Source organism: Lethenteron reissneri, chromosome 69, assembly GCF_015708825.2.
Source record: "Lethenteron reissneri isolate LAM-NWPU_2019-01 chromosome 69, ASM1570882v1, whole genome shotgun sequence".
Classification (NCBI taxonomy): Eukaryota; Metazoa; Chordata; class Hyperoartia; order Petromyzontiformes; family Petromyzontidae; genus Lethenteron; species Lethenteron reissneri.
Genome location: NC_083847.1, coordinates 8732413 through 8844735, shown reverse-complemented (window position 1 = coordinate 8844735; position 112323 = coordinate 8732413). Strand labels below are relative to the sequence as shown.

General features: G+C 48.6%; 2 protein-coding genes and 1 pseudogene across 10 annotated transcripts; 2 read left to right on the top strand and 1 right to left on the bottom strand.

Moving 5' to 3' along the window:
- Positions 1-39607: 39607 nt before the first annotated feature.
- LOC133360501 (uncharacterized) lies at positions 39608-54614 on the top strand. Of its 2 annotated transcripts, XR_009757260.1 has the most exons (6): positions 39608-39953; positions 41138-41530; positions 45882-46274; positions 49805-50197; positions 52235-52628; positions 54498-54614. XR_009757260.1 is itself a non-coding variant. In XM_061579264.1 (5 exons), exons 1-5 carry the CDS (start codon positions 39887-39889, stop codon positions 52489-52491), a joined length of 1503 nt encoding a protein of 500 aa, XP_061435248.1. In that variant the 5' UTR covers positions 39608-39886; the 3' UTR covers positions 52492-52741. The 2 variants fall into 2 exon arrangements, 1 of the variants encoding a protein (XP_061435248.1); XM_061579264.1 differs by lacking the exon at positions 54498-54614 and having other exon boundaries at positions 52235-52741.
- An 11977-nt stretch (positions 54615-66591) lies between these two features.
- Positions 66592-82501, bottom strand: LOC133360506 (myb-related transcription factor, partner of profilin-like). 8 transcript variants are annotated; one of them, XM_061579276.1, is made up of 7 exons: positions 81980-82501; positions 75673-75763; positions 75144-75230; positions 73984-74040; positions 72587-72742; positions 71900-71961; positions 66592-67941 (listed from the first exon to the last, which is right to left on the bottom strand). In XM_061579276.1, the coding sequence occupies exons 3-7, from the start codon at positions 75184-75186 to the stop codon at positions 67018-67020; spliced, it is 1242 nt and encodes a 413-aa protein (XP_061435260.1). In that variant the 5' UTR covers positions 75187-75230; positions 75673-75763; positions 81980-82501; the 3' UTR covers positions 66592-67017. The 8 variants fall into 8 exon arrangements, with proteins under 8 accessions (XP_061435260.1, XP_061435262.1, XP_061435261.1 ...); XM_061579278.1 differs by having other exon boundaries at positions 75175-75230; XM_061579277.1 differs by lacking the exon at positions 81980-82501 and adding an exon at positions 80027-81504.
- Positions 82487-95263, top strand: LOC133360492 (zinc finger protein ZFP2-like; annotated as a pseudogene).
- The last annotated feature ends 17060 nt before the right edge of the window (positions 95264-112323 follow it).

Here is a 112323-nt window from a genome sequence, read left to right as displayed (position 1 = left end):
TTAGTGAGTGATTTGAACGATGGTGTATTTATAGACATTTTATTCTGATGTTTTTGTCAAAGAGATGCCCTATTGATCCAAAATGAGAATTAAATACATTGCCAATATCTTGTTTTATGAGCAGTTCTTTGCCATCCAGTAATATTTGTTTTGGAAACAAAACTCCACTTTACTTTTCTTTGTGTTCCACTCAATTATTCTACCAGAATAATTTGGTGCAGCATTTCCTTAGGATGCAATATTTGGTTCAGTTAGAGTCCACACCCGTTTGGAGTGGATGAGTTGTGCAATTTATGGGTTGAACCAGTGGGGCTTGATTTTCCCTGAATATTAACTTTTCAAAAGCAGGCATGGTTATCAACATAGAAAGGAGGCGCGATCAGAAGAAATACCGAGTGGTGTCCAATATGAGAATCTTACAGACGTGAGGTGGGTCAGAACTGTCGATGTCGTGGATGAAAGACCTGATGGTCAAATTATTTCACAGAGCGTTTAAATATAATTTCACGTGGATGTTTGAGCAGTTTCCTGTATGTCGAAATTCCAAATATCGAGCGGTCACTAAGATGAGTCCCCAACTTAAAAAAACTTTTCTGGAGCATTTGACACGAGGACGCAAAGGATTTATGAGTGATCAGGGTTTTGTGTTTTTATGTTAGGATGCATCAGATTGAATTCAAATCTAAAGGCAAGAGCTTCAGTTGGAGGATTCATTCCAGTTCACGTCAGCAGTGATAATCAACTCCCCTTCAGGTGAGGCAGAAACAGCATTCAGCAGAAGTAGCAGCGACTCAAAACCACAGCTTTTTGATGGCAAGTATCAGCACACAAGAATGTATTGATGAAAAATAAGAATAGTTTTTTCCCTTTCTCTCAATAAAACAGGAGCCGAGTTAATATGTTCAAACACCAAACAGATACCTCTGCAAGGCATCACGTCTGCATTAACATCTTAACATTTTAACACCCATTTTATTGCCAGGAAGAGTCAACCCTATTCTAATATTTTAAGATTTTTTGATACTGCCAAAAAAGAGTTCCATAGATAATGATGTGTTGGTTCCCGAGGAGAGTTATCTTCAATCAAAGGGCATTGAGGTGATCCTCAACATGCGTTGTCGCTGGTGTACGTAGACTATACCAGCGCCCATCTTCGAAGGCCTGTTCAGTCTTGCGGAATTTAAGTTATCCATACCAATTGAGTTTGTGTTTTTCTAGACGCGAGCCTAGTTTCAGCGATGCATAAAAACGTCGATTTCAGGCACTTTAACGCAATCCACGCGATCCATCTGGTGCGTGCTTCTCGATCTGTGTTCGCTGGGCAGTTTGCACTCTTGGATATGGATGTGAGGGGCTGTGAGGTGGTGTGAGCTTGCCGATATTGTTGTCCAAGGAGAGAGGCAGATGGGGTTATAACTTCCTCTTTTCTCCATCTCCATCTCTCTGTCTATGGACGAGTCACAGGGGTAGAGGGAAGTGGCGACTGAGGTGGCGTTTCTCAATGTGGTGCCATCTGCTGTACGAGTGAAACGCTTTAAGGAAGTTGGACTACTTGAAGAGGCGAAATAGCGCTTTGCTTTTTGTAAGGAAAGTAAACATCACACTGAAGCAGATACGGCGAAGAAAAGAGAGTTAATGTTAAATGTATTGATCACTTTGTTAAATTTTGATTTAAAGCTTTCGTGACTGCAGGGATTCATCTTATTGGTTCTTTCGGTAAAGTCACGTAGAATGGAAATAATAAAATAATAAAAATAAAACATAATTAAATAATTCTCACGACAGACCTGTTCTCCACCTGAGGACGGCTGCTTGCGTTGTGGCCGAAACGTCGTGAGAATTATTTGATTATGTTTTATTTTAATTATTTTATTATTTCCATTCTACGTGACTTTACCGAAAGAAACAAGAAGATCACTTTTGTTGTTCCAAATACGAACTCTCCTCTGCAAAAATACAATTAATCTTACACTGCACTGTACTGCAGTGTGGTTGGTCTGAAGGCCACCCCACCACCCCTCCCCCAACCACCACCCTCACTACCACCCCCACCACCCCTGCCCCCACCACCGCCCCCCATCCCCCACCACCCCTGCCCCCACCACCCCTCCACCCCATCCCCCACCACTAACGCATAAAGGGGAACTTTAACATTGCAGACCTCTCCAAACAATGTCGCCGAGTCTTCGTCGCATCCCAAGCGGTCATCGTCAGTCACGCGAGGCGATAGTTTATTCACCCATTGCAATTGTTGCCTCAAGTAAAATGCAATGGACACATGATTCATGTCTTAGTCACTCATACCCGCGTTGATTGTCAGAGTCTCTTGTTGGCATTCATAGGCCTCAAATGGACTTGCTCCTGCCTACATTCGTGACCTTCAGCCGCGTATATTCCATCAAGATGAAGAAGATCCTCAGATTGTGCATTGCTCACTGCCCCCACAGTCTCGGCTTCACACTTGGGGTGACGGTGCCTCTGCAATTGCGGCACACACATACTCCGGGACTCCTTTTGCCCTTCGAGGTATCGGGGACTTCTGAGACATACATCTTTAAATCGCGACTAAAAACGTATATCTGTTTAGGGGCCGTGCATAAATGGCGTCACGCGATTTTGGACGATTTTTGACCCTCCCCCCCCTCGTCACACGGCGTCACAAAAAGTCAGACCCCCCCCCTCAAATATGACGTCACAAAGCTCTGCCCCCCCCAAAAAAATTAAACATGCTTCAAATCGCTTTAAACTATTGTCATTGTAGTGCGTGTTTAATGTGGCGCTGCACTGATGTTGTAAGAGAAAACGTGTATTAAAAAGTCGATTTAATTAAGTAGAACGTTTTGTCTGTATTTATTTAAAGTTGCGCATTTTGATGTGACGTCACATCGCGCCCTCCCCCCCCAAAAAAAAGATACAAAGGTCTATTTTTATACTTTTTGGATGGTGTACAGTCTGGAAACTACCCAATTGCCAAATTTCAAGTTTGTTGCATTTAGGGAAGTAAGCTAAACATTTCGAACAGTCACACATATTCACAAATTTCCCTTTTATATAGCTTGTATTATTAGTTTAATTGAAAACAATTACAATGGATACCCATTCATACGCAGTGTGAGTAGTACCCGTTCGTGTGTGCGGGTTGTCTCAAGGCACTCCGGTTTGTACGCACAACAATAGCTCACAACCTATTTGTCGGTCCATTTTCTGGATGGAGGTCTCCACACAGCTTGGGGCGTATCACCATACTTCACCATCCTGGTCAGTGCGAATTGGGGTGCTAGGAGATGTTAACTCCCTTGTCTGGTATACAGGAGGTCGGGGTTATATCCCGACCTTGATGCCTGCTGTATATTTGGACTAGCATAAGTACCCGGCGTTGCCCGGGTGAAAAATATATTTCTTAATAACCTTACATATATACACAGATGGGCTGCTACCCCTGCCCCCCCCCCCCCCCCCCCCCCCAGCCACGATCTCCTCGGCCGCTGTGCAGTAATATGTACGGCCTATAGTGTGGTGGGGTGTCGAGGCCTAGTACCGTGCAGAGCCTCCGGCCTCGCCTAAATTGCCCACCCGGCTGAGGCTGGGTACCGGGGCCGTTACCCCCCCCCCCCCGCGGTACAATAATACTGTCGTCCAATGAAACTCCGTATGGTCCGGCGACACACAGACAGACAGATTTGCGATTTTATATATATATAGATTTTGCATATGTCTCTCTCTCTCCCCGTGGTCGCGTGGATGTTCTTCGGGTCCGTTAAGAATCAATATGCGTTTGGAGTATTCGGCTGCTGCTATAAATTTGCACCTGATGGTATCAGCCACTTCGTTGAGCTGTCATTTGTGATAGCCGGGTCTCTTCTGAAAAAAGAGCTACATTGCAGCTCAGTGGGCCTTACCTGGTACAATAAAAACAGAAGTAATAGCATAATAATAGTATTGTAGTAGTAGTAATAGTATTGTAGTCGTAGTAATAGTATGGTAGTATTAATAGTAGTAATTGCTGTGGCGGAGGTTATCTTACAGTCCAGATGCTGGTCGCCACTGATGTGGGCCGGAAATGAATCTGTCCCCATCCCTTTGCACATCCGCAACGCAAATGCATCTCTGACTTTTAAGTAACAACTTAAGGCCTCTCTCTATCTCTTGGGCCAGGCTTTCAAGCCGCCCTGAGCTTAGCGCCTCTGAGTTTGTTGACTTGCCTGCCAAATCTGGCGCGTTCAATATAATCGTATTGGGTACAAACTTGAGAGGACTTCACACTTCTGGAGGCAGCACGTTTATTTCAACATTACAATAACACAAATGGGGTACGGCCCCTTCCACCCAATACCTAGCGAGGTATTCCCTCCGGGCTAGCCTGCCCTAACACTGGTTACGCTCTAACTTCTTCGCTGGTTAAGCTTTGACCCGACCCTAGCCAGGGGTTCGGGTTCTGTCTCTTTGGGTTCTTCGCTTCGGGTCTTCAAGGGTGGCTCTTGAGTCTTCAGGTAACGATGACTCCTGGTCCCGTTCAGGGGACCGTCGTTTATACTGATCTCTGGCTCACTCCGCCCCTCGCCACTCCTCCCTTTTGGAACAAACTGGAGGGGCCTGGGGAGTGACGTTATCCTCCATCCCGCTTCCTGGGGGTCTGGAGATTTGTACCTCTGGTCCCGAGCTGCTTCGGGGTTTACGTTGACCCAACGGCAGAGGTCGCAACCGGGTACCCGATACCCGTAGCCTACCCGATACCCGGCTACCCGTACCCGGCCGGGTACGGGTAGCCGTTTGCGACCCTGGTGCGGCCGGGTACGGGTACGGATAGGCTGTGAGTCACTGGTGAGTCACCATTTGTCACTCATTTCCCAACGTCTTGTCTCTTCTCACAATTCAAGTTCCTAGAATCAACCCACCCGCGCCTGCAACATGGCTTCATCCCAGAGGTCGCAATCAGATACCCGTACCCTACCCGATACCCGGTCGGGTACGGGTAGCGTACGGGTACGGCCGGGTACGGGTACCCGTTTGCGATCCTGGTGCGGCCGGGTACGGGTAAGGAATCAAAACTCGTTTTCGACCTCTGCCCAACGGCCTGATTTATCACCATTAGACTCCCTTCTGCCCGTCCCCACCCTCCCCACCCAGCCCGTCCCCACCTTCCCCACCCAGCCCCTCCCCATCCTCCCCTCAACACCCAGCCCCTCCCCACACAGCCCCTCCCTCACAACCCAGCCCCTCCCTGCACGACGGACGGACACAATAATCCCCTGTGGGCTGGTGGAACCAGTGGGTTCCTACCAGTATCTTCCTCATTACACTCACCGCAGGGCATGGGCTGATATTGATCTGTATGGTGGACGTGGCGGAGTTCCTCGCGATGCTGCGAGCTATACATTGAGTCAAAAAAGAACCGCATCTCATGACCAAAACCCTCGTTGTTTTAATTGATTACTTTTCTTTGTTTTAAAGCTATTAATCTACGCCGGAAAGAGTCACACTGCATCTTAGGAAGCTGTTGTCAGACAAGTGATAGCAAATGTATTATAACTATTTAAACTTGTTCGGCGCCGTCCAGTATTCGCTCGCTCTCGTAGAGACAGAGAGGGAGGCTGGAGCGGCCCAGAAACGCGAGGAGGAACAACAGAGAAGCGGAAAGGCAGCAGATATGCGGTTAAGACCCGGCCACATAATGAGCGTTGGTACATTTAGGCGAAACCCTGAGACACCCTTTTTAACAAAACTTGTTTTCGTGAAAATGTGAATCACCTCGCTTCGTATACAAGAGGTCGTGGGTTTGATACCAAATCTGACGCTTGCTGTATATTTGGAGTTTGCGTGTCTCTCTCCCCGTAGTCGTGAGGATTTTTCTCCGGGTCCTTCGGTTTTCCCCCCAGATTCAGAATCACGTGTTTCCTATACAGTGGGCCTCACCTGCTAAAATAAAATAACATAGTTTAGTTTTTTTTAGTCGAGCACTGAGAGACATTTAATAGGAAGTAAGTAAGCTTTTAGGATTACGTTTGTTTCCTGTGGGGTCAACACATCCATCAAGTATTCTGCCGCCTTGTTAAGAAAGACTTTGTGCACGAACAGGGCACCAGTCGATATTTATGCGGTTGTCCTCAGGTGAAGAACAGGTCTGTCGACAGACCTGTTCTTCACCTGAGGACGGCTGCTTGCGTTGTGGCCGAAACGTCGTGAGAATTGTATTTTATTATGTTTTATTTTATTATTTTATTATTTCCCTTCTACGTGACTTTACCGAAAGAACCAAGAAGATGAATCCCTGCAGTCACGAAAGCTTTAAATCGAAATTTATGCGGTTGAGAGACGTAAAATTTGCGAACACAGTCCGGTAGGGGGCGTCCAAAGCAAAATCTAAGAGCAAAATTGGCTAAGTGGCTTAACTGTATTTTAACCATGTGTTGAGTAGTTCCGACGGATGCACTCGTAGACGGAGGTAAGTTAAGGGCTTTCGCCAGGGTTTATTAAAGCTGTTACAATATTACACAGGGTACACAACTCTCAGGGGCTAGGGGTCCGACTCTGAGTCCGGGTCCCTGCCGGTTAGCTCCGGTCTCTCTCTCGTGTCGGATCGTGGACTCTGCCGACTCCACCGACCGGAGAGAGAGCACCTCTACGGCTACCACCGGCTTCTCCCCAGACTCCCTATTCGATCCCTCTCTCTACCCCTGGTTCCCTCTTCACCCTGTTTACTTTACCCGTTCCCACAGTGACCCCGCTTACGTCATGGGGTATCCCTTAAGTACCCTAGGAGACGTGACGTCATCGCACTGAACGGCACACCTGACTTCACGTCCCCATTTTACTCCTCTACACATGTACTAGAGGCCAATTCGTGAAATGATCTCGCAGTAGTCGAATGATGGTGGAATGGTCGCATTTACCAAATCTAAGCGAAACGTGGTTGGACAACAACGTTCATTTTTGTACAGAAAGCCACTTTGTAATTTTTTTCTTGGTGATGATATCAATGTCAGTCTACGATGCGTTGGTTGTATATTACGAACAATTGTTTTATTTGACCAGGTAAGACCCACGGAGTTACATACAGTGTATATCTTTTTCAGTAACGACCTGCCCACAAATGATAGCTCAACGCAGTGGTTTATCATCACGTGGAAATGTATAGCAGCAAAATACTCTAAACGCTGCATTATAAATGTAAAGGGGAAAACCGGAGGACCCGGAGACAAATCCACGCGACCACAAGGAGAAGATGCAAACTCCAATGATGTAATTAACATCTCCAAGCCACCGTGACTCAACTCTGTGGAGTCTGAAACCCAGTGGAGTGTCAAAACATCATCAGCACGCTCGACCATCCTTGTCAATTGGAGAAAAAAACCATGAACCCCTTTCATGGAAGCTATGGCACGATACATTCACTACCCTCGCGAGAATGGAGCACCTCAGCCGTAAACTTAAGGGGAAAGTACAGGAGTATGATTCGAAATGGTCCGCGTTTCTCCTACACCCAGCGTGAGCGGACAGGTAAATGGGGATCGGGGGAAGGGGCTGAACTCCTGATGTAACACTTCCTCGGTAAACATATGGTGGCCGTAGCTCTAGGGGATGTGTAACATAGACAAAGTCACTCGGTGCATGGATATTATTTAATATTCTGGTTCTGTTAAAACAATACTTAAAATCTCTTTAAAAAATACTTGGCTTGCAATCATTTCCCAGTGAACCCAGTAACATTTTGCCGGATCCTACTCCAAGGGCTCCTGTCCCCGGGTTCCTCCCTCGCTAGTGGATTGAGTTTATCCCTCCCCGACATTCGCGTTCTGTATTGGGCTTTTTTGTATTAAAAATAAATTAAAAGGGCAACATTTATGAGAACTTGATGGATGTCGTGCAGTAACTTTCACGGAAGCCTGATTGTTGGGGGTGCAGAAACTCATTTGCTGAGATATCGCTACACGTAGCTGCCTGCAGTGCAGCGTGGTGGAGGCAGCACACTAAGGTTGGTGGATCAAGCGCGTGTTGTGTGGAACTCCATTTTCGTGGGCGTTGAGGAAGTTTCATACCCTGGAATGCCAGAATCAGGCAGTACAGCAAAGTGTTGACTAATCTCCTGTTTACATCTGTATGGGGGATAGAGTGTTGCCCCCTCACACAAGGCATGGGTTTTCTCCCGGGTGGTCCACTTTCCTCCCACACGTACAGTATAATAAACACAACTCATCATTAACTGTCCGAAAACATCTATAAATAAATCAATAAACCCCCAATGTGGCAGGACCTTTCTGAAAAAGTCCGACGACTAAAGTGTGGCTTTCCTGAACAAACAACTAAATTAGTGTCATAATTTATCGTCCATCATAGAGGTCTTTGGGTTAGATCGCGTAAATATATAAATGTGTCGGTAAAACCCAACCACCACAGACACAGCCAAATAGTAAGGGTTGTCACGTAAACAGAACATGCCAATTCGTCACTAGTACAGCACTAACCGGTGTGTTGGAGAGCCAAGCCACAACATTTACAATCTGAGTACGACGTTTCGCCAGTAACTACAACTAGCTTCATCAGGCGACAGCCAAATTTGTGGAGAAGTCTGTTTCGTTCCTTATATAGAGGTGTTGATGTGTTGACCACGCAGCTGCGCTCTTGCACAATGTGGGGGGGGGGGGGATTACTGAGGCAACATACATTATGCATGTGCATTATGCGAGCCCTTTGAACTTGTCCGTCCGGTCTATTGTGTTTATTAAAATAGCCCTACCAACGGTAATCCCTATTGAAGTGCGCTGCCCTTTGTAGACATGCATTCAAATAATGTATTGTTTGATGATTCGCTTCCACGAGGCACTACGGCGGTAGCTATCCGAACAGTTAAAGTTATTTAGATTTCTTTCAATTTCGATAAATGCTCTAATTTGTCTTGGCGAGTAGTAGTTAGTTTTGCACAAAACGTCAACATTATCAAAATCAATTGAGTGTCTTTGTTGGCACGTGTGTTCTGCTACTGCTGACAGTTGTATTTGGGATAATTTAATATTTCTCTGATGTTTTTTTAGTCTCGTGGTTATCATTCGTCCTGTCTGGCCAACATAGCATTTACCATACGTGCAGTTAATCCTGTCCACACCTTTTGTTGATAGCTTCGGTCATACATCATTTGTACCAGATATTAATTCTGTATTTTATATACCGTGCCAAATCTGACTCAGATGTTAAGTTTCTTCAAACATCTGGCTAGTTTATCAGTTACTCCTGCAATATACTATATTTTGATCGATTTAAATACTTGGGCAGTTTCAATGCTCTTGTTATTTTATTGGGTTTTGGTATTCAATGCCCTGTTGATTTGTGCATCATTGTAACCATTCATTTGCATCACTTCTTTAACATGTTGAATTTCACTTCTCAGACTGTCACCATCTGACACTTTCTTAGCTCTTTGAATGAGCGTCTTGATAAGAGCAGATTTCTGTGCGGGGTGATGGTGTAACTCTGCATTCAGATAGGTGTCATTATGCGTTTTCTTTCGGGAAACATTGTGTGTTATTTTACAATTTCTACCCCGTCCGAGCAGAATATCCAGAAATGGTCGACTTCTGTCAGCTTCCACTTCCATTGCGAGTTGAGATGATTTAACATAGCCACCTATTGACATGCTAATTTTTGCCTGGCAGCCCTTTGATTGGTGGAAAACCCATCACCGCCGCGGTCGCTGCCTACCACTTGCATTGGCTGCTGACATTTGGGCAACGCCCATTTCAAACCTTTATAAGCAGTTGTCTTTAGAAGCTAACCCCCTTTTTCCTGATGACGACCACTTGTGTTGTGACCGAAACGTCGTAGTTTTTTGTTATTTTCTTTGAACCTATCTACGTGACTTTACCGAAAGACCCAAATCATATTTAGCTTGTGCATGTTTCACCATCACGTGGCGTGGTGGGTTTTTCCACAATCTCATCCGCTGAAGACTTCCCGAGTGATGTGGCATGGGACTCAATTATAGCACAAGGTGACATTGGTGGTGGTGATGGTGGGGGTGATGATATTAATGATGGGATTGGGTTCAACACGGTCCAGATTCCAGTTCACAGAGGAAGTGTTCCAGATAGTTGAGAGAAATGTGGTCGACCTACTCCCACCATTTACAATGTCCCACATACGAGAATGAGAAGGTTTACCACAGCCATATAGCACAGCACGGATTACTGGTGCGAGCTACTGAGGAGATAACTCTTTAATTCCATCAAAGGAGTACCTTGCAGCGCCACACCTATGACCATCCAAAGGGAAACAAGAGAGATGTTAACTCCCTCGCCTGGTGTACAGGAGGTTGTGGGTTTGACTCTGACCCCTGTATATTTTCTGTTTACGTGTTCTCCCGTGGTCGTGTGGATTTTTCTCCGGGCTCTCCGGTTTTTGCCTCCACATTGAGAAAAAACACGTTTAGAGTATTTGGCTGCTATACATTTCCACGTGATGAAGTGGTTTCTTTTCAGTTCAAAGGCTCTATAAAGAAACTAATAACGTAAGCGTCCTTTCAAAAGTGTGACATTCCACGTGCCTTTTATATTTTGTGGGTGGGGGGGATTCATGACCAAGTTAATAATAACGGACCACGACCGCTGTGTGAATGGAGGCGCAAGGGTCTGCCGAGTTCTCGAGGGACATACAGGGCACACGTAGTGCTCGAGCGCAGAGTGGTCTTAGTTCTTAGCAGAGAGGAGTGGGGAAAAGTTCGTACGGCGGCATGCATGTGGAGGTAGACAGCGCTCTAACTATCACGGGCAGTGCAGGGTGCGTGACAAAGGTAACTTTCAGAAGAAGCCAACACATTTGTCAACAACACCTATATATTTTTTTACGGCCACAGAGTGTTACAGGGACTCCTCCACTTATGACCGAGTTAGGTTGGCTGTGTGGTGGTGGGTTTAACGACACATTTATATATTTACGCGATCTAACCCAAAAAAACCTGTATTTTGGAGTTAGGTTCCAGAGGTTTGTTTGTAAGTCGATTTATTTGTAAGTCCAACTACATGTTTTTTTTACAGCCACAGAGTGTTACACCTGCTGGCCTGTATAGGTAATTAGGGTTATAGCTGCATTACATAATGCCTTATTATGAAGGGGCATATCTGGGGTAAAGGTCAAGGGCGGAATCAGTCGAGAAGCTCCGGAAACCATCCCGAAGGATCTAGAAGGTTCTAGAAAGGGGGCATGGCCAAAGGTGGAGCTTGGCCATGCCAGGCAGATATAAGGAGCACCAAACCAGAGCTTCGGGGCTGTTAACGTGGGGTCTGTGTCCTGGTTGCGTCGCTGCTGTCGACCACGTGGCTATTCTTCTGCAAGACCAGCTCCATTGCCTGTGCTTGTCAACCAGCCAGCGCAGCGCAGCGCCGGACGAAGATGGGCTGCGTGTTTGGACAGCCTAGGTGTAGCTGCGTTACGAAGTGTATCGCCCTGTGTGCTCTCAATAAATAACCATTCCACTAGACGTGTCGGAAGTTGCTCACTACACAGGTGTAGAGTAATAACGCTGACTGCTGACGAAAAGTGGTACTGACAGCGTATGGCAGTACACACGTCAGTAGGCGACAGTATATACGGGGCGGGGGGGGAAGACAACTAAGGGGATGCTCAGGAAGGGGTCCATCTGGAAGCCCCGGGAACCTGCTAGTAGGTTCTAGAAGTGGGGCGTGGCCAGGGCGGAGCAAGGCCACGCCGGAAGCAAAAGAGGGAGCCCTGATTGGGAGCTCGGGGCTGTTGCTGAAAGTGGATCCCCTCGCCGTGCTACTGTTTGTCACCATCGTCGCCGCCATCTTCACCATCTGCTGTTCGTCACCATCGTCACAGCCATTTTCACCATCACTGGGCACCGCTAGCTAGACAGCCTGCCAACTGTACTAGCTATGTAATGCTGCTGACAGTAGACGGTTGTGTGTAATATATATAGTGTGCACCCACGCAGGGTTCGTATAATCCCCTTTGTGTACAAGAATACAGAAGGTGCGAAGAGGAAGAACCCACCTGTAGTGTCGTTGGAGAACGGCGAGGATGTTATGCCCCCAAAAGCCCCGGAGTCCGGGACCCCAGTCACGTGTTCCATGGGAACGGCGCCTTCGGAGAAATGGGAGCAGGACGCCAGTTCTTTGCAGCTGCTTGCCAAGGAGGGGTGGTGCGAGCTCACCGGGCACTGCAGACAGCTGCTGTCTTCCGTCGCGCAGCTTGCTGCGGCTGTGCCCGCTGGAGAAGCCATGGCGCAGGAGCTGCAGGCGGTCGGGATGCCTTCCACCGCCGTGCTCACGTGGGACCAGGCTGCCATTTTCCCCAGCGCGGGTGTGGCGCGGCTGGCGGCCGCCATTTTGTCAATGGAGCGGGACCTGTTTCGCGCCAAAATTGAGTTGCCCTCAGCAGCACTCGTGGGAGCGCCATTCCACCCAAAGTGGTACGAATTCGGCGCCAACAGCTTCCACCAGCAGCTGCAGCAAGAGAGAAAGAGTGACGAGCAACGATAAGCAATCAACCTGGAGAAAGGGCGGAAAAACGCCATGCATCGACCAAGCGAGCATCACACAGGACCAGCAGCAGCAGCCGAACTGCGAGTGCAATCGTGCACCGCCAGAGAGCACGGAGCAGGAGAGAGCGTACAACCAGCGCAACCGGGCAAGAGTGTTGGCCCCGTCAACCTGCAGACGAGCTGCGAGCGCAACCGTGCATCGCCGGAGGGCATAGAGCAGGAGAGAGTGCTTAACCAGGGCAACCGAGCAAGAGTGTCGGCACCAGCAACCAGCGGACGAGCTGCAAGCGCAATCGTGCATCGCCAGAGAGCACGGAAGAGCAGAGAGAGTGAGCAACCAGGGCAGCCGAGCAAAAGTGCTGGCCCAGGCGACCTGCAGACGAGCTGCGAGCGCAATCGGGCACCTTCAAAGACAAGCGTCGTGCTGACTCAGCTCATCCAGCAGCAGACAGGCCTGCAGCATCGCCAAGAGAGAGCGAGAGCACCGTGTGTATGACACGCTCACACACACACACGACTCATCGCTCAGTAGGGAACCAACACATTTTTAGTACAAGAAAAGCCCCACCTCGGCGTCTGCTTAACACAAAGAGTTGAGCAAGAAGACAATACACCAACGCACATATCGGGACTAATAAGATGACTTCAAAGTTCTCTTTGTGTTTCAAAAAGGGTGGCCATCCTAAGGTGGTGCGTCAACTATTAGCTGATCATGAAAAGCATTGCTGCCCATTGAGTTACTTAGATAGGTCGTTTAGAAGTATTTTAGTCATTCTTGCTGTTAATTGCATAATCTGTACCAATGAATTAATTGATGAAACTAAACATTTAGAAACATCTATGTTGCGAATCTACACACTCACAGGGAGACTATTGTGTTAACATCTTTCTTTCGATCACAGAATCTTGCCTGCGAATGTATTGAAGCCTTAGCCAATTGATAAGCATTTGCTAGACAAGCAGGCACACTTCCGCACACCATTGTTCCAAGACATTTCGTTAATTGCATAATATTACCAATGAATTCATTGAGGTCTACTTTTGCTTTCGGGACATGTTCTTTATTGCTGTTCATATGAATATTGTCACATTCATTTATAAGGACTTTTTCCCATCGCCGTGTATGCTCGCTTTTACGCTGAGGAATTAACCGATGATACTGTTACCCAGTTTAACAAACGTAATCATTGAGGGTTAAATGTATGGATCAATGAGGAGGACATATCCAGGAGTATTGTGTTGACCTTCCTAGCATGAGAGTTCGCGTATTAGAGTGTTATGTTTTTGTGAAGAGATTAAAGTTGCTTAACACAGAAGAGTCTGAGTGGTGCCTTCCTATGTTAATGCATAATAATTTTAATTATAAGAATTGTATCCTGCGGTGAGATCTGAATCTTGAGACCTGACAAACACTGAAACATAATCAGTGAAAGTTAAAGCAAGAATCATTGTATTAGCCCGATCGATAATACTACCCTAGGAAACGAGGCAGAGCCAAATTGACATAATTGCATAAATTAGCATAATTTAGGATACTTACACTTTTTATTTTATTTTTTTATTAAATTTTCAAGAACCAATATATACAACACGTTCCATTCCCCCGGAGAAAAAGAAGATGCATGCGCTTATGGGCAAAAATCAGCGGTTCCATTGGGGCCTGGAAGACGAAGCTGCTTTCAATACCTTCGTGACCGCTTGTCGGACGCGCCTACTCTCGACTATCCTAATTTTTCGTCCCCCTTCATCCTTGACACTGATGCCAGCGACACGGGTATCGGGGCTGATCTTCCGCAGCCTGTTTCTTTGCCGCCCACAGTGCCCTTGAGGGTGACGGTGGGTCCGGAGGACATTGCCGTTCCCCCATGCCCATCTGCAGGGGATCTGGCTGGATTGCCCTCTGCTGGACCGCTGCTCCCACCGGCCAGTGTTCCTGTTCCGCCGCTGGCGGATGGACCGGCTATGCGGACACGGTCTAAATTGTCGTGGTTTTCTTAAGCCATTCTGGATTTCACTTTGCGTGTTCTCTTCCGATATGTTGTTGTTGCGTTGGGGGGGTCTAACATTCCGTTCTATATCACTTTCAAGTTGCGTTCTGTCCAGTGGCTGATGGTGCTCTGGTTGCATTGCCCTTCCTTAGCCGGGACGGCTAGATTTTTTTTATCACGGGGAAGGGGGGAGGGGCGTACATTACTTATACAGTCCATGCTTATCCATATTGGGATTTATATCTGGGGTAAAGGTGAGGGGCGGCTCCACCAGGGAAGCCTCTGGAACGTTCGGGAAGATTCCAGGAGGGGCGTGGCCAGAGGCGGGGCTTAGCCTCCGGAGGGGGGATATAAGCGGGGGACAGACCAACGCAAGGGGTCGGTGCTGAAGACTGAAGAGGAGCTCCCCGCCGCTGCTGCCCCGCCCATCCCCATTGGCCACGTGGCGGCTCGTCCTCCAGCCGCTCAGCCGCTCCCGAGCTCACCATCAGCCAGTGGTGCGTTGGTGAGCGGGTGAGCGCCACGTGGCTCGGGGCAGCGTAGCCACAAGAGAAGTGGACGTCTGTAAAAGAAAGAGACGGAGACAACGTGGCTGTACCGAGCTTTATTGAATAAACAACCGAAGTTACTTACCGTGACGGAGACACTCATTGCACTAGTATGTGCGTGCGACTGAGAGCAATTAGGCCGTGCGAGAGGATGTGGCTCCCCTCATGTCTGGGAAGAAGGCCACTGGAACTGCTGCTGCTGCTGCTCGTTGTGCACAGAGAAACATCCCTACCCTGCCTACACACCCTTCATAGCACCCGGGTCTTACAAATTCAGATGGGGCTAAGGGTTGACAAATAACTCTAAAGATTCTTAAGAAGTTTGCGTCGATGCCTTGCTCTGCAGAGGTGATGTAAAGAGGGGTCATATGTAAATATAATTGTTTGGGCCCTGTTTGGCAGAGACTACGTTGTGCTAATTGCTGCAATTGTGCTTGGGGTTTGATTTTAATTCGCTCACGGATACACCACACACAAGCACACACATGGGAGAAGAGGCTCCTGGTCGTGTGTCAAATCTCCTCACGTGCACACACCTCACTCATCACTCGCTCCTGCAACCCGTTCCACTGCGTGACGCTGTGACATAATCTGCACGCAACACATTCCTTCAAATGACACGCTATAACGTTATGTACTATTGTAATAATATTAATAAAAACTATGCGTAAGCTCACTCACTGCGTCTGTGGTGGCGTGTAAAGACACGGAGTTATACTTTGGAAAGTAAAACGGCCTATTTTTACTTAAAAATAACTATTTCATGGAAAAAAAACTGAGGTTTCCACCTACGTCAGTGGAAACTAGGCGAGTGTGTGGTGGTGGGATCGCATGGAGAGCATGCACAGAGCACCACCACAATCACCCCGAGGAGGTACAGTTTTTCAGCAAATTTTTCACTCTGGTGAACCATACACATGCATTGCACAAACGTTCGCTTGAAGGTTTCACTTCAAGAAGTGAATTACTACATAGGCTTCAAATGCGATCGCCCAGGGGTTAAATCCGGTCATGAACGACTCTTCATTGACAATATACATACGTTTGAACGTTGTCAGTTTAACGCTTTTGCAACCAATATTATCCATAAGGTTTTTTATTTGTAAGATCGCGTAAATATAAGTGTGTCGTTAAACCCAAACCACCCGACATCCAAGGAATAAGGTTTGCCGTGTAAACAAAACGTGCCAATTAGTTACTAGTTCAGCACACCGGTTGTGTGTTGGAGAGTAAACCCACTACAACATTTACAACATTGGGGGGGGGGAAATCTTCCAGGGGGTGTGGGGCTCCCCCCCAGAAAAAAAGCACTAAAATTGAAAACAAATTTCCTACCTAAAATATAAAAAAATTCACTACCACATAGGATAGACTTTTTTTTACAATAATGTCTAATAGTGTATTGTATTACATTGCTCTATTTTATCTTCTCACTGAGACCTCCTTTACCAGTAGCAATATATAGTAATAGGTTTTTACCCTTGTATCTGGTACAAAACCTGACACCTTTATACAGCAGTCAAAATGCAAACAAAAAGAAACAACTCTGATAATGATATGTACTGTCCTTGAAGTTGATTGGTCCACACCCGAGACAGCTTTTCTTGTGTTGTGGTAATTGCAAACATGATTCCTTGTATAAAGGTGTCAGTTTTTGTACCAGATAAAAGGGTAAAAACCTATTACTATTTTATCGTGTTTCATTGTATGTAATGGCAGAGCTTAGGGATGAATAAAGTACAACCATATAAACAGAAATCTATTTTATAGCAATATATTGGGAGGACATTTTGAGCATATTTGAATATTGAGGGGAATGTGTGTCCCCCAATATATATTATATCTAGCTTTCCTACCCGGCTTCACCCGGGACTTGGATTCACCACGCCCGACCGCCTTTGTCTCCCCAGTGGCGATGTTCACACACCACACGAGTTACTCGTTTGAGGCTGAGCCGACCTAGGGGAGGCCCAGGACCGGTTCAAATAATCGTCACCGGTGGTGGCCGTGAGCGGAAATCGAACTCGGGTTGCCAGGTTCATAGCGCAGCGCGCTAACCACTACACTACAATGCGTTACGCTTCCACACGCGCAGGTCACATGACAGATTTGACGTCACAGCTCACTTGCCGTGCAAAAAATATATGCCTTATTGAGTTCTCCCCCCCCACCCAAAAAAAACAAAGTTTATTTTAATTAATTTTGCATGGTGTATAGTCTGGAAAGTACCCACAAGGCAAATTTAAAGTTTGTTGCATGTCGGGAAGTACGCTAAACATTTTGAATAGACACACATAATCACCAATTAGCATTATATATATGGAGATAATTACGGCCTTGCAACAACCAGCAAGCCAGAGTTGTGGAGAAATCCTCCTCCTGTTTCTGTCTTAAATAGAGGGATAAATGCGATGTTGTCACTTGGGAGCTAATCAGGTGTCAAGACCAGAATGGAGGGGGGGGGGTCTGGTTACTGCTGTTAGTGTGAGGCATGGTAAAATGATGTTAACTACCTCGCCTGGTATACAGGAGGTCGTGGGTTCGATCCCGATTCTGACGATGCCGCTGCCTGCTGTATAATTTGGAGTTTGCGTGTCTCTCTCTTATCATCATCACGGTGGCTATGAGATGTTAACTACCTCGCCTGGTATACAGGAGGTCGTGGGTTCGATCCCGATTTTGACGATGCCGCTGCCTGCTGTATATTTGGAGTTTGCGTGTCTCTCTCTTATCATCATCACGGTGGCTATGAGATGTTAACTACCTCGCCTGGTATACAGGAGGTCGTGGGTTCGATCCCGATTCTGACGATGCCGCTGCCTGCTGTATATTTGGATATTCTTAGGTTTTTTCGGTAAAGTCACGTAGGTAAAACATTAAAATTAATAAAAGTAAAATAAAATAAAAATCACGACGTTTCGGAGGCAACACAAGCCTCCGTCTTCAGGTGGAACCGTCACAGCCACGACAGCTGTATCAAGTAAATAAGAAATTGCAGGAGCTACCACTCCGTTAATATAATGGTTGGAGAGGGGGGAAGGGGCAAGTGCAGCACACTTTTTATTCATATGGTAAGGTGAGGCTTAAAAGGGTGGCCTTTGTTATGGAGAGGTACGGTTTGTGACTCAACCTGGCCTACCTAACAATAGTGTGAAAAGGAGAAACATGGTAAACCTGTAATAGTTGTCTGTCAAATAAGATTGGACAAATAAGTGTAGTTAAATCTTTTTAGCATGGTTAATCACATCTTTCCAATGATTACTCAGTTTGTAACCATCATCACGGTGGAAAGTATGTCTGTGTTTGTATATTTGTATGGCTACTATTCTTAAAAATGCTAAGAAACCCACCAGTAACATCAGCAAAAACGAACGCTCTGAACTCGCGGACGTAAAAAAGAGAGATGATATAGTCATCCTCTCGGCAGACAAGGGCAATGCCACGGTCATCATGGATAAAGATTCATACAACAACAAAATCCTGGACCTTCTTAATGATGGGAGTTACTCCAAAATTAAAAACGATCCCACTAAAAGCCTAACGACAAAAACCAACAGTATCATCACGAGTTCGACTTCCCTAATCGAACCAGGCAAACGTCCCTCTCTAAAACCATCGGCGGCTAGACCTCCCAGACTCTATGGTCTTCCCAAAATCCATAAAGAAGGCACCCCGCTACGACCCATCGTGTCGACGATAAACTCTCCTACGTGTTGAGTAGTTCCGACGGACGTACTCGGAGACGGAGGTGAGTTAGGGGCTTCCGCCAGGGTTTATTAACTCTTATCAATACTACGCAGGGTACACAACTCCCAGGGGCTAGGGGTCCTACTCTGAGTCCGGGTCCCAGCTGGCTAGCTCCGGTCTCTCTCTCTCTCGTGTCGGATCGTGGAGTCTGCCGACTCCACTGACCGGAGAGAGAAGCACCTCTTTGGCTACCACCGGCTTCTCCCCAGACTCCCTATTGGATCCCTCTCACTATCCCTGGTTCCCTCTTCACCCTGTTTACTATCCCCGTTCCTCCAGTGACCCCGCTTACGTCACGGGGTCTCCCTTAAATACCCTAGGAGGCGTGACGTCACGTGCACTGCCCAGCGCGTGCGACCCCACGTCCCGTGATGTCACCGCACCGGACAGCGCACACGACGCCACCACTCTCCTCTTACTCCTCTACATCACCCCCCCCCGTGAAAAAAAAACAGCCGACCCGGCTGCAATCACCCCGCAAGCGGGGCACCACACCGGACCGAAGACCGAATAATCACGAGTTCGTGTGCCTGAAGGTAAAAATGGCTGCTAGAAAACTCAACCTTAGGGCAGCACGGCCCCTCAAGCAAAACAGCAACAACAACCACAACAACAAAAAAACAAAGCAAATAGAGCCCGAAGGCCTCATCCGCCGGATAGCGCCGAACGGGCGCCAGGGGCTGGGCCCGCTGAATGGCCATCAGGGCCGTCACTGGAGCCGCATCCCCCTCGAGCGGGTGTGCGCTGCTAGCCCGCTCCCCCGTGCGGTGTCCGCCACCCGTGCAGGTGGCCCGTCAGCGGGCAACAGGCCCACCGCCGTGGCCTCCGGTGACCGGGGGGTCTCTGTCGGCCTCACTCGGGAGGGGCCTGGGGGCACACACACAGGTCGGATGTCACCTCCGTCAACGAGACCCGGCCGGTCAGGCACGCCGGATACATCAGCCGGCCGCTCCGGAATTGGGGGTGGATCCCCCAGGGTAGATGGAACATAACGTTTGAGCCGGGACGGGTGCACTATCCACTGCCGGCCACCGAACCGAATCCAGATGCATTGCGGCCGGCGGACCTCCACAACCTCCACGGGGCCCTGCCAAGGGCGATGCAATTTGGCCGATGTGCCAACGAGGACCTGGGGACAATGCAGCCACGCTTTTTGACCCGCTACCTACGGGAGGCCAGCTGCCTGGTGTTTGGGCAGCCGCTCATTAGCCACCTGCCGGCTTGCGGAATTCTCGGCAGCGGCCTGTTGCGCCTCGCGCAGCCGGTCAAGCGCGACCTTCAAAGGGGTCGGCACCGCCGACCCCTTCTTGGAGGAGCCAACGTCCATCTGGACGTGCACCGGGGGCTCCGGTTCCCTACCGTACATCAAATAAAAAGGCGAAAATCCCGTGGAGGCATGAGGGGCCAACCAATACGCCGCCAAGACCCCCGGGACGAACAGGTCCCAGTCTGACTGGGACGTGTTCACCTGGTGGCACAGCATGGACGTAAGGGTGCGGTTCAAGCGCTCTACCATCCCGTCTGACTGGGGGTGGTAGGGCGAGGTGCGGAATTTCTTGGTGCCAAGGAGGTCACACACCTCCTTGAGCAACCTAGACGAGAAATTCCGCCCCTGGTCAGTCAACAATTGTTCCGGCATGCCCTTGTCAAACACGTACCCCTGGACGAAGGCCTCGGTGATAGAAGAGGCCGACTGATCGACCAAAGGCCATGCCATGGGCCAACGTGTGAGGTACTCAACGCCCACCAAGAGGTATTTGTGGCCCCGTTGGGATGCAGGGAATGGCCCCAAAATGTCGAGCGCCACGAGCTCATTAACGCGAGAAACCCGGATGGACTGCAGCGGGGCCCGGTCCCGGACAACTGGGGCCTTCCTCCGCGCGTAGTCGTGGCAACCCTTCAAAATCAGTGCCACGTCACCCTCAACACCCGGCCAGTAATAGTCCCGCTTAAGGGTCAATAAGGTCTTGTGGTAGCCAAGGTGCATAAGCTTCTCGTGAATGGCTCGGGTTAATTTACCACGCAGGCTAGTGGGCACAACCACACAATAGCGTTCCAATTGGGCATCTCAACGCATGAGGAGTCCGTCATGCACGGCGATCGCCGGGGCAGCCGACGAAGCTGGGCTCCGGGCCTTATGTCCGACACGGCGCCGTAGCTTCAGCAGAGAGGAATCCTCCATCTGCAAGCTGGACCATACCTCCCGGGGAAGTCCAAGGCCGAAATCCGCGGGCGCCGCCGTACTTGGAGGGGTGGCCGCCTCGGCCGATGCGACCAACTGGGCCGCGGCGTCCCCTGGGGCCTTGCAATGGCTAGAGCCCAGGGCGCAAGCACACCCGCCGCCTGCCGGCAATCGGGATAAACCGTCCGCATTTCCATGCTGTGTCCCCTTCCTGTGGATTACATCAAAGGGGTAATCCTGAAGCACTTCGAGCCAGCGAGACAGCTGACCCGAGGGCTGACTAATCTTCAGCGAATATTGCAGGGCCGTGTGGTCGGTTCGGACCGTAAACAGCCTACCATACAAATATGGTCTATACAACTGAACAAAATAAACTATGGCCAAAAGCTTTCTCCGGGTCACACAATATCGCTGTGGGAGTCGGCCACGTCCGGACACAAGCCGTTTTATCCGGGTCCGTGGCGACACCTGACGTGCTAACAATGTGTCCCAAATACTTCACCGATGGTTGTAGCAAGTGGCATTTCTGGGGTTTGAATTTCAAGCCAGCAGCACGCACTTTGACGAACACCGCCTCAAGGCGTTGCAAGTGCTCGCCAAACGTACGGCCAAAAACAATAACGTCATCCAGGTAGATTAGACAAGACTCCCACTGCAGCCCCGCCAAGACCATCTCCATGAGACACTGGAAGGTGGCCGGGGCTGAATGGAGACTCATAGGAAGCCGATTGAACTCGAACAACCCCTGGGGCGTGCGGAACGCTGTCTTGGGTCTAGAGGCCTCATCCAGTGGCAATTGCCAGAAGCCGGAGAGCAAATCTAAAGTCGAAAAGAACCGCTCGCCCGAGAGGGCGTCCAGGGAATCATCCATGTGTAGAGGAGTAGTGGAGAGTGGTGGCGTCGTGTGCGCTGTCAGGTGCGGTGACCTCACGGGACGTGGGGTCGCACGCGCTGGGCAGTGCACGTGACATCACCCCTCCGAGGGTATATAAGGGAGACCCCGTAACGTAAGCGGGGTCACTATAGGAACGGGGATAGTAAACAGGGTGAAGAGGGAACCAGGGATAGTGAGAGGGATCAAATAGGGAGTCTGGGGAGAAGCCGGTGGTAGCCGAAGAGGTGCTTCTCTCTCCGGTCGGTGGAGTCGGCAGACTCCACGATCCGACACGAGAGAGAGACCGGAGCTAGCCGGCAGGGACCCAGACTCAGAGTAGGACCCCTAGCCCCTGGGAGTTGTGTACCCTGTGTAGTATTGACCAAGAGTAATAAACCCTGGCGGAAGCCCCTAACTTACCTCCGTCTCCGAGTACGTCCGGAAGAACTTCTCTACACATGCGAGGCAATGGATATGCATCAGCCACCGAGATTTTGTTCAATCTATGGAAATCGACGCAGAACCGGAGACTCCTGTCCCGTTTCTTGACTAGCACAATGGGGGCACCCCAAGGGCTAGTAGATGGGGAGATGATGTCCGCCGCCAACATTTCGTCGACAGCCGAGCGGACATGATCTTTTTCCGCTGGGCTAAAGCGGTGGGAATTAAGTCGAATAGGGGCCGCGTCGCCCGTGTCTATGTGGTGGTCCAAAAAAGTAGTGCGTCCCAGATCAAACTTACTTTGGTTGAACACATCGGTGAACCGCTCGATGAGGTCGCGGAGTTGCCGACGTTCCCCGGAGGACAATGAGGCATTCTCGTCGCACAACGTGGCGATCCATGATGCGTCGGGGTCCCCAATGTGCATCACGCCCGCCACGACCCCTCCATCCGGGGCAGCACTCTCGGGTGGAGGAGCCGGGGTCGCGTGTGCCAGGACGGCGCCGGCCGGGACTACAACCGGCAAGGGTCCCGAATTGAGGACCTGCAAAAAAAGGTCCTGGCCCCCCGACACGGCTGTCAAGGCGCCCACCAACCCCTTCGTCCTTGAAAAGTAGCTTGACGGGGACAGGAGGATACCCGTCTTCGTGGAGCCCATTTCGAGTGGTTTGCGCAACCTAAGGGGTATCAGGATTTGTGACGCCGGTGGTACGGTCACCGGCGCTTTATTCAAGGCCCGTACACCGGCGACCAAGGGAGACAGGACGGTAGGCGATTGTAGGAATTGCAGCCGCCTCCCTGACGGCATTTCCACACAGCCCTGGTCAACGAGAATTCGGATGGGCATCCTAGACAAAAAGTCGGTCCCCAAGAGGCATGGCACTGCCAAGGTCCTGGAGACCAAAATAGGCCCGGCCAACTCAATCTCGTCAACCCGAACCGACGCTACAACGTGGCCCAAGATGCCCAAACTGCCGCCGTTCACGGTGACACAAGCCCCGCGAACCGGCCTTAATGGACCCACGCTGCGGGGAAGCAGCCCAAAAATGGCCTCAGAAATAATGGTGGCCGACGCCCCCGTATCCACCAGGAGGTGAACGTGCACCCCTTGCACATATCCTGCCACCGCTGAGGAGCCGGCAGCTGCCGCCACCATCCTGTGCGCAAGCGCATCCCAGTGGCGGGTCTGTCTGGGCCATTGAGGGGGTGATGACGATGGTGCACCCGACCCATCGAGGACAACCCCATGGCGATGGGCCCTAGCCCCGCTAGATGCATGAGGTGAAGGGAGCAGCTGCGCAGATTATGCGTCGCGACTCGCCCGGGGCCCCGGACCCGATGCCAACGAGGGTCTGGGAGAAGGTGGAGTCCCTTTTCCAAAGGCCCCCAGGGCATTCCAGCAGCCTCGCTCAATGTGGCCCCGCTGACCACAGCAGAAGCAGGCCACCGTGTCCGCCTCCTGCGGACGGGAAGGTCCCGGCTGATCCCGCTGCTCTGGACGGCGACTACCTGCCCCCCTTCCTCGATGATCGGGCATCGCCAGGGCCGCGACAGTGTCCACCCCCTGAAAGGTGGCCCCCCCGTCCGGCGCCGGGACCCCCGCACACGCCGCCATCTGAGGCCGTTGGCGGAGGGAGAGGTGCGCCTGAATCTTTTCGGCGACCGCCAAGGATGTGATCTGCCGATCATTGTTGATCGACAGAGAAATTCCTAGCTCCCTTGCCAGGTCAAGCAGCTTCCCCAAGGCCATAGAATCAAGTGCCCTGCCGTACAGGTCAGGGTATGCAGCCTGCGCCAGGGCCAGGAGCGAGCAGCGGAAGGCCAGCGGCAGTTCCCCCTCCTCCCGCCGCCGCAATGAGAACTTTAGCTGCGCGCAGGACGGCGGCTCAAAAACGTTGGCCATTTGGATATAGGCCGCCGGGAGTGTAGCCCAATTGGCCGGATGGATGGACTTGAAGGCCTGCAGAGCCCTTTCGTCCAAGCAGGTCGGAAGCGCCGGCAAGGCCTCCTCCATGGACCAGCCGACCGACATGTATGCCGCGTCGAACCGGTCCTGGAAGGCCGACCAGTCGCCCCCTTTCGCGACAAACGGCGCGACGTCGGGTAACCGGCGCTGCCATTGGCCGCGCGGCACTGCGAGCCAAGCGGCACCTGCGGGCCACCCGGCGGACGCGACGTGGTGCGGCGGTGGCAGCGTTGCGGCTCCCGCGGCCACGCCGAAGACGCGGAAAGGTGCGGTGGTGCTGCGGCCCCCATGGGCCACGCCGTAGGCGCAGTGAAGTGCGGCTGAGTTGCGGCCCTCATGGGCCACGCCGTAGGTGCAGTGAAGTGCGGCTGAGTTGCGGCCCCCATGGGCCACGCCGTAGATGCAGCGAGGTGTGAAGGCGCCTGCGCTTTTGCGACCCACCTGTCAGCGGCGACGTACGAAGCCACGGCGTCGTCCCACGACGCGGCGAGGGACCACGGCGTTGCAGCCTCAACGGGCCACGCCGAAGACGCGGCGGTATAATTCGGGCCTGCAGCGGCCCCCGCGGCCCACCCCGCCGGCGCAGCGAGGTGCGGGACAGCGGCCGTAGCCGCGGCAACCTTTCGCGACGCGGCGAGGCACCACGGCTTTGCAGCCTCCATGGGCCACGCCGAAGACGCGGCGGTATAATTCGGGCCTGCAGCGGCCCCCGCGGCCCACCCCGCCGGCACAGCGAGGTGCGGTACAGCGGCCGTAGCCGCGGCAACCTCCTGCGATGCGGCAAGGGGCGGCGGCATTGCGGCCTCCCCGGGCCACGGCAAAGACGCGGCGGTATAACACGGAGCCGCGGCGGCATCCATGACAAGGGACGCAGGCACGGCGAGGTGCAGAGCTGCGGCATCGCCGGTGGCCGGCCCCGTGAGCGCGGCAACAGGTGGAGCCGCGGCAGCACCCGCGGCCATTTCCGGCGGCACGGCGATGTACGGGGCAGCGGCAGCTGCCGCTGCCCACCCCGGCGGCCCGGCGAGGACGGCACGCGCGTACTTACCCGGGGCCCCCCCGGCGGGTGCAGCTTGATGTGGAGCCGCGTCGTCGCTGGTGGCTGGTCCCGCAGGAGCGGCGTGCCGAGAAACCCCGGCCGCGTCGGTGGAGAGACGCGGCGTCGCGGTCGCCATGGCAGCCATGGCGCCGACTTGCGGCGTCGCAGCAATAATGTCCGCCGGCCGCCGCGTCGCAGCCGTAGCAGCGGACGCATACGGCTCCCGAGCCAACATGGCCATCGCGGATTGCGTCGCAGCCAACATGGCGGCCATTTCCGGTGGAGCGGTCGCTGGGAAAACGGCGGCGGTTTCAACGATGGCGGTTGACGGTTGCTCCCGTCCCGAGTGCGGGCCGGTTGGCTGCGTCCGCGCCTCCACCTCGGCCAACCTGACGGTGAGCTGCTCCACCGTCTGCAGGACCTGCTGCAGCAGAGCTGCGGGGACGCTCTCCGTCTCTGGCTGCGGCGGTGAGCTGGCACTCCACGCAGCCGACTCCTCCCGCTCCGGGCCGCTCGTCTCCATGGGGACCGTCACCGGGGTCCCGGGCTCCGGGGTCGCTGCTGGAGCCTCCTCTCCGCCTTCGGCACCCTCCAAGTGATGTGCCGGTGGGTTCTTACGCCGTGCGCCCGCTTTAGACATTGTGGCGACGGTGTAAACTACTGACACCAGTTGTTGAGTAGTTCCGACGGACGTACTCGGAGACGGAGGTGAGTTAGGGGCTTCCGCCAGGGTTTATTAACTCTTATCAATACTACGCAGGGTACACAACTCCCAGGGGCTAGGGGTCCTACTCTGAGTCCGGGTCCCAGCCGGCTAGCTCTGGTCTCTCTCTCTCGTGTCGGAACGTGGAGTCTGCCGACTCCACCGACCGGAGAGAGAAGCACCTCTATGGCTACCACCGGCTTCTCCCCAGACTCCTTATTGGATCTCTCTCACTATCCCTGGTTCCCTCTTCACCCTGTTTACTATCCCCGTTGCTCCAGTGACCCCGCTTACGTCACGGGGTCTCCCTTAAATACTCTAGGAGGCGTGACGTCACGTGCACTGCCCAGCGCGTGCGACCCCACGTCCCGTGATGTCACCACACCGGACAGCGCACACGACGCCACCACTCTCCTCTACTCCTCTACATACGTACAAACTAGCCCGTTTTCTATCAGATACTTTGCTCCCCTTCACAGGCAAGACCTCTTCGGCAGTACTCAACTCAACTCAATTAGTCACTATGGTTAAGGACATGGTACTATCTCCTGATGACATCCTCGTCAGCTTTGATGTAGTATCTTTGTTTACCAAAGTCCCAGTACCGGACACCCTAACAATAATTGAGGAATTAGTCCAACATGGATTGAATTCTGATGTACCTGCGCTGGTTAGGCATTGCCTCACCAACACCTATTTTACCTGGAATGGCACCTTCTATAAACAGAATGAGGGTACCCCTATGGGCTCCCCCTTGTCACCAGTTATAGCCAACATGTTCATGGAAAAGTTTGAATCAGACGCCATCCAGACATCCACCCTGCGTCCTTCCCTGTGGAAGAGGTATGTGGATGACACTTTTGTCATCTGGCCACATGGCCTCCCAGCATTGAACCACTTCTTGGACCACATCAATTCTAGACACCCATCCATCAGATTCACCATGGAAGTGGAGAAAGACGGTAAACTACCATTCTTGGATATTCTGTTTGAGAGGAGGCCTGACGGATCCTTGGGACATTCTGTCTACAGGAAAGCCACCCACACAGATTCCTACTTGAAACCGGATTCCCACCACCACCCATCTCAAAATAATTCTCTCATGAAAACGCTATACCACAGAGCCCATGGCATTTCTGACCAACACCACCTGGCGGGTGAATTAAGACATGTACATCGGGCCCTCAGGATGAACGGATACTCTGACCGCACTATCCGCCAAGCTGCTTCTCCCACCACACAGAAACAGCCACATGAAACTCCGACCAAAACTATCACGTTACCATACATAGCAGGCGTGACCAAAAAGATCTCTAAAATTCTAAACAAACATAAGATCCAAGTCCGATTCAGTACAGTGCATAACATCCGTGATCTGATTCCATATGTGAAGGATGTCGTTCCTGACTTACAGTATCCTGGAGTCTACAAATTGAGTTGCATTTGTGGTGATTGCTACATTGGAGAAACGAAACGTCATGTTTCTGATCGTGTCCGCGAGCACAATTCAGATTTGAAACACGGCAGAACTGATTCTTCGGCCGTTGCCGATCATTGCTACAACTCGGTGGGCTCTCATGAAATTGTCTTTTCTGAAACCAAGGTTCTCTGCAAACCACCTGGCTACCATCAAAGGTTTGTACACGAAGCCATACAAATATACAAACACAGACATAATTTCAACCGTGATGATGGTTACAAACTGAGTAATCATTGGAAAGATGTGATTAACCATGCAAAAAAGATTTAACTACACTTATTTGACCAATCTTATTTGACAGACAACTATTACAGGTTTACCATGTTTCTCCTTTTCACACTATTGTTAGGTAGACAAGGTTGAGTCACAAACCGTACCTCTCCATAACAAAGGCTCACCCTCTTAAGCTTCACCTTACCATATGAATAAAAAGTGTGCTGCACTTGCCCCTTCCCCCTCTCCAACCATTATATAAACGGAGTGGTAGCTCCTGCAATCTCTCACTTACTTGATACAGCTGTCGTGGCTGTGATGGTTCCACCTGAAGACGGAGGCTTGTGTTGCCTCCGAAACGTCGTGATTTATATTTTATTTTACTTTTATTAATTTTAATGTTTTACCTACGTGACTTTACCGAAAAAACCTAAGAATATGAATCCTTGCAGTCACGAAAGCTTCAAATCTAGAATGTATATTTGGAGTTTGCGTGTCTCTCTCTTATCATCATCACGGTGGCTATGAGATGTACACTACCTCGCCTGGTCTACAGGAGGTCGTGGGTTCGATCCTGACGATGCCTGCCGAATATTTTGAGTTTGCGTCTCTCTCTCTCATCATCATCACGGTGGCTATGAGATGTTAACTACCTCACCTGGTATACAGGAGGTCGTGGCTTCGATGCTTACCCTGACGTCTGCTGTATATGCGGAGTGTACGTGCTCTTCCCTTGGTCGCGTGGGTTTTTCTCCAGATCCGGTTTTCCCCTCCACATTTAGAAGCACGCGTTTAGAGTATTTGTCTGCGAGACATTTCCACGTGATAAGCCGCTTCGTCGAGCTATCGTCTGTGGCCAAGTCGCTTTTAAAAAAGAGCTCAATGGGTCTTACCTGATAAAAAAAACTGTTTAGTTTAAATAGCTTTAATATGAATAGTAATTTAATAAGCAAGAGGCTGTTTCTTCCTGACCTGCTTTTTTGCTTTTACCATATACATAACAAAGGCTCAGTCCCATTAGCAGCAGCCGCACATTAACAACACTGGCACCTCCCCCTCTCAACCAGTCTACATAACAAAGGCTCAGTCCTTTGTTATGTAGACTAGCCGTAGCTTCAGCCGCACCAACCTTATCATAATAATAAAAAAACTCCTATCCAGGGGCCTACCCTGGCTCCTCCCCCCCTCAACCAATATATATACAAGGTCGGATCTCTTGGAATTTCTCATTTACTTGATACAGCAAGCGTGCTGTGACGGTTCCACCTGAAGACGGAAGCTTGTGTTGCCTCCGAAACGTCGTGATTTTTATTTTTTATTTTATTTTAATTTTACTTTTATTAATTTTTTTGTTGTTGTTGTTTACCTACGTGACTTTACCGAAAAAACCTAAGAATATGAATAGAAAAATGGTACTGTAATATTTATTTGTAGAGCACCTTTCATATACCACGAGGTTTCAAGACAGTTCGCTACAAGTGTAGTGACATCGCTGGATGTCACCACGCTGTAAGTGCAGTGTCGGCCCTACAGGACACGGTGTGTGGGTGCCGACCAAAGGGGAAGGTCGTGCGAGGCCACGGCACTCTGGTTGACCCGGGAGGACACGTGACCGGTTAAGGTGACAGAGGGGCCCCCAACAGGGTGCTAGGGGGGTCACGTGATTGGGATCTAGGTCCTCCCCGATGGTTCTGGAAGGTGGTCGTGGCCAAGGGCGAATGCGGCCACGCCGCAGAGAATCTAAGCCGAGTCCCGAGAGGGACCGGTGTTGTTCATTCTGGGAAGAAACCCTTTGTCTACGACCTCCGTTTTACGAGTCTTGCAGCACGTGGACCCGGGCAGATGCTGTTGGTCCTGGGTCCGTAGTAACAGTTACGTGGTAACTAGTGTAGTAACTAGTGTAGTAACTAGTGTAGTAACTAGTGTAGTTAGCCGGGTGGTCACCAGCCTAGGTTGTTATTCTGTTAAGGGGAAGTTACCCCGTGTGCTGGAACTAAATAAATGCGCTGCCCCCAAAGTCTACGTCTGCGACTCAGTTGAACCCTCTACACAAGTAAAGATGAAGCAATACTCACGTGTAATAAAAAAAATACATGAAAATGAAAAAAATTACAATAAAACGGTAAAATAAGCTAAGATGCCAGAATAAAATCAGAAAGCTAAATTATGGAAAATAGCCACTGTGGACGAGCTTTTGGCGTGATTGTGCAGAGAGTTCCAGCTGTAGAGCGCAAAGACAAACATCCACCTCTCTCCAATGTAGAGCACTACAACCATCTGACCTCAATGCAGACCAAAGCTGAAGACGCAGACAATGACTTTGAGATGTCATCTGGTACCATCCCGTTTTGTGCTTCGAACGTCTGCAATGCAATTTGAGAAATGCCGAATTACGCTCAAAACATCTGTAATGCACGGCGCCTTCTCACGCGTTGTGGACATTAAATGTGTTCAGGTTTCGCTTGAAGAGTGGCTGAACTGGAGGCCTTTGTTCTTGAGGCTGTCTGGAAGATTGTTCCACGAGATGGGGGGTCCGGTTAAGTTTCACGCAGCGCGCAACACACAGCGCCTGTGCGCACCATAACCCACGTGCATCACTTGAAGAAGTTCATCGTCGTCCTCACGCCGAACGTCACGATTCAAAACGCATTTGAGCAAATGTGACCGACTGATAGGAGCAGTGATGGCAGTGGGTTTCATAACACACACACAGAGGTGTAAAAAGCAGTTGTTTTTCATGCACAGCGCCTATGATCGGATGTGGTGCTGGCCACCCACATCCCTCGTGTGCCGTGCCGGCCTTCATAGGCACAGAGCGCTAGCGGCACTTGCCCTAACAGTCTGTTACAGGCTTTACGCGGGTTTTTGTCTCTGGATACACTGAAAGATAAGACTTTGCACTTAAGAGGCTGCTTAAATGCGGAGTGCATTTTGTAAGAGTGAACCCGGCGACCCGAGTTCGACTCCCGCTCATGGCCAACACCGGTGATGATTGCCTGAATCGGCTCGGGGCCTCCACTGACTCAGCCTCGAATGGGTACCTGGTGCAGTGTGTAAACATCGTGACTAGGGAGACAAAGGTGTTGGTCACCCACCCACTCGCGTACCGTTCCGGCATTATTCACATGTGCTACTCGCTAACAGTATTTTCACCAACAGTCTGTTAAGGCTACACCGTGGCATATTTTCTGTCCAGGCAAAAATAAAGTGACTTGCCAAAATGACGGTTCGGACTTCCTGGTGGCAGTGGTTGGATACAAGATGATAGGGGAAGTTGCTTGGTTCGCTTTCGTTTTTATTGTTGGCGTTTCACATTGACGCGCGGACTGGCGGTTCCCTGGGGCATGTTTCTGCAAAATGCACATGGAGGTGGTTCGTTCAACAAAAAATGTTGGCAGAATTTGCGTCACTCGGCATATGACAATTGTTAAAGGATGATATTTCTGACTGCCAGGTTCGATGGATTGTTTGATGGGTGGTGGTATGTTAGGAAGAAATTATCGTGTTTTTTCTGTTCCGTGGCTTAAACAGAGTGGGTGATGCCTATCCCCTGCTGTGCACCAAAGAAGTAGTAATGTCCCTTCTACGTGACTTTACCGAAAGAACCAAGAAGATAGTAATGTCCTCTTATGCGATCCAGCCTTCTGAGGTGATATTCATTTATCCAGATGCCAGATGCCTTTCTCCAGATTTCAGCGCTGATATTAGCTATTATCGGTTCCTTTACCTTTCTTGAGTCTTCCTCTCCATTTGTACTTCTTCTTTCATTCTCTCAGCAGGAACAGTTCATGAGGTGTGTCAAACGAAGCAATAGCACAGCGAATGCATGTTGAGTCAACACAGCCGTCTGTTCATAATAGAGGCGTTTGGGTTAGATCGCGAAGATATAAATGTATCGTTAACCCACCACCACCACCTGACACAGCCAATTATTAAGGTTGTCTCGTGAAAAATATGTGCCAATTAGTTACAATTTCAGGACACCGGTGTGTTGAATTACATCGATTTGGCATAACTGTGAAGAAGTATTCCTGTTTTCTGTCTGAAATAGAGTAAGGTGATGTCATCATTCAATACCTATTAAGTGTGAAGATCAGAGTAGTTCATGTAATCGTATAAATTAAGTGGATCAAAGTGCATCCTTGCAAATCTGTAAATGGAAACTCTGATGCAAGGGCACGAGATTCAAGTATATTAAAACCCTCCAGTTGGTCTAGATATGTGGATAACACATTAGTGGTCTAGCCACACGGTAAAGATACACTTAATACAGGTAGGAACAACAGGTTCCACATTGCCCACCAGGAATTATTTGTCTGTCTGTCGTGCATATGTGTCTGTCGTGCACGAATGTGCTGTCCAACCAAGTTCCTACCTGCCCACCCCGAAGGAACGTGTTGAAATTCTAAATGATCTCAACTGGCAAAACTCATCCATCCAGCTCACCATGGAAGTGGAGGTGGATAATTCTCCCATTCCTGGATATTCTGCTCAGACCTGGCCCAAACATAAAAATAATACGCAGCGATTACCAAAAGGAAATGCACTCTGAGGCTGATATGAATGCAGCTTCACACCTCCACCACCACCACGCACATAAATCCTCTCTCATCAAGACGCCCATATATCGGGCTAAGAAAGTGTCAAATAGTGAAAGTCTGAGGAGTGAGATTAAATCTGTTAAATAATTGCTGCAAATTTAATCAATTGAAATCCACAGGGCATTGAATGCCATAACCAAATAAAATAGCACAAACGTTGAAATTGAAAATTAAATGAAAATACCGTACATTGCAAGACTAACTGATAAACTATCCAGATTTCTGGAAAACAAAAATTCCAAGTAAGATTTGGCACGATACGTAAAATACAAACACTGATGCCTGCTACTGAAGATGAATTACCGACGCTATCAACAAACAGCGTGTACCGGTTTAGTTGACTTTCTCCTGTGGAAAATGGTATTTTGGTCAGATGGGACGAAAGATTAGCCTGAGTACTGAAAGAACACCACAAATATATTAAATATACTCACAAACACAACTGTCGGCAGTTGCAGAACAGGCTTGCCTACAAGGATTTTGATAAAGTGGATTTTTGTGTAAAACGTATTATTACTGGACAAGACTAATTAATGAATATTTTTAAATAGATAGAAATACAAATTATTTTAACCGTTCTGATAGCTCCAGGCTCTGTGCATATTATTAAGTAATACTTCTTGGTTCTTTCGGTAAAGTCACGTAGAAGGGAAATTATAAAATAATAAAAATAAAATATTTAGACGCTGTCTTCCCGACAGACCTGTTCTTCACCTGAGGACGGCTGCTTGCGTTGTTTTATTTTTATTATTTTATTATTTCCCTTCTACGTGACATTACCGAAAGAACCAAGAAGATGAATCCCTGCAGTCACGAAAGCTTTAAATCGAAAAGTAATACACCGTTTCACTGCATGCCTATACAGGTCATCATATAATCATTAATCCAATCGGTAATATGTACTGCATATTATCACATTAACATAACCCATTCTGAATTATTTGATTACATATTAACGACACACGTTTACGCAAAGCAACCCAAGTACAACATGTGCATTGTCGTTCTCTTCTAGCATGTGCACCTTTAGCATGTGCACCTGTTGTTCTCTTTTAGCCTCGCCCCCCCCCCCCCCCCAAATACGTTCCATTCATTGGCTACCACATTCAGATAAGCCCCTCCCCCCCTCCTCCCCCTCCTCCCCCCTTGACTTGTATCTTGGAATTTTTGCCTCACTTGATACAGTAAATCTAGCTGTGACGGTCCCACCTGACGGAGACTTGTGTTGCCTCCGAAACGTCGTGATTTATTATTTTATTTCTATTATTACTTTTATTAATTTTAATTGTATTTTTTACCTACGTGACTTTACCGATAAAACCTAAGAGTATGAGTATCAACCCACAAACCTTTATAATATTGATCCCGAAAGCCGACTACATGTTAAACTGACAACCTGCCTGTATTATTTATTTACCATTGAGCCGAGAGTTTCGCCCACGCGGAACACGTAACTCAACCACCTTCATTTCCTGAGTGAGGTCGCTACCAACATATATAGGGGAGGAAACTTCTTGACCGCTTCAACCTTCGCTCCTCATTCTCTCGAGGCAGCCTGCGCGGGGCTCTGTCAGACCCCGCGGTTGGTGCGGAGAGAGAGAGGCATGGGCTGGTGGCGTCGCTCCTTGATCCCTGCCACGCTTCTGCTGCTGCTGCTTCTTCACTCAGGTCACTCTGCAGGTAACACGCCGGTGTAGAGCCGCTCCTGCCACTGCTGTTCAGAATGGCCTCAAATCAAATGTTGCGAGGTTGACCGCTGCAAAGTATGATCTTGAGTTTTGATTATAGTGTGCTGATCTTTAAAGGTGCATTGAAAAATGTTTGATACTGCTACTGATACCCCTGCTGTTATGGAGTGACTCATGCTGCCATATATGGCTGCAAAGTTTTATCGTAGATTTTATGTATATCGTTTATTGCTGAATTTGAATCACAGTTCCTATGATCATTGTTACGTTGTTTTGCTAGCTTCTGTTTGGTGATTTCCATATTTGTTTGTTGTTGTACAGAGTTAGACTATTAACTTTAATCTAAATTGTTTTATGGTTGTTATTGTTTGACTTGCATCCCACCGGGATTTTTGCACACAGCGTTGATATACGGTACTTTTTCTGGAAGACTTTGCTGTTTTTTCCTGGATTTTTCTGTTGCGCGTAGTCACTTCAAGATGTTTCTTGTTCATGTGTTTTGTTTGTTGCGGTTGCACCTGAGTCAAGAGCCGAATGGCTCACAGTCACAGGGCTATACCTAATAAATTAACTGAAATGAACTTAACTGCTCTGCTCCCTCCACGCGCGCCCACACCCGACTTCCCGAACAGGGGGGTTTTAGGGGGGCTCGGGGGGGGGGGCTCCGTGCCCGAGGCTCGAGCGCCTAGGGCACGAATGACTCGAGCCGGCATCTCGATAACTCTGCGCGTCGATAGGACGAGGGGCGCTTTCTGGACGACGCTGGGGGTGAATCAACGCTCGTTGATCCGGAATGAATTAAACGAAAGGAACTAGGATATAGTTGCGGGTTTCAGCGAGGTGGTAATAAAAGTCGATAACCTACTCCATCCTCTTCTTGGTTCTTTCGGTAAAGTCACGTAGAATGGAAATAATAAAATAATAAAAATGAAACATAATAAAATAATTCTCACGACGTTTCGGCCACAACGCAAGCAGCCGTCCTCAGGTGAAGAACAGAGTCTGTCTTCTCGACAGACCTACGTGACTTTACCGAAAGAACCAAGAAGATGAATCCCTGCAGTCACGAAAGCTTTAAATCGAAACTACTCCATCCTGATAGTGGAAAGTTTCGACCAGAAAAAAATGACATTACGGAGGAGTGAGTTATTTTTTAACGGTTTTACTTAACTTGACTCCTCCGTTTGTCGTGGTCAAGTCTTGTAATCAAAATTTTGTCGACTTCCTGTTGTCCAATCAATTAAAAATTTTGCACACGTACTCAGATCCGGTGACAATGCATGCATCAATTAACAAATTAATTCGCTACTTCATGGGACCTCCTTTGCCAGTACCAAAATATACTGATAGGGTTTTTCCCCTTTTTTCTGGCAACAAAACTGACACCTTTTGCAAGGAATCATGCTTACATTAACCACAATACTTGCAGTCAAATGCAAACAAAAAACAATACTCTGATAATCTATGCATTGTCTTTGAAACTGATTGGTCCATACCAGATACAGCTTTCTTTAGAGCCAGGTCTCATATGGTGTTCGACCAGATTATTCGCTACTTTAAAGCAATTAACATTTTGTATGGACGCCTTATTATTTATATACAAATTTGTGTAGGTAAAATACACCACGGTCCCTAAACTCTCGAATTGCCTTCTCCGCGTGAACTAGTTACGGAAGTCATCAGTTAATTCAAGTAAGCGTTGATGTGGGAGCAGGTGCCGCTTCATTGACGTACTTCTCGACCGTGAGTTAAACGAAGTTGTTAATAAAACCGTTGTTTTTAAAAAAACGTCTTTAAGGAGTTTATTTTACTCCCCGGCATGAATTCAGTGAATGTTTTTTAGGATGCAAATACACATCCGATGCAGGATTGCTACCGTGATGAGTTGAGCTGATTACTGAAGAAAAGTAGACAACCTAATACATTGCAATCGTAAATTTTTTTCTATCAAACAGAAATGACAGATTATTGAGGAGTGGGTTTTTCTTTACTCTGCATAAATGAAGGACGTGTTAGGATACAAAGGTACTTCAGATGTAAGATTTTAACTGTGATTAGTCGGGAAGAAAAAATACAGGCACCAACCTTATTACAGTGGAAATCTTGTGGAATTTTAATTGTTCATGTGATACTTGTGTATTATGAAGATGCACCTGGGGGGTAACTGGGCCATAGTGATAGGCTCTGCCGGCCTCACCCTGCAGCCAATGGGACGTCGAGCCAGGGGCGTAGCCTGTGGCTGCATGGCAACATCTGGAAGGTTCCAGGGGCCGAGGCTGATGATTGGCTGCGTGGTATCACGTGGGCCAGGTGTTATAAGGGGTGGAGAGAGACAGCTCCGGCTCAGTGTGGAGAGGGGCTGAGGAGGAACCACGTCTGTGTCACCGGCATGCCAGCGACCACGTGGCGGGCGGGAGGCTGTCTCCGACACACACCGTCAACCAGCGGTGTGAGGGAGCGAGGCAGCGAGCAGACGCCACGCTCGGGGAACGGAGTAACGGGGAAAAGAGGAACCCAGCGTGTGAGGGAGCTGTGAATGAGGAACGAATAAAGAAAAGACAAAAGACACGGTCTCATCTGGAGCGGATTTATTACACTTGTGTAATGACATGAAGACACCTGCTGGCTGGGAAGCACTGGTTCGGGCAAGGTTAAGATAACATCCAATTGGAGAGGGAGAGGTATCTGGGGAAAAGGTAATAGGTGGGGTTGGCCGAGATGCTCCGGGAACCTGCTCGAAGGTTCCACGAGAGGGCGTGGCCGGAGGCGAGGCCTAGCCACGCCTGGGGAGATATAAGGGGGAGCGGACTCGGGGCTCAGGGTTCGTGTGTGGGGTCTTGGGTCTGGGCTGTGTCGCTGCTCGCTTCATCTCCCTCCGTCGTCCGGCCACGTGGAAGATCTCCTGCGGGGTTTCCATCGCCATCCTCGTCGCGCCGCCAGCCAGCGGCGTTACCGAGTGAGGACGATGGGACCATGCCGAGTGATCGGCTGTGTGTGGCCAGTAGAGACGTTGATATCTAAGTGTTGTACTCTGAATGAGAAAAATAAGTGTTGGCCTGTGTCGCGGAAGTCGCTCATTAAACTTGGATAGCACTACCTTGCAAGATCACATTGCCATCTTTTGAAAGAGTGAAGCAAATCATCTGGGGTTCGTCGTGAACAGAGATGAGGTTGAAGTTGACCCCCACAACACCCAAGAATGTATGAGAGGAGCCCAGTGCTTGACACGCAACCCGGGTGTTGTTGGAATTGGCCTCATGCCACAGTTCCCTCCTAAAACCTTTGATGGACATCGCCAAGCAATCGTACCACGACTCAAAACTAAAACATGAATCGATCGGGGGGAAGGGGGCGCCGGATAAAAAAAAAAACCGCTGGATTATCACTAATCATCACTATTTAAATAGCTTGTTTGACATTCTTGCATAAAATGTGTTTTTTAAATGTGTTTTCTGATTTGTGTTTTAAATGTGTTTACTCTGTGAAATTGGCATAAACTTGGAAGTGGGCAAAAAATATCCAACTAAATAAAAGTACCGTACTTACCACTCCAATCTCGAAGACTCTGCATGGAGTGATGTACGTAGCACTAATTTGCTCCTGTATTAACAACTTGTGTTTGACGATTTCTGGACTGATGCAGCTTTAGACCAGTGCTCCGGCGAACGCTGAATTGCACGCCCTTTTCGCCAGATCGCACTTTATATTTTCAGTTTTTATTTTCTGTAGTCATTCGTACTTGAAAATGTATATGCGTGCAGTATTTTCGCTGTTTAATTTGTTGTATGCAGCGTATAATGTACTGCATATAATATTTTACGCACACAATGCCCATCGCCGGATTGGTTACAGCGTTTGAAGCGGTTTTGCCGGATCCACCTGGGACCGCCGGAAAATGTTGGGAGTCGCCGGATAATCGCGCGATGCCAGATAATCGACAATCAACTGTATTATGATTGGTCACTCAAATTTCAATAGGTATTTGGCTTGCTGGACGCTGCGATGACGGGGTGTTAAATTCCTCACTTTGTATGCAGGAGTTCGTGGGCTCGATCCAGTCCCTGACGCCTGCTGTCAAAATTGAGTTTGCGTGCTCTCCCTGTGGTCGCGTGGATTTTTCTCTGTATTCTCTGGTTTTTAGGTACACATTTAGAAACATGCGTTTGGAGTATTTGGCTGCTATACATTTCCACGTGATATAATTTCTGGTCAGGTTGCTTCTGAAAGAGCTATACAACTCAGTGGGTCTTACCTGGTAAAATAAAAAATAGTGTAGTTTGTATGTATGTTGAACTTCGTGCCAATTGGAAGTGCGGGGGAAGGACAACAAGCTAAACACAAAAACTAAGTTCTAAAGACATGAGTTTTCCCAATATAGATTTAAAAGTTGATAGCTCTAGTGGTTTCCTAATATATGAAGAAAGAGCGTTCCAGATGGCCGCAGAAGCTGATCTGAAAGCGCACGATGCAGTGACCATCTTTGTTCGATGGCTAGCCAAAAGCCGCTGCGAGGTTGACTGGAGTTCACGTGCTGGCTTATGCTCATTGGCAAGATCAGCAAGGTATTGTGGTTAATTTGTGGCAAGCACTTTGTGTGTAATGAGCGTGACCTTATAATGTATTCGTTTGGCAACCAGAAGCCAATGCAGCTCAGTGAACACTGGACGGGCATGGTCAATATCGTCCAGTACCCGTCCCGACACGTGCCAGAAAATGGTGTACACGCTGCAGCTTGGTAATGTTTTTGCCAGACCTCCCATAGAGTAGTGAGTTGTAATTATCGAGTCTTGCCGATACCATGCTAATATTAGAAGCCATTTATTTTTAAAATGGATACTAGTGGAGATGTACTAGGAGGAATGTTGTCTCAGGTAAAGGATGCCAAAGAAAAAGCGATCGCCTATATGAAAAAACATATTCGGTGCGTTAGGAGTAGTTGTGTACTGTATTTCTGTTGAAATTTGGAACCATATATACATGGTAAAGGGTTCATTTGGTGCACTGGATTCTTTCAATGCCTTAAACGTTCAAGGTAGCCTGTGGGAGAGGTGACCCGTGACACTGAGGAACTTGCAGGAGTATGCATTTCACGTAGATGTGGGCAGCAGCATCAAAACATCAACTCTATGTTGCAGTGGTGATTGCAATACGAAACTCCCGTGATCAATGATTCGCGACAAAAATGAGGATGAAGAGATAAAGAATATGTATGTTGACCTTCATTCGCACCGTACGTGGCCAATAATTTTCAAAAAATTTTATACTCGCAAAAAGGTCCCAAAGATATAATTTACACTTATTTGCAGCCTTCACACACAACTGCCCGCATATGTTACCGTGTTACAGATTGCTCGTGGCGAGGGATTTGTTCCAAATGGTGCAAACAGCCGACCTCTCACACTGCAGGTGATCAGCAAGCGCCTGTTCCCATCCCCCGATACGTTCATTTCACTGCCCTCTTTTTATGATTTAAACGACTGTTGTGGCGCAGAAACTTGAGTCAACCGTGATGGTGGAGTGCAAATGGTGCCGCCTCTTGCTGTTCTCTACTGCCCAAACCCACACCCGTGTCAATCCCCCCCTTCCGCGACTGCCTGCAGATTCTGAAACTGGGGAGACCTGCACCACATTTGGAGCCTATGAAATGTGCGTGGAGAAGACTGTGGAGGCGACAGAGGGATGTTCTGCCACTCTTCCCTGCAGGTTCCGATTCCCGAGTTCTGAGAAACCCAGTAGAATTAGTGTCATATGGAGAATTGGAAACTTCCTCGGGGCTTCGATATTTGATAACACTGACGATGAGACCTTTGTCCAAGAGCTCTTCACAGACCGCCTCACCCTGGTGGGAAATCCCAACGAACGCGAGGCCTCTCTACAGATCAGAAGCGTGAGACGCAGCGACCAGGACAAGTACTACTGCCGAATAATGTTACACACGGAGTCACGGACAATCCCGTTTGAGACCCAGGATGGAACCAGTCTGGTAATAGGAGGTAAGAGCGGGGATTAAGAAATGATAATAAAAGTTTATATTTAAGATGAGTACAACACCCATCCGTCTGAGACTTCTATACAACAGTATAGTCTAACCCATTTTAACACGTAGGCTTTCGCGACCAATATCCATAATAGTAAGGGTTGTCACTTAAACAGAACGTGGCCAATTCGTCACGAGTACAGCACACCGGTGTATTGGAGAGCCAAGCCACAACATTTACAATCTGAGTACGACATAGAAGTGAACCAAGTCACACTTCTAAATCACTAATGTCCTTACACGTAAAAATGAGTAACAGTGTCTCGACAGATCACTGGAATATAATCGACACAATTACACAGCAATCAGCTGATAATATATTTAACAAAACTTACACTACCCAAATTAACACATCTGCTAGAAAAACTAACAAACAATTCTCAACTTCAAATGATCATTTCATAAACAAAACGGTTATCAACATGACTAACGTTGAATTATCCAGCGATATGGTTTCAGTCCTGTCTTAAGGTCTTAACTTTGCTGTTGCCCCACGTACAATCCCTGTCGATGAGATCATTGCTGAAGTGGAATCAGCAGTTTGACATCTCCCTCGTAATCAAGCTTAGATGACTAGGCACGAGGTTGACAAAATTATTGAGAACAGAAAAGTGCCAAAAACATATTAACTTCAGTGAAGCAAAATACTTAAGAGAAGTGAGAGCAGGGGAAGGGCAATGGCACCTGAGGACATGAGAGTAAGAGTCAGCATAGGTAGGCACGAGGAATACTGCGCTTCTGCAGCTCTTCCTACCGACATCTAGAATGATAAACTATTTCCTTAAAACTGTTTTTTGTGTTTAGATTGTTGTCCTTCCAGTGCACCTCTGATGAGCACGGTGGGCTACATAAGGTGCAAAATAAGTTCAACGTACATACAGGGAATAGATGTGACCTGAGAAGCCTAGGGGACATTTAGCCCAAGAGGTCAATGGGCATGGAAAAATAGAGGGGCGAACCGGTAGGATCATAGGGGAGGGGCTAGGGTAAGAACATAACGCTGAAGGGACAAGCGATGAGAGGTCTCGAGAGACAGCGATGTGAACTTGGTGGCGCTGTAGACGGTGTTGGCTCACACTGTTCTCTACGAGACAAACCACGGCTGCATCAATTCCACACTCCTGTCCATATCACCCACAGAAAATGTAGCTGGAGAGGCCTGCACCAACTCTCAAGGCTACGAGGTGTGCGTGTCGAGGACTGTGGAGGCCGTGGAGGGAGGTTCCGTCACTCTTCCCTGCAGATTCGCATTCCTGATGTCTGAAAAGCCGAGCAACATCAGTGTTATGTGGAGAATTGGAAACTTCATTGGGGTTTCCATCTTCGATAACACGAACAACCAAACCATTGTCCACGAGCTCTTTAGGAACCGCCTACGCCTGGTGGGAGATCTTCACAAACACAAGGCCTCGCTACAGATCACGGACGTGAGACGCAGCGACCAGAACACCTACTACTGCCGAATAATATTCCACACGGAGTCACACGATGCCCCATTTGAAATCACAAAAGGGACCCATCTGATGATACAAGGTAAGAAAGGACATTAACGAAATTACAAATACAGCCATTCATATTTGACTACTTTCAAATGTATTTGAGTACAAGTGCCATTAGTCTGAGTACGTCCAAAATTCCTATAATATCCCACTCACTGTTCAGATATTCTTTGTCAACGTGTTCAACATGTCCAGGATTCACTTGGTAACATATGTAGTTTCGATCCCTGTGTCAATCAGTAGCTGCGCTGTCAGCCCTAATAGCATGAGTTGTATTGTAGATGCTGACACTAGCATTTGGATGGTATGCAGATGCCAGGAATGGTGGTTCACATTGAGGCTATGGTGTGCGTTTCACATATACGCATGTATATTGAACTACTTTCGCACGATACGTAGCCAACCTGGCTAAACGGAGGTGCGAGAAAGGACAACAAACGAAATGCAAAAAGCACCTCTAAAGAAATTAGTTTTCAATTTAGTATAGTGGTGTTGTATATAGGAGTGTACAGTGTAGTGTATTGTACAGTAGAGTAGTGTATAGTGTCGTGAATTACGTATGTATACTGAACTTCTTTCGCATCGTACATAGCCAACTGTCGAATCGGAGCTGCGGGGGAAGGACAACTAAACACAACAACAAGCAGTTTTAAAGACATTATTTTTAAATCTAGATTATTTTAAACCGCACAGCTCTAGTGCAGTGGCGGCTCCTGCAAAATCTCTCAGGGGGGGCAAATGTCTGGATGATTAAGGTCCACCCATGCAATGAATAAATTAACAGCTTAAGCATGTAAAGGCAACTTCACTTCTTTAATATTAATGAAAAATAAAGTGACTCTTACAATACATCTTGTTTGTTTATATACTCACTATTAAAACAAACCACTCAAGTTTATTTTATTAAAGATTCCACTCGGTAGCGATAAATTATATTGTTGGATGAAACGTGCTTACGTATGATGACGTTAGCACGTATGATGACGTAAGCACGTTGGGGCTTGCCCTCCCGGAGCCATAGAGAATGCATGGGAGCGCCCCCGTTCGAAAAAAAACATCTTTGAATGTAAGTCTATGGGGCCACTTGGGGCGATTCTCAGCCGTAGCGAAATCGCCCCAAAAGAGGCGGTACTCCACAGAACGTGACATGACGCTGATTGGACTATATCCAGAGGCTGCAGTGACGGCTAGCGTGACTGTGGTTGAATGACATTGGTGGTGCGTCGCCCAATCGCCCTAATGAAGAAACCGCCCCTGCTCTAGTGGCTCCCTAATATCGGAAGGAAGAACGTTCCAGACAGCCGTAGAAGCGCATCTGAAAGCACGCGATGGCAGTGATCGTCTTTGTTCGATGGCGAGCCAAAAGCCACTGCTGTGAGGATTACCGGAGTTCGCATGATGATGGTTTATGCTCCTTGACGAGATGCAGCCATGTGCTCTGCTTACATGCCGTGAAGGTCTTCACTGGGAAGATCCTATGCAATCACAGATGCGAGTCGAGGAGGGTCAGAACGTTACATCAACAATATAACAAAAAACACGAGTGCAAAGTATAGAAAGGTTAAGCAAGTCACTAAATATAAATACATAAATATGAATACACCATATGAATACAAATCGCATAAGTACATCATTAAAACATAGTTTACACTTGTGTTGCGTGTATAACTTCGCGGAGACGTCTTCTGGAGGCAACGCGTTTATTACAATAACAACAGTTTCAGTAACACGAAGGGGTACAGCGCCTTCAACCCGATATCCTAAGGGAGGTACAGCCTCTCTTCTAGTGTGTCCTACAAACCCCGAGCTACGCTCCCACGGGTCCTCCGCTACGGGCGCTAAGGGAGGCTACACTGACCCGACCTAGCCAGGGTACGGGTCTCACCACTGGTCTGCTACAACCCGGCTCTGACAAGAGCCTCGGTTGAGGGTCCCAGGGTGCTGGCCTAGTCTTCAGGTCTTCCGACGTCTTTAGGTCTTGAGTTGGCGAACACTGCCGGTCCCGTTGAGAGGGCCGGCTTTTATCCCCAGGTCGGGGCTTACGCCGCCCCTAACCACACCCTCTCCAGAACTTTCCAGAAGGGTCTGGATAGGGTCTGGAATCAGCCGTTGGCCCCCATCCCCCCAGCTCCCACCCCTTGGGGGTCTGGGGTCTCTTCCTCCGGTCACGGGGCCCCCAGGGGGGGGGGGTTACCTTAGAATTTTTGGTGCTATTATAGAGGAGTTTAACACGTAGCCTTTCGCGATCAATGTTATCTATTCGAGGTTTTTTATGGGTTAGATCACGTAAATATAAATGTGTCATTAAACCCGCCACCACCCAACAATTGTAAATGTTGTAGTGGGTTTACCCTCCAACACACCGGTGTGCTGAGCGAGTAACTAATTGGCACGTTTTGTTTACGTGACAAACCTTACTCATTGGGTTTGTCGGGTGGTGGCAGGTTTAATGGCACATTTATATTTCCGTGATCAAACCCAAGCACCTCTATTATGGTTCAAGAGGCGTGTTCGTGCAGCCGAGCCACGTGGGTGGTGGACGTGTTCGGATACAACGGGGAGATCTACACCTCTCTCACACACTTCACCCCTCGAGTGCCATTTCCGAATTTCAAAGGTGTTCATTAACAGAACTTGTCTCCAACAATCTGTTCACACTATAGGAAATCTTTGTCTTCTTACACGCTTTTGTTTAACTCACTCTGTCTGTTGTTGTCGTATCCTCAAATCTTGTAACTCTATTTTAACCCACTTCCCAATGTGGTATCGACTGCAAACGTGGTATACTTATGTCATACTGATGACAATACCATATTCTATCATAATTTTTTTTAAACTATCTTTTTACACGCTTTCTATGAACTTACTCTGTTGTTGTTTCCTCAAATCTTGTAACTCTATTTTAATCCACTTCCCAATGTGGTATCCACTGTAAACTTGGTATACTTATGTCATACTGATGACAATACTATATTCTAAAAAAAAAGTATTCTTTAACTTCCATTTTTATATGTTATGTTTCGGCTTGGCTCTAATTGTCCACGTTCAACTGACGTTGGCTGTAAATCACCACGGTCCCTTACGTTATGGCAAGCTTTGCGGCCACTTCCTGGAGTTCTGCCGTTACGAGTAGTGTACATTTCATTAACGCGTGTTTAAACAAAAATTTAAATATTACTTATTATTTGCACGTGTCTCGTTCCTCGTCCCTCGTGTCACTGTCTGTGCATGTTTTTTATATCCGTCTATTTTTTTGCACAAATGGTGCAAGCTGCAATCTTCTCATGCCGCAATGTTACGTCCTGGTACAAGTGCCTGCCGTCAACATGTTTTTGTCCACTAGCTCTGCCTTAGATCAAAGTTGTATGGCTGTGCAGTGGCTGCAGCCACCCATATTGATGGTACTGTGGATAGCGAGGGCTCATGCTGTTATCATAACTGCAAATCATAGCTGTGTAGCAAGGCCGTAATTATAATATATATTTGTTGCATGTCGGGAAGTACGCTAAACATTTTGAACAGACACACATTCACAACTTTGCCTTTCATATATATGGAGATACTGGGGGGGACACATCCCCCCCAATGTTCAAATATGCTCAAAATGTCCCCCCAAATATATTGCTATAAAATAGATTTTTGTTGATATGATTGTGGTTATGGTTGTACTTTATTAATCCCTAATCTCTGCCATTACATACAAGAAAAGGTAAAAAAGAAAAAACAGAGCAATGTAATACAATACACTATTAGACATTATTGTAAGAAATAAATAAAAAGTGCATCCTATGTGTTAGTGGATTGATTTTATTTTAGGCAGGAAATGGCAGGAAATGAGTTTTCAAATTTAGATTTTTTTTCTGGAGTGGGACCGCCAGACCCCCTGGAAGATTTGGTCCCCCCCAATGTTGACTCCATGGCTACGGCCTTGCTGTGTAGTAACACCTGACATAGTACGTCTTTAATAAGAGTCTTTATTTCTTCCAGCATGAGACACACAGCTCTTCAAAGATTCCCTTTTCTCCAAGCGTCCCGAACTCTCTCAATTATCCTTAATAAACGCCTCCAGCCCCTTTGCCGAAAGTTCCTTGACCTTCCGCTTTCCTTCCAGCCAATCACCTTTCACTTTCCCTAATGGATTTCCAACCGTACTTCCTGTCAATCATTCTCCGTTTCCCGCTCTTTCTATTTGTATTTCTCCTCCAAATCCGTTCAATTCCATGACTCTAAACAATCTCCTTTCAGGCAAGTTAAGTAACCAATCAGAAGGCTTGTTTTACTTCCCGGACTGTTCGTGTGCACGCTGTGTCCAAAACGTCGTGTGAGTATTTTCGGTTGTGATTGAATCACTACGTCTGTGCCGATTGTACCCCTCCCCCATGCAGATGCTGGAGCTGGGGAGGACTGCACCAATAATGACGGATATGAGATGTGCATCGAAAAGACTGTGGAGGCCATGGTGGGCAGCTCCGCCTCTCTTCCGTGCAGATTCGCCTTCCTGAAATCTGAGAAGCCCAGCAAAGTCAGCGTCATATGGAGAATTGGAAACTATCTCGGGGATTCCATCTTCGACAACTCAGACAACCAGACCTTTGTCCATAAGCTTTTCGCAGACCGCCTGACCTTAATGGGAAACCCTGACAAATACGAGGCTTCTTTACAGATCAGTGGTGTAAGGCACAACGACCAGGATACGTACTACTGCCGAATAATAGTACACATGAAGTCAGGGGATATTAAATACCAGACCGTTACAGGGACCCGTCTGGTGATACAAGGTGAGAACGAGCATAACAAATATTACAACAGAAATGTAATCACGTGTTTTTTCAAAATCATATCAATATTTGGCCCATTACTTTAGTCCTCTGAACAATCTATGTCATGCAACTAAGTTGACACGAAAATGTTTGGGTTGGAATCCCAACCTAAACTGAATCCAGTGAGAATCCCGTGCCTATCTGCAAGGGGATACTAAATGAGTGAGGGCACTGCCTAGACTTCAACACCCACATCGCAGCATAGGCACTGGAGCTCAATGATTTGCAAGTTGAATCGACCCTTTGCCCCCCTCTGGCCACTTAAAATGGCGCCGCCATACACTTAACTGGAACTTGCACCAAAGACTCAACCCTTTTTTCCCTAACATGCTCAGATCAGATCAGAATGTTTATACTGCAAGAGGAATCCGATGAGCTATAAATCTCTTTTACACATGTCCAGTAGGGGAACGGGGTCAGAACGTGACAACTCACTAAATACCAAATCACGATAGGAGTGAAGAGTACAAGAAAGGTAAACAAATTACCCAACCACATACAAATGAAACGAAACTATCCCCATCTTACCAGGCAAAGCCCACTGAGGTATTAACTTATCTTTCAGAAGCGACCTGGCCACAAATGATAGATCAACAAATGTCCTTATCATTTGGATATTTATAGCAGCAAAATAATCTCAATAATATCAATGCATGTTTCTAAATGTGGAGGGAAACTCGGAGGGCCCGGATAAAAAATCCACGCGACCACGGGGAGAGAGACATGCAAACTACAAATATACTGGCGCCATAGTCGAGATCTATATCGGTCTTTTTTCCGAGCGACCTGGCTATCACAAACGATAGCTCAACAAAGTGGCTTATCACGTGGATATGTATAGCAGGCAAATACTCCGAATGCTTTATGTTGATTATAAATGAGAGAAAAACTGGAGGACCCTGAGAAAAATCCACTCGACCACAGGGAGATAGACATGCCAACTCCAAATATAAAGGCATTAGGGTAGGGATTGAACCCACGACCTGCTGGTGGTGTTGAGCGGCGATGTCTTATTTGGAAGCCGTGCGATAAACATTGTCACCTCTGCCATCGACGTTGGTGCGAAGGTCTCGAGTTTTGCATTGGTTCCAGGTTGATCAAACCCAGATGTCAGACCGGGAGAACGCGTTACTTTCAAGTAAGAAACAGCCGTCCTGATCATCACTATTTTAATGGCTAAGAACATAGCAAGTACTGGGCACAGACAGAGTTGACTAATTGATAGGTGGTTGGAGTGCAGCAGACCCTTCACGACGCGCCACGGAGCACGGGAGTCGCAAGCCAACTCACTAACGCACAGAGCACATAACTATCTGCGAGAATCAATAATAAGTTGGTTTGTCGATCTAGGGGTGGCACGGTAAGCGAGTCAGGCAGTCTCGAAACAAGTTTTCTTCCAAAGATGCTCCAGACTCCTCTGCTTCTACTTCGCAGTGATCGCCTCCGGTGACAGACAATTACTGCGCCGCTTTCCACATTCTCTGTGTGCTTGCTCGGATGGGCATGAGTACATCAAGAACAACAGTAATGTTAGTTTCTAAGCGAGCTGCAAATGAATCGACTGACGTTGATTGTTGATGAGTCGCTCATGACTTTCAAGCAGATGTCTTTGCGGTAAATCAGTGCGATCCTGCCACCATGCATGCTGCCACGGCCAGGCTTCCCACGACGGTGGTGATGGACCATGGCGTATCCGTTCGGTGCAGTCGAATCCACAATCGGTTGATCAGATCGTGCGTTGAGCAATCAAAGTTGAGGAGCCCTGGTCCAGGGTTTGGCTTGCTCGATGCCTGACATCAGCAGCAGTGGCAATGAAGCCACTCCTCTGTGAAGAAGAACTGACCAGATCTGCAGCCGTGTTGTTGTTTCTATTGTTGTTTCTATTGTTGCTGTTGTTACTTTTGCTTCTATTGTTGTTTCAGCTGTTGTTGTTGCTGTTGTTGCTGCCGTTGCTGCTATTTTTGTCGCTGTCGTTGCTTCTGTTGCTGCTGTTGTTGCTGCTGCTGTTGTTGTTTCTATTGTTGTTTATATTGTTGCTGTTGTAGTTTTTGCTTCTGTTGTTTCAGCTGTTGTTGCTGCTGTTGTTGCTGCTGTTGCAGTCGTTGCTGCTGTCGTTGCTGCTGCTGCTGTTGTTGTTGCTACTGTTGTTGCAGTTGCTGCTGCTGTTGTTGCTGCTGCTGTTATTGCTATTGTTGCTGCTGTTGTTGCTGTTATTGCTATTGCTTCTGCTGTTGTTGTTGCTGCTGTTGCTGTTATTGCTGCTGTTGTTGCTGTTATTGCTATTGCTTCTGCTGTTGTTGTTGCTGCTGTTTGTTGTTGATGCTGCTGCCCCAAACACCCAATTCTCTTCATTCATACTGATCTTTCTTCCAAAGTGGGTCTTAAAAATCCCGACCACCGCCCCTCGCATCTGGACATTACTGCCTAAGTACACAACGTTATTTATTACATCAACTTTCACTTTTCCTACTGTGACTTACGATCCTAGCACAGGAGCCCCATTTATAACTACCGCCATTAAAGTCGGGTTAAGTTAACTTCAGGCCCCATTAAGTTAACTTCAGGCCCCATTGTCCACCCTCGGTACCTAAGATGGCCAACATCTGCACAGCTCCTGTCAAGATCCTAGTCAACAAACCTGCATCTTCTGCATACTTTATTTACGTCACTTACATTTTTCCTTTATTATGGGTTCACTACTGTGCTAACTGCATCCACGGTGTTCGTAAATACATAGGCAAGCAGACCATCAAACAACGTAGGTGATAAATACATCTTTAATAAACACCCATGCTTAATATCAAACCATTCTGACGTCTCACCTTATGTTCATATACAGGTCTGCGTCCCATCAGGCACATTTTTTTAAGCAGCCGACTAATCTTCACTGAGGATGCCACAACAGCCCAGCAATTGATGATGACAGTTGGCAGTCAGAGGCTGTATGGGCATCATTTAGCGCATTCCAGCAGGCCATTCCCATATTCCTCTCGTAATTGCTCGACAGCGCTTCCAGCTAAGCCACCTATGCAAAACTAGCTACTACTGGCCATGACTAATTAGAGAATCTATCAAAATTGAAAGAAATCAAAATAACTCTTTGGTTCTTTCGGTAAAGTCACGTAGAAAGAACTACACGTGTCTGTCACTCTATGTGTGTGTGCATGCCAATGTGTCTGCGACACAGCAACAGTGCCTGTTGCTGTGTCCATGAAGTGTCACAAGTGTCTGTGTATGGGCGTCAGGCTTTTGTGCAACTACAAACCATTAAGCTCTCATGCTGCAAACTTGTCATGAGAAAACGCTTGCACCAATCCAAAATATAAATTTATTTTTCCACTGCCTCTGCCTTAGCAAAATGTATATTGTGGTGTGTGACTGCGCAGAGGCTTAAGTCACCCGTGCTGGTGGAGCAGTAGACGGTGTTGGCTCTATTAACTAGCGCACAACCCTCAACTGTGCCAATCCCACCATCCTGCCACCCACAGATGCTGCGGTTGGGGAGGTCTGCAGCAACTCTCAAGGATATCAGCTGTGCGTAACAAAGGCTGTGGAGGCTGTGGAGGGAGGCTCAGCCAATCTTACCTGCAGATTCGCGTTCCCGGAATCTAAGAAGCCGAGCAGCATCAGTGTCATATGGAGAATTGGAAACTTTCTCGGGCATTCCATCTTCGAGAATACAGACAACCGGACCTTTGTCCACGAGCTCTTCACGAACCGCCTGACCCTGATGGGGAATCCTGACAAAGGCGATGCTTCGATACAGATTAGGGAAGTCAGGCGCAGCGACCAGAACATGTACTACTGTCGAATAATGTTATACACCGAGTCACAAGAAATGCCGTTTGAAATCACGAAAGGGACCAATCTAATCATACAAGGTAAGAACTGGCATGAACACCTATGAATACAGATGATTTGATCATTCCTTTTGAGATCATGGAAGGAACCGATTTTGTGATACAATGTAAAACCAGGATTAACACATTTATACGATACTGAAATATTGAAAACCCATTGTTTTCAGATGAGTCTTCAAAGGAGCCGTATAGTCTGAGCCGTGTTTCTGAGCTGGATAGCAGCATTGGGTCTTGGTGCTGACCCACGGATCGGGTTTGCTGGACTCGTGAGAAAACAGCTGTCAGTGCCCAGGCTTAAGAATTGATTGCATGGTATTAGCAGTGGTCCATTGAAGGTTGCATGATAATTTGTGTGCACAATGCAATCAGCAGGAGTTGAAGGCTCTGCTGTTTACCCTGGAGCATGTTACTAAAAGAGGTGGGGCCTTTCGATTTAAATCTTTCGTGACTGCAGGGATACATCTTCTTGGCCTTACTATCAGCTCCAACACAACTAAGCACCTGCCTGCGTATTTTGTGTCATCAAACACTCCACCCCCTGAACTCCCCATTAGTGATGAGGTAATTGTGGAAAGCATGGAGAGGTTTCCATTCCCGGGCAGCATGGTTATGACCAGCTCCAGTTTGACAGCACAAGTCTCATTCCGAATCAGTCGAGCAGCATTCTTTTCATTGGCTGTGTAATGCTGCATAAAGCTACCTTTTATGTCACTCCACACAAAGTTTCAGGTATTCTCGGCCACGATCATGCCCTCTATTATCTATGCTTGCAAAGCATGTACCCCCTAATGGAACATCTGCGCCAGATATAAACATTCAGGCTGTCCTGTCTACGATCTATCCTGGGTGTAACAATCCATTCGGTGAGCTCCTCTGGCAAGTAAAGCTGTGTTGGCTGGATCATGTAGCCTGCATGCCCAAACAGCTTTTGTTTGGTCGGGTAAAGGGGGCTAAATGAGCACGGCATGGGCGAGAGAAGAAATGGACTGATGTGGTGCAAGAGATATGGAATTGAATAGACTTGTCAATGACCGGTACCAGCGATGTCAAGATTGGCCTCTGTGGAGGAGGCTCGTGAAGGACGCTACTAGGCAGTTGCAGAGAGTCGGCCTCCAGCAACAACGGAGGGCAGAGGAGCGACGCTCACAACAACGAGCAGAGTGCCAGGTGGCTAAAACACTGCAAGTTAGCACAGTAGGGGCACAGGTGGTGCATCTGCCAGTCGTCTCAGTCTATGGCACCTGGGTCTGTCCAATGACCTCCTGCCAGCGCACCTCAACACTTCACGTGGCCTTAGAGTGCATAGCCTGGCACAAGCGCCGTGGTGACATCACCGCCACTTATTGGCGAATGGCGGTTGATGTTGTCTGTGTTGTCTAGCAAGCAAGTGTCACCCGTGTACTTGCTTTGATCATTCAGAGCTCACCGTGCCCTAAACCTAATCTTTCTCATCCTTCTCATGAGTGGGATCAAAACGAACCCACTTTCATGCTGTAATCTCACGTAATACTATACAAACTATAAACTTTTTTTATTTTATTAGGTAAGGCACACTGAGCTATAGAGCTCTTTTTCAGTAGCGACCTGGCCACAAATGACAGCTAAACAAAGTGGCGTATCATGACGTGGAAATATATTGCCGGCAAATACAGTACTCGAAACGCGTGTTTCTAAATGTGGAAGAAAAAACCGGAGGCCATGGAGAAAAATCCCACGTGTTCACGGGGACAGAGAGACATGCAAACTCCAAATATAAAGCAGGCGTCAGGGTCGGGATCGAACCCACGACCTCCTGTATACCAGGCGAGGTAGTTAACATCTCTCCACTGCGGCGCTCCTTGTGACATCATTACGATGCACCTGCCAATGACCCCCCGAATGTATCTTTTTCCACTTCCTCTGAATATCTTCTTCCAGTCTAAATATATATTCTGATTCTGACTGTCCAGTCACGTGTGGCTGTGCAGAGGCTTGAGTCACCTGTGCTGGTGAAAACGCTGCTCTCTACCACACAACCCGTGGATGTGTTAATTCCGCCTTCCTCCCTGTCATCCGCAGATGCTGGAATTGGGGAGATCTGCAGCAGCTCGAACAGCTACGAGGTGTGCGTAGAGAGGGCTGTGGAGGCTGTGGAGGGAGGCTCCACCACTCTTCCCTGCAGATTCGCCTTCCCTGAATCCGAGAAGCCGAGCAGCATCAGTGTCATATGGAGAATTGGAACATTTCTCAGGGATTCTATCTTCGAAAGGACGGACAACCAGACCCATGTCCACGAGCTCTTCACGAACCGTCCTGAACCTGATGGGGAATCCTGACAAAGGCGAGGCGTCTCTACAGATCAATGGCGTGAGGCACAGCGACCAGAATACGTACTCCTGCCGAATCATATTACACATGGAGTCGCGGAAAATTCCGTTTGAGGTCTTGGAAGGAACCAATTTGGTGATACAAGGTAAGGTCAGGGGTTTACAATTTTTTGGTCACAATACTGAAATGTGACCTGTCCTGTTAAAATTCAGATGAGTGCGAGGTCCATCATTCTGAGAGCCCCAAGCTACTCGATGGTCTGACCATATTTTTGATTACAGTGAGTATTGGTACTGAGCCACCTATCAGGGAAATACACGGGCTGAGGAATGGTGTTTGTGGTACTACTGGTGAACGGTGGAAGGTGAGAAAAGTTAAATGAATGCTGCGTGTTGCATGGTGTGTGCTGTCATTCCAACTGACTGGAGGTAGAGCCTTATGGATCGTCTTTGCGAATGCAGATGAGTTGGATTGCATATCCTCCACAGCTATGTAGCATCTGGAGATGTGACTGTATTCATAGACTATTCATATCCATGCCCCGGTGCTGGTAAAATGTACCCTCGTTTCCAGAAGCCACCATCCGAAATATGACCTTTGTCACGACCGACTTGAACCACTCAGTACACGTCATGCACAACAACTCACCCCACGACATCGCCATTCAAAATCAATGACTTAACAGTGGTCAAAATGTCTACACGCCTTCATGGAGTGGTCATGTCCAGCACTAGCACCGTCGGCACCACCCTACCATTCATATTGGAAGCTTCAATCGCCACCACACCTTGTGGGGCTATAATGTCAATTATTAAAGAGGTGAACAACTGACATCATGCACAGCAGCATAAGACAAGCACGTGCTCTATAACGAAAAAGCCAGCTGAACGTTCAAATCAGCTGAAAGGAAAAACATCGCAAAAGGCTTTAGAAAAGCCTTCAAACCCCGATGGTCTCCATAAAGTGAACAACCTTTCGACAATTCAATGCTGATCAGAAACAGGGGACCGCAAGCGTGTGCTTAAGCCATTAGACTTGGCAAGACGACAAAGGTGGCGTGAAACAGTCGAGGCACTAACATCAAAATAAGAGCAGACAAGCCGGATACCTCCTAAGGCTACTGGGAGAAACGGCGACACCAGCTTACAAACCTCCCCAATTCCACCCTAACGACGTTGCTGATCGACAAAAAAACATAATACATAATCTTGACTTTAAACGTAGTAGTTTTTTTGTTATTTTCTTTGAAGCTATCGACGTGCTTTTAGCGAAAGACCCAAAGAATATAATACGTTATGTTTACAAAAAAACTCTCACGCACTCTCTACTGCTGCCCAACAAAGTCCACATTCCATGGTCCTTTCTCAATGGAGGAAGCAGACGCTGGTATTGTCCAGGTGAAATGCAGGAAGGTCACAGGGGGATTTATCTGCAATTCATCAAGAGATTGGGACCACGAGCAGAAAAATGGCTAGCCACTTTCCTCACGGACGCCCAATCCGCAGGCGTGGTGCCAAGAGAGTGGAAAGTGGCTAAGACTAAAGCCATCACTCTTTGGTTATTCTGGTAAAGTCACGTAGAAATAAATTAAATTAAATAATAATAGAATACGACGTTTCGATTGCAACACAAGCAATTGTCATCAAGTACGAATGAATGAGAAAACAAACATAGTAAACTTAGAAATGTAATGCAATAAAACACAGAGGGTCGGCTAATATAACAGTCAACACCCTACCTGGTTGATCACGTTCTTCAAAGATCGCTAAATTTGAGAGAGGGACAAAATACAGACACGGAGACACATAGACAGATACACAGTCACGAAAGCTTTGGAAACTAAAGCCATCCTTAAATCTGGCAAAGACGCATCAGATGCGAACAGCTGCCACTTGATTTCCATCTTCAGTGCCTGCTACAAGAAAATAGAATGACTCCTGCTTGAAAGGCGAAAGCCTACGCTTGCTTCAACAAAATAAGGTCATCCTCTGATTGTTTTCTTATTCTCCCATAGACGCCGGTCTACCCAGCGAGGAACCATCCCAATGCGTCCACACCTTGGCCCTTGCCTTGCTGACCACCATCACCTTGCTGCTCATCTGCGCCAACTTCATAATCGCCATTGTGTTCGTGCGAGGGTTTGTAACCCGAGACACACTTGATGAGGTTTAATAACTTATCCACTAAAACTGGTAAAAAAAAAGTGACGTTGTGAGTTTATCTTCTAATAGTGTGCTTTTGTGGGTGGGTGCACCTCCTGTTTCCTCCCAGTAACTTTGTGCTACCTCTTCGCATATCCGTAAGTGGCGTGCATGGTGTCATCTTTATGAGAATCATCTGCAATCGATCTCTTCCACTCTGTCAGCTTTTACATCATGGCAGGACCACACTTGGGAGTGGAGCCGTTCCACGCTGCAACGCACACAAATATAGCATGCAGATTGTTTACCCAGCAACCACGAATTATGCAACATGTTGAATACATTTTTTGCGCGCCATACAAGATTTAGTTCTGAATAAAGTTCACGGACTTAACATGAGACATGCACGTTCAAGGGTGAAAGTATAATCAAGTGACATATAAAGGTCATCCTCTGACTGTTCTCTCTAATCTCCCATAGGCGCCTGTCGATTCAGCACCACGACATCTGGCGAGGAACCATCCCAGCTGCTTACTGAATGCGTCCACGCCTTGGCCCTTGCCCCACGAGCCACCATCGCCTCACCGCTGATCTGCGCCAACTGCATCATCGCCGTTGTGTTCTTTACGAGGGCATGGGACCCAAGGCGCACTGTCACGTCAGCCATCACACACAACACCCCCCTATACTTTTTTAAACAATGGCACCTCCCATATTGTTCATTATTTTCCTCCAGTCTACAATATTCAATAATTTTTCCACTGTTGGCATCCACTCCTGGACTTTTTTTCCTTCAAATGTTGTATTGCTTTTTCTACTTCATACAATGTTTTCCTTTTCATCATCTCTCAGTGGTGGGGGCATCGTTTCTAGTTCATCTCGCAGTTCTTTGTTCTCTTGATCTGTATCCCTGTGTAATAAACCTTCTCGAGACGGCTTCTGGAATCAGTCCTTTATTTTCCACTTCCACAGTTACACACACTTCCCGTTGCTGGCAGGCAACGGGAAGCGGGCAGACAGCCAGCGAAGTCGCACCGCGCACGTGGCACCCAGAGCCCCGTACGCGCGTGGCTCCTGCTCTCTTCGTTCCCAGGTCTGCTCCCGACTCCTCCGTCTCTCCTCCTCTTAACCCCTGGGTCACGTGGTACGCCTAAGCCAATCCTCATCCTCAGTAGTCAGCGTCGAACGCTCCAGATCACTCCCCATCAACTCCCGGGACCACGCCTCTGATCCGGCTTCCCATTAGCTGAGGCCAAGATCGGCCAAGCCAATCACCCTAGCTAACATGCCGTGATGACGCCGAGGCCATGCTCCCGGGCTCTCCCCTCATTGGCTACAAAACGGGACCGGCAAGCCGATCGCCACGTGAGCCATACATGGCTCTTATTACATCACCCCCCCCCCCCGCCCCGGTGAAAAAAATCAGCCGTCTCGGCTGGGAAAAGGGTGATTAACCGATTCCATAAAATTGCTTATTAGGGAGCCAAGGCGCATTTAACAATGAAGGGTGAAACGGCGTCAATGCGCCGAACAACACTTAAAAACATAATCACCCATGAACAACCAGACATACATTAGGGCGCCCCTGCAGCGCGGTAACGACAGGGAAGGGACAGCAAGACAATCAGACGCTAACGAAACGGGAGAGATTTAGATCGTGTACGTGACGCTGGACCCTCTCCGCTTCCTGCGCACGGTCGCCTTGTCCCCGGTTCGACAGGAGGTGGTAGGCGTGAAGAAGAAGATTGTTCGTTTTCGGTCATGTCCAGGGCAGGTCCCGTTGGAGGGGGGACAGCGGGGGCTTCCTCAGCCCTCAAAACCTGTTCATCTGCAGGAGGCACAACACAGTCCCACTGGGGATCAACGGGCGAGGCAAGCGGCGTATTCGGCACAGCAGATCCCGGCATGTCAAGAAGTGGAGATGAGGGATCAACACGTGTACTAACGTAGGGTTTAAGTCGCGACGAATGGACGTACCACCGACGTTTTCCGTACTGGACGCGAACACTCTGTGGATTCCGAATGTCCACCAACGTCACAGGCCCCCGCCACGGCCTGTGCAGTTTAGGGGATGTGCCCACCGGCACCTGATGGCAGTGGAGCCATGCCAGGTCGCCCACCGACCAGGGCATATGAGTACGCGATCGACGCGCATACCTCTCGTTCCTTGCCTGCGTACGGGCCGTCGCACATCTGGCGGCCTCTCGCGCCTCTGTAACCCATTCAAGCGAGTCCCGCACGTGATCAGGCAAGGAACGGGACGGTTGTTTACTCGGCGTACCCAGTTGCACATCAATGGGTGGAACGTTCTCATGGCCATACATCAGAAAAAATGGTGAATATCCCGTGGACGCGTGTGGAACCATGCGGTATGCCGCTAAGACGCCCGGTATGTGCAAGTCCCAATCGGTTTGCTTTTCACTCACTGTGTGACAAAGCATAGCCGAGAGGGTGCAGTTGAATCGTTCCACCATGCCATCTGTTTGCGGATGGTACGGGGAAGTGCGGACCTTCTTTGTGCCCAGCGCCTCACAAACCTCCTTGAGCAATTTGGAGGAGAAGTTGCGTCCCTGATCTGTGAGCAACCTCTCGGGTGCCCCCTTATCCATGACGTACCCGTTCAAGAAAGCATCGGTGATGGATGCGGCCGTTTGGTCGGGCAGAGGCCAGGCCATAGGCCATCGAGAAAAATATTCTACTCCGACCAGAAGGTATTTATTGCCCCTAGCCGAAGGAGGGAACGGGCCGAGAATGTCCAGAGCAACCAATTCGTTGATGCGGGACACCTCAATGGAACGTAATGGCGGCACATACTGTTTCCGAGGCGGTTTCCTCTTCGCACAATCATGGCATGAGCGGACAAAGTCATTAACGTCTGCCGTCATGCCGGGCCAGAAGAAATCCTTTTGCATCACGGCCAAAGTCTTCTGCACGCCGAAGTGCATCAATTTATCAGCGTGCAGAGCGCGAAGCAGGTCATAGCGAAGGGAAGTAGGCACGACCAAGCGTGGTCGGTCAGGCAACCCGTCGGTACACATCAATAGTCCAGCCTGGCCTCGGAACATCCGCCACTTCCATCCCGCCAACTGAGCTTTTTGTTTCCCGATCAATTTCCGCAACGGAGCCAGCGAGGTATCGGCCTCCTGCTCGCGTAGCCAGACCGAGTGCGGCAGCTGTAGGATATCATCAGTGTCCACTGACACCTCCTGGTCGTCCTCGTTCGCTATCGCCCCCATAACCGGACAGGGCGAGGTGAGCGGCGCCGCGCAGCGGTGCATACCCGTCAGAGAAGTGCACGGGGGAACGGGTGGCAGCCTGGAGAGCGCGTCCGCATTAGCGTGGCGGGCCCCCTTACGGTACGTAATATCGAAGGAAAATTCCTGTAATGATTCCAACCACCGAGCCAATTGGCCTGACGGTTGGTCCAATTTTAAAGAGTATTGCAAAGCCGCGTGATCAGTGCGAACGAGGAATTTCCTTCCCTACAGGTACGGCCGGTACAGGCGGACAAAATGCACAATTGCCAAAAGTTCCCGCCTCGTCACGCAATATCGTGTTTCTGCAGGGGACAGAACCCTGCTGCCGTACTCAACCACTCGCTCAACCCCGTCTTTACGTTGTGATAAAACGGCCCCGATGTCGATATCGCTAGCATCCGTGTCAAGGATGAACGGCTGGGAAAAGTCCGGGTAATCGAGCGTAGGCACCGTGGCGAGGTGATCCCGAAGCGAGTGAAAAGAGCTTTGCTCCTCCGGGCCCCATTTAAACCTTTGATTTTTGCCCGTCAGAACATGCAATGGTTTAGCCAATGTTGCAAAGTTCTTAACGAAGCGGCGATAATAGGATGCGAACCCAATAAACCGCCGAACATCGCCCACCGAAGTGGGTGTGGGCCACTCTCGGACACATTGCGTTTTCTGAGGGTCAGTGGACACGCCCTCCGAACTGACGATATGACCCAAGTAACGGACGGAGTGTTGCAAAAGGTGGCATTTCTTAGGTTTAAACTTTAGGTCAGCCGACCCCATCCTTTGAAAAACCGTCTCCAGGCGTTGGAGGTGTTCCTCGAACGTGCGGCTAAAAACGATATCGTCCAAATATATGAGGCACGTTTCCCACTGTAATCCAGCCAGTACCAATTCCATGAGTCGTTGAAACGTCGCCGGAGCCGCATTCAAGCCCATAGGCAACCGATTAAACTCAAAGAGACCTTGCGGCGTGCGAAATGCCGTCTTGGGTTTTGACGCGTCATCGAGGGGAAGCTGCCAAAAGCCCGAGGACAGATCGAGGGTGGAAAAGAATTTAGCACCCGATAAAGCGTCCAATGAGTCATCCATCCTTGGTAAAGGGTACGTGTCTGCCACGGAAATCTAATTTAACCGGCGGAAATCTACACAAAACCTTGTCCCACCATCCTTTTTCTTAACCAGAACCACGGGCGCACCCCAAGGGCTGTTGGACGGCGAAATAATATCCGCCGCCAACATCTCGTCTACTGCGCCGCGCACATGTTCCCTTTCTGCCGGACTCATGCGATGCGGATGCATACAGATGGGAGGTGTCGCACCGGTGTCAATATGGTGTGACAAAAGTGACATGCGGCCGAGATCCAAGTCATTTTTGCTGAAAACATCAGCGTACCATAACAATAACGAATGCAAAGCAGTTCTTTGCTCGTTCGACAAGGATGAATTTTCCCCGCAACAAGTCCGCGATCCACCGTTCCTGTGAACGATCGCGTGGAGGTCCACCAGTGGGTATTCGGGCGTGCGGCTTTTCGTCAAAAGTGGCGAAATCGGTAGTGGCATGAGCCAACACCGATCCCTCCAGGACAACAACCCGGTCCGGCCCCCCATTCAACACCTGTATGAACGGTGCCTGACCTGGCCGTACGATCGTTTGGGCCGCCGCCAAGGAAAAAGATTTAGCCACCGAATTAGATGGGGATAATAGCACGCCCATTGCACCCTTTTTAACTTGAAGGGGTTTCCGGTAACGCAGCGGAATGAGCATTTGTGCACCTGATGGGTCTTCTACCGTAGCAGCGACCACGGCGGTAACTGCGTTACCCGGAGGCGAACTGGCCAGCAGGGAAGGCAGGAACGACATCCTACGACCCCCCGGCATTTCCAAACAATCCTGGTCGACCCGTATCTTTAGTGGCATTCGGCGCAAGAAATCTGTGCCTAGCAAGCATGGGACGGCTAGCGAGCGCGAGATCAACACGGATCCCTTAGCAGTAATATTCCCGATAGCGATACACACATCGACCTGACCGCAGATACCCATGCTATCCCCATTTGCGGCTACACACGCATCATTAACCCGACGTATTCGCGACGTGGGAATAGACAAAAGATGAAAAATAACATCGGAAATGATGGTGGCAGATGCGCCAGTGTCCACCAAAATACGGACGTCGATGCCCTCGATGGTACCCCGTACCGTCGATGAGCCCGATGCCGCAGCCACAACCCTACGAGCCAATTTTTTCCATTGTGTAGTAGAGCGTGGAAATGATGCAGAAGAATGACAATTATCATCAGAAGTGCAACTATGAGTGCAAGTGGATGAATGATGTGACACGACCTGCCGGGTGTCCGATTTGTGCCAACTCGCCCGAGGGTGTTGCGGCTCCGCGCCCGGTGGAGGAGATGGAGGCCCCCTTGGCGGAAGTGGCGAAGGCAGAGGTCGGCAGTGGCAGTCGCGGGCGAAATGGCTTCGTCGGCCGCACTTGAAACACGTGGCCGTCGTCGGCCGGCGGTCGGTCGACTCAGCCCCCGCACGTGGACGGCTCGCGTAGTCACCACGCTGGTCGCGCAGCTGCCGTCTCGGAATCCCGTGCGGAACAGCAGGAGCCAGCACCTCGTCGTCGCCGGAGTCGTCGGAGCAGTGGACGACCCGTCGTGGAGACCACCCCAAGGGTGGGCCGTCGATCTCAGGTTTCCCCGTCCACGCCGCCATCTGGTCCCAGCGCTTGATGTTAAACTTAGCGTCCAGGCAGCGCGCCACCCATCGCGATGTGAGCGGTTCGTGGCCGCATACCGGCAGCGAAATGTTGAGCTCCTGGGACAGCTCCAGCATACGGGAAAGGATGAGAGGATCCAGATGATCGGCCATCGTGTCGGGGTAAGCGGCCATGGCCAGCGCCATCAACGCCCCCCGATAAGCCAAAGGCGACTCCTCCGATCCTCGGCGACGCGACATAAATTTTCTCGTGGTTGCTGTCGGCGGGTCGTAGAACTCCGCCATCTCTGCGAAAGCATCACGAAGCGTCTTCTTCTTGGACGCCGGGATGGAGCGGAAGACCCCCAGAGAAACATCGTCGAGCAGTGTAGGTAGCGCTTCCAGTGCCTCCGCCTCCGTCCATCGCACGGATCTGAAGGCCGACTCGAAGCGCCACGTAAAAGCACTCCAATCGCCCCCGGCGATAAATTCCTTAACCTGTGGAAGGCGATGTCCGCGGTGGCAGGCAGACGCCGCGGGCGTCTCCGATTTAGTTTCCCGCGTTCCACCTGTCGCAGTCAAAATGGCGTCCGGCGGCCGCGTGGTGGCAGCCTCGCACAAAATGGCGCCCAACGGCTCCGGTGCTGCCGCCCCACCCAAGATGTCGGCCTCTTCCCGCGTGGCAGGAGCAATGGCGGACGCAGATTCCTGGGCAGGATCTCGATCCGCGGCGTTAAGCTGGCCTGCTATCTGGTGACCCACGGCTGGTGAGGATGCCACCGCTGTCACCAAACTCAGCAGAATTGCGCGTAATAACTCGATCTGCTCTGCCATCAGCCGCCATCCGTCCTTCGCCCCTGAGGTGGTCGTATCTTCACCCTGTCGGCGTTGAGAGGCGTCGAGGAGAGTAGCAGCAGCCGGCGGCAGAGGAGCTGTAGCTCCCAACAGATCATCTTCGTCCGTCTCGACATCTTCCTCCGATGGAGGCTCGGGTGGGTTTTTTTTTCTGAGGTGCTTGGACATCTTGAAGATCGTCCAAACGGTCCCAGAAGAACTTCTGACACCAATGTAATAAACCTTCTCGAGACGGCTTCTGGAATCAGTCCTTTATTTTCCACTTCCACAGTTACACACACTCCCTGTTGCTGGCAGGCAACGGGAAGCGGGCAGACAGCCAGCGAAGTCGCACCGCGCACGTGGCACCCAGAGCCCCGTACGCGCGTGGCTCCTGCTCTTCGTTCCCAGGTCTGCTCCCGACTCCTCCGTCTCTCCCCCTCTTAACCCCTGGGTCACGTAGTACCCCTAAGCCAATCCTCAGTAGTCAGCGTCGAACGCTACAGATCACTCCCGGTCAACTCCCGGGACCACGCCTCTGATCCAGCTTCCCATTAGCTGAGGCCAAGATCGGCCAAGCCAATCACCCTAGCTAACATGCCGTGATCACGCCGAGGCCATGCTCCCGGGCTCTCCCCTCATTGGCTACAAAGCGGGACCGGCAAGCCGATCGCCACGTGAGCCATACATGGCTCTTATTACACCTGTACAAATCGCTGCAACACTCAGTCCATCTCTTTTTTGTCTTTTCTTTGTCCATCAAGATCTTACCATTCCTGCCTTTTATCGCCGTTTGCCTTGGTTGCAATTTCCTTTTTGTGCTCGACTAGTGTGTACACCTCCTTGGTCTTGTATTCTCCAGCATAGTATTCAATGTCGCTACATTGCTTTTATAGCAATTTCTCCTTTCTTGCCAATGCCCTTACCCCATTGCATATGTTTTTTTGTACTTAGTCGCCATCTCATCCGATTCCTTTATCTTTATTTTTCTCTTTCCTGTGCGACTTTTAAATTAAATCTTGACTTAAAGCTTTCATGACTGCAGGAATTCATATTCTTTGGGTCTTTTGGTAAAGTCTATCTACGTGACTTTACCAAAAGACCCAAAGAATATGGACTTTTCAAAAAAATATTTCGGGTTGTAATACTAAGGGTATTCATACTCTTTGGTTCTTTTGGTAAAGTCACGTAGGTATAAAAATAAAATTAAATAAATCACGACGTTTCCGGCGTAACACAAGCGTCCGTCATCAGATGGGAAAGCATGGCCTGCTGCTGATGCAGACTGTTTTAAAGGTTTGAAATGGGTGTAGCTCATTCGTTTAGTCCCACAACTGGACTGGATTTATTGCATAAACAAGTATCAATGACTACACCATCATCCACGGGAGAAGACGAGTTGCCTGCATTCGTGGCTGTGGCAGATCTATAAACCCCTCACACATGTTCAACCGCTCAGTGAAGGTACATTTCCGATAGAGTGGAAATCCACTCTTATTCATCCAGTATATAAAAATGTCTCCAAAGAAGACTCTATAAGTTAAAGACCAATCTCTATTCTCTCAACAGTTACTAAAATAGAAAAAAATACTTAAATGACAATAAACTGCTACCTAAAAACTCACAATCTCCTTCACAGTAAACAGTCTGGTTTTCAAGAGGATTACTATACCACTACAGCAATGGTGGATGTATAACATTTTACTGGTAGGAACCTCCTGGTTACACCACAGGGGATTATTGTGTCCGTTCGTCCGTCGTGCAGGGAGGGGCTGGGTGGGGAGGGAGGGGCTGGGTGGGGGGTGGGAGAGAGGGGTGGGGCTGGGTGGAGAGGGGCTGGTCACCTCGTGGTGCCCTTATAAAACTCAACGTTTAACTTACTCACGCCGGCTTGTGCCCGCCCTCACAGTCGGGCATATTTGCGGAATACACCACGCCGCCGTTGACCCTGGCCATTGACTGAGCAACCCAACGTTCCTACCAGCTCCCTCCGCAGGATGTGTTCTCTTCAGTAACTTGGATAAAGGCCACTACTGCTGTCTACTATTCCTCGATTTGCCAAAAGCATTTTGACACTGTTGATCATACGATTCTACACACAAAACTTTGTCCACTAACAAATATTGTTTCAGTGATATGCTTACCTTTCCTATACTTTTAACTCCTATTGTGTTTGGTATTGTTTGTTTGACCCGCCTCTATTGAACGTCTGTGACAAAGAGCCTCATAGCTCGTCGGATTCCTCCTGCAGTCTAAATAAAGATTCTGATCAAATAAACCATTCTGATCTCCGGAACGTATCCCTCGCGGATAACGAGGGAAACACATTCCTGCGGAGGGAGCTGCTAGGAACGTTGGGTTGCTCGGTCAATGGCCAGGGTCAACGGCGGCGTGGTGTATTCCGCAAATATGGCCCGACTGTGAGGGCGGGCACAAGCCGGCGTGAGTAGGTTAAACGTTGAGTTTTATAAGGGCACCACGGGGTGACCAGCCCCTCTCCACCCAGCCCCACCCCTCCCACCCCCCACCCAGCCCCTCCCCACCCTCCCCTCTCCACCCAGCCCCACCCCTCCCATTTTTGGATTCACGACGGACGGACGGACACAATAATCCCCTGTGGGACTGGTGGAACTAGGTGGTTCCTACCAGTATAGTGTACACAACTAATTGCCATGGGTACTGCAAGATCCAAGCATAGCGGTTGCATTGGCATCTCGGTTGCTCAATTACTATATCACAAAGTCGTGCTTATTACACACAAAGTGCTCACTACAAACGAACCACAGTAACTTTCTGAGCTTGTCAAGGGCCATCGCACGACGCCGGTTGTCCTTAGAGTGGCGTTCAGCTACGCACCAAATGAAGATGGTCATGGTATTGCGTGCTTTTAGCGGTGCCTCTGCAACTGTCTGCAACAATCTCCCTTCTGACATTAGAAGCTCACTAGAACTGTGCACTTTAAATCTGCATTAAAAAACTCGGTTATTGAGGACTGCTTTTAACAGTAGGCTGTTGTCCCTCGTCCGCACCTCTGATGAGCAGTTTTCTACATAAAGTGCAAAAGAGGTTCAACATACATACATTTTACAGGTAGATGCGTCACAAATCCAAGCCGTATTCTCTGTAACGGCAATGGTGAATAGTTGGTAGATTAATCCATTAGATCTTTGTGAGAGTTGATTATAATCCAGTCACAACCAAAAAAAAACCGTGACCAAATTAACCATATATAAAATATATTTATTAAAAACACACGCGATATGTAGCTAGGTAACTTAAGGGGTTCGTATCACCAGATCAACTCACCTAGTCAGCACCATTGAGACCTTGGTTTTACACCAAGCAGTGACCCAAGTTAGATGACCTCAGTCCCCTAATCAAGAGTGGATAATCGAGCGGCCAGGCATTTAGAACAAATCCAAGATATTGGATGTGGAGTCAAGCCAGATTGCTTTTAAATGCAACAGTCGTGACAATGACAACAGCTGAGACAAGCACGAGAGGTAGCTTGATGATCGAGTGGCCGTTCTCACAACTAACCATGTAGCTCCATACAGGTTTGCGATTACGTTTGATGATCCTTGCTTTTGCCATTTTGATTGCAAAACCTCCTAGTGGTTGCCAGCTCTACATACAAAATGTATGCAATTGCTTCGTGAACGACTCAATGGATGTCATCACATATGTCGGACTCGATGTTATGCCTTATTATATGTCCAGTAATGTGCTACATGAGCAGAGCGACGAGAAGAGATTGATGATGATGAAAGTGGCCGTTGGGACAACTACGACAGGTCCAGTAACAGAGAAACAAGGCAATTAAATCAATGCCGCAGTGATTCATGCACACAGAAGGCAGGTAGAGGAGCCAGACATCAACTAGAAGCTCCGTCCCAAAAGAACTCCAACCTCAGATGGACTCTAACGTGAAAGCTTTTCTGGAGTCAACAATTATGTGGCTTGCAAAAGCAAGCCAACAATATTCAAGGTTTCTTCATCTCAATCAGGTAAATATGGATATGTGAAATACCGTTGTAAAGTTCATGTGCTCGCGCAGCTGCATTGGCTTCCGGATGCCATACGAAGACGTTATAAGGTCGCAGTCATTACACATCAAGTGCTTGCCATAAAACACATTCCTGCGGAGGGAGCTGGTAGGAACGTTGGGTTGCTCGGTCAATGGCCAGGGTCAACGGCGGCGTGGTGTATTCCGCAAATATGGCCGACTGTGAGGGCGGGCACAAGCCGGCGTGAGTAGGTTAAACGTTGAGTTTTATAAGGGCACCACGGGGTGACCAGCCCCTCCCCACCCAGCCCCTCCAACCACCCAGCCCCACCCCCCACCCAGCCCCACCCCTCCCACCCTCCCCACCCAGCCCCTCCCCACCCAGCCCCTCCCCACCTTCTCCTCCCCACCCAGCCCCTCCCTATCCAGCCCCTCCCCACCCCACCCAGACCCTCCCCACCCAGCCCCTACCCACCCAGCCCCTCCCCACCCTCCCCTGTCCACTCAGCCCCACCCCTCCCATTTTTGGATGCACGACGGACGGACGGACGGACACAATAATCCCCTGTGGGCTGGTGTAACCAGGAGGTTCCTATCAGTACCACAATACCTTGCTGATCTCGTCAAGGAGGATAAACCATTACACACTCCGGTCATCCTCGCAGCATTAGCTTTCGGCGAGCCATTTAACAAAGACGGTCACCGCATCGGCCGCTTTTAGATGCGCTTCTGCAGCCATCTGGAACGCTCTTCCTTCCAATATTAGGAAGCCACTGGAGCTATGCAATCTAAAATCATCTAGATTGGAAACTAATTTCTTTACCACTGCATTTTGTGTTAAGTTTGTTCTTCACCCACACATCAAATTAGCACGGTTGCCGAAAAAAGTTCAACGTCCATACATACATGTCAACACACACAACTTAAAAAAATATCTTGCGATTTCTAGATATTCATATAAAGCACTTAATCGCTATGTTCATGGTAGGCACAGCTAGATGGCATCGAGCCGTCGTTGAAAATTGTACCAGGTGGGGTCGCAGTTAAGGATGCTCATAGAGACTCTGACACAACTCGCAGCAGCCTCTCCCTGTTGGAGAAACAACAAATCACTTGGCATTAGACAAGCTGAATAAAACATGAAGTGGAGGTTGGAGTCAGGGTCCAGGGTGGCTCTGCCGGGTCCTCAGGTTAAAACCAGCTCCTGTTTTCCTGCGGTTGTCCCAGTCCCGTCCACGGGCCCTGTTCCAGTTCCTGGCTTCGCCCTCCCAGGGGCCCGGGGCCGGAGTCTCTGGGGCCAGAGTCTCCGTTGCCAGCGCCTCCACCGGGTGGCCGTAGTGGTGGCTCCCCCACTCGCTTCATCGCTGCCAGCTCCTGCAGGGCAGCGGCGATGGAGCCCAAGTGGCGCTCGGCGTGCCGCTGGCTCTCGGCCTGCTCCCTCAGCAGGCGCAGGTGCTCGAGGCCCTGGGCCACAAGCTGCTGCTGCGTCTCGGCCAGTGTGTCCAGTCGCGACAGCAGCTCGCCCACGGGTCGGCCGAGCTCGCGCGCGGTCGCGTCACACTCGTGCGCGGTGGAGTCATGCTCAGTCGCGTCACGCTCACGCGTGGTCACGGCAATGCGAGGGGCCGGGGCCTGGGGTGGGTGAGGGGCCGCTGCATGCGCACCCCTGTGGGACACACGGGGGGGGAACCGCTGAGGAAAAATGGTGGCCGGGGCTGGGCAGGGCAGCGCGGACGACTTCTCCGTGCTGGAGATGGGGGCGAGGGGGCGTCCACCCACAACGACGGGCGGAGAGGAGGAGCCTCTCGCCGCCCATGCCTCGTCCGAACTCTCCGCCAGCTCCTCCTCATGCCGCTCCTCCTCCTCTTCCTCGTCTTCCTCCTCCTCCTCCACATTATCCCCCGCTCCACATCGGAGATAGACGACGACTCGTCTGCTCCCTCTTCCGTCGACTTCGCCGCCGCGTAGTGCAGCGGGCCGCCCACCAGCGGTGCCACGGGGCCCAATACCAGGAGGTCAACAGCCTTTTCGTCCGGCCACGCGTCGGCCCCCGCTGCCACCATAGCAGGCGGCTCTGCCCCGTCGCCGCGGTCGATGGAGCCTCGTGCGGACCACCCCACGTCCCAGACGGCGAGGCCCTCCATGGACAGCTCAGGGAAGGTGCCGAGGGCGAGCTCCTCTGGTCGGGTGAGCACGACCCCGACCGGCAGCCGCTTGATCCCCGTGAGCTCGGCGCTGCCGGCTGCCCGCAAGGCCTTCCTCTTGGCCCACCGCCGGAGGTCGTCCCAACGGCGCCGGCACTGGTCGCGCGTGCGGGGGAAGATGCTGTGCGCCCGCACCGCGTGGGCGATCTCGGCCCAGGCCCGGCGACGCGTGGCCGCGTTGGCGAGGGCGCCGCCATGGCCGTAGAGGGGCCCCACGCGGCGGGCTGCTTCCTGCGCCAGGGTGAGCATCTCGCGTGGGGAGAACCGCGTCACCCGAGGGCCCCGCACCTTCTTCACGAGGCGCCGCATTGCCAGCCTGGATCCTCGCTGGCACGGCCAGTCCGGCGGAGGGGGAGGTTGGGTGGGGGGTGGGGGGCAATTCATTCAGACCCTGAGGAAGTCCCACAATCTCTCACGACTGCACGTGAAATATAAAAACTCACATAGCGGCACACAGCTCTCACCTCTGGATAGTACAATGGAGGCCATTAAGTAACTTGAACCATGCAAGGCTGCAAGCCTAAGATCATCTTTAACAACGAATTACTCATCAATATCAGACAGCCTGCAGCACGTGCACTGCATGACAACTTCATGTATCATGGACCAATTACATACGACATGTACAAATAGAAGTTTATCAGATCATACATGACGACTTAATGAAAGTTATCACAACTGCAGGAATCAACATTGAGCATTGTTACATGTCCTGGAATCTGCTACTTTAGTAGCGAGAGCAGATCAACAACGATGAGGAATGATGCTGAGAGTGGCCATCGTGACGACCATGATTGCAGCAGTAACAAATAAACAAGGGGATTGACATCAACTTAAACATAACAAGGCTGTCAGCCAAAGATCTTCTTTACAACAAATTCCTCATCCACACGGGATAGTTTGCACTCTCATGGCTGCACATGTTTTTCAAGTGCTGCATGACCTTTGATTTAAAGCATTCGTGACTGCAGGGATTCATATTCTTGGTTCTTTCGTTAAAGTCACGTAGAAGGGAAATAATAAAATAATAAAAATAAAACAATACAATATGCTGCATGACCGTTCGCTTATCCCAAAGGGCTAATAAAACTGCGATTCCAAAATGTATTTCAAACCCAAAACAGATCCCAAAGAGCTAAATGTCTGACCAATATCCTGTGCTCAATGTCCAAAGCTGAAGGGAGGCTTATCCTCAAATGCTTTTGACAAGAGTTGATGAACAGGTGCCTCCAAAACGGGCTGCCTTCAGGCAATAATTTCTGCACACAAGACCTCGTCTGCCACCTGACAAAAGATATATACACGTATCTGAATCAGTATTTATACTGCAAGAGCAATCCGATGAACTATAGAGCTCTTTTTCACAGATGTTTAGTAGGGGCACTGGATCAGAACGTTACAACACAATACAAAACACGATAGTCGTGCAACGTACAAGAGAGGTGAACAAATCACCCAAATACAAACACATACATTTAAACCCATAACAGAGGTCTTTTGGGTTAGATCGCATAAATATATAAATGTGTCGTTAAAACCCGTCACCACCCGACACAGCCAACTAGTAAGGGTTGTCACGTAAACAGAACGTGGCCAATTCGTCACGAGTAAAGCACACCGGTGTGTTGGAGAGCCAAGCCTCAACATTTACAAACTGAGTACGACGTTTCGCCACTAATTTCAACTAGATTCATCAGGCGACAGCCAGATTTGAAATCTAGCTTCATCAGGCGAAAGCCAGATTTCATCATACATGGAAAGTGTAGGCCAGGCGAAACAGGTGAGTATTTAGAGCAGATGTAAACAAGGTTAGTGACCTTGCCTGTCCCACCACAGGTGGCAGGGTGTTCCATAGACTTTGGGCAGGGCATGAAAATGCTCAGCACATGGAGGAGATGTAAATTAGCAGATTAGAGATGTTGTGATGGTACATGCAAGTGAATCAGCTGTTGAATGTAAAATGGTGCAAGGCCATTTGAGGCCTTGTATGTTAGCAGCAACACTTTAAATTGGACCCTTAATTTAATTTTAAGCCAATGCAGATATTTTATTATAGTGCTAAAAATATGCTCACAGAATGAGGTTTGCGCGAGCATCCTGGCAGTCACGTTCTGGAGCAGCTGCAGGAGGCCCAAGACTTTGGTTGGAACCCCGAGTAACAAAGGCATTGCATATATAGGCGTCAGGGTCAGGATCGAACCCACAACCTCCTGCATACCAGGCGTGGTGGTTAACATCTCGTCACCAAATGGCAATGCTTTAAACACCTCACTCTGCACTCAATTAAGGCTGAGTCGACACGGGGGCGGTCCACATACAGGTACGGTTATCACTCTCAATTGATGCAAACCATGGTCGAGAATTTAAGTGGAATGTGCTGACCACTGTGCCACCACTTCCCACCACTTAACACTAGCCATATATAATGTATGTACGAACAGTCCTCTTGGTTATTAACCTAATTAGTTCCTGAGACCCTTCGATTTAAAGCTTTCGTGACTGCAGGGATTCATCTTCTTGGTTCTTTCGGTAAAGTCACGTAGAAGGGAAATAATAAAATAATAAAAATAAAACATAATAAAATAATTCTCATGACGTTTCGGCCACAACGCAAGCAGCCGTCCTCAGGTGAAGAACAGGTCTGTCGGGAAGACAGCGTCTGAATGAAACACCCCAGGCTTGGAGCGTATATTTAAGCTGGGTTGGAAGGGGAAGAGCGCCTTGACAAAAGAAGGCGCTCTTCCCCCTCCAACCCAGCTTAAATATACGCTCCAAGCCTGGGGTGTTTCATTCAGACGCTGTCTTCCCGACAGACCTGTTCTTTCTGAGACCCGTCCGTAAGTCGAATGGTTCGTAAGTCGGAACACAATAATGCACCGCATTTAAATGCCCATACGGATGCCCGATCCCATCACTCTTGGAAACGAATTTGGCACAAACCCCGGCAAGGTCTAAGACCCCCCCCTCCTCTCAGGACAAATAAATTTAAGTTCCTACATGGCACATATCCCACTAACCAACTGAGGGATAAATTCTCCCAGACTGCCTTAGGTGCCCCCCGGGCACCATCCAAACGTACATTCACATCTTCTGGACATTCTATGGTAAAATAACCGATCTGTACAATGTGATGTCCGGCACCGATATACTACCTAGCATTGAATCCTCCCTCCTGGGCCTTAAAACCCTCGTGAATGCCACTCCAGAGACCCTGAGTGTACTTGACTAAACTTCAAATGAGACTGACTCCCCCCACCCCCTATCTGACGCACCACATACCACTGGGATTTTTGCACACAGTGTTGGTGTACGGTGCTTTTTCTGCAATATTTTGCTGTCTTTTCTTGGATTTTCTGTTTGCACATAGTCACTTTAAGATGTTTTCTTGTTCATGTTTTTTTTGTTTGTTGCGGTTGCACCCGATTCAAGAGCCGAATGGCTCACAGGGCTATACCTAATATATGAAACTTGAAATTTGAAATAAATGAAACTTGGCACTAAGGTCCTACGCGTCCGCGTTGGTTCTCTGTCCGAGCCGCCTATCCCGTTATGCACCAGTTCACTGGCTAGGTGGTGTTGGTCAGAAATGCAGTGGGATTAAATTGCTGTGTCAACACTGACCGCATTGCAACGAGGGTGGGAAGGAGGGGGTGTGATAATGTGGCACTTAGGTAGGGACCCACTCACCAGAGGTCGCAACCGGGTACCCAATACCCGTACCCTACCCGATACCCGGCTACCCGTACCCGGCCGGGTACGGGTACGGGTAGCCATTTGCGACCCTGGTGCAGCCGGGTACGGGTACGGGTAGACCGTGAGTCACTGGTGAGTAACCCTTTGTCACTAATTTCGGGTAGGGTACGGGTAGGGAACGGGTACCCGTTCCCGGCCGGGTACTGGGTACGGGTATCCATTTGCGACCCTGGTGCGGCCGGATACGGGTACGGGTAAGGAATTAAAACCCGTTTGCGACCTCTGCCACTCACCTCTCTGCTGTTACTGCACAGGGAGTATTGTAAGAGATGTGGGGTGAAGGGCAGCTATCTAAACCTGCCTGGTACAACTCAAGGCTCAGTGACATCGCAAAACAGGCTCCCTTGCTCCCGGGGCAGCTGTACACTTCAAAGACAAAGATCCCCCATGTAGCCTTAACAGACTGTTGGGACTATTTTTGTTTCTATTTCATGGAAGTTGGCTCTTAAGTACGGGCATTCATAAGTCGGGCGTTAGTAAGTAGAGGAATGCCTGTAGGTAAAGAATCAAACATAGCAACAGTCCTGCTCACCTCCTGAGATGCAGGCGCAGGTGAGACGTAGTGAAACTGGAGCGTGGGTGCCCAACTCCGCCCTGAACGACACACACACAACGACGTCACACTTCACAGGGAAGACACACAATGTCATACGTACAGCGACGTCACAGCGACGTCACAGCGACGTCACACACAGCAATTTCACACGCACAGCGACGTCACATGCACAGCGATGTCACACGATGACACCAGCACTGCACATCTCTCCCGCCCTCTCCCCGCGTTCCACCGGACAGCGTTTGCCGTCATTCCATGCCACCCCTACTATTGCTATTTAAACTATTTTATTTTTATTTCACCAGGTAAGGCCCACTGAGCTGCTATATAGCTCTTTTTCAGAAGCGACTTGGCTATGACAAACAATATCTCAACCAAGTAGCTCATGTGGAAATTTGTAGCAGCCAAACACTCGAAATGCACGTTTATAAACGTGGAGGGAAAAACCAGAGGACCCGGAGAAAAATCCATGCGACCACAGGGAGAGAGACACACAAAACTCCAAATAAACACAGGTGGCATCAGTGTCGGGATCGAAGCCATGACATCCTGCATGCCGGGTGAGCTACTTAACATTCCCTAACCACCGCCCAGTGCCCCTGGCATCGTCCGCCCAAGAAGAGCGTGACCACGGATGACCGCACGGGTGCCGCCGCTACTCACCGTCGCCCGTATCCTCCAGCTCCACCTCCACCTCCGCAAACGGGCACGGAGCCATACGGTTCCCCCGCGTCTCCTCTCCCAGCCCTGCACGTCGGTCACCGCCACCGCCGTAAGTGTCTTCGCCGGCCTGGAGGACCCATCCATCAGCTTGCATACCTAGTTGAGCAGCGCACACCTCCTGAGCCCTGCCCGCCACGGGCGGAAACAGCGGCACATGTAGTACTGGTGCCTCTCACCAAGAGAGAGAGAGTCGTGATTTTTATTTTATTTATTTTTTACTTTTATTAATTTACATTTTTTACCTACGTGACTTTCCCGAAAAAACCTAAGAATATAGTCCTCTCACCGCTGCTTCACGTGGGCACGCCTGCACAGACCTCTGCAGGGCTCCTCAGCGACTCCCACCACTGTGTCGTGGCACCCGGCACTAAAATTGTATATCACTGAGCACTGACAGCTGTCAAGCTGACACTTATACATTTAAAATTCTACAAACTAAATTGCTGTGTCAACACTGACCGCATTGCAAGGGGGTGGGAAGGAGGGGGTGTGATAATGTGGCAGTTAGGGACCCACTTCACCTCTCTGCTGTTACTGCACAGGGAGTATTGTAAGAGATGTGGGGTGATGGCAGCTATCTAAACCTGCCTGGTACAACCCAAGGCTCAGTAACATCGCAGAACAGGCTCCCTTGCTTCCGGGTCAACTGCACACTTCAAAGACAAAGATCCCCCGTGTAGCCTTAACAGACTGTTGGGGCAAGTGCTGTTAGCGAGTAGCACCTATGAAGGCCAGCACGGCACACGAGGGGGTGGGTAGCCAGCACCACGCCCGGCCACCTTTTTCTTCCCAGTGGCGATGTTTACACACCGCACCAGGTACTCATTTGAGGTTGAGTTGACCTAGGGGAGGCCCAGCACCGATTCAGATAATGGTCACTGGTGTTGGCCGTGAGCGGGAATTGAACTCGGGTCACCAGGTTAGTAGCGCAGCGTAGCGCTAACCGCTACAATACAAAATTTTGATTTAAAGCTTTCGTGACTGCAGGGATTCATATTCTTGGTTCTTTCGGTAAAGTCACGTAGAAGGGAAATAATAAAATAATATAAATATAAAACAATAAAAAATAATAAAGATTTTTTTATAATAAAGATTTTTATTGTTTTATGTTTATATTATTTTATTATTTCCCTTCTACGTGACTTTACCGACAGAACCAAGAATACGCTACAATACTTTACATGTCACGCACACACAAATACCGTTTCGTGCAGCGCAAGCAACGGTGACCGTGCGTCGTCAAGTGCCCCCACATCGTGGACCTGAAAAATTCTTTGTCGTTCAGATTAGGAATCATCGGGGGGAGGAGAATCACCATGGGAGGGATGACGACTTACTTTCAGTCTTCACGGGAAGCCTGGTAGATGTGCGATCACCGCTCCTGCAGCCAGCACCTGTTGAGGATCAAAAGAGCGAAGTGCACCGACTCTGAACACACAGGCGCACCTTGCAATGGGTAGTGTCGGGAGAAAGTGGCTTCTAAACCACGCATGTTCAAGCCGCACGTCGTATCATCCCAAGGCGCCAATGGGTGCAGTTAAACCGCTTCAGGTGCGACCAGGGAGTGTGTGCAGCTTCCGAACATCGATGGGGCGTGTTTTTCGATTTAAAGCTTTCGTGACTGCAGGGATTCATCTTCTTGGTTCTTTCGGTAAAGTCACGTAGAATGGAAATAATAAAACATAATAAAATAATTATCACGACGTTTCGGCCGCAACGCAAGCAGCCGTCCTCAGGTCCTCAGGTGAAGAACAGGTCTGTCATGTCTTCACGACAGACCTGTTCTTCACCTGAGGAAGGCTGCTTGCGTTGTGGCCGAAACGTCGTGAGAATTATTTTATTATGTTTTATTTTTTTATTTCCATTCTACGTGACTTTACCGAAAGAACCAAGAAGATCGATGGGGCGTGTTTACGCGACGGCCCACTGTGTGAATGCGGGGAGCAGAATGTCGCACAGTTTTCAGTTGTAAATTGGGGGTGGTGGTGGTGGTGCTGTTGGGGGTGGTGGTGGAGGCTCCTGGTGAGCCCAGGGGTTGCTCGTGAGAGGCGGTTATCACTGCGGCAGTCCCCCTCGCCTTTCCACAGCGCCGCGTCTGTGGGTGGAGACTGCCAATGCATGGCGGCCGCAGCAGCGGCGGTGGTGGAGTCAAGGGTAGTAAGTGATGTGCTGATGTACGAACCCTATCTTCATTCTTTGGTGGATATTTCCCTCCGTTCTCAAAAGACACCGAATAACCCTCTCATACTCCCTGGGTACAACGAACAGCCACCATTCAACGTCACCACGGCAGCTTGTGCCAGGGTATGTGCACGTCCACTACAAAACACCGCACGGCACCGTGCTATATCCCGCAGCGGCGGCAGCAGCTTGCACCGGCTGGTAGCAGCTGCAGCAGTAGCAGTAGTAGCATTAGTAGCAGCAGTGGTAGCAGTGACAGTAGCAGTAGCGGCAGCAGCTAGCGGCAGCGGCAGCAGCAGCAGGGAGCGCCACCTGCCTTGGGCCAAGCCGTCGCGCGTCATGTTCACCTCCAGCCACATATCACAGCCGGCCCTGCGCTCATGCACGTTCTTCACAATCGGTTCTACGGAGGAGGGCAGAGAGGGGAGCGACAGAGTTAACGCACGCAACGTTGCATCGCCAAGATCACCACCACGCCTGGTATGAGGTCGATCCTGACCCTGATGACGCCTGCTGTATATGTGGAGTTTGCGTGTCTCTCTGTCTCTCGCCACGGTGGCTAAGAGATGTTAACTACCTCGCCTGGTATCCAGGAGGTCGTGGGTTTATCTCGACCCTGACACCTGCTGTATATTTGGAGTTTGCGTGTCTCTCTGTCTCTCGCCATGGTGGCTAAGAGATGTTAAATGTGTGAGAGGTGGGGGGGGGGGGGTGGTGGGGGTGGTGGGGGTGGTGGGGGTGGTGGTGGTGGTGGCGGCGGTGGTGGCGGCGGTGGTGGCGGTGGTGGCGGTGGCGGCGGTGGCTCCTAGTGACCCCAGGAGGTGCTCGTGAGGGATGCTTCTCACCGCGGCCGTCCCCCTCGCGTTTCCACGGTGTCCCATCTGCGGGTGGAGACTGGCGTCTCCAGGCTGCATCCTCCTGCTTTACCCTCGGGCACTGGGAGGGAGCGGAGAGCGGCAGGGACAGAGAGCCGGCCTCCATGGCAGCCACCGCCACCGTTACCGCCGCTGCACGGAAGGGAACGCACACTCGCTCACTCATCGTTCACCGCGCGAAAGCTGAACAATTTTTTATTTTACCAGGTAAGGCCCACTAAGGTATGTAGCTATTTTTCAGAAGCGACCTCGCTATCACAAATGATAGCTCAATGAAGTGGCTTATCATGTGGAAATGTATAGCAACCAAATATTCTTAAAACGGATATCGATTCTAAATGTTGAGTGGAATACCAGAGGACCTGGATACAAATCCAAGCGACCACGGGGAGAGAGAGAGACATACAAACTCCAAATATGCAGCCGGCATCAGGGTCAGGATCAAACCCACAACCTCCTGTATACCAGGCGAGGTAGTTAACATATCCTAGCCACCGCAGCTCTGCCACATTATTATCTGTCCATCAGCATTTTCGGTATTTTCATTGTTGTTATCATCCTAAACGTCACACGCATCCCATCGTCGTCATCATCATCAACGTCCACTCATTTGAGGCTGAGTCGACCTGGGGGAGGCCCATGTGTGGTTACTAACATCATCACCACCATCACCAACATAACCACCATTATTATCATCATCATCAACACCATCATCACATCACCACCATGATCACCATCACCAACATAATCACCATCACCACCATCATCACCGTCATCACCACCATCACCACCATCATCATCATCACCACCAAAGAGAAAGATCCCCCATACAGCCTTAATATACTCTTGAGGCAATTGCTGTTAGCGAGCACAAATTCACCACTAAGTGACGGTGACGTCACTACGGTGCCTGTGCCAGGCCAGGTGCACTTTGAGGCCATGGGAAGTGTCGAAGGCTCGTTGACACGAGGTCTCGGGACAGATCCCAGGTACCATGGGTTGGCTGACTGAGATGACTGGTAGATGCACCAGCTGTACCCCCTACTGTGCCTACTTGCTGAATTTTAGCCACCCGGTACTTCACTCATTGTTGTGAGGATCGCTCCTCTGCCCTCCGTTGTTGCTGGAGGGCGATTACCTCCAACTGCCTCGTAGCGTTCTTCACGAGCCTCCTCTATCGAGGCCAATCTTGACACCGCTCATACCATTTGTCGGCAAGTGCACTCAGCACCACATTCTCCTGTACCAAATCAGTCCATGTCTTCTCCAGCCCATGTCGTGCCCATTTAGCCCACTCTATGTGGCCAAACAAAAGCTGCTTAGGCTGGGTATGCGGGCTACATGACCCAGCCAACGCAGCCTTGCCTGCCAGAGGAGCTCACTGATGGGAATGTGTCCAGATCTTTCAAGGATTTGTGAGCTCCTCACACAATCTAGCCTGGTTAAACCCAGGATGGATCGTAGGCATGCCAACCTGAATGTTTCTAACCGGCGCAGATTATTCCATTAGAGGGGTCCACGTTTCACAAGCATAGAAAAGGGGGGATATGACTGTGGCCAAGAAGACCCGAAGCTTCATGAGAAGCTACAGACTAGGTAGCTTCCACGCAGCATTGTGCAGCTGATGAAAAAACAATGCCGCCCGACTGATTCGGAGTGAGACCTCTGCTGTCAAACGGGAGCTGGTCATAAGCACAATGCCCACGTATGGGAAACTCTCCACTCTCTCCACAACTGCTCCATCACCAATTGGGAGCTGAGGGGGTGGAGTGTTTGGTGGCACAAAATACCCAGGGACGTGCTTAGTTTTAGTGGGGCTGCTGGTAAGGCCACACCTCTTAGTGGCACGCTCCAGGTTCAGCAGCAGCACCTCCATCTCCTCTTCTGAGTAAGCAGCAATCACCAGATAATGATGGTTGACCAATAAGGAGCCATCCCACAACCGCACCCGGGCATCGATCAGCCTCCCGTTGTATCTGTATCAGATGGAAATTCCTCCGGTAGAGCCATGGAAAGCTTCTTTAACAACGTGGTCAAAGATGATGTTAAATAATGTGGGAGCCAGAGGACATCCCTGTCGTACCCCAAGGTGAACAGGGAATGGCTCCGACTCCTAGCCACATAACTTTACCTGGGCCTGTCCACCATCATAAAGGCCCTTAATAATTTTGAGCCGAGAGTCTGGAACTCCGAAAGCATGATGAACTGCCCACAGCCCTATCCTGATGGTATCATAGGCCTTGACCAGGTCAAAAAGCAGAGATGTAGGCCTTGTTGGAATTCCCTACACCTCTGCTGTAGCAGACAGACAGAGAATATGGCATCCGTGCAGGACCACCCTGGTCTGAAACCACATTGGGGCTCCACAAGCCTCTCCTCAGCATGCCTGGGAAGGCGATGTTGAATAATCCTTGCCAGGACCTTTCCCGACACAGTGAGAAGAGAGATGCCCCCATAGTTGTTACAATCTGTCCGGGGACCACCAGGGCATCTTTCCAATCCTGCGGAACCTATCATGTCGTCCAGACAGTTGTGATGATTTCATGTAGGGCAGTCTGCACACAGGTGCCACCCTCCCTCAGCATTTAGCTTGGGAAATCGTCTCTGCCAGGCACTTTTCCTGGTGTCAGACTTCGGATTGCCCCTCGCACTTACTCCACAGATGGCACCTCAGCCAACCATTCAGAAGGGGTGGCTACTTCTGCCAATATTTGAGGCACGGCAGTCTTAGCAGAGTCGTCCAAACCTTGCCCCATGATGTTGTCTGGGCTGAGGGAATTCCCCTCCCTCAAGACCTCACAAAAATAATTTTCAAACCTGCAGATCTATTCCTGGGGGTCGGAGGTCAGATTAACGTCCTTTCCCTTAAGCATGTTGATAGATGAGGTACTGCTGGTTACTTCTTGATGGAATTAAATAGTGATTTGTGACTGTGGGCTACTGAGGCAGATTCCATCTCCTGAACAAACTGCGCCCACCACTCATCCTTGCAGCTCCGCACGGCCCTCCGAATCTCTGAGCGAAGGCTGCGCTAAGCCTCCTCATTCTCCGATGTTGGATGTTGTAGACGGGAGTGGGTCTGTCGTTTTGTCTCTACCAGCGGAACACCTCCTCCTTCAGCCAGCGTATCTGAGGTCTGGACCATGGGTGGAAAAAACCCGATTTTTCCAGCGGCAGGCATCGGGTTTTTTCTTTAATACAATTAAACCCGATTTCGGGGAATTAAAACCTGGTTTAATGAATACGAAACTCTGATCCAAGGCTTAGGCTGCTTCCTGGTCGGTGCTGCTATCGTACTCGGGGCCGTCGGGCACGGGGTAGTCGTAGAATGCGGCGGGCAGGTTGGTCTTGATGAACACGAGCTTCTCCACAATCGTGGGCGCCAGTGAGTTCCTTAGCTTGGAATGGATGAAGCCCATCGTTGAGAAGTGCGGTTCTGCAATTAGAACCAATTAAACCGGATTTCTCCCAATCTCAGATGATCGGGTTTCATATAAAAAGACAATTAAACCCGATTGTAAAAAAACCCGACTGTGCCACCCTTGGTCTGGACTGCATACCCATCGCAGCCGTTGCAGCTGCATGAGCCACAGTCCTGAACCTCACCTATTTACCCTCAGCATCAGAAGGAGGGGGGGGGGGGTATGATGCGAACCTCAGCTGCAAGGGATGTTGAAAGTCCTGCTTGCAACTATCGTCAGCTAGCTGAGACCAGGCCAACATCATCACCACCACCACCACCAATACCCACCATTCGCCAAGTGACGTCACCACGGCGCCTGTGCCAGGCCAGGTGCATTTTGAGGCCACGTGGAGTGTTGAAGGCTCGCTGACAGGTCTCGGGACAGACCCAGGTGCCATGCGTTGGCTGAGATGATGGTAGTTACCACCAGTGCCCCCCCTCCACTGTGCCAACTTTGCCAACTCGCTGTATTTTAGCCGCTCGGTGTTCCGCTCATTGTTGTGAGCGTCGCTCCTCTACCCTCACCACCACCACCATCATCATAATCACCACCATTACCACCACCATCATCACTATCAACACCACCATCATCATAATCACCACCATCATCACTATCACCACCACCATCATCATCACCAAAGAAAACAAAGATCCCCCATGTAGCCTTAACAAACTGTTGGGGAAAGTGCTGTTAGCGAGCACCTATGAAGGCCGGCACGGCACACGAGGGGGTTGGTAGCCAGCACCACGCCCGACCGCCTTTGTCTCCCTCGTGGCGAGGTTTACTACACACCGCTACACCAGGTACTCATTTGAGGCTGAGTCGACCTCGCGTCTTGCGCTGACTGACTCAGCACTCACCTCGCTCCTTGCGCTGACTTCTCGCGAGATCAGTGGGTAACGGGCGACGAGTCTCGCGAGATCAGTGGGTAACGACGAGGAATTTCGCGAGAGCAGTGGGTAACGACGAGGAATCTCGCGAGAGCAGTGGGTAACGGGGAGGAATCTCGCGAGAGCAGTGGGTAACGACGAAGAATCTCGCGAGATCAGTGGGTAACGACGAAGAATCTCGCGAGATCAGTGGGTAACGACGAGGAATCTCGCGAGAGCAGTGGGTAACGACGAAGAATCTCGCGAGATCAGTGGGTAACGACGAGGAATCTCGCGAGAGCAGTGGGTAACGACGAGGAATCTCGCGAGAGCAGTGGGTAACGACGAGGAATCTCGCGAGAGCAGTGGGTAACGATGAGGAATCTCGCGAAAGCAGTGGGTAACGACGAAGAATCTCGCGAGATCAGTGGGTAACGGGGAGGAATCTCGCGAGAGCAGCGGGTAACGATGAGGAATCTCGCGAGAGCAGCGGGTAACGACGAATCTCGCGAGATCAGTGGGTAACGACGAGTCTCGCGAGAGCAGTGGGTAACGATGATGAATCTCGCGAGATCAGTGGGTAACGACGAGGAATCTCGCGAGAGCAGTGGGTAACGACGAAGAATCTCGCGAGATCAGTGGGTAACGACGAGGAATCTCGCGAGAGCAGTGGGTAACGACGAGGAATCTCGCGAGAGCAGTGGGTAACGACGAGGAATCTCGCGAGAGCAGTGGGTAACGATGAGGAATCTCGCGAAAGCAGTGGGTAACGACGAAGAATCTCGCGAGATCAGTGGGTAACGGGGAGGAATCTCGCGAGAGCAGCGGGTAACGATGAGGAATCTCGCGAGAGCAGCGGGTAACGACGAATCTCGCGAGATCAGTGGGTAACGACGAGTCTCGCGAGAGCAGTGGGTAACGATGATGAATCTCGCGAGATCAGTCGGTAACGAGGAATCTCGCGAGAGCAGCGGGTAACGACGAGGAGTCTCGCGAGAACAGTGGGTAACGACGAGGAATCTCGCGAGAGCAGTGGGTAACGACGAGGAATCTCGCGAGACCAGTGGGTAACGACGAGGAGTCTCGCGAGAACAGTGGGTAACGACGAGGAATCTCGCGAGAGCAGTGGGTAATGACGAGGAATCTCGCGAGACCAGTGGGTAACGACGAGGAATCTCGCGAGAGCAGTGGGTAACGGGGAATCTCGCGAGAGCAGTGGGTAACGGGCGAGAGGTAACAGGGGACGAGTATCGGTTGAGCGATTCCTCGCCCCAACCGATCCAGGTAATCGATTCCGATAGATTTCGTCGCCCTGGCGTCGTGAGCGGGAATCGTGCGACCTAAGGCATCGATTCACGTCCGAGCGATGTCGGTGACTTTTCACGCGGACATCGATTCGATTCCTCGCTTAACCCAATGGCGAAATCGGAATCGCCAATCGGTGTTGACAGGTGGCGTGGACGGGCGAATCGATCCAGTGTCAGGGTCGTGGCTACGGCCCTCACTCACTCACCTCCTCCTCAACTCAACTCACCTCCTCACCACTTCGTCACCCTTCACCTCCCTCACCTCTCCTCTCCTCCCTCACCTCTCCCTCACCACTCACCACCTCCTCCTCACCACCTCTCACTCCCCTCAACTCACCTCCTCACCACCTCCGTCATCTCTCCCTCACCTCACCCCTCACCTCTCCTCCCTCACCTCACCTCCCTCACCTCTCACCCCTCACCTCTCCTCCCTCACCCCTCACCTCTCACCCCTCACCTCTCCTCCCTCACCTCACCTCCCTCACCCCTCACCTCTCACCCCTCACCTCTCCTCCCTCACCTCACCTCCCTCACCCCTCACCTCTCACCCCTCACCTCTCCTCCCTCACCTCACCTCCCTCACCCCTCACCTCTCACCCCTCACCTCTCACCCCTCACCTCTCACCCCTCACCTCACCTCCCTCACCTCTCCCTGACAGTTCTCTCCCAGGAAGCTCCTCTCATCACGGAGCCGCGCTCACTGTGAGTAGTGTCAGTGACGGTGGTGATGTTGGTGATGTCGGTAACGATGGTGATGGTAACAGTGGTGATGGTAACAGTGGTGACGATGGTGTTGGTAACGATGGTGATGGTGGTGATATAGTAAGGGGGGTGATGATGGTAACGGTGGTGATGGTAACAGTGGTGATGGTAACAGTGGTGACGATGGTGATGGTAACGATGGTGATGATGGTAACGATGGTGATGATGGTAACGATGGTGATGGTGGTGATATAGTAAGGGGGGTTGATGATGGTAACGGTGGTGATGGTAACAGTGGTGATGGTAACAGTGGTGACGATGGCGATGATGGTGATGATGGTAACGATGATGGTGATGGTAACGGTGGTGATGGTAACGGTGGTGATGATAGTAACGGTGATGGTAACGATGGTGATGGTAACGGTGGTGATGATGGCAACTATGGTGATGATGGTAACTATGGTGATGGTAACGGTGGTGATGATGGTGACGGTGGTGATGATAGTAACGATGGTGATGATGGTAACGATGGTGATGGTAATTGTGATGATGGTAACGGTGGTGATGATGGTAACGATGTGATGGTAACGGTGGTGATGATGGTAACGATGGTGATATGGGGAGCCTTACGAATCCGTTCCACCCGAGTTCAATTCCCACTCACGGCCACCAACAAGCGATGATATCGATCATCTGAACCGGTCCTGGGCATCCCCGAGGTCGACTCAGCCTCAAATGGGTACCTGGTGTAGCGGTGTGGAGTCAGGGAGACAAAGGCGGCCGGGCTAACAGCACTTGCCCCTACAGTCTGTTACAGGCTACCTGGGGAAGCTGTGTCTTGGTGATGGTGATGTTGGTTGTTAGATAGATAGATCGTTTATTAGTCATTGTCACCAGTACAACGAAATTTAAAATGCTCACCAGTCAGGGCATCATTCATAAATTTAAATTAAATAAAACAAGAAAATAAAAATAAATTAAATGAAAGATAATCAATTTATACTATATATAAAAACAGCCCAAGTATACCCACATACCCACATAAGGTTACATTTTGTCATTGCACATCTCTATTTCACAATCAATTGTAAACACTATTACTTAATAATTATGTTGATGTTCATATTGGTAGATGGTGATGATGGTGAGTGCTAAAGTGATGTCTTTAGATAAGATTGTTGATAACGATGCTGATGATGATGATGGTGGAGGTGATCATGCTCCTGTTACACACAACGACTGGAGTATGGGGCCGTCCATAAATGACGTCACACGATTTTGGACGATTTTTGACGATTTTTGACCCTCCCCCCCCCTTCGTCACACAAAAAGTGTGACCCCCCCCCCTCAAATATGACGTCACAAACATATGACGTCACAAACATGCTTTAAAATCTCTTTAAACTATTGTCATTGTAGTGCGTATTTAATGTGGCGCTGCACTCTGATGTTGTAGGAGAAAACATTTATTAAAAAGTCTATTTGGTTAAGTAGAACGTTTCGATTTAAAGCTTTCGTGACTGCAGGGGTTCATCTTCTTGGTTCTTTCGGTAAAGTCATCGCGTGGAAGGGAAATAATAAAATTATAAAAATAAAACATTAAATCATTCTCACGACGTTTCGGCCACAACGCAAGCAGCCGTCCTCAGGTGAAGAACAGGTCTGTCGAGAAGACACCCCAGGCTTGGAGAGTCTATTTAAGCTGGGTTGAAGGTGGAAGAGCGCCTTGACAAAATAATTTGCATATCAAAATGAATTTTAGCATATTTATGGGAAATGCAGATATGCGATTAGTTCTACTTGTGAAATGATTTTATTATGTTTTATTTTTATTATTTTATTATTTCCATTCTACGTGACTTTACCGAAAGAACCAAGAAGATAAGTAGAACGTGTTGTCTATATTTATTTAAAGTTGCGCATTTTGATGTGACGTCACATTTCTCACCCCCCCCCCCCCCTCGTCACACATCGTCACAAATGTCTGACCCCCCCCCCGCCCCCCCTAGGTACGTGACGTCATTTATGAACGGCCCCTATGATGGTTAATAGTGGTGGTGGTGGCTCTAGAAAATACCTCGATATACTAAGCGGATCCTGGAGCTTCGTTTGTATTTGGAAACTTGCCACGAGTAACTGATGTTATACAGATGTAGACACTTCGTAACTTACCGATCATATTGTAAACACAAGACCATTTATATAAAATTGAAAATCGAAAAAGGTAAACGTGGTAAAAGCGGTAAAAGCAAGGCCGTAGCCATGGAGTGAACATTCAGGGGGGGACCAAATCTTCCAGGGGGTCTGGGGTCCCCCCCCCAGAAAAAAAAATCGAAATTTGAAAACGAATTTCCTGCCTAAAATATTAATAAATTCACTAACACTTGGGATGCACTTTTTATTTCTTTTTTACAATAATGTCTAATAGTGTATTGTATTACATTGCTCTGTGTTTACCTTTTTTTGACCATTTCTTGTTTCATTGTATGTAATGGCTGAGATTAGGGATTCATAAAGTACAACCATAACCACAATCATATAAACAGAAATCTATTTTATAGCAATATATTGGGGGGGACATTTTTTAGCACATTTGAATATTGGGGGGGGGGGGGGGGATGTGCCCCCCCCCCCAATATCTCCATATATATATAAAAAGCAAAGTTGTGATTATGTGTGTCTGTTCAAAATGTTTAGTGTACTTCCCGACATGCAACAAACTTGAAATTTACCATGTGGGTACTTTCCAGACTGTACACCATGCAACAATTATAAAAATACACTTTTGGTTTTTTTTTGGGGGTGGGGGGGGGGAGCTCAATAATGCAGAATTGTTTTGCCCAGCAAGTTATCTGTGACGTCAAATCTGTGTGGTGTAGAGGCTGTCTCTGTGTCCAGGTGTCTCTGTGGTATAGCGGCTGTCTCTGGGTCCAGGTGTCTGTGGTGTAGAAGCTGTCTCTGTGTCCAGGTCTCCGTGGTCTAGAGGCTGTCTCTGTGTTCAGGTCTCCATGGAGATGGACCCAGTGTGCCCCTGGGTTCCGCCAGCTGCTGCTGCTGCTGCGCTTGAGGTGGCGCTCGTGAAGCAGGAGGAGCAGACGCCATGGGCGCAGGCGGCGGTGAAGCTGGAGGGTGAGGGCCCCTCCTCCCCCTGCACTCACCGCCTACTCACCACACTCACCACACTCGCTTTACTCACTCACCATGCTCACTCACCACACTCACCATACTCACTCCCTACTCACTCACCACGATCACTCACCACACTGACCCCACTCACTCCCTACTCACCACACTCACTTTACTCACTCACCACGCTCACTCACCACACTGACCCCACTGACCCCACTCACCCCATTCACCCCATTTACACACCACACTCCAGTGGCGGCTCGTCAATAGAGGGCGCAGGGGCGCCGCCCCCATCAATATTCAAGAAATATACATATACAAAATTTATATAAAAATACATAAATAAAATATTTTTTTCATACGATGTGCCGGCTGGTAGTAAGAAAAGCATCAGCATTTAATAAAAACTGTCTTTAATCGGTCAACTATTTTCTATGTTTTTCAATGTGTTTCATGCGGGGCACCGGACAAATGGATGTCTATGTGAGACTTTAAATTTTCGGACAGCATGTGACCTGAAGCTGGTCTCTAATTGGTTTCTTAAAGATTCTCCTCGGGGCGCAAGTCGTTGCGTCCCTGGCCAATCAGAATTGGATACATGTTATTTTATCCAATCTGATTGGTTCTCGTCACCTGTCATTCAAATTTACGCTCTGGGCCACTACTGCGAGTGCGCAGGCGACACCACTTTGACACTTGCTAGGCTGATCAATTTTTTTGTGTAAACAATGGCAGCAGTTCATCCAAATTCTGTAATTTATTTACAAAAAAACCCTTTCACAAGGCTTTCGCTGGAAGAAATAAAAAAGATAAAGGATCTCGGACCGGACCAACCCGATTTACAAATCCAGCAGCAGGCCAGTGACAGAGGACGAAGCTACACACGAAGCTTCACCCGCGCTTGTTATGAGAAACGGAGGTGGCTGGCTGGATGTGATGTTAGCAATTCTCTTTTTTGTTTTCCCTGTCTTTTATTTCAAAGTGTCGGCACTGAAGTTTTGTGGACAACGACGGGGGTAAGAGACCTCAAACATCTCTCTGACAAATGCAAACGTCATGAAAGTAGCCGCAGCCATATTGATAATAGCATGAAACTAACGTTTTTATGTTCAAGTAGGAAACATGCTTTTTGGTACTTTGGTCTGAAATGTATATAAAAGAGAAACATTTATGTTCAAGTAGGAAACATGCTTTTTGGTACTTTGGTCTGAAATGTATATAAAAGAGAAACATTTATGTTCAAGTAGGAAACATGCTTTTTGGTACTTCTTTTGGTCTGAAATGTAAATAAAGATCATCAAAATTTATATTCAAGTAGTCAAAATGGTTTTTGGTACTGCTTTATATTTATTTGCCCCCCTCAATAAAATAAAAAAAATGCGCCCCCCCAAAAATAAATATCACCAGCCGCCACTGCCACACTCCCTCACCACACTTTTGCACCATGCTGACTGATAATGTCACTTATTACGATTCTTTACCTCGTACCCAGCGTTTGTGTACGTTGTAGCCAAATACTGTGCATCACTCACTCACCACGCTCAGCACACTCACCACGCTCATTCACCCTGCTCACGATACCATGTTAATGCACCCCACTCACTCACCTCACTCACCTCATTTGCTCATGACACTCACGCACTCCGCTCACTCACCACTCGGCACACTCACCCTACTCACTATACCATGCTCACGCACCACATTTACTCACCACACTCACCACACTCAATGCCCACACCCCACTTACCTCGGCTTATTGTGCCGCGTGCTCGTGTATGGATCTGTGCGGAGCGGTGGCGCAGTGGTTAGCGCACCGCGTGACGAACCCGGCAGCCCGAGTTGGATTCCCCTCTTACGACCAACATCGGTGACAAATACGCGGACCGGTCCCAGGTCTCCCCTAAGTCGACTCGGCTTCAATGACTACCTGGTGCAGTGTCAAACATCATCACCACCACCTCTTCCACCACCACCCCCATCACCACCACCATATACCGGCGTCAGCGTCGGGATCGAACCCACGACCTCCTGTATACCAGGTTAGGTAGTTAACATCTTGCCACCGTGGCTCCCTTAGTTCTGGCCACCCACCACCTTGTGCCTCGTGCCAACCTTCATAGCTGCAGCTTGCTGCCCCCAACAGTCTGTAAAAGGCTATACGGGGGATCTTTGTCTTTGGTGTTAACGGTGGTGGTTGTGATGATGGCGATGATGGTGCTTGTGTAGTGAGTTCAACTGAGTCGCAGACGTACTCTTTGGAGGCAACACATTTATTGATACCAACACAAAGGGGTAACTGCCCCTTTACCAGATATGGTGGTGGACCACCAGGCTAACTACACTAATCACACTGGGAGTGGCTACAACAGCTTGGGGTCCATGTCCACGTGTTGGTGACTCTTCTCGGACGTAGAAAACGTAGATTATTCAGGATAACCACAGCAACTGGTCCCTCTCGGGGACCCGGCTTATTTGCTCCGTGGCGGGGCTGGCTCCGCCCTTAGCCGCGACCACCTTCTAGAACCCTCGAGCAGGTTCTCGGCCCTGATACGTGACCACCCCTAGCCTCCACCTAGGCCTCGGCAAGGTAAGGTAATTTACCCTTTTTACCGGGTAAAAGGGTAAAGGTAAAGGTGTCGACATGCCAAGTGGTAAGGTAAAGGGTAGGGTAAAGGTAGCTCATTGCCTTTTACCTTTTACCTTGTACCTTACCTGCTAAAGGGTAAAAGGTATGGTAGAGTGATTGCATTGTGGTAAGGTAAAAGTAGGGTAAAGGAAGGCTCGTTGTTTTTTCCTTTTAACTTTTACCTTACCTTGCCGAGGCCTACCCCCACCTGGGGGCCCTGTGTAGACTTTACCGGTCACGTGTCCTGCGGGGTCAACCAGAGTGCCACGGCCCTTAGTAACCCCGTTCCCTGTGGCCGGCACTCTCACGCCCTAACCTGTAGGGGTCGGCACTGCACGCAGAGCGTGGTGGCATCCAGCACTCCCAGTCAGTGCTCACCGAGCCCTTCTAGGGCTGGTACTGCACCCACGGTTACGTGGTGCCCGCGATGTCAATACATCGCACGCCGTGCCTCTCTATGGCCGGCATTACACAGTGAGATCCGCGATGTCACTACGCTTGTAATGGTGATGGTGGTGATGGTAATGTGGGTTATGATGATGGCGATGCTGGTTGTTGATTCTCATTGATACAAGGTGATGATGTCGATTTAAAGCTTTCGTGACTGCAGGGATTCATCTTCTTGGTTCTTTCGGTAAAGTCACGTAGAAGGGAAGTAATAAAATAATAAAAATAAAACATAATAAAATTATTTTATTATGTTTTATTTTTATTATTTTATTACTTCCCTTCTACGTGACTTTACCGAAAGAACCAAGAAGAAGGTGATGATGGTGAGTGATACGGTGATGGAGGTGATCATGTTCCTGTTGTACACATAACGACTGTGGTATGACTCTTGATGGGGGTGGGGAGCAGTCGTGTAGTGGTTAATGCGCTGCGCTACAAACCCAGCGGCCCGAGTTCGATTCCCGCTCACGGCCAACATCAGTGACGATTATCTGAACCGGTCCTGAGCCTCGACTAGGCTTCAAATGAGTACCTGGCGCGGTGTGTAAACATCGCCACTAGGGAGACAATGGTGGGCGGTCGTGGTGTTGGCCACCCATCCCCTCGTGTGTCGTGCCGAGCATCATCGGTGCAGCTAGCGAACAGCACTTGCCCCTACAGTCCGTGTGTGTGTGTGTGTGGTCGCCACAGACGGCTGTGCGGAGAGCTTGGGCGATGCAGCGTGGCTGGGAGTCAAAGTGAAGAGCGAAGCCTCAGGTGGGGACTGAGACTCGACTATCCGCATGTGGTTCATCGGATTAACCGGGCACCTGAGATTTTGAAGTAAATTAATAACTCGTGGATTTTCCCTTGAGCTCAAATTAATACTCTAACAACAGTTCTACATTGTTATTCTTGTAAATGTTTATTACAAGTCACGTGCTTAAGCCGACCAAATATGCATTCCGGTTAATCCTAAATCCTTGTGGTGATCGCCTCTACAGTGCAGTAATTGCACATCTTTACAACTGTAGTTAGAGTTGTATTGATGTTGTTTGGCCTGGCTCTGCTCTCCACTTAGAGTCTTACTGAACATGTGCATCGATCGGTCGATCATTAGTATTCGTTCTAAATCTAAAGTGTAACAATCGAAATCTCAGTTGTGCTTTGTTTTGAGTGATTTATCCAATCATTTATTTCGTGAGAAGCTTAAACATAATGTATACTTATATGAATGTTTCATGGTATAGAGATACGCAGAAAATATTTGTTCTTGGATTAACTGCGGTTTTTAATTATCCGGATAATTGAGAGTCTACTCCATAGAGTGAATACTCAACACCTGACGGGAATTTAAAGCCAGCGACTACTCAACGCATTATTTGGTGGCGAGATGTTATCTCACCTACTCATTCGTTCATCGCACAAAGGCAGCGAAGGAGCCTCGGTGCCAAACGTGTAACATCTTGCGACAGCGTTCAGCACAGACTGCTCTTGCTGCTCTACTCTGACTTCTCCAGTGATTTGTTTAATCCATGGATCATCGACTGCTTCGCACGCTTCCTGATATACAGGAGGTCGTGGGTTTGGTCCCGATCCTATATAAGAGGTTGTGGGTTCAGTGCCGACCCTGATGCCTGCTATGTACTTGGAGTTTGCTGTGTCTCTCTCCTTGATCGCATGGAAGAAGGCTGTCTCTGGTGTAGGCCAATCAGTTTCAAGAACTGCATATATTTTCAGAGCATGTTTGCTTGCATGTTCACCACGAATATATGAGGTCAATGCAGACTTAATTCCTTGAAAAAGGTATCTATTTGCTGTTTGAACAGCTTAATGCCTCCTGTTTTATTGCCAGAAAGGGTAAAACCTATCCTTTGTACAAAGGCAATCATTTTGGATGCTGCCAAAAAGGTCTCATAGATATTATTCCGCATGTTATTTTATACCGACAGGATAGCCAAAATAACCCATAAATCTACCCATTTGACAACCTACCTGCCTGCCTGATCTTGCTTCTTGCCGCCCCGGTCTAACCTTGCTGCACTCCCCTCCATGGACCGACCCAGATGATGAGGAAGAAGTGGAGGAGCGCGATGCTGCTGACGGTGACGGAGGGCCTGTGGAGGAACAGGACGCACGCGGGGACGGCTCCTGGGCGGAAGTGGAGGTGGAGCTGGAGGGCGACTCCAATAATAGTGAGGAGCCAGGTGACTCGGGAGGTCGTGGATTCGATCCCGACCCTGGCGATGCCTGCTGTGGTGTGTGCGTGTGTCTCCAGCTGCAGTCGTATGGAGTTTAGAGTAAATTCCACGTGATGATAATCTACTTTGTTGAGCTATCATTTGTGATAGCCAGGTCTCTTTTGAAAAAAAGCTATACAGCTCAGTGGGCTTTACCTGGCAAAGTAAAATAAACTTTAGAAAGTTTAAATAGTTGTTTACTCAAAGCTCCATAATTAAGATTGAGTTGTTTACTCGTGTATGCTCTAAAGCAGTGGTTCTCAACCGGCGGTTCGTGAGGAGGCGATTTTTATAACGTGTGAAGTTATATTATACGTGAGAGTGATGTATGAATCTGCCGATATAAAATAACTACGATAAAATGTAAATCCATATCCTAACTTAGAACGATATAAAATACGATATTTGTTTTTTTATCTGGCAACAAAACTGACACCTTTTTTACAAGGAGTCATGAACCTCATTTGCCAGTAGCAAAATATGATAATTGGTTTTTTACCCTTTTATCTGGCAACAGTTTTGTCGGCAACAGTTTTGTTGTTGCCAGATAAAAAGGGTAAAAAAACAATTATCATATTTTGCTACTGGCAAATGAGGTTCCAATGGTGTAAATGCTTACCCCGAGCTCTCATACTCTGATGGTGCATTGTCTTTGAGTTGTGCGCCTTTTGGCGTCATCTGGTCCAACACCATGTGAGACTAGGCTCTAAGGAAAGCTGTCTCGGGTGTGGACCAATCAATTTCAAGGACAATGCATACATTATCAGAGTTGTGTTTTTTTTGTTTGCATTCCGACTGCAGGTATTGTGGTCAATGCAAACATGACTCCTTGTAAAAAAAGGTGTCAGTTTTGTTGCCAGATAAAAGGGTCAAAAAACAATTATAATATTTTGCTACTGGCAAATGAGGTTCCAATAGTGATATAAAATACCTTTCTAAACTTGGTGATCGTAAACAATGTGGTTTCCAAGAGTAACCAGCGAGCACAGACAAATTACGTCACGTATGCAGAGTATCTGTTGAATTCGTTTTTATTTTCTTTGGGTCTTACGGTGAAGTCGCGTAGATAGGTTCAAAGAAAATAACAAAAAACTACGACGTTTCGATCGCTTGTGTTGCGATCGAAACGTCTTAGTTTTCTGTTATTTTCTTTTAACCTATCTACGTGGCTTTACCCAAAGACCCAAAGAATATCAATTCCTGCAGTCACGAAAGCTTTAAGTCAAGATTTAGTTTTATTTGCTAGCAGTTACGAGCTATCTTCTTGGTTCTTTCGGTAAAGTCGCGTAGAAGGAAAGTAATAAAATAATAAAAATAAAACATACCTGCATTTCCCATATCCCTTCCCTTTGATGCTGCTAATCCTGCATAATACACGGGCATAAGTAGTACTAATCACATACCTGCATTTCCCATAAATATGCTAAATTCCTCTTGATATGCATATTCTTTTGTGAAGGCGCCCTTTTCCCCCCTTCCAACCCAGCTTATATATATGCTCCAAGCACGTGTGCTGTTTCATTCAGACGCTGTCGCCTCGACAGACCTGGTTTTCACCTGAGGACGGCTGCTTGCGTTGTGGCCGAAACGTCGTGAGAATTGTTTTATTATGTTTTATTTGTATTATTTTATTACTTCCCTTCTACGTGACTTTACCGAAAGAACCAAGAAGATGAATCCCTGCAGTCACGAAAGCTTTAAATCGAAAGTTACGGGCTAGTTAGGATACTCCACAAAATGGACAATTGGTTAAAATTTCTATGTTCATTACAGTTGATCATTGATTATAATCCAACGCGCGATTATCCGGCTCCCAACATCCGGCAGTCCCAGGCTGATCCGGTGAAACCGGCAAAACCTCTCCAAAAGCTGTAACTAGTCCAGCGATCGGCACCGTTCACGTGACAAAAAAGTAGCTATGCTTGATTTCAGTATCAAATATGTACAGTAGATATACACTGTACACAGCAACTTAAACGATCAAGACACTGCACGTATATACATCACTACTTGCAGAATCTTCGAGATTGGAGTGGTACGTTCGGTCCAGTAAATTTAGTAACTTTTTAAAATAGGATATCCATTTTTGTCTATTTGTATGTTTAGGCCAATTTCACATAGTAAACAAATTCGAAAGACTAAAAAAACATATAACAACACCTAAAAAGATAATTTCATATAAGACTGCAAAAATAAACTATTTTTAAAAATGCTTAGTATCTGCCAGATTATAATCGGTGATCTGTATTTGTACATTTCTTTCTCAGAACCATGTTGGATCAGGCACAGGGGCGGGGTAACTATTCAAACTACATTCATCAAGGTAGTTATAGAGTACTGCTGCGATCCATTCTGGTTTGGATCTCAGTTGGCTTCTTCCTCGATCCACCCAGAAAACTCCCAACCCAACAATCACCCAGATGGATTTGACCCTGTGATGTGCCGTGGCGTTCCGCTCGTTATTCACCAACCCAGCATCCGCAATTTTAGCTGTCCGTCCGCGAATCGCGATTGTAACTCGACACGATTACTGCATCGAGAGAAAGAAATAGATAAAGTGATGAGAATGTGATGCGTTCAAGTGATGAGATGAAGTGATGTTTTATTATGATAATTTTCACATATTAAATATCGTATCTGTGTATTTATTCAGGGTATCATCTGCAAAATTTGCTATTCACAAACATCTCCGGAATGTATATGCCTCACGAATAACAAGTCATGGCTGTTTAGACAAAGTACCAGCACCATGTATTGGTCGAAGTTATTACGTGTTTAATGTATTACTTCCAAGTCGGAGATTTGTATTTGCCATGGGCTGTAACGGAGATTATTGTGCGCTTATGTTAGTGTTCATTCTGACTTGTCCTGAGATCCATGACAAAATCCCGTGTGATCATCTACCCCGTAGATTGCGAACCACGGAGTGGCCACTGCTTGTTCGAGGGCATCCGGTGCCTCGTTCATGCATGTTCAACTTTTTTCGCATTGTACATAGCCAACCGTGCTAATTAGAGGTGCAGGGGAAGAACAACAAACTAAACACAAAAAGCAGTTAAAAAAAATATGTTTGTCAATATAGATGATGATTTAAATGTGCATAGCTCCAGTGACCTCCTAATTACGGGAGGAAGAGTGTTCCAGATGGCCGCAGCAGCGCATCTGAAAGCGCGCAATAGCACTGACCATCTTTGTTCGATGGCTAGCGAAAAGCCGCTGCTGCGAGGGTGACCGAGCTTGCCTGATAATGGTTTATGGTCCTTGACAAGATCCCAAGGTATTGTGGTTCATTTGTGGCAAGCAAGTTACAATAACGTCTTCATTCAGCAACCAGAAGCCAATGCAGCTCATCAAGCACCGGACAGATGACGAGCACCCTAGAGCCACACGCCCTTCTCATTATTTTTTTGCCGCCGCAGAGGACGGAGATGACGGAATGGACGGCGCCAACTTCCCCTGCCTGGTGTGCGGCCGCGAGTTTGGCCGCCAGAGATCGCTGCGCCAGCACGAGAGGTGGCACCGGCGCATGGCGGTGGTGGCCCCTCACCCGGAGGGACTCGGCGATGACGACAACGCCGGCGCCGGCCTCCCGGACCAGCCGGACGTCCGCGCCATGGAGAGGCTGCATGGCTGCACCATCTGCGACAAAGCGTTCAAGCGCAAGAAGTACCTGGTCGTGCACCAGAGGACGCACACAGGCGAGAAGCCATACGCCTGCGCCGAGTGCGGCAAGGCGTTCACGCAGAAGGGCCACCTGCGCATGCACCTGCGGTCGCACAGTGGCACGAAGCCGTACGCGTGCGGCGTGTGCGAGAAGGCGTTCCCCAGGAAGGAGCGTCTGCTCATTCACCAGCGGACGCACACCGGCGAGAAGCCTTACGTGTGCACAGTGTGCGAGAAGGAGTTTGCCCGCAAGGAGCACCTCCTCGTGCACCAGCGCACGCACACCGGTGAGAAGCCGTTCAAGTGCCTCCTGTGCGAGAAGGCGTTCACGCAGAAGAAGTACCTGCAGTTTCATGAGGGAAACCACTCCGGGCGGACAGAGAAGCCCCACGTGTGTGCGGTGTGCGACAAGGCCTTCAAGAAGTCCGAGTACCTCCAGATCCACCGGAGGACGCACACGGGTGAGAAGCCCTACAAGTGCGCACAGTGCAACAAGGCGTTTGTGCAGATGGGCGACCTGCAGAGGCACCGGAGGACCCACACGGGCGAGAGACCCTACAGGTGCACATTCTGCGAGAAGGCATTCGTCCAAAAGGGCGACCTGCAGAGACATGTGAGGACCCACACGGGCGAGAAGCCGTACAAGTGCCCCACGTGCGAGATGGCGTTCACGCAGAAGAAGTACCTGCTGATCCACCTGAGGAACCACACGGGCGAGAAGCCCTACGTGTGCACGGTGTGTGACAAGGCCTTCAAGAAGTCCGAATGCTTGCAGGTCCACCAGAGGACGCACACGGGGGAGAAGCCTTACAAGTGCACCCTGTGCGAGAAGGCATTTGTAGCAGAAGGGCGACCTGCAGAGGCACCAGACAATTCACACTGGGGAGAAGCCGTACAGTTGCCACGTCTGCAGCAAAGCATTCACGCGCAAGGGCTACCTGCTCATCCACCAATGGACCCACGCACCACAGAAGGGGAAAACTCCTGTGAAGTGAGCCCAGAAAGAGATTTACAGACTCAACGCAAGATAAAGCCTCCCATGTCCACCCCTGCTGTGCTTACTCCATCGTGCTGTCAGAGACACTCGCCATGCCTGATCCTCCCATTTCCCCACGTTTCTGCCAGCAGGAGACTCACCGCAGGTGTTTTACCTTTTAACTTGGAATGTGCAGATGTTTTGTAACTAAATGTATTATTAACGTGGTGGAGCGTTGTCACATTCTGCACTACCTATCAGTCTCATTGCTGGATTTGTAGGCAATGGGCTTGCAGTCTGGTATCTGATACTGGTAGGAACCTCCTGGTTACACCAGCCCATAGGGGATTATTGTGTCCGTCTGTCCGTCCGTCGTGCATCCAAAAATGGGAGGGGTGGGGCTAGGTGGAGAGGGGAGGGGCTGGGTGGGGAGGGGAGGGTGGGGAAGGGCTGGGTGGGGAGGGGCTGGTCACCCCGTGGTGCCCTTACAAAACTCAACGTTTAACCTACTCACACCGGCTTGTGCCCGCCCTCACAGTCGGCCATATTTGCAGGAATACACCACGCCGCCGTTGACCCTGGCCATTGACCGAGCAACCCAACGTTCCTACCAGCTCCCTCCGCAGGAATGTGTTATGTTTCTACGTTGGGCTGGAGTCTGCGATGTGTGAGATTGCTGGAGTAAAGTGGAGAGGCTGTTGCACCAACAATGTAGTGGACGACAACCTGACCGAGCGGTTATTGTGCGAGTCTCCTGATTGAGAGATGTGAATCCAGCAGAGTGACGGGGGACTGGGGATCGACAAGGACAGACCCAAATGCACGAGTGGTGTTGCCCGGATGGACCATGGAGGGGGGGAGGGGTGGGGTGGGCTGGGATCATGTCCCCAGCAGTTACTCCGCATCTCGCTCAGAGAGAGAGGCTTCAGGAGACACAGCCGGTAGCTCGGGGACGGACGGACTGAGGACACGGAGCAGAGGTCGCAAACGGGTTTTGATTCCATACCCGTACCCGGCCGCACCAGGGTCGCAAACGGGTACCCGTACCCGGCCGGGTATGGGTACCCGTACGCTACCCGTACCCTACCCGAAATGAGTGACAAACGGTTACTCACCGGTGACTCACGGCCTACCCGTACCCGTACCCGGCCGCACCAGGGTCGCAAACGGGTACCCGTACCCAGCCGGGTACGGGTAGCCGGGTATCGGGTAGGGTACGGGTATCGGGTACCGGGTTGCGACCTCTGACACAGAGACGGAGCCGCTGTGCGTGGAGCCACAGGGCTCGTGGAGAGTGGGAGGATCAGTAACAGGAGCAGGAGGAGGGTGACAAGTAGCAAAAAAGGAGCTATGAGGCTCTTGGGAGAGCAACCTGGACGTGCCAGGTGCTGGTAGCAGGGACAATTCTTGCACTGCTGTGACGTTGCTGACTCAAAGGGGGATGCCCAAGCTTGAAAAGGGATATTTTTTTATCCCCATGTAAACTGCTCAGAAACCACAAGAGGATCCGTGTGGTAGCAGTCTGTCCACTATGCACACATGCGGTATGTGTGCGTGTGCTTACTTCAACTCAATGCTTGGCTAAAATTAAGTTGCACAAGGTTATCCATTGTGAATGCGTTGCCAATGGATGTGTAATAAACCCACTCCGGACGATATCGTATCTCTTGTCTTTGTGTTCTTCATTTACACAGCTCTCTCACACCGCTGGGTTCCTTTTTCCCGTCACTCCCGTTACTCGAGCGTGGCGTTCGCTCACTTTCCTCGCTCCCTCACACTGCTGGCTAACGGCGTTCGGGAGACAGCCTCTGGCCTGCCACGTGGCCGCTGGCTAACGGCGTTCGGGAGACAGCCTCCGGCCTGCCACGTGGCCGCTGGCGTGCCGGAGGCGCAGACGAGCTGTCTCTCTCCACCCCTTATATCACCTGGCTCACGTGATGCCACGCAGCCAATCATAAGTCTCACCCCTGGAACCTTCTAGATGTTGCTATACAGCCCCAGGGCTACGCCCCTGGCTCGACGTCCCATTGGCTGCGGGCTGAGGCCAACAGAGCCTATCACCATCGCCCAGTTACCACCGGGTGCATCCTCATATTACAGATGTAACGAAGCAGTTCCAAATTGCAGTGCTTAGTGGTTACATCACTGCACCATGAACCTTGGTATCCAATTCTTGGCAATGACTCAGTTTGAGTGATATGTGAGCTGGTTTTGTCCCCGATCTCCTCTACACCGTATTGCTGAAGTCTGGTCGCAACCTCCATGGTTTTCACTGGGCAGTGGGTTGATGCAGAGCTGTATATGTAAAGACTCTCCCATAGGTCTCAGTTTAGTTTCATGATATTCTGACCATATTGAGAATGTGACAGCAGCAACGGGTTACCTGGAGGAAAGTACATTCATCAGCTGGCAGACTGCCTGACTGACGACGCCGAGCAGGTGAAGACATAAACGATGGCGAAGACTCCAGCAGCACAACGGGATCCCACTCCAGGCAACAGCCCCGAGCTTCCGCTCGGGTCCCCTTTTATCCTCCCAGTGTGGCCTTGCTCCGCCCCAACCATGCCCCCTTTCTAGAACCTATAAGCGGATTCCCGGGTTTCCCTCACTTGCCCCCTCTGTAACCTTTCCCCTACACGTGGTTTATCACGTGGCCTGCTGTCAGATGGTTGCTGCAACTGCAGATCCCTTTCTCCGCCAGCAACCAGCGCTAGGCTTCGTAGTGACCAATTCTATGTTACTACAATTGTATAATTAGGATGTAACAAACTGTCGGCCATCCTGAATAGCTCAGCTGGGTGGTTCCTTGCCAAGTAAATTTTGCTGGCAATAAAATGTTTTGGCCAGAAAGACTTCCCTTAAGTACTCCTGTTGACAAGCCACCAGAGATTCTGGTAAACATAATAAAACAATTCTCACGACGTTTCGGCTACAACGCAAGCAGCCGTCTTCAGGTGAAGAATGAGACACTACCAAACTAGGAGCTTATATATAAGCTGCATTGGGGGTTGAAGAGCGCCTTAACAAAAAGAATGTGCATGTGAAGAGGGATTTAGCATATTCATGGAAAATGCGTAGGCGTTGGGCGGGGGGGTGTCAAAGTCATATTATGCCCATGCATTATGCAGGATCAGCAGCAACCAAGGGGGGTGCAGGGATTAGCAGTAACAAAGGAAAGGAATGTTAATGATATGTAGCTGCAGTTACTCAACAACCACGTAGAAAACTAAAGTATAAACTACATAAAAAACTAAAGTATAAACTGCATCGCACCATCAGTATACTTACTATACTCTATAATAAGCTGAGTTACTAACAGCAAGTAATACATTACAATTTTACCTCGTAAAAATTCTATAATATGCTTCCATCTAAACCTTATTCTCTTACATCACACGAGCATATACCGTACTATATACTGCCATAGATAAACCCAACATTAAATTATATACTGTATTGCTGTAAACCAACCTATATCTTATACATTTAATATCACACTATGTATTATTCTACACACCCTAATGTGTATCGAAATGGTTTATTACGTCCTTCCAATGATTGCTGAGCCAGAATCCATCTTCTCGGTTAAAGTTGTCTCTGTGTTTGTATATGTGGATCGCCTCATGAACGAATCTCTCATGATAGCCAGATGGCTTGCAGAGAACCTCTGTCTTGGAGAAGTCAATATCATGTGAGCCCACTGAGTTGTAACAGTGATCTGCCACGGCTGAGGTGTTAGTCCTACCGTGTTTCAGGTCAGCTTTATGTTCACGGATGCGGTCCGAGACATGTCGTTTGGTTTCCCCAATGTAACTGCTACCACAGAGGCAACTTAGTTTGTAGACGCCAGGGTACTGTATGTCTGGAACCACATCTTTTACAGACGGTACCAGATCACGGATTTTATGTACTGTGTTGAATCGGACCTGGATCTTGTGTTTAATCAGGATTTTGGAGATCTTTTTTGTGACCCCAGCAATGTAGGGTAAGGTGATGGTCTTGAAAGGCTCCTCAACAGGATCCTTCTTGATGGTTGGAGTGATGGCTTTGCGGATTGTATAGTCGGAGTAACCATTTGCCTTAAGAGCTTGGCGTACGTGTTTGAGTTCACTGGAAATGTGTTCATGGTCGGAGATGCATTGGGCTCTATGATATAGAGTCTTGATGAGGGAATTCTTCTGAGATGGATGGTGGTGGGAATCCGGTTTTAGATAAGCATCCGTGTGGGTGGCTTTCCTGTAGACAGAGTGGCTCATTGAACCATCAAGTCTCCTTTTGATTAGGACATCCAAAAAGGGTAGCTTGCCATCATTTTCGACTTCCATGGTGAATCTGATGGCTGGGTGTATGGAATTGATGTGGTCGAGAAATTGGTCTAGAGCAGGCCGGCCATGTGGCCAGATGACAAAAGTGTCGTCTACGTACCTCTTCCATAAGGTCGGGCGTAGAGTGGCAGTCTGGATGGCGTCCGTCTCAAATTTCTCCATGAAGATGTTGGCTACAACCGGAGATAGGGGGGAGCCCATTGGGGTGCCCTCAATTTGCTTGTAGAAGGTTCCATTCCAGGTGAAGTATGTATTGGTTAAGCAGTGTCTCACCAGGGGGGGTACCCCAGCATTCAGTCCTTGATGAACCAAGTCTTCAATGATTGCGATGGTGTCAGGCACAGGTACCTTGGTGAACAAGGAAACCACATCAAAACTGACAAGCAGGTCGTCTGGGGACAGGGCAATCCCCTTGATTGTCGATACCAGGTCAGTAGAGTTTAGTACTGCAGAGGTGGTTTTTCCAGTGAAAGGCCGTAGGATTTCGGACAAAAAACGAGCCAGTTTGTAAGTGGGGGAGTTGATAGTAGAGACAATGGGACGAAGAGGTGTATCTTCTTTATGTATCTTTGGCAAGCCGTACAATCTTGGTGGTCTGGCTGCAGAAGGTTTCAACGAGAACTGTTTGGTCTGATCAATTAATGCGGTTGAAGCAGAAATGATGTTGTTGGTTTTGGAGACGAGGCTGTTGGTGGGGTCTCTTTATTTTTGTATAGCTGCCATCGTTTAGTAGTTCTTGAATTTTGTTGTTGTATTCTATTTTGTCCATGATGACAGTGGCATTGCCTTTGTCGGCTGAGAGGATGACAATGTCATCCCTCTTTTTTAATTGAGCTAATTCAAAACGCTCCTCTTTGCTGATGTTGCTAGCTGGCATCTTAGCGTTTTTGAGGGTTACAGAGATTTCGGATCTTGCTACGTCTGCAGCGATGTGACTCAAGCCCTTGAGAGCTACATCTACTCGAGCAATTATATCATTAACTGGTATGTGTCTAGGTGTGACTGCAAAGTTTAGTCCTTTAGCTAAAACGGATTTCAAACCTTCAGAAATAGGACTGTTACTGCGATTAATTACGACTTTGTTAATATCTAGCTTTTCAATGTGTGGGTCCGGTTTCTTGTTTGAGAGGCGATTGAATTTGGAAATCAAGTTGTCCTTACATTTAGTCGACATAGCGGCAGCTGAAGAGGCAGTCATTTTTTCCACATGTTCCCAATCCGATGTGGACATTGTTACATTTCGATTTAAAGCTTTCGTGACTGCAGGGATTCATCTTCTTGTTTCTTTCGGTAAAGTCACGTAGAAGGGAAGTAATAAAATAATAAAAATAAAACATAATAAAACAATTCTCACGACGTTTCGGCTACAACGCAAGCAGCCGTCTTCAGGTGAAGAATGAGACACTACCAAACTAGGAGCTTATATATAAGCTGCATTGGGGGTTGAAGAGCGCCTTAACAAAAAGAATGTGCATGTGAAGAGGGATTTAGCATATTCATGGAAAATGCGTAGGCGTTGGGCGGGGGGGTGTCAAAGTCATATTATGCCCATGCATTATGCAGGATCAGCAGCAACCAAGGGGGGTGCAGGGATTAGCAGTAACAAAGGAAAGGAATGTTAATGATATGTAGCTGCAGTTACTCAACAACCACGTAGAAAACTAAAGTATAAACTACATAAAAAACTAAAGTATAAACTGCATCGCACCATCAGTATACTTACTATACTCTATAATAAGCTGAGTTACTAACAGCAAGTAATACATTACAATTTTACCTCGTAAAAATTCTATAATATGCTTCCATCTAAACCTTATTCTCTTACATCACACGAGCATATACCGTACTATATACTGCCATAGATAAACCCAACATTAAATTATATACTGTATTGCTGTAAACCAACCTATATCTTATACATTTAATATCACACTATGTATTATTCTACACACCCTAATGTGTATCGAAATGGTTTATTACGTCCTTCCAATGATTGCTGAGCCAGAATCCATCTTCTCGGTTAAAGTTGTCTCTGTGTTTGTATATGTGGATCGCCTCATGAACGAATCTCTCATGATAGCCAGATGGCTTGCAGAGAACCTCTGTCTTGGAGAAGTCAATATCATGTGAGCCCACTGAGTTGTAACAGTGATCTGCCACGGCTGAGGTGTTAGTCCTACCGTGTTTCAGGTCAGCTTTATGTTCACGGATGCGGTCCGAGACATGTCGTTTGGTTTCCCCAATGTAACTGCTACCACAGAGGAAACTTAGTTTGTAGACGCCAGGGTACTGTATGTCTGGAACCACATCTTTTACAGACGGTACCAGATCACGGATTTTATGTACTGTGTTGAATCGGACCTGGATCTTGTGTTTAATCAGGATTTTGGAGATCTTTTTTGTGACCCCAGCAATGTAGGGTAAGGTGATGGTCTTGAAAGGCTCCTCAACAGGATCCTTCTTGATGGTTGGAGTGATGGCTTTGCGGATTGTATAGTCGGAGTAACCATTTGCCTTAAGAGCTTGGCGTACGTGTTTGAGTTCACTGGAAATGTGTTCATGGTCGGAGATGCATTGGGCTCTATGATATAGAGTCTTGATGAGGGAATTCTTCTGAGATGGATGGTGGTGGGAATCCGGTTTTAGATAAGCATCCGTGTGGGTGGCTTTCCTGTAGACAGAGTGGCTCATTGAACCATCAAGTCTCCTTTTGATTAGGACATCCAAAAAGGGTAGCTTGCCATCATTTTCGACTTCCATGGTGAATCTGATGGCTGGGTGTATGGAATTGATGTGGTCGAGAAATTGGTCTAGAGCAGGCCGGCCATGTGGCCAGATGACAAAAGTGTCGTCTACGTACCTCTTCCATAAGGTCGGGCGTAGAGTGGCAGTCTGGATGGCGTCCGTCTCAAATTTCTCCATGAAGATGTTGGCTACAACCGGAGATAGGGGGGAGCCCATTGGGGTGCCCTCAATTTGCTTGTAGAAGGTTCCATTCCAGGTGAAGTATGTATTGGTTAAGCAGTGTCTCACCAGGGGGGGTACCCCAGCATTCAGTCCTTGATGAACCAAGTCTTCAATGATTGCGATGGTGTCAGGCACAGGTACCTTGGTGAACAAGGAAACCACATCAAAACTGACAAGCAGGTCGTCTGGGGACAGGGCAATCCCCTTGATTGTCGATACCAGGTCAGTAGAGTTTAGTACTGCAGAGGTGGTTTTTCCAGTGAAAGGCCGTAGGATTTCGGACAAAAAACGAGCCAGTTTGTAAGTGGGGGAGTTGATAGTAGAGACAATGGGACGAAGAGGTGTATCTTCTTTATGTATCTTTGGCAAGCCGTACAATCTTGGTGGTCTGGCTGCAGAAGGTTTCAACGAGAACTGTTTGGTCTGATCAATTAATGCGGTTGAAGCAGAAATGATGTTGTTGGTTTTGGAGACGAGGCTGTTGGTGGGGTCTCTTTTTATTTTTGTATAGCTGCCATCGTTTAGTAGTTCTTGAATTTTGTTGTTGTATTCTATTTTGTCCATGATGACAGTGGCATTGCCTTTGTCGGCTGAGAGGATGACAATGTCATCCCTCTTTTTTAATTGAGCTAATTCAAAACGCTCCTCTTTGCTGATGTTGCTAGCTGGCATCTTAGCGTTTTTGAGGGTTACAGAGATTTCGGATCTTGCTACGTCTGCAGCGATGTGACTCAAGCCCTTGAGAGCTACATCTACTCGAGCAATTATATCATTAACTGGTATGTGTCTAGGTGTGACTGCAAAGTTTAGTCCTTTAGCTAAAACGGATTTCAAACCTTCAGAAATAGGACTGTTACTGCGATTAATTACGACTTTGTTAATATCTAGCTTTTCAATGTGTGGGTCCGGTTTCTTGTTTGAGAGGCGATTGAATTTGGAAATCAAGTTGTCCTTACATTTAGTCGACATAGCGGCAGCTGAAGAGGCAGTCATTTTTTCCACATGTTCCCAATCCGATGTGGACATTGTTACACTCAAAGATAAGTGTGATTTGTAGAGTGTCTTGTCTAACTGATCTAGTTCGGTGCGCGTAAGTCTGATTTTCTCTGAGATAAGAGCTAAGCTAGTTCTAGACAGAATTCGTTTCGCATTAGAAGAAGTTACAGCAGCAGATGTTAGTGTAAATGCGTTTTGTATTACCTTAGAGTCGCGGCATCTCTTCAGAAAGGTGAGAGACTCGATTAGCTGAGCCTTCTTATCCCGGAGCTTGTTGAAGGATCTCAAAGTTATGTGGAAACCCTCCCCGTAGAGGCGGTTAAATTTCGATTTAAAGCTTTCGTGACTGCAGGGATTCATCTTCTTGTTTCTTTCGGTAAAGACTTGGTTCATCAAGGACTGAATGCTGGGGTACCCCCCCTGGTGAGACACTGCTTAACCAATACATACTTCACCTGGAATGGAACCTTCTACAAGCAAATTGAGGGCACCCCAATGGGCTCCCCCCTATCTCCGGTTGTAGCCAACATCTTCATGGAGAAATTTGAGACGGACGCCATCCAGACTGCCACTCTACGCCCGACCTTATGGAAGAGGTACGTAGACGACACTTTTGTCATCTGGCCACATGGCCGGCCTGCTCTAGACCAATTTCTCGACCACATCAATTCCATACACCCAGCCATCAGATTCACCATGGAAGTCGAAAATGATGGCAAGCTACCCTTTTTGGATGTCCTAATCAAAAGGAGACTTGATGGTTCAATGAGCCACTCTGTCTACAGGAAAGCCACCCACACGGATGCTTATCTAAAACCGGATTCCCACCACCATCCATCTCAGAAGAATTCCCTCATCAAGACTCTATATCATAGAGCCCAATGCATCTCCGACCATGAACACATTTCCAGTGAACTCAAACACGTACGCCAAGCTCTTAAGGCAAATGGTTACTCCGACTATACAATCCGCAAAGCCATCACTCCAACCATCAAGAAGGATCCTGTTGAGGAGCCTTTCAAGACCATCACCTTACCCTACATTGCTGGGGTCACAAAAAAGATCTCCAAAATCCTGATTAAACACAAGATCCAGGTCCGATTCAACACAGTACATAAAATCCGTGATCTGGTACCGTCTGTAAAAGATGTGGTTCCAGACATACAGTACCCTGGCGTCTACAAACTAAGTTGCCTCTGTGGTAGCAGTTACATTGGGGAAACCAAACGACATGTCTCGGACCGCATCCGTGAACATAAAGCTGACCTGAAACACGGTAGGACTAACACCTCAGCCGTGGCAGATCACTGTTACAACTCAGTGGGCTCACATGATATTGACTTCTCCAAGACAGAGGTTCTCTGCAAGCCATCTGGCTATCATGAGAGATTCGTTCATGAGGCGATCCACATATACAAACACAGAGACAACTTTAACCGAGAAGATGGATTCTGGCTCAGCAATCATTGGAAGGACGTAATAAACCATTTCGATACACATTAGGGTGTGTAGAATAATACATAGTGTGATATTAAATGTATAAGATATAGGTTGGTTTACAGCAATACAGTATATAATTTAATGTTGGGTTTATCTATGGCAGTATATAGTACGGTATATGCTCGTGTGATGTAAGAGAATAAGGTTTAGATGGAAGCATATTATAGAATTTTTACGAGGTAAAATTGTAATGTATTACTTGCTGTTAGTAACTCAGCTTATTATAGAGTATAGTAAGTATACTGATGGTGCGATGCAGTTTATACTTTAGTTTTTTATGTAGTTTATACTTTAGTTTTCTACGTGGTTGTTGAGTAACTGCAGCTACATATCATTAACATTCCTTTCCTTTGTTACTGCTAATCCCTGCACCCCCCTTGGTTGCTGCTGATCCTGCATAATGCATGGGCATAATATGACTTTGACACCCCCCCGCCCAACGCCTACGCATTTTCCATGAATATGCTAAATCCCTCTTCACATGCACATTCTTTTTGTTAAGGCGCTCTTCAACCCCCAATGCAGCTTATATATAAGCTCCTAGTTTGGTAGTGTCTCATTCTTCACCTGAAGACGGCTGCTTGCGTTGTAGCCGAAACGTCGTGAGAATTGTTTTATTATGTTTTATTTTTATTATTTTATTACTTCCCTTCTACGTGACTTTACCGAAAGAAACAAGAAGATGAATCCCTGCAGTCACGAAAGCTTTAAATCGAAATTTAACCGCCTCTACGGGGAGGGTTTCCACATAACTTTGAGATCCTTCAACAAGCTCCGGGATAAGAAGGCTCAGCTAATCGAGTCTCTCACCTTTCTGAAGAGATGCCGCGACTCTAAGGTAATACCAAACGCATTTACACTAACATCTGCTGCTGTAACTTCTTCTAATGCGAAACGAATTCTGTCTAGAACTAGCTTAGCTCTTATCTCAGAGAAAATCAGACTTACGCGCACCGAACTAGATCAGTTAGACAAGACACTCTACAAATCACACTTATCTTTGAGTGTAACAATGTCCACATCGGATTGGGAACATGTGGAAAAAATGACTGCCTCTTCAGCTGCCGCTATGTCGACTAAATGTAAGGACAACTTGATTTCCAAATTCAATCGCCTCTCAAACAAGAAACCGGACCCACACATTGAAAAGCTAGATATTAACAAAGTCGTAATTAATCGCAGTAACAGTCCTATTTCTGAAGGTTTGAAATCCGTTTTAGCTAAAGGACTAAACTTTGCAGTCACACCTAGACACATACCAGTTAATGATATAATTGCTCGAGTAGATGTAGCTCTCAAGGGCTTGAGTCACATCGCTGCAGACGTAGCAAGATCCGAAATCTCTGTAACCCTCAAAAACGCTAAGATGCCAGCTAGCAACATCAGCAAAGAGGAGCGTTTTGAATTAGCTCAATTAAAAAAGAGGGATGACATTGTCATCCTCTCAGCCGACAAAGGCAATGCCACTGTCATCATGGACAAAATAGAATACAACAACAAAATTCAAGAACTACTAAACGATGGCAGCTATACAAAAATAAAAAGAGACCCCACCAACAGCCTCGTCTCCAAAACCAACAACATCATTTCTGCTTCAACCGCATTAATTGATCAGACCAAACAGTTCTCGTTGAAACCTTCTGCAGCCAGACCACCAAGATTGTACGGCTTGCCAAAGATACATAAAGAAGATACACCTCTTCGTCCCATTGTCTCTACTATCAACTCCCCCACTTACAAACTGGCTCGTTTTTTGTCCGAAATCCTACGGCCTTTCACTGGAAAAACCACCTCTGCAGTACTAAACTCTACTGACCTGGTATCGACAATCAAGGGGATTGCCCTGTCCCCAGACGACCTGCTTGTCAGTTTTGATGTGGTTTCCTTGTTCACCAAGGTACCTGTGCCTGACACCATCGCAATCATTGAAGACTTGGTTCATCAAGGACTGAATGCTGGGGTACCCCCCCTGGTGAGACACTGCTTAACCAATACATACTTCACCTGGAATGGAACCTTCTACAAGCAAATTGAGGGCACCCCAATGGGCTCCCCCCTATCTCCGGTTGTAGCCAACATCTTCATGGAGAAATTTGAGACGGACGCCATCCAGACTGCCACTCTACGCCCGACCTTATGGAAGAGGTACGTAGACGACACTTTTGTCATCTGGCCACATGGCCGGCCTGCTCTAGACCAATTTCTCGACCACATCAATTCCATACACCCAGCCATCAGATTCACCATGGAAGTCGAAAATGATGGCAAGCTACCCTTTTTGGATGTCCTAATCAAAAGGAGACTTGATGGTTCAATGAGCCACTCTGTCTACAGGAAAGCCACCCACACGGATGCTTATCTAAAACCGGATTCCCACCACCATCCATCTCAGAAGAATTCCCTCATCAAGACTCTATATCATAGAGCCCAATGCATCTCCGACCATGAACACATTTCCAGTGAACTCAAACACGTACGCCAAGCTCTTAAGGCAAATGGTTACTCCGACTATACAATCCGCAAAGCCATCACTCCAACCATCAAGAAGGATCCTGTTGAGGAGCCTTTCAAGACCATCACCTTACCCTACATTGCTGGGGTCACAAAAAAGATCTCCAAAATCCTGATTAAACACAAGATCCAGGTCCGATTCAACACAGTACATAAAATCCGTGATCTGGTACCGTCTGTAAAAGATGTGGTTCCAGACATACAGTACCCTGGCGTCTACAAACTAAGTTGCCTCTGTGGTAGCAGTTACATTGGGGAAACCAAACGACATGTCTCGGACCGCATCCGTGAACATAAAGCTGACCTGAAACACGGTAGGACTAACACCTCAGCCGTGGCAGATCACTGTTACAACTCAGTGGGCTCACATGATATTGACTTCTCCAAGACAGAGGTTCTCTGCAAGCCATCTGGCTATCATGAGAGATTCGTTCATGAGGCGATCCACATATACAAACACAGAGACAACTTTAACCGAGAAGATGGATTCTGGCTCAGCAATCATTGGAAGGACGTAATAAACCATTTCGATACACATTAGGGTGTGTAGAATAATACATAGTGTGATATTAAATGTATAAGATATAGGTTGGTTTACAGCAATACAGTATATAATTTAATGTTGGGTTTATCTATGGCAGTATATAGTACGGTATATGCTCGTGTGATGTAAGAGAATAAGGTTTAGATGGAAGCATATTATAGAATTTTTACGAGGTAAAATTGTAATGTATTACTTGCTGTTAGTAACTCAGCTTATTATAGAGTATAGTAAGTATACTGATGGTGCGATGCAGTTTATACTTTAGTTTTTTATGTAGTTTATACTTTAGTTTTCTACGTGGTTGTTGAGTAACTGCAGCTACATATCATTAACATTCCTTTCCTTTGTTACTGCTAATCCCTGCACCCCCCTTGGTTGCTGCTGATCCTGCATAATGCATGGGCATAATATGACTTTGACACCCCCCCGCCCAACGCCTACGCATTTTCCATGAATATGCTAAATCCCTCTTCACATGCACATTCTTTTTGTTAAGGCGCTCTTCAACCCCCAATGCAGCTTATATATAAGCTCCTAGTTTGGTAGTGTCTCATTCTTCACCTGAAGACGGCTGCTTGCGTTGTAGCCGAAACGTCGTGAGAATTGTTTTATTATGTTTTATTTTTATTATTTTATTACTTCCCTTCTACGTGACTTTACCGAAAGAAACAAGAAGATGAATCCCTGCAGTCACGAAAGCTTTAAATCGAAATTTAACCGCCTCTACGGGGAGGGTTTCCACATAACTTTGAGATCCTTCAACAAGCTCCGGGATAAGAAGGCTCAGCTAATCGAGTCTCTCACCTTTCTGAAGAGATGCCGCGACTCTAAGGTAATACCAAACGCATTTACACTAACATCTGCTGCTGTAACTTCTTCTAATGCGAAACGAATTCTGTCTAGAACTAGCTTAGCTCTTATCTCAGAGAAAATCAGACTTACGCGCACCGAACTAGATCAGTTAGACAAGACACTCTACAAATCACACTTATCTTTGAGTGTAACAATGTCCACATCGGATTGGGAACATGTGGAAAAAATGACTGCCTCTTCAGCTGCCGCTATGTCGACTAAATGTAAGGACAACTTGATTTCCAAATTCAATCGCCTCTCAAACAAGAAACCGGACCCACACATTGAAAAGCTAGATATTAACAAAGTCGTAATTAATCGCAGTAACAGTCCTATTTCTGAAGGTTTGAAATCCGTTTTAGCTAAAGGACTAAACTTTGCAGTCACACCTAGACACATACCAGTTAATGATATAATTGCTCGAGTAGATGTAGCTCTCAAGGGCTTGAGTCACATCGCTGCAGACGTAGCAAGATCCGAAATCTCTGTAACCCTCAAAAACGCTAAGATGCCAGCTAGCAACATCAGCAAAGAGGAGCGTTTTGAATTAGCTCAATTAAAAAAGAGGGATGACATTGTCATCCTCTCAGCCGACAAAGGCAATGCCACTGTCATCATGGACAAAATAGAATACAACAACAAAATTCAAGAACTACTAAACGATGGCAGCTATACAAAAATAAAAAGAGACCCCACCAACAGCCTCGTCTCCAAAACCAACAACATCATTTCTGCTTCAACCGCATTAATTGATCAGACCAAACAGTTCTCGTTGAAACCTTCTGCAGCCAGACCACCAAGATTGTACGGCTTGCCAAAGATACATAAAGAAGATACACCTCTTCGTCCCATTGTCTCTACTATCAACTCCCCCACTTACAAACTGGCTCGTTTTTTGTCCGAAATCCTACGGCCTTTCACTGGAAAAACCACCTCTGCAGTACTAAACTCTACTGACCTGGTATCGACAATCAAGGGGATTGCCCTGTCCCCAGACGACCTGCTTGTCAGTTTTGATGTGGTTTCCTTGTTCACCAAGGTACCTGTGCCTGACACCATCGCAATCATTGAAGACTTGGTTCATCAAGGACTGAATGCTGGGGTACCCCCCCTGGTGAGACACTGCTTAACCAATACATACTTCACCTGGAATGGAACCTTCTACAAGCAAATTGAGGGCACCCCAATGGGCTCCCCCCTATCTCCGGTTGTAGCCAACATCTTCATGGAGAAATTTGAGACGGACGCCATCCAGACTGCCACTCTACGCCCGACCTTATGGAAGAGGTACGTAGACGACACTTTTGTCATCTGGCCACATGGCCGGCCTGCTCTAGACCAATTTCTCGACCACATCAATTCCATACACCCAGCCATCAGATTCACCATGGAAGTCGAAAATGATGGCAAGCTACCCTTTTTGGATGTCCTAATCAAAAGGAGACTTGATGGTTCAATGAGCCACTCTGTCTACAGGAAAGCCACCCACACGGATGCTTATCTAAAACCGGATTCCCACCACCATCCATCTCAGAAGAATTCCCTCATCAAGACTCTATATCATAGAGCCCAATGCATCTCCGACCATGAACACATTTCCAGTGAACTCAAACACGTACGCCAAGCTCTTAAGGCAAATGGTTACTCCGACTATACAATCCGCAAAGCCATCACTCCAACCATCAAGAAGGATCCTGTTGAGGAGCCTTTCAAGACCATCACCTTACCCTACATTGCTGGGGTCACAAAAAAGATCTCCAAAATCCTGATTAAACACAAGATCCAGGTCCGATTCAACACAGTACATAAAATCCGTGATCTGGTACCGTCTGTAAAAGATGTGGTTCCAGACATACAGTACCCTGGCGTCTACAAACTAAGTTGCCTCTGTGGTAGCAGTTACATTGGGGAAACCAAACGACATGTCTCGGACCGCATCCGTGAACATAAAGCTGACCTGAAACACGGTAGGACTAACACCTCAGCCGTGGCAGATCACTGTTACAACTCAGTGGGCTCACATGATATTGACTTCTCCAAGACAGAGGTTCTCTGCAAGCCATCTGGCTATCATGAGAGATTCGTTCATGAGGCGATCCACATATACAAACACAGAGACAACTTTAACCGAGAAGATGGATTCTGGCTCAGCAATCATTGGAAGGACGTAATAAACCATTTCGATACACATTAGGGTGTGTAGAATAATACATAGTGTGATATTAAATGTATAAGATATAGGTTGGTTTACAGCAATACAGTATATAATTTAATGTTGGGTTTATCTATGGCAGTATATAGTACGGTATATGCTCGTGTGATGTAAGAGAATAAGGTTTAGATGGAAGCATATTATAGAATTTTTACGAGGTAAAATTGTAATGTATTACTTGCTGTTAGTAACTCAGCTTATTATAGAGTATAGTAAGTATACTGATGGTGCGATGCAGTTTATACTTTAGTTTTTTATGTAGTTTATACTTTAGTTTTCTACGTGGTTGTTGAGTAACTGCAGCTACATATCATTAACATTCCTTTCCTTTGTTACTGCTAATCCCTGCACCCCCCTTGGTTGCTGCTGATCCTGCATAATGCATGGGCATAATATGACTTTGACACCCCCCCGCCCAACGCCTACGCATTTTCCATGAATATGCTAAATCCCTCTTCACATGTGTAGTAAGTTGATGAGGAGACGATGAGGAAGTTGAGACACACTGTTTATTAACTCCGGGACAGATACAATAGTTGAAGGGGTATCGGCCCCTTCACCCGTACTATGGGAAACCCACCCTAGTACTAAGCCCTCTGTCCTGTCCCCCAGTCCTCCTCTACTGGGCTACGGGAGGCTGACTGATCTGGCCCTGGCAAGCACAGATCTCGGCACCAGCTAACCAGCCTTGCCCTGATAAGGGCAGCGGTCTGGAAGCTCTTGGGCCGCGCCACTGGCTTACCCGGCTCGGCCCTTATAAGGACGGCGAGACCGGGGAGTCCCAGGGCCTAATCTCCGAGTCTTGGATCTTCACTGGTCAGCTTCGTGTCGAACTGCTTCGAGCTCTTTGGGTTCCACCTTTTATAGGGATCGCCTCCGAGGGCTGGGGGCGTGGGCAATAACTGATGCGGACGTCGGTGTGACCCCCCGTGTATGTGAGTGCCGACAGCCCTGTGTTTGTTGTCCGCCGTTTCTCCCGTAATAACCCCTACACATGCACATTCTTTTTGTTAAGGCGCTCTTCAACCCCCAATGCAGCTTATATATAAGCTCCTAGTTTGGTAGTGTCTCATTCTTCACCTGAAGACGGCTGCTTGCGTTGTAGCCGAAACGTCGTGAGAATTGTTTTATTATGTTTTATTTTTATTATTTTATTACTTCCCTTCTACGTGACTTTACCGAAAGAAACAAGAAGACATTGTTACACTCAAAGATAAGTGTGATTTGTAGAGTGTCTTGTCTAACTGATCTAGTTCGGTGCGCGTAAGTCTGATTTTCTCTGAGATAAGAGCTAAGCTAGTTCTAGACA

What these genes read in the sequence shown, in the direction of transcription:
- LOC133360501 (XM_061579264.1), top strand. Translation starts at nt 39,887, where the DNA reads ATGTTACACACGGAGTCACGGACAATCCCGTTTGAGACCCAGGATGGA. An exon ending in GACCCATCTGATGATACAAG is followed by an intron (nt 41,531 to 45,881) that starts GTAAGAAAGGAC and finishes TCCCCCATGCAG; the next exon opens with ATGCTGGAGCTGGGGAGGAC. An exon ending in GACCCGTCTGGTGATACAAG is followed by an intron (nt 46,275 to 49,804) that starts GTGAGAACGAGC and finishes TGCCACCCACAG; the next exon opens with ATGCTGCGGTTGGGGAGGTC.
- LOC133360506 (XM_061579274.1), bottom strand. Translation starts at nt 75,808, where the DNA reads ATGGAGGCCGGCTCTCTGTCCCTGCCGCTCTCCGCTCCCTCCCAGTGC. An exon ending in GCGCGACGGCTTGGCCCAAG is followed by an intron (nt 74,041 to 75,143) that starts GCAGGTGGCGCT and finishes GATCCTCAACAG; the next exon opens with GTGCTGGCTGCAGGAGCGGT. An exon ending in CTGCGCCTGCATCTCAGGAG is followed by an intron (nt 67,942 to 71,899) that starts GTGAGCAGGACT and finishes TGGCCGTGCCAG; the next exon opens with CGAGGATCCAGGCTGGCAAT.